The following is a 120,536-nucleotide window of genomic DNA, read 5'->3' on the forward strand; positions in this document are numbered from 1 at the left end:
CCTCAAGGGACACAAAAACTTACTACCAATCAAACTTTCCACTTAGTCCCCGAGCAAAACAATCTGTGTGAGAAACACATGCATTATTCATCTTAGCAGAGATAGAGCAGGGGGGAGAACGTCTCTGACTGAGCGAGGAGTGAGAGAGTTGCCTTAGGGGGGCAGATGTAGCAAGCTCTCACAATTTGTTCTGCTTAATAAACAATGTCGCCTGGAACCAATAGGTTTCAGTGCATCCTCATCTATCAATCAGCCATGCATAGGCATCATCATTCAGCTTCAAGAGAATTTAAAAAAATAGTCCTCTCCCTAGAATTGAGCCACAGCGTGCTGACTTTTGCCCCTTCATGAATTTTGCATGTGTCTAGACTGCTTTAGTTTAACATCTAAGTGGGCCTTTAATGTATTTTGAAAAGTCATAAACCGAGGAGTCTAAGCTTTGAAGAATTTCAACCTATAATTGGTGCACTAAAAATAAATCTATACTGATGCCTGTGCATGCACATAAACATCCTCTGCCCTCTAACCTGTCCTGTTAAACTCACAGGAGAACAGCAGGGCTGAGGAGATAACGGAGGGAGGCGGCGAGGAAGATTGTTACAAGAAGGAGATAAAGCAAGAGAGGAAGGAGTGGAAGGTGTATAGAGAGGATTAGATGGAATCAGGTGCACTGTTGGGGGATGCAGACCACGTAGGTTGGACCCCCCCCCCCCCCCCCCGACCCAGAAGCCTAAGCCTAAATTTTAAGTCATGGGCCACTTCAGAGGTTGTGTCTGAATTTCCTGTAGCAGTAGCAGAAGATGCATCGCTCCTGCTGTGACCTTCAGACAGATGTTAATCCAGGAGTGCTGTGTTGCATAAGTTGCCTGTGTTTTGTCTGCTGGGCAGTCAGGTGTGTCCATTAAACTGGCTGCCACGTTTGAAAGCTGGTGCCTTATTTACATTCAATGCTATCAGGAAGCCGGTTCAAAGGTAGGAATTTACAACGCTGCAGCGTGGATGAGGCCCTCAGTAATGAGGTCGCCAAAGTACAGAACAAGTTTGGTGCAGAAAACTCCGACAAGGCTTACTTTTTTTTTTTTTGTATCCCGCAGTATTATGCTGACTGACTCTAATTGGCATCTATATTTCAGCTTTTCAGACCACAGCTACAAGGGAATGCTCCAGAAAAAAAAAGCTCAGGATTATCTAATGTCATGATGGGCTCTAATCTTACACTGTGGCTCTGAGAGGGCGACTGTGGGAACCGTTCCCCTTCTCAAAGACAGGATGAGAGGTGGTGGCATGCAGGCACTTATGATAATCAGCCCAATATACTGTGAGATGAGTTCCAGACAGAAATCAAAGAAGAAAGCACCTTTGGGGAAGGTGGTCCTCGGTCACTGCAGCCCATCTTATCATGCGTGTGAAAGTCGTCGTCGCTGCGCTATACAGTCAGGACCTTCATTATCTCAACAGCATTCCTGAACGACAATGATAGTGCAGAGAATGCCTTTTTCCCATCCTCCATTATTACTGTCAGTATGCAGAACTCAAGGCCACCTGGCTGTCTGATAGAGACAGGCCGGGTTTGAAGAGAGGAGGAGGAGGAGGAGGACGAGGAGGAGGAGGAGTGCGTGAGCCATTCTGGCTTCCCTCACACAACTGTCAGCCTTGCATTAACACGTAACAGTTCTGACAGTCACTTGTTTATAGAATCAGCAAGCACTTTTTATCAGGGTGGTGCTGGTGGAAAAATGCTAACTATACAATGCTAAACCAATCACACGGGCTCTTCTTATACTCTTTGTGAATCATCTGAGTCGGTGATGCATAGTAAATTCAATATCAGTATGTATGGATGTCTGGTTTGTCTCTACAGAGCTACCCGTGCAATGTCTTTCAGTGTGAACAGATTGTTTTTGTCTGTTCTGGACGGCAGCTCAGAGGGTGTAATCAACAAGTGTGACTCTGACTCTAAAGATAAGAGACAAGAAACAACCAACATAAATGAAGGTTGTTTACATGAGCCAAGATGAACTTACAGGGAGATCCAGTGCCAGCAATAGAAACACAAGCCATCAGAGAACCACTGAAGGGATCTGCATCGATTTTACACATAAAATAAAAAAAAGAAAAAAAGTATAAAACTTTTTATCACTCCAGAGGGAGAAAATCTAATGAGCTGCCTCAGATGGGGCTGAAGGTCTCAAGTTTGAAAATGAAAAAAATGGAGGTTAGAAAGAAAAGCGAGCTTGCCCGACCTCTTTAGCCTGACCCTCAGCTCCGCTTGAGGCTAGCAGCAGCGCCAGAAAACATTAGCCGCTAATAGCATAACACACCCAGATCTCCAACCAAACTGAAGGAGGGCGAGTCAAACTGTGGGTAATGCAGGCAGCAGGTTTTGACAAGGAAGAAAAACCAAAAAAGACTGTGGGAGCACAACATCAAATCTATTAGCAGCGCTTTTAACCGGAATCCCCAAAAATGACCCAGCCAGCAAGAACGCGGCAAAGTGCAAAGGAAATTCTGAATGGGTGTGACAAAGCAACTTCAGAGAAGAGTAAAAGACACCAGTCAGCAGCTGCAGCGGTGACAACACAGAGTCAGTCTACACTAACTTGTATAATCAAGTGAGCTTCAGTACAGTTTCTTGAAATAAAGTGGTGGGAAAGTCTGAATGAACAAAAGAACAGAAACTGCCTCCAGAGAAAGAAAAGTGAAAGAATCAGCTAAAGCCAACGGAAACAAGAGAGCAGGTGACTATAACTCACGTGTTAATGGAACCAAACATGGTTTTATTGAGCTAAATGAAAGAATATGTCAGAAATAATACTAGAATGACATTTTATTGTTGCACTCTTATTGTGAAACTAATATGAGCAGCGATGCTTTTATTTGAAACTTGTTCATTTCATAAATATGGGCTTTTTTTTTTTTTTTTTACTTTGTTGAAGCATCCACAATTATAATGTTACATTTTTCATTTAACAGGAGAAGGAAACCCCATTCTTTGCCTGTAATGTATGTTTCCAACTTATGTAGAGGTTGGTACAATTAGATAATCCCCCACAGACGCATTCTGGTCTGAAAGGATCAGCAAAAGCAAACAAGACTTCAAAGAAGCAAAACAAAGATGGCTGAGGCAGATTGGTGCTTTCTTAAGTTGCTCTGACTTGCTGTCAGAGAGTCTCCGCCGTGGAGAGAAAGATAGAAGCAGGAAACGGCGCATTTTCTCTGAAGATACAACAAAAGAGAGAGATGAGGAAGTCAACAACTCAAGGGGATATAATGGAGTGAACTTGTTTTGTTTCAGTGTTTCCAAAGTGCTGTAATAAGTGCTGTGGTTTGACAAATTGCCTCAAGCAAAAGCCCAGGGGGTTGTTGCAGCAAATTAAATCTTCAATCTCCCGAATACAGAGAGTAGGTGCACATTACCAGTACTGACAATCCACTAGACTTATTCTAGGAACGCTTGCATCATTTGAGTCCAGCAGAAGGAGCCGTCTGACAGTCTGGTTTACTTTTTGCAGGACGAGAAGTTTGAAAGTGCAGGGTTTTATGGTTTGTGGAAATATCTCAGGAATGTTTGAAACAACAGCTAGCATGTGTGAATTATTTCTTTGAAGCATCTCTTTATCAAGGCAGCTCTCCCTTCTTTTCCTGCCAGTGTGCTGACACATTAGTTTATGCTGAGGGATACCTATATTGAGAGCTCTCTCCCTTGCACCAATCCCCCTGCGTCCCTACAAAGAGCTGAAAGTGTCGAATAAGCAAAAAGCCACCAGTGGACTCGAATGAACCTACTCTTGGGAAACACAACTTTCCACACAGAGATCTCTGAAAGTTGACTTTCAGCCTCAAAAGCTTAAGTGTAGCGTTGGAGTCTTTTCTTGGGCAGGTTCCAGTGAATGCTCTCTCTGATGAACTCCTGCTGGGCTTCGTCAAAGGGCACTTTCACCCTTCTGAGCACATTTGCATACAAAGTGAAGCCAGAGAAAACATGTTTCACACTAATTGTCTGCTCTTTTATTGTCAGGGTTAATGCAGACCCCAGGGGTTCTCCAGCATCCCCTTTCATTGAGCTCCATAATACTGTTGCGCTTTCTAAAGACTCACTTTAAATTTACTGCCCTCTATCTGCCACTGGCCTGCAGTAAGCTTCCCTGGGGCTCTGAGGAGGATTACGCTGTCTTCTCTGACACCCTCAGTGAGTTAGTAAGAAGGCCGCTCATTGTTCTATATGTGGATCCTCAAGAGGAAAAACACAATTACTGCAATTAATTCACATCCACTGTATAGAACACAGAAGACCTTGATTTGAGCATGCATTCAGTAGATGAGTAGTTAAGCTGCCTGGACTAGACATATGGGAGGAAGTTGGGATGCTGCTATAGTAGAAAGGAGGGGCCAAGGAGGTGTTCTGTGTGAGTAAGTGTGCACAATCATCTGCCTGCTTTTCTTATTCTGCCTATGGGTGAAAATGTGCTGTATTGTGGCTGGTGTCCTGCTGTGCTGGGGCCTCTCCTCAATGTGGGGCTCCAGCAGGAAGGACACAGCAGACCTCCAGCAGGATGGACGCACCAATCACAGCAGACAAATGCCATGGGCACAACTCAATGCCACCACAGGAGCTGATAAGCCCACCCAGAGGATTGTTCCTCTTCCCCCACACCACTGCACGCCATTAGTCCGGGGGCAATGAAGTGAAACATACAAACAAATCAAGATTCATCTTCATCAGGCTTTATGCTCTCAGCTCATCTTTAAGACTTACTTCTGATCAAAAAGGCTCCAAAAAGGTGTGCTGACGACAATTTATTAGGGCGGCAAGCCGGCACAGGGTTGCGTGGGTTCATCCAATAAAGGTGGGCTCCACCACAAAGCCATGCGAGGTGTTCTGAGCTCCACTAAATGATCATTACGGGCGGACTCAATGTCATGGCGCTCTGCTGTATGGGGGTCAATCTGTGGCACAGTGCTCTCACTGTGACAACTCAAGCTGAGATGTTTTAATTAGCGCGATCACCTCTGTGGGAAAGGAAGCCTCCATGTCTCAAGATGAAAGTTTTCCACATCCACTGGTTACCTGTTTGGTATGCAGTTGCCACTGCGCACAAGCAGCTGGCATGTCTCAATTGTATATTCATCCGCTTCTTCGACAAAACATTTCATTTTGTCTGTTAATGATGGCTTCTTCTTCTTTTTAGACATCACTCGCTCCCAACATGCATCGTCTCCTCGTGCGTCACTTGTGGATTGTAAAAACGCGCACGGGGACTTGAAGGCAAAAATCTCCAAGCATAGAGGACGATTTCAATTTGTTGTTGTTGCTCAGTCTGTAGTGATGGACAAAAGATCACTCTTCACAGACTGATCATCCAAAAAATGTCCTAAACCTGTCCGGAAATTCTTAAAGGAGCTTAAGCGAGAAGTCCTTTGAACAATGCTTCGCTTCCCCTATTGTAGCGCTATGGAGCCAGCTTTGAAACAGTGTCTAGATCCTTTGACATTGCCTGCTAATCCCTCAGATCAGTCAAATGGACACTTGAAACACCAGTATCTCTTACTATTAACAATGTGGCTTCTCTGATGTAAAGCACTCACTGCCACACCGTTTCCAGGAACATGAAAGATCAATAATTTCCACGAATAAATCTTGTTTGTCATTTATTTCCACTAAGGAAGTTGTGAAACACTGCAGTTGCGTCAATACTATAGAGCTTGCATATTGAGAAGCGAGGTACAAGGACAAGTGTTGCCATGGCAGAGAAGAGAGTAAAACATGTTACGATAGACAATGTTGAGGATGTGAGCAGCCTCAGATCCCTCGTCTCTGCCTTTGACACTGACGTCTGTTTGGCTTGAAGATCAAAACAAACTGCTGCCACTGAATCAATACCCTGGAACTCATAGTCTTGTATCGCGCTCCTGGCTGCTCCAGGATGACGGCGTGATGCAACTTGCTGACTCCAAACTATAAACCAAGGGCTGTTTCTTTGAACTGCATCCAGAATTCAGGTCAAATTTAAATGGAAGCACGGCTTCCGCCTTCCGCCTCGTGCCCCCTTCTTGACAGAGGGCCGCGGCGAGTCTAGATCCGAGATGTAGATCCAGATGTGGAAAAATTCCAGGAACTCGGAGTGAAGGTTATGCAAACAAGCAGGGAATCGATTGTGCTTTTAAAATGAACAGGTCTGAGCTAAAATGCAAACAAAGTTTTAGTCTTCAGGGAAAGTGCTGTGACCTGCAGTGCGCTGACATCAGAGGTTTGATTACACCTGCAGCGGCTAACGCCCTGCTTTCCATAATGGGTATATCAACACTTTGTATTCTACATGTGCTATTATCACCCGAGGTCACACTTATCTCCTCATCAACAGTGTTTTATTGGCTGAGGTTCAGTTTTATTTTTATCAACAACAACACACCAACAGCTGTTTGCTGCGAATTCTCTGTTTTAACATGTGCTTCAGAGAGCATCGTCAATTTATTAAAGACAGTAATATAGTGGAATTTAAAAACTGAAAAATTAATATAAAGTCACAGCAGTCAAACCTCACCTCAAAGTCTTTCAAGTTTGTTAAAAAAAAAAGTTAAATCTGCCAGCAGGATCATTTGAGTCAGTAAAAATAACTTTGTTGAATTGCATTTCACAGTCTCGCCATTTTATTTTCTCACTTTCTCTTTTCTTATTATCTGATCACCTTGTACTCATGATATCTTTTTCTGGAAACGTACCAAAATTTCAAATTTCACGGCTGATAATCACATCTTATCTTGTTTTTCTAATTTTCTTTTGGTGTTACCAAACGTCTTGTCAAGATAATGTAATATAGCAGCTAATTAGGGCGTAGTATAAGTTAATGGTTACATAATAGAGATTTAAAGGAGCAAAGTCTTTATATAAAATGCAGATAAAAGTGTTTGCTCTGGTGGTTATTTAAAAGATGAAAGCTTAGATAACTTACATTATTTAACGGTAGTTGCTAAGTATTTTTCTTTTAGAAGAACAGTAATATTTGTTACAGTAATGTGTTTTATTCTGGACTCAGTGCTTCCACAGAGTCTCCATAATTACATGAGATGCCCCTGAGCAAGGCACTAGGTGCTTTAATGCCCACAGCAAAAGGACAAATGAAGCCCAGCAGAGCTCGGCTGACCATCTCCCTCTGGATTTACGCTTGAAAATAACAGATCGGCGTATACCTGTACCACTCCAGTCCTTTGTCGTAGTTGCGGTCGAAGAAGTGCGGCTCCGCTCCCACCGCTCTGATGTCTGGATGCAGGCGCAGAAACTCCAGCAGCGCCCGGGTCCCTCCTTTCTTCACCCCGATGATGATCGCCTGGGGCAACTTTTTACTTTCCGATTCATTGAGGAAACCTGACATGGCATTATCATCCAACGTCTTCGCCTCGCCTCTAATTTCATCCCACTCCTCTCCTCTGCTGTCCAAATCGTTTTCGTTATTCAGCAAGTCCCTGGACGCCCCGAGAGAGGACTCCTGATTGTCAACTTCTGCAGCGCTTTCGAGTCTGTTCCCCGCGCCGTACGCCAGGTTTGGCACCGTTGAGCAGTAGCCAACACAACAATAAATCATGTACACCCAAAGGGACAGCATAATGCAGAACACAAAGAGTTTGTTTTTCACGTGGGATGATGGCACAACATGTAGACTGTGTAAAATCGGACTATATTCCATAGGACCGCCGTGGAAAAGTTATATTCCAGTTGACAGGCATTTTGGAGAGGCGCCTCACTCCTCTGCCATGACTCAAATCCTGGACAAACGGTGCGCAATTTCCCCCAAAAACAAATTGTAGCCAGAATAGAAACTGATATTGAACTTTACCGCCGGAGTCCACCTCCTGTTTAAACTTCAGTTCAGCTTGGCGATTAGGATTTTTATTTTTTATATAAACAAAGATCTGGGGAAAAAACAGAGAAATAAGCTGTAAAAAATCGCCAGGTGAGCGATACTCGCGTCAGGGACCGACTTCGTCTTCCATCACTTGCGCTCAGTGTGTGAGCGCTCAGACAGCAGCCCCACGTTATCTACACTGGAGAACGGCATCAAGCGTGCCACAATGTGAAAAAGCCACTTCCGCTAAAGTATTTCAAAGTAAACCTGTTGAGGATGTAGCAGTGTAAACCGCGTGAAAGAATAAAATGAAGCATTGTGCCACGCATCACCTACCTTTTTGATCGATAAACATGTTTATTTTCAAGTAGATTAATTCATTCCATTTATTTACCAACATGATGTCACTATTTACAGATGGCAAGCTACATCAAGTGTGAGGTAGAAGAAGAAGAAGAAGAAGAAGAAGAAGAAGAAGAAGAAGAAGAAGAAGAAGAAGAAGAAGAATATTAATCTCCATGAGGGATATTGAGTAAAATTACATTTCTTAATCTAATAATATTTAGATTTAATTATAATGTATTTGTGTGCAAATGTGCAACACAGTGTTTTAATTCAGCATAAGTTTATAAAAATGTTCAAATTTGTGCATCAATGTTAAAATCAGAGTAACAACAGCATTAATCTGTTGTAAGATTTCGTCTTTTTCTTTTGGTGATTGGTGTTAAAAATACTACTCTGTTCAAAATACTCGCTTTCAAATGCTTTTATTTTGAATAATTTTAAGGTTCCGGTCTTGTTCTGTCTTTCTGCGTCTGTTTTGACTCAGCTCTCGTGCTGGAGGGCGCATGACTACCTCTTCATCCTGAACAGATTGGAGCCTTTTCAATGCCAAACACTTGATGTCATTACAAACCAGGTGCCACAGGTAACACGTGGCTCGTTTTCATTTTCAATTATGATAATAATAAAAAAAACATAAGATCAGTGGCACAAGTGAGGATTATTACAGTGCAACTATGCAGGTGTTTGAAATGTAAGAACTTGGAATGAATCCTTCAGTCCGCCTCTCTCCAGTGACATGACTGAAAATATGTGTCACGGATCAGCTGTGTCTTTAACAGCTTCACACTTTTCCTGTTATTGCCGGAGGAACGGTCCAGTGAGTCTGAGTTAATTGGCCTCATGATCCTTCCTAATTGCCTTTGTAATCATTCCAAACAATGTGAACACACTGTTATACATAAACAAAGTGTTATCAGTGTGTCTTAGGCCTCCATAAAGGTTAATCATTGACTCTTTTGGGGTGTGCTGGTGCATGGAAGTTTCAGTCCTGATGAAGATGTGTGACCATAAATTCTCAAATGTCACCAAAACCTCGGCCTGTGTGTGTACGTGTGTGTGTGTGTGTGTGTGTGTGTGTGTGTGTGTGTGTGTGTGTGTGTGTGTGTGTGTGTGTGTGTGTGTGTGTGTGTGTGTGTGTGTGTGTGTTGGCACCTCCTCTTGATGGAGGGTCAAAGGCCTCCAGTCCCACTGCACCCCTGAGCTAGCAGAGGATTAGCAGGATTACCCCAGAGCTGCCATGTCAGTCAGAGTTTCACCAGAGACAACCCTGCCCCCTTCATCTAAGCCCCTTATCTCATCTCTCAGACACCGCTATATATGATATGTGTGTGTGTGTGTGTGTGTGTGTGTGTGTGTGTGTGTGTGTGTGTGTGTGTGTGTGTGTGTGTGTGTGTGTGTGTGTGTGTGTTTTCTAATCCTAACAGTTGCATTTCCACAGTGCATGAGCACAAGATAACCTGTTTGCGAAAATGTGCGCGTCAAGGGGTTTGGTTCGAGCTTCGCAGTCATGGTTTGTCCTCTCCGCTCTGTGTACCGACCATGTTTGTCTTTACACGGTGTATTTGTAACTCTCTGGGTGGAAGTTGAATGCTTGAGTTCAAGTGTTGTTCGAGTATTAACTTTGTATTTACACTGAAGTCACAAAAAACTCTTTCCTGCTTCGTGCAAACGCAAGAAGATACGGCGATTTATATTTGACAGATAGGCTTTACTCCACACACAGAGCTCACAGCTTGAGAAAACTATCAGTAAATATAACTCTGAGGAAATCACCACACATCTGTTTAGAAAGAATGACAATATATTTGTCTAACTTGGCCTTTTTTTGACAAGGTATTAGTCACAAGCAAAGTTTTCTGACAAATTCAGCCGGCTCTTGCCAAGTGTAAGCACTCTGGAGCACTCTCGTGGAGCTCAGCCAGATAAACAGAGTAATGGCATGAACGAGCAATGTCTCCTTAATAGATCAAATAATATTATCTCTGGAAATGCTGCCCCTGACATAAGAACTCTGAATGTAGGTCTGATTTAGACAAGACATGTGCAAAAGCATCCTGGCTTTTGTGAGAAGCTTCTTTTTTCAGACAGCAAGATGTTGAGGTAGGATGCAGGAGGCTAAACGTGATGCAGTCCAGTGTTAATAAACCATATCATGTAATATAGTTAACTCTATGTATTCTTAAAGATGTTGATATATTAAGCAATATTACAAATTATTTATAAATAAGTCATTAAATTACTTGTATCGCACAAACGAATTGATCGTTAGAAAGATGATTTTTTTTTTTTTTTTTTACATTTACAGATAATGATTTCAGTTAATTACGCTCTAACAAGCTCTGCAAAAAGGGACATGGGCGTCTTTTTTGACAGACTTCAAAGTGGAGCAAAGTCTTGAAAGGATGAGACTTAAAGCAAAGACACCTGAGGCAAGATACACACACACACACACACACACACACACACACACACACACACACACACACACACACACACACACCCTTTTTGCAGACTTCTGTAAAACTGTGTGTGCTGATTTGTTCCATCTGTGATGCTTCATGACACAAGAAAACAATACCTCACACGCACACACACATATACACAAACACAAACACAAGCACAAACACACGCGCGCACGTGCTCTGTGTCAACTCATAAGGACTTATGAGAAGTAAACCGGACACACTAAAGGGAGTGCTTGACTTCTTCTACACACTCTCCATATGATTACATTAACTGAACCGTGTTAGCATGCTCCTCTTCTGCAGCCTAAACAGACGACTGAAACGGCTCATACATGAAAGCCAGACAGTTAAATAAAGTCTGCATCGGGACACTGGACACTGATATTCATGCATGTACTGTCTATCACAAGTGTAAATAAATGCAACCAGATCTTCTCTTTGTGTATTTGGTTTGTCAGTCTGCCGTTCTGAAGCCATTTTCTATTACAGAGTTCACACCACAGAAGACTGTTACTGCTTCATTGCCAAGAGAGGAAAGCCTGAAGCTGTCTCTCCACCTAATAAGTGGCATCTCACACACCTGCCATCCTTTAATGCTGCTGCTAACAATGTGTGCTAACTTATCACCATGTCCTGTCATCATGTTTTCAAAATGAACTTTTCAGCATAGCCGCAGACGTGTGAATAAAGTGTTAATCAGGTGTATCCGCGAGCGTTGTACGTATATAGTCTTGTGTGCACGCCGTGTGTGTAGCTACAATCTAATGTGCACATAGAGTCAGAGACACAAAGAATCATCATGTTGCATCAACATCACTGTTGGAAAAATCTCCAGACGTCAGAGATCTGAGCCCATTAGAGGGTAAAGTGGACTGATGGATGATCTCATCCGCCCCACTATCCCAGAAAAAGCAAACAAATGCAAAACAACAGGAGGACCGACCGAGGTATTACACACGCAAAGCCCTCAGTCTAATGAAAGGGTTAGTAGGTGAGCCAAGAGACAGATCAAGACACTGCCCGTGCTCCTTAAGGCCTCCTTCAAGGTCTTCAACTCTGGCTAAAGCAATTTAAAATGCCTGTAAATTCTCTGGAGCCGTGCTGGAGACCATCTTATCTTCTGTTAAGGAATAGCCGTAGCCTGAGCGGATTTCCTGACTTGATCCTGTAGAAAAGGTCTTATCCCTCACTGCTGTCCTCCTGGACATGGAAGCAGCCCTGTGGCAGGTTGGAGGGCTCAAAGCAGGCTTAGATGTGCTGGTCCTGCCAAGTCTTGCACAAGCTTAGAAATCCCATAATGCTGTAAGCGCTTTTATCAGACGGTGAGCGTAAAACAGTGGCTGAAAAGATGCACTGACTGTCACAGTTTTGGGAGCGTGCTTTTGTGAAATTGGGGTGGCATCTGGAACGCTTCGAAAACATGAAGCAGGATCTGTTTCCTTTCCGTGAGCTGCTGGTGACGATCCAGATGTGGCACATCAGCTCACATCCAGTCAGACAAATGAAAGCTTTTCAAACACATGTAATTATAGTGGTTTAAAAAATGACCTCATGCCGACATTTGTTTTGCTGTGCTTTTACCCGATAAGGAAGTTTCTTCTATTGCACTATATACACACACTTCTCCAGTCCTCAACACACAGTTAACTCTAACAGACAGACACCAAGAAGCACTTACATAGAAAAAACATGCCACATTACCACAACAACGCTCACTCTGTTCCAGCTGGGGACCTTTGTTGCGTGTCATACCACATTTCCTGTCAATGAGGGTAAAAATGGCCTCTGAACAGGCAGCATATTCCTGTAATCATATGAGCTGTCTGGATTGTTGTCACAACATGCAGATGGTTCACAAGATTGTTATCAAGGCTGCGGTATCAGCTATGACATTACATCGCCACCTCATTAACAGGTCTATTTTAATCTAATTTATCGACTTGGAAAGAAAAAAAAAAAGCATGAAGCAAACTTCCCAGTGTTAATTTTCATACATAAGTCAAATAATTAAAGCATCTGTAAGACTGGTCTGTCTTGGAGGATGGGGGCAACAGTAACTCAGCCGCTTTTATTTTTAAATATTAGCGTTCAGCCATTACATGCTTTTGAGCGATTCTGTCTGTAGTCATCATTTGACCGACAGTATAATTAAAGACGTGATACTCAGTCAGGCGGCTTTTAAATGTCAGAAGATGGACGCAAATTATATCTTAAGAGCTGCCAGTTAGAGTTAGACTTCGACTTCAGGTGTTACTTCTTCGGAAAGACGGTTGTCGAAAATCATGGCCGCGGTTGCTCTTAAAGGCTATTAGTGGAAAACTATGAGTTTAGAATATGAAATGTCTTCGATATCTGGTGGAGACATTTATCCCTTATACTGTATGTATTTCTTTACATTCCTATTCACACTTCTTTCACCACTATTGCTTATCTTATATATGCAGACAGTAACTTCAAAAGACCACACGGCCTTGCCATTTGACCATTTCCAGAAACAGATCCCACCGGTCAAAGAACACATGTTGGCTGCTACTGCTCAAAAGGTTGCAGTGAGCACTCGCTGGCAACGGCGGCAACCAGATACCCTCAAGTCGAAGGCTTGGAGGCTGGGCGTCCCTTAGGGAGTATATCCTGGACGAAAATGTAGCCCATTATTCGAGCTGAGAACAGGTGCTTTCAACAAAGAAGGCTGCATCATTACGGCCCTGTGGGGATTGAGGGAAAATATCAAAGTCCAGGAATTTACGATGTGGCCTTTTGAAAGCAAAGCAGATCGGATGCCCAGGTTGTGAGTCAAAGTGGTGGAGCCATTTATAGGATAAAGATGGAAAAACAAGGAAAGCTTCTTTCATACTGAGCAGAATCAGGGGAGAGTTTTCTTAACCAGCACACAGCAGGTTAATTGGACAAGCACTTTAAAATTATGAGCCGGTCAAAAAGGTATTTTTAATCTGCCACGTATGATGGATTGCATTCATTATTGTAATTATCATGTATCACTGGATGACACATAAACACACAGTGCAATTATTTTATATTTAAACATCTAATTCAAGTGATATAAATAAATAACACTTTTAGTACTAATGGAGTACTTTCTAAATCTTGTCGTCCACTTTCATTCAGCTTAGAAGCACGAAACAAAGAGGGCTGAACCTGCTGTGAGCATGACAGGTTCATAAACCATTTACTTCAGGTTTGTGTCTTAATTTTTTTGAGTTTCATTCTCAGCCAGTATTTATTGTCAAGAGGAGAGACCGTGCATGTCAGCTGCGCTCTGAGGTCACAGGAAAGCAGGGCTGTGGCCAAGAAAAACCTCTCTGACGCTCAGTCTGGGTGGAGGTCCTCTAAAGACCTGTTACGCTCCACGTTTCCACCACTTCTCCTTCCCCGTGCTTTTGTTTCAACATTCCTGACGTGCTTCTTCTCTCACTTCCCTTTCATTTCTTTCATCTCTACAGATTACAAGCACGCACGAATCGCACTTCCCTTCTCAGGATCTCTTAAGAAAAGTTAGAAGAACTCAGACCGCCGCCTCTAAAGCCTCCTCACAAGAGTAAACTACCGTCTTGCCACCCATAGTGTTGATCAAGCTCTGCTCTCTCGCTCCATCTTCACCTTCATCGAAGACCTTGGCTTCTGTCAGACCAGAGCGGGGTCCCTTTGATCTGGCCTGAGATAACAAGGCTGTGTGGTCCCAGGGCCCCAGGCCCCCTCTGTCGCCACAGACAGAATATGACAAGGTCACTCAGGAGAGGGGAGGCAACACACCCATGATCTGCAGTCTACCTACGACCGGCTGCAAGACTGGGTGGACTACAGCGGGCCCCGAGCTGAGGCAGGACTCCTCAAGTGTTTGCATTGAAATATTTTTAAATGTCAAAGGTGCATTCAAGAACATTTTACATTTGTACATTTCAATTTTAAAACTGCAAAGAAATAAAGCCTTTTGAAACTGTTATGTACAATCTGCAGTATAATTTCATATAAAAGGGAACATGTATGAATGCAAATTGCTTCATATGTAAAAGGAAAGATGGTCTGATGATGTTTGTTCTAAATGCAAATAAATTGTTAGTAGAGTTTAACTAAAAGTCAAAGATGTTATGTTCAGGTAAATTATAGAAACAGGCAGATTTACTGGATCTCCCTGAAGATGAAAGACTTTCTGTCTGATTTAGCTTAATATTGAAGATGAATTCCATTTTGTGTTCTGTTGTTCAGTATATGATGATTTAAGGGCTACAATTTTACAAAAAATTCCAAGATTATTAATAAATGTTATGTCCATGTCTGAGAAGTAGACTCACAGCGGTATTTTTTGCTGTCTTGTATAGTGGGCTGGGCACGAACAATAAACAGCTTAACCAATAAACTAGATCTGGACTAAAGTGCGTGTCATGGACTGGTTACGGTTGTAACTCTTTGTGAACAGTAAATGATCCTTGGAGCCTCAGTGTTGCAAAAGTTTAAAGCTTTGTAAGAATGCAATCGCTGCTGCGACTGAAAGTAACTAATTCAAGACATTTCCAGGCAAAGCACTTAAATAAATCAGGAATAGCCCAAACACATGCTGTTTGTCTCTGAGCTGCCCTCGTTAGAGCTGAACAAAGTCATTTTTCAATCTTCCTCTTGTATTCTTCGATCCGTCACGCAGTTGTCATCCCCGTTGATGGTATTCTCTTTGGAAAGCCGGCTGAAACGAAGCAAAGCTGGTCTGTGGGCAAGTATTCAAACCCCTGAGGAAAAGACAAGACAAACATGATAAGAGGCTGTTGGTAAAATTACAGACTGCAGGCAGCCCTTAATGGAGTTCAGCTCAGGGTTGAGGGAAGTATAAGGTCAGTCAGCTCCTACGCTGACGTTGATGCTTCCTACATTCCTCAACACAAATGTCAACAGGAAAAGAGGCTGATTATTACAATAAGTCCAACCTTTTGAACACAAAACAAACACGCAAACTTTAACGGACACAAAAAGTCCACAAAAAATACAATTTTTAATGACAATACACCGATCCCACATTCACAAAGCATAAAGAAGCTGTAGGAAGCCAATACAAACAGCGTATTGACGATCATGAACTCTCTCTGCACGGCTAACCACGCTCATTAGCATTGGATAAACACACTGCTGCACTAGAAACCTGTTGAGTGCATGCATATTTCATAAGGGTTGTGACAGTCCATTGAAAAGTCCACCTCTTCCAGATTTACAGTACAGACTACGGCAGTGAGGGTGGGCAAATAAACCACATCGCCTAAACCAGCTTTGGTATACATACTTTCCTGAGGTCACAATCAAGATTTCGAGCGCTTTTGCCAAGTATACACTCCATAGCTCTTAACTCATGAATTCAGAGCTCTATGAACGTTTGATTTATGGACCCTTCAGCTTTCAGTTTGGCGGAGCCATTCTTGACCCAAGTCTCTAAAGCTTTAGGTTAGAACAAGTGCTGTGGGATCCAGCGCTCTAATTCAGCTTTCAAGCCCGCTGCAGGGATACGGTATTTGCGTGCTCCATGTCCATTTTACTTTTCCCATGCTCTATGAGCAATCAGCTGTAATATCCTGCCTGTAAATCTCTCTATCGCTCTGTGGCTGCCAGCGCAGGGAGGAGTTGGCTTGTCCCTCAGGTTGCTCGCCTCTCATCATAAATCCTGGACAATCTGAGCTCAATCTGTCTTTCAGATCCATGAAATGCCAAGGCTACCTCAAGGCCTTGGTTTCCACAAGTGCTGGTCTCATTTCAAATGTGCTGTGTGTGGGTGCGGGTGTGCATGTGCAAATGTTCCATCTACACCTGCAATAATATCAAGATGTGGAGTTAACAGCTATGATTTGTTGTACTATTGGATATCATTAAACCCCAAATACTCTGTTACAAGTAAAAGTCTTGCAATTAAAATGTTAAATTACATTAAACAAAAATGATTAGCTTCAAAATATACTTAAAGTCCTGCTCATTATTAGCATTCATTATGCAGAATGGGCCATTTCAGAATAATGCACAATAATAATATATTATTGTATTGTAATTATTGATGCATTGGTTTGTACAGAACTTTAATGTTACAGCTGGTAAAGGTGGTGGTTTGGAAGTAAATAGTATATTACAGTTTTAATTTCCTTTTCCTGAATGTACCTAAAGTACACAAAACTCCACTCATTGAAAGAAAATGCATCCAAAAGAGCACTAAACACACACGACACAATAAAATGAGCAATGAGGAACCAGATCATTCACTATGACTGATCGCTCTTTAAAACTGTGTCAGCTTGAGTCTTAAAATGATCCAAATGAAGCTCTGCCGATAAAAAGCTCCACATATCGATCCCCCGACAGAAAAGTCCATCTTTTCCCACACACATTCTGTTCTATCTCTCTTTCAGCAAAACCTACCATTTATTACGTGTGTGTGCCTGCATGTATATACTCGCTCTGCCTCGGAACACAAACACATTCACAATACAGTGCAGCTGGAGCTCACCACACCCCGGCAAACAGTTATTGAGTCGGTATTCAGGAGGAGGTGGCAGGGAGCAGCATGCCAGGAACTTAGTATTATCGTAAGACTTAACGCATCAATGAGTTTGCCACAGGCTAATACCTGTCACTCTTCTCAACTCCTTTCTGTTTATATGCTAAAGGCTGATAAAAATAATGAAGGCCTTTTTGTTAGATAGCGCCGCTATAACTGACACTCACATCATGTGGAGTTTAGTGAGAACTCAAGGTTGAAAGGTCAAGGTTAGCTCTCTATATGTATCTGCACATGGGTGACAGATTGAAGGAAACCCCCCCTCATAAAGAGTCTGGTGTTCAGCCACCATACGCCACCAGAACAGCTTCAGTGTGCCTTGGTATTTGGTCTACAAGTCTACAAGGATGAAACGACATCCTTCCCGAAGATATTCCCTCCTTACCTGTTTTGATGACAGTGGTGGAGAGACCTGAATGTCTCATCATAGGATAAAGGTGATCACTCAGAACAGCTTTGTATCGATTTGCACTGACCCTTCCCTCGAAGGGGGCCGAGCATGTCAAGCAAAATGCCCCCCACAGCATAACAGAGCCACCGGATCCCCTCACTGTAGGAGGCAAATTGTCAGGCTTGCACCGCTCTCATGGTGTACGGCAGACATGCAATCGGTCACTTGAGAACATGTTGAAGAATAATGACTCATCTGACTTTTTTCCACATCTCTGTGCGCCTATGGTTTTTGCACCACTGAACTCTCAAATTGCATTCATCTTTGTAATGAGGGGTTTATGCACTGCAACCCTGCTATAATATCCCTCTCTATGTAATTGCCGACGAGCTGTTCCTGCTGACACGGTCCGATCACATCCTGCATTGATTCTCTGCTGCCAAAGGAAGAGCCGCTCCTCTGTTTTTTCCGTCCATATCGCACTAATGCTCGAGCATCGCAGTCGTCGAATGCGCACCATCAAGCACAATTTCTGTTTACTGATGTCTTTCCCATAGATCTAACTGCAGATGTCACTTCAGTCACTGAGGCAGCTGTGACTGAGGCTCCTGTCATCTGCGCTCCGACAGTCAGCCATCTTTCCAAGTCCAAGTCAGATCTTTTCCTCTTGCAAACCTGAAACAAAACCAGCATCAACTGGGCTGGCTCAGCATTCTTCTCCATGCCACAGAGCGTTATTGGATGTTAACTGCTTAATTGTACCATGCAGTGCACCTGTGTGGAAGCTTCTGCATTCATTACATTTCGCCACTCATTTCTTCAGGTTTTCTCTTTAATTTGCCACCTGTCTGATTATATACAGTAGCAGACCTTGTAAATTATACATTTGTGAGGGAATAGCTTTCTGAAAACCATCAGATCAGTCAAATTAGTTGAAATACTTTATAGAACTACATTTTACTGTGATGTGATCTCTTGTTGGCATCTTTGAATTCCTGATCCAGGTTATTTTCACATCAATAAAAATAAAGTTGGCTGTAGATGTAAGAGTTTTAATAGAGCACCACAGTGGTTCAGCGGTTAGCTTTAGCTGCACAGGTTTTAACACTGAATTATATGCATGTGATTGTTTATTTGCATTGTGGTGAAGTGGAAACGCTTTCCTTCCTTCCATCCAAAGCATGCTAAACTGTTTTTTTTTTTTTATAAGGATTTGAGGAATATTTGTGACACAGTATTTTTGCATCCTGGTCTTCTTCGTTTTACTTCTGCAGCTTATAAACAGGATCCATGAGTTATTATATTTTGGAGCCGCCATCATGTTCTCTTCTGTCCAGAGAGAGACGCATTTACATGTTTTAATTACGTCTCCTGCTTGTTTATTTCTAAATGCTTGGTGTCCAACATGCCATCGGTGTTAAGTGCTCAGCTCGTGTCTCTCAACTCCTGGCCTGCTTGCCGGCAGACCTGTATTTAGTGTCTGAAAGGTGTTTGTGATAACCATCATTTTCTGTCATCTGATGCATGTTAAAACAGCCCCTGTAGTTTAGACCTGTAATATCGTTCCCCCTCAGATGTCGCAGCGTTTTCATTAGGCCTGGCGCTGGGCTTGCTGGGGCTCATTATGGTCGTAGATAACCCTTTAAAGACACACCACAGAGTTACCTGAAAGACTGGCCTTAATGCCTACAGTGAGCTTTGTCCCTCCACACCCAGTCTTCAAGAGACAAGAACTTTATCAACTACAAAGAGAAGCATACCTGTCTGCTTTTTGCAAGTTTTTTATACTCATATTATAATATCAGACATAGCTCCCTAATTACATGGAGTGTGGAATTAACATAAAAGTGAATTTTTCTTGATTAAAAGGCCGACTATGAGTTATAGCCAGAGGGCGTGCAACTCGCGGTGCTTGCCTCGATGAACATGTCACACTTTTCTTTAATGACAGACCAAAGGCTTGTAGAAACCCACCCCTCACACCCAGACTGATTGATCTGGGTAACATGATGCTGCACATTGGAAGATAAAACAAGCATGATGTGCACCAATCTTCCCCTCCGTTGACTGGGCAGCTTTAAACCCGAGCGCATAACATACCATTAGGTCCTTCCTGAAGCCCTGCCCTTGTTTGTTTTGAGCAAAGCTAACATTTGACACACCAACATTTTGTTTCCACCCTTCTAATGACTGCATGCAAAGGTCTTGTAAGTGTTGCTCTGCAAGGGTGGCTGTAATACCACTCCTCGGTGCAGGGAGCATGGGGCATCTGCCCGATCAAGACAGGCCACATATCAGTAGCAGCAATGGGTCATCAGCTGGAGAGGCTATGACCTGAGAGGAGGCTTCATTAAGTGAACTGGGAGCCAATTAGTCCCCAGCTGCCACGTAGAGGAGCATTAGAGTTAGAGGAGGAACACTCAGTCATCCCACTCCCTGACAGGAACAGCAGGAGACCAGATGAAGAATTGTCGCTCAAATCTTTTTCTCATGCGCTACAAACTGATTTTAAACCTGGGAACTCTTTAATGATATCTGCGGGTTGAAATTCACCTCACAATCCCCCTGAAGTTTAACTTTATGGTGCTGTTTCTCTACACAAGGGCATACTGGTCATTGTGGAGGGGGGATCGCTGTGAGAGTGTCTGAAACAGGCCAGCGGATGTGAAGAATCATCCACGCTGATTTAGAAGTGTCCAGAGACACTCTATGTTTTCACGTGGTTGAGGTTAGAGTCGGGCAGACCCCTGGAGATGTTTTCAGAAATGGTTGCCTGGTTTAGAGGGGGCAGGGTGGGTGTCTGGACTGGGACTGGCCAGTCCGTCTGAGTGGCGACTAATGAAAACAAATGATCTGACAAGGTCAAAAGGTTGAGATCAAGGCTGGAGGATCCTCCGCCCCTCTCAATTTCCAACTTGGGAGATTAATGAGGGCAGAGAACAGCCATTTCTCTGTATCATTTACTCCCCGAGGCCTCTGAAACCCACGGCAATGTTGCGCAGCCCACCTGTTGGCCTATTAAGGCCGAATGACATCGAGCCGGAGGGAATCAGTCCTGACTAAGAGCTGGAACAGCTCTGTCCTTCTCAGACAGGAGCGTCCTGTGTCGTCATGGCTCAACCCAAAGACTCCAACAGACTCCAACGTCTTCTGTCCTTTTTTACTTTTGACAATACAGACGCCAGATAGTCACAGTTTTACCTCTATTCAGAAAACGACCTCACCTGTGCTACTGAATGAATGTTCTAAATGGACATTTAATGTGATTTAAAATGACTTTTCGCTCAGGAATGTCTTCCACTGCAGCAGCCTCTGCCATGTGACCAATGCGTATTTTTAATTTCACATTTGCTGGAAATACTTAAATAAACTCAGCAGACAGGAAACACCAAGACAATTATTAATTTATGTCATGTGTGCTTGAACGCACTCCATGATAACAGCCTGTCTGGTCTCGATGCTGCAGCCCCGCTTCACACTGTTGCGCTGAAGAGGTTCATAAGACAAGACTGCTCCCTTCTGGACAGTTAACCCGAAGGCAGCGCAGAGAACAAAAATACATCACAACAAAGTCAGAACCGTCACTTAACTTTCACAAAGGAGAGGAAATAAAAAAAGAAAAACCCTTTCATATTTCATATTTTTACCAATACACGTGCACTAATCCAAAATTATTACATGAAATAAAATTTAATTGAACAACTCTTATCATCATTAAAATTAACAACCGCATTATGAACCCCACAATTTTACATTAAGAATAAAATACTTTACTTATTCTTCTACTTATTTTTTTAAATTAAGAATTAGTTCCGCTTTCTACCTTTTAGCTGCATTGGCACATTTAAGACACTAGATGGGGCTGTTAGCCAGGCTGACTGGCCAGGCGGGCACTCATTTCCAGCTTTGTGTACATGGTCGTTGTTCCACTGTTTCGGGGGGGCGTAACATGATAGAACAGCAGATTATACCACATTAGTGTAATCACTGAAAGAATGTAAAAAGATTCATATTTCTCTGTAACAAAATTGAATTTGAAACATAATTTGATTCAATAATTTCGCTTTTGATGTCCGCATATTTTGACCCTAAGAAAATACATGTACGCTATATATGTGTATATATTTTTCATATATCTATGGAAATGCAACCCTCTAGTACTACTCTGCACACTTGGTTGAGTTTCTTTGTGGCCACAGTTTCAGAATTTGAACAACATTGTAGTTAATTGCATCAATTGCTGCAATCTAGACTAATCAATTGGACTGAAACGGACATAAAGGCGTATTGGAATAAATGCCGAGGCTACTGATCACGCCTCGCAGCCCTCTGGGAACCGGCAAGATTGGATTCTTTCTTGAGCACCAGCCTTGATTTCCTACATTTCCCACACTGCATTGCTGCGCAGCCGCTACTTGTCACTGCTGTCGCGCTCTGCCTGTGAGTGGCCGCGGTGAATTGGTCCAGCATCCCTGCGCAGGCAGTGGGGCAAATGTAGATGTAGAAAAAAAATATATCATTTGAAAATATGTAATCGTGGGATGCGTGTTCGGCGTCGGCAGCTTGCGATGAGGGAAAGGAAAAATGGAAGACTGGATTTTGAGTTTCGCCACTGTGGAGCACGGACCGTTACATTGAGAGAAATAATGCGGAATATTTCCCCCTGTAGGTGTTAACGCAAAAAATACAAGATGAAGAAGCAATTCAATCGGATGCGACAGCTCGCCAACCAAACGGTGGGAAGGTAAGCAAACCGCTCTCCGTGCGCTATTCTCGCCGGGCCAAGTCAAAGGGAAGAGAATCCCCCTGTATGGCCCCAATAGGATGTGAATCATATCCATGCAAATATGACTTCTGTTATTACCCTGAATATGTGGGATAGACAATGGTCAGTGCAATCGTACTAATTCAGAAGAACAAAAGAATACTCCATGCTTAAAACGCCTTTGGTGCTCCTATGCGTAATGTCCATTGGAGGAGGCTACCGCAGAGGCAGCGTGTAGGCGCATTGCCCCAGTCCAACCTGCCCACGGAAACACATTAAATATAGACAATCGCAGTATCACAGCCCATCACACGGAGGCGGCCACCCCTCTTTAAGACCGGGTATCGCCTCTGGTGTAATGAAACACACGCAGCTGTGTTGAAGTTGCGGTCTGATTAAATTCACCTCTTGTCACAGAACCTGTCAGTCGGTGAACGTGATGCAGACGGATGCGGTGTGGGTTGCGACGTGAGGGAAAATGGGGGGGGGGGGGAGAGGCGCAATGTTTTCATTACGCAGTAATATCAGCTGTGAGGTGGGAAGCACCTCCTAGGCGTGGGTTATCAAGTCGGTGAATTCCTGAAGGTCGCATTCCGCATCTAGCTTTTATCTGACGTACTTTTTGTTTGGATAATTAGATTCCATTATTCCCCTTTTAGAGAAGATGCTTCATCCTGCTCTATAGTTCTAAAAAAAAAAGAAAACTATAGATGTTAACATGGAGGATTTCCCATCCGTCTCCTGTCAGTACTCTATGTCCTGTACTTGCCCTGCACCTGGATGATTCTGAAATCCCCTCCTACCTTCAGAAATAGATGCTTTGTGACCTTTTACAAGTCCTGTGGGTTTATCAGCCTACTCCCCTCCCTGTCACAGGGAGGCTGAGCAGCTTGTCAAGCAGCGCTGGGCCAGGAGGTGTTCTCTGCTCGCTACGGGGTGGTGGGGTGGGGTGGGGTGAGGGGGATCGGGGCCAGGAGGTGTGGGTCATTATTATTGCGCGGCTGTGTGTGGCAGACACACCTTGCGGGCTCTGTTTGTGCTATCATTGTCACCGTTCTTGCTGCTTTTTCCAGCTCCAGTCTTTTTATAATCATGTGTGAGAGTGACTCATTAGTGTGTGTGTGTGTGTGTGTGTGTGTGTGTGTGTGTGCGTGCGTGCGTGCGTGCGTGCGTGCGTGCGTGCGTGTGTGTGTGCGTGCGTGCGTGCGTGCGTGCGTGCGTGTGGGTGTGGGTGTGTGTGTGTGTGTGTGTGTGTGTGTGTGTGTGTGTGTGTGTGTGTGGGTGTGATTCTGGAAATGTGTGTGGGCCTTCATCTGAGCAGAGAAGATAGGGTTGGTCTTCCTTCTTGTGTATGTGTGCTTGTGCACTTACACAGCCTCAGTTGAAGGCACTCCCCACATGTAGCGCATGCCGGTGGTGTGGTGGGTATATTCTTCTCACACTCTGCTGCTGTCTGTCTTCAGAGCGGCAACAGCAACCTGCTGAGGTGCTCTGCCTGCAACTCAGAGCCATAATGAGCACCAGCATCCTCCCTGAATCTCCCTGCCAGCCACTAATGGTACCTACAGTTCACAACCCTCAAATAAGAGCATAAACTCACAGCCGTCCACCGTCGATCGCCTCGTTCCGAGGGCAGCTTGCGGTACATTTGATTTGAGCTTTGGATCAGATCAAGAAGGAACAGTAACATTGGCTGTATCATGCAGGGAGAGGTTTAAAGAGAGGGATGGTCAAAGCTGTGTGCCATCTCTCTCACCCTGGACCAGATGGGAAACGTCAATGTCAAAGAATGGAGCACACAGTCATGGTAGCATAGCTGCACTGGATGAAATTGTCCATCAAAAGTGCTTTTATGTTGCTAAAGAAAAAACAGCAATCTGGAGGAGTATGTGCTCTCTGAAGGTCAGCATGCTGTTCTTGTTTGACATGTGTTTGAAGTCACTTTCTCCACTATTGATTGAGATGAACGGGTGTTGTGTTGAGCCACGGTTCATGCATGTGGCCAGCTTTCTTTTGTTTGCATCTTTAGCACGAAGGGCAATGATGTCCCTTGACAGAACCACCCGCAGACGAGAAATGAGTGTGTTCGGATGCTTTGCAGGTCTCTTTCCTTGCACACACACACACACACACACATGCCACGGTGTGTAAGTGCAGGATCAGTGGGCGGGGTCAGACAAGTGTGTGTGTGCAGATTAATGAGGCATCTTAATGTAAACATTCACACACACCGAACATTCCCATCATGCCACAGTTCTGCAGCTGTAACACTTGAGCTCCTTCTCTGCGAGGAGGAGAGCGGTATCAGGATTTTAATGGTTGCTGAACACACTCTGTGGAGAGTAACTGTGCTATGTTGACTGAAAATGAGAGGTTTTGGGTTTAAACTCTTGCTGTCTTGTCATTTTCTTTCCACTGGTTTGCCGTGTGAGATGAATTCTCGTGCTCCTTGTAGCTGCTTGTCGCAGTGCAAGTGTTACCCTGCAAAGACAGGAAGAAATTTGCAGATCAGGAACATTTCACAGATCATAGTTTTGCTTATTCTTGTACTCACCGAGGCTTCAGATATACTATTCTGCTGACTCGAGCTTCACCCATCTTCAGAGTGGAACGGGGTTACTCTGTTGGTTTGACCTTCCTGAACCTCAGCAGTCTCACTGGAGCCGTTAAGACCGCTGACTAGTCCTCAGTCTCTTCAAACCAGCTCAACAAATCCACAAGAGGACGACCAGTCATGCTGGAAACTGTACGACTTTGATGACAAGAATCTCTGCGTGTATTAGCAGAAGTGTGTCTTCGTTCAGAGATAGCGGTTAAGCTGTTATAGCTGCAGATTTTTAATCTGCTCGCCTCTTTCTGGCATGTATTATCATGTCTGTAATGGTGAGTCTTTCTGATTCCATGAGTCTTTTTTTAAGTGTGTCTTATATGTGAGGGAGATTGAAGGTCTTTTTCAGCGGGGGGTTGGCGATCAGGTGTGCTGTGTCAGCATCCCTCTGGCTCTCCGAGGCTGCTGCTGCTGCCGCTGCTGCTGCTGCTGCTGCCGCCACTCGCCTGGGTGAGATCCATGTCATGTGATCGCCAGTTTGACCAATCACCTCTGTGGAGCAAGACTTCACACTGGAGGATGTGCAGCCATGCATACTCTATAGCTAAAAGAAACGTGTTGTGGTGCAGTGGGAGAGACAAAAGGGTGTCACGGCTCTGCAGAGCGTCAGAAATGATGCCTGAATTTGTTCTCATTTTGTTAACATATCCCATAATTTTGGTCACTCAGACTTAATTGAGGCCTCAGTCTTTTGCAAAGCCTCTCCATGATGTTAAGATACATTTACGAGTATGTGCCTTCATTGAAAACACATTTTATGCCCTCATACACACCAAACACGCCAGGAAAAGATTACTTTGGTTCAGCCAGCTCCCACCCTCTATTTCTCTTGACCTATTTCTCTATTCCCAAGTCACTGCCCTATCTAGGTCTAGGACAGTCTGGTAAAAGAGCCGTAATACACGTGTGTAAGATGCCACACAGATTTCACACATGAAAGACATGAAAGCAGCCTTTTTTTCACCGTTTTAAAGTCGAAAAGGACACCACTGTCTCTAGCTCTAACCTCCTGCTGCCTTCTCAAATCCCACCCACCTTCACACTCTGCACCACTCACCTGGGTGATGCTCACCAGTGCCGCTGGTGTATGGTAATAGCATTCTTCCTGCTCATGCCTTTAGGGTGGGCTTTTGCTCACCACTCCATGATGCAATTATCGGAAAATGGCAGCCATTTGTGGGCTGGCAGATGAGTTGTAGATGCTCACTCTCTCCCCACATTGTCCCGCTCGTACTCTGTTCCTCTTTCTCTTCAATCTGATGCAGGAGGCGAACTGCTATGAGCTTGCTGGCCTCTCACATTTTCGGCGACAAAAGACAACTGTCCATAGAAAGAATTTATAGTCGTCAGACATACAGAACGGATGAAGAACACAAGGCAAACTTAATGAAACGTGTCTGCGCGTGTTTGTGTGCACTTTGGTGAGAGCTTTGCATGTTAATGTGTGTGCACTTTTTAGTCCTTATAGTACTCCTTTTTAATGCTGACAAAAGGAGTGAAAATGCTGCGCGTGCTGCCTGAACAGGTTAATCTTGTAAACAAATTTCTGCACAGCATTAGCACATGTGCACCTCTTTGCAGGAATGTAACTCTAGAAGAGCATATGGTAGCTGACAGGTAACATGAGATGTAGGAGGCGACCCTGTTGCATGCTAATGCAGCATCTCCTCCTCTCCTCTCTGTCCTCCTCCTCCACCTCGTCGCCTTGGTTCGCTGGCTCTGCAGATGAGGACAACATGGTGGAGATCTCAGAGCAAGTGGCCTTCACAGGGCAGTTGAATCACCGCTCTTCAACACATTGTCAAATCTTGACTAAAAACTACGCTCAGCATGTTAACGAACAAGTCAAGGCCCTTTGATGGCAAGAGTTTCGTGTACTTTTGAGGCAGTAGTCATCGGAAATGAGTCATTAATTGTGTCCTAGATTGTGTCACTTTATTGAAAGTAAGAGATGTGATCATATAGAGCCATTCGGTGCTTGTATTAGACGTCCATGTTGATAACCCTCCCATAACCCCGTCAGTGCCTCTCAGAGACAGCATACTACAGAGTAGAGTTAGTGATAAAGAGCTTTTGTCAAGGGGCCATTTCAGCCATCAAAAGAGAGATGATGTAATATCGAACAGAAGCGTTGTTTCTTTCCTTTCTGTTCCTCCCACAAAAGGCTAACCTCTTAAAGAGCCCCTGTGCTGTGGTTCACTACAAACTCACCCGTAAGAAGCAACACGGGCAGCACTGGAGACGGCTGCTCGGTCAGACACTCACTTGCACTTTGATTTGCTTTTTGTCCATATGGACCTGCTGCATATCAAAGCGAGTTCGATCACAGTAACGGTGTATCACGGGTGTTGGGGGGGGGTTGACCCAGTCTGTTGCTCATGATCTCATCTCCAACAGGAAGTGACCTCAGGGCCTGACTGACTGAAATGCAGCTCATGAATCAGATGCAGTTCAAGCTGCGAGGCATTTAGGAACAAGACAGTACCATAAGAGGAATTAGTGCTCTGTCACATACTCACTGTAAGCATTCACTTTATCATTAGGTCAAATTTATGTTGATCAGATGGAACTTTTTTCCAATTAATTGTGGCTTATGGCCATATCTTTGTAAATCTAAACAATCTATCTAGTTAAAAGCAGTTACATGATGTTTGTGTTGTGTCTTCTTACACAACCCCATAATTAAGTGAGAGTAGTTATGGTAGAGTGGCATTGTTGTTAGAAATAACGAAGTTGTCCTAAGGAGACGGGCGACTCCCTATCAACATGCCCACTTCCTTCCATTCAGGAATGTCAATAGGTTCAAAACAGGAAGCACTAATCCGCAAATAACAATTTCCTGTTATACCTCTTTCTTATTTTTCATGTAGAATTCAGCTCTCAATATAGAAGAGGTTTCTCCGTCTCCCTTTTCTATATGGTACAAGATCTTTCATTTGCTCTGGTTGCCTAGAAACGCTCATTTGGTATTAGCTGTTTCATCACATTTGTCTGGTTTTGCCATCCCACATGTCAAATTTTCCAAAATAGTGGAAAAGATTTTTTTAGAGCTAACAAAAAAAACGCTTGTGACAACATCTCCATTTATAGCTTGGTGCAAGTATAGTATAGATCTTTGTTGCTTCATTGTCTACTTGATGCTCTCTACGGGACATTTGGCATCATTTAAAGTGCAGTGTGTGTGTTTTCTCAGTCAGCGCAAAAACACAGTTAAGTCACAGAACAGAGTACTTCTTGTGGAGATTATTCACCATAAATAAAGTTATTAGAGATAACTCACTGCTTGTGTTTCCACTGAAACATTGCTGAATGCTGCAGGGTCTCTCTCTCTCTCTCTCTCTCTCTCTCTCTCTCTCTCTCTCTCTCTCTCTCTCTCTCATTCACTCCCTTTCTGGACATGTGCATGTTTTGTGTGTGTGTGTGTGCGTGCGTGCATGTGTGTGTACACTCCTCTCACAGTTATTCTTGCATACTTAACAGAACTGTGACCTAGTTTGCTGGACAACTACAGTAAGTGGGTTTTTCTGTTTTAGTAACCTTGTATCCCATCAGCCCTCCGCCTTGTCATTTGGGAGGAAACCGAGTGGGCCTCTAGATGCGTTAGCACGGGAGAGGTCTGGAGGAAAAAAAGAGCATTAAATGGAGAAATATTCACGGAGCATCTCTAGCATGAACGCTGCTGTGTGTTTGTGTGTGAGTGTGTGTGACTGACTGTGGATCTCATGCCAGCGCTCCAGGCCATGTGGTGCCCTGCTGAGGCCCAGGGCCACCATTCTGCTCCACTACCCCCCCCTTTGCAGCACAGGACCTAGCATCTAGCACAGCTCTTCCAGGCCTCAGAGTAAGCACTTTTCTTAGCCATTCTAGCAGCAGAATGAGCAAGACCAGAGCATGACCAGAGTCTCACCTGTGGACTGAATGCGCTACAGTCGGCAGTTGGCCAGCTACCAAGGCAATATGTTCAAGATGACGGAAGTTATTTTATTCTCATTTTGATTATGTCAGCATGGATTATTCATGCTCTCATAAACCATGCACAGCGCTGGAGGGCTGAGCATGAGGGTTTCCAACATTAACATATCTCTAGTTAGAAATATTTATTATATAAGACATATTTTTGTGTGGAATGTGCAGCTGAAACGGTCAGCTGGGTATTTAGTACACATGTTAGTTCCAACTTTATGGAATTGCAATGTCTTGGAATGGCTAAAGTCCCTGGGAAAATATGCACAATAAAACTAAATTTCTCCTTGGCCAGCTGTAAATACAAGAGCCCAGACGTCCTCAGACCCTCCTTATCAGCACTCTGTTAATGTTGCCACCAGAGGTGGAGAGGGACTTATCCAAAGTCAGGCAGTTGATCTCTCTGTGTCAATATTGTCTCAACTAATTCATCTTCCTTTAATTCAGTGGTCAGCCATGTTTGCATTGCACATATTTGTGGTTCTTTTTTCACTGATGCATCAAGGAAACAAGCAAGGTTTTGTCAGCTTTTGAAATTATTTGTTTGTTATTTCAGCATTTTGACTTTCATTTATCCATATATTTTTAGATGTGTGTGCACGTGTGTGTGTGTGTGTGTGTGTGTGTGTGTGTGTGTGTGTGTGTGTGTGTGTGTGTGTGTGTGTGTGTGTGTGTGTGTGTGTGAGAGAGAGAATGTTTTTATTAAGTCATCAGCAGCTCCAGGTAAAGGAATGCCTGCGAAGTGGCAGATGGTTGGCATAAACCTGGCAATGTCTCTCTCCCCCTGCATGCGCGCACCGCCCACATGGCTGCCAACTCTCCCACGTGTTTACTTTCCTCCCTGGACTCATTCTGCACACTCTTTGCTGAGACGAATTTCCCTCCTTACCTCCAAAATCTCCTGCGAGTTGGCTTTACATCAGGTTCAAGGACCTCCGATACCCGCTGTACTCCAGCCTACGCAATGCTACTCTGCCTCTGTGTCCTCACAGGCCCATTATGCATGAGGCTGCTTTCCTAAGAGGAAATACCACTGTCTGAAAACAAACAAGCTCAAAGAACAAGACCGTCTGCCGTCTTTGAAGATAGGCTCCAATCTGTTTGAAGTCTAGGTCATAGTGGCCACATCAGTTGTGGTTAGTGAGAACGCCAGATGTCTGTGTTTAAATTTTCATTCCCTTAATTGTTTCAAACAGCAAATTCAGCTAACTGATTGTGTGCCTTATCCACCCTTTGTGCTTGCACTGCATCTATGTTCCCTCAGTCCAGTCAAAACTTCAGGAAAACCACTCTCACTCTCAGAGATATAGAGGTAGATAGATAGATGCCCCCCCCCTATTCTAGCATAGGCAGCTGTCATTTTGTTGAGAGGGTTTGATGGCTTATCAGTGGAGCTCCTGACTCAGGCAGCCAGGCCAGAGAGATTCTCACAGGTTATCAAAGGGTCTCTGCCAAACCACTAGCGAAGTAGCTTTTGCACATCCCTGTCACTGCTGGAGCTCTGTCCCATCTGTGCTGCTAGGCCCCCTATTAGAGTCCCTCAAGCTGCCAGATCATCCCAAGGGACACCTCGAACGGCCAATCTGAGGCCAGATAAACAGTGACGAACCCACAGCTGCATTGCAGACCTCCAGGCTAGCATGGAATACATGTGACGGTGTAGTCTACAAGGTCTTTTAGAGATTTTTCGGAGGCTGCCAGAGTGTCGCAGCAACACCGAGCCAAACTTTAGCGCACTGCTTGGGTTATTTTTGTCTCCCTTTGTCACGTAATCAGCAATCTGCGATCACACTTATCCTCACAGATCATGCCAGAAATCTCTCGCTCCTCTATCATTTTTCTCTCTCCGTCTTAGGCGATCATGCACACACACACATTTCCTGTATTTTTCCTCCTCGGTCAGTGAGCAGAGCAGTTTTCCAAGAGGCTGAGTGTGATTAGATCCATTGGTACATGGTTTGACCCAGTTCCCATGGCTCCATGCTCACATCTTGGCAGTGAGACCCGGGGATGCTCATAACTGGCACCATTAAAGCTCAGCTTTCTGTCATTGGCAACAATGTATGGAACATGTACACACAACTGCATGTCAACATTTAACACATGCATGCTAGTCTATTTTTCTTTCGGCCATTTTTAGACCAGCCACAAGACACCGTACATGAACAGAGCATTTTAGATATGATGTATTTTTGTCTGACTGATGAATAATAGAGCACAGACCCCAGTCTTTTCCATTCTCTTGGTCAACAGTGAGATAATTTCAGATACTGCTTTTAAATGAATGATACAAAAAAAACCTATTATTCGCCATTGGCATTGGCGTGGTTGGGGCACAATAGCAGGAAGACGCTGTGCAGACAGGAAGGGGAAGTGCCAAGAGAGTATGTGCACCACTGGGTGGTTTCTGGGGGGTCTGCAGGTCTGGTTTTGACTCAGTTTAGGAGGTCACACTGTCAGCCCAAGCAGTCCCTCCCTTGTCAGCCTGCAGCCCTTTATGATGAGGAAGTAGACGTTATCCTCCAGTCTGATAAGTGGTGCTGATAGGTTCTGGATTGTCGCTTTAGATGTGTGCATTGTTGTGTCCATGATTGTTTAAAGGAAAAACAACCTAAATATATACTGCTATGATATAATGTCTGTGCTCCTAGGAGACAATCTTCCTAGTTTAACTTTTCTTTACAGATTATAAAGGCATATTGAGCTCTGTTGGGAAATCTCCTTGATGAAAAAGGACCTAAGTCTAAACTTATAAGCTGTCTGAACTGAGCTGACACCGTGTATTTATGATATCCAGTGGTTTGCTCTTTTCTGAGCTTATGGCTCATTCAGTACTGCGGATGAGTAGTTTTATCTTCTTCGGCGACAGTGCAGCTCTGCCCTTTCCTTCAGTCTTTGGCTAAGTCCCCAGTCTGCTGGATTCACAGTGGGATGTGATGCTCCTCAGTGGGAACTGGCATATTTGAATCAGTGGCCTTCGGTCGCTGCCATCCTGCTTGTTGCAGTGTTAGAACGCTCCAGCGAGTTTAAAGCTTGAATAGTTTCCCTGATAATGAATACGTTGATCTCATGTATTTTCTAAGACTCAGAGAGACAGCCACGCAAACACATGCTCTCACATGATCACTCCAAAGGGACAGGTGCATGGATGTGGCCCTCCCATTTTGGAGCACTGCCACATTGATAATGTGCAAGAAGTCAGTGAATGAGTCTACATGCAATGCAAGACAGCTGGCAGTATTTCACAACTGTGAAACATTTTGGCAAAGACACACCGATGTGAAATACATTTTGACACTTGAGACTTGTAGAACGCCTCAAATCATTGGAACTAGCATGTCAACATGAGCTCCAGTGTAAAACCCATCGGTAGTATTTACCATCACAGGCTGGTTAGCTTGCTGAGTGACCTGATAGGGGATACATAAAAGAAATGTTCTGTCTTTTCCTGCATTCAGTGACATGTTACATTCAACAGAAACAGACACGTGCAGTGCTGCTCACGTGTAATCGTTTCTCTCCTGGATATGCTAACTGTTTTACGCTTTTATCTTCACAGGGCAGAAAAAACAGAGGTGTTAAGTGAGGACCTTCTACAGGTGAGCTGTGGTGTAAGTGTGTGTGTGTGTGTGTGTGTGTGTGTGTGTGTGTGTGTGTGTGTGTGTGTGTGTGTGTATGTGTGTGTGTGTGTGTGTGTGTGTGTGTGTGTGTGTGTGTGTGTGTGTGTGTGTGTGTGTGTGTGTGTGTAGGCAGGAAGGGTAATCACTGCACCTGTGAAATGGGTCCTTGATTACCTGATGGTTTCTTAGCAGTTTGTCCTGTCAGTGTTCGCACTGTGTTATATTAACAGGTGTAAACAATGTGAATATAATGGCTGTGTTTGGCCTCCATGGAGATCTGATGGAAGCAAGGTCTCATCACAGGTTATGTTTGTGTGCGGTTCAGTGAAAGTGTGGTTGTTTCATGTGAACAACAACAAAAAAAGAGAAGGTCAGAAAACTAAACAGGTTTTGTTGCAGAGATGTTTCTTCTTCTTTCTTTTTCCTTTGATCATCCTACAACTTCTCATGGACACGCTCAGTCTGAGTCTGCGACTGATGATTATTCCCATTATCCAAAATCTTTTGATGAATCAATTACGTTTGTCAACTGTCACATCGTGAAATGTCCATCACAACATGGCACAACCGAGAAGGACGGCTTTAAACAGCTTCTTTTGAGTGATAACTTGGGTGCTGCCAGTCTGCACTGCAAAGACAGCAGCAGTGTTCTCTCTGTGGTAATATGTGTGTAGGTGGATGTATTGAGAGCTGTCTGATGTGTGTGTGTGCTCCTCCAGGTGGAGAAGCGTCTGGACCTGGTCAAACAGGTGACGCACAGCACTCACAAGAAGCTGACTGCCTGCCTGCAGGGGCAGCAGGGGACTGATATGGAGAAGAGATCCGTCAAGTCACCGTCTGTGAGTACCTGCATCCGTCATTCTCTCAGATGCTGAAACGCTGTGATGAGGCAACATAACGTTATTCATAATCTTGTATGAATGTCACAGAAGCTGTATTATTTCTCTCTACTATCAGAAAAAACTCCCGCTCACGATCCTGGCACAGTGTATGGTAGAAGGGGCTGCAGTGCTGGGGGATGACTCTCTCCTGGGGTGAGTCACTGTACTTAACAGGCCTTGGCTCACATACTTCCCTAGCATGCATACACACACATAGAGAGAGCCATCTTTAATTATTGATTTGGCTATTGAATTCTCTCCGTCCCCATTACCCTTGTCTGCATTTTAATTGCTTTTGATTGCCTGTGACTTTGTGCTGTCACCAAACAGGAAGATGCTGAAGCTGTGTGGGGAGACAGAGGAGAAGTTGGCCCAGGAGCTGATCCAGTTTGAGTTCCAGATAGAGAGGGATGTGGTGGAGCCTCTCTATGTGCTTGCTGAGGTAAGCCGGAACTGCTGTAACTTAATGCACCAGTTAAGACATAACAGTCACGCTGTGAATTTCTGATATCATTAACATAAAATTACGAGCTGAATCTGGTCCTCATTTGCATAAAAGTGCTGCACTTTTACTCTCTCAGCTGACTTTAATCCTCCGCTTAATATTCCTTTGCAGGTGGACATTCCCAACATCCAGAAACAGAGGAAGCACTTAGCTAAACTTGTCTTGGACATGGACTCCGCAAGGACAAGGTGAAGCCACGTCCACGTTTAAGAGCTGCTCTTGTTCATTTATTTTTAAAATAAAAGCTCAGATTTGAAATGTCTGTGCAGGAAGCGCGACGTATCCGATGCAATGGCCATTTTGTTTTCCCTCATGCCAATAGATATCAGCAGTCATCCAAGTCGTCCAGTCACCCGAGCACGCTGCAGCCCGGTGCCAAGTCCGAGTCTCTGAGAGAGGAGATGGAGGAGGCAGCCAATCGGATGGAGATTTGTAGAGTGAGTGACCAATCAGAGCCACTTCTATATTATTCCCTCTCCATTCTCCATTTGATTTATATCCCTCGTGCATGTATCAGACACAAATGGACCACAATGGCAGGGTGATGTTACAGTTACATGTAGGTGAGATCATTTCTAATGGGATGGGGGCTCTCTACTTTCTGTTTCAGGATCAGCTGTCAGCAGATATGTACAGTTTTGTGGCCAAAGAAATAGACTATGCAAACTACTTCCAGACAGTAAGTATACTTATATATATTTATCTTCAAAGATGTAGTCCCAGTGGGAAAATACATTATGGATTTTATATTTCTTTTTATTTTCTGCAAATGAAGTTGTTTTTTCCCGTATTAGCACAGGTCACAGTAAGCATAGATGATTTAATGGCTTCATCATATGACACACACTTATACGCTCTCTTCTCCTGCTGTCTATAGCTGATAGAAACACAGGCAGAATATCACAGGAAGTCATTAGAGATTCTTCACAGTATCCTGCCCCAGATTAAAGCTCACCAAGGTGAGTCTGTGTGTGCGTGCGTGCGTGCGTGCGTGCGTGCGTGCGTGCGTGCGTGCGTGCGTGCGTGCGTGCGTGCGTGCGTGCGTGTGTGCAGTGATCCGCTCCAGTTCTGCATGTGAAGCAATATCAAGGTGAGATGTGACAGAGTTAATAGCCCTGATGTGTCACATAACAATCTCCTTAAGCTATTATTATCCACCTTCACATTTAAGCAATGGCTACTTCACAAGTGCTAAATCAAACAGAGGGCTCAAACATCACATTCCCCTCATAAATAATAATGTCAGTAAAGCTTCTCACAAATAGTGTCTCCAAACTTTATGTGCAGTCGTCGGTCTGACGCTGTCCAGGAGGAGGAGATGCGGCTGAGGTGCACAGGTTTGTTTGTGTCTGTGTGTCATTCGGGCTGTTTTGTGTTGCAGAGGCGTGGGTGGAGAAGCCGTCGTTTGGCAAGTCTCTGGAGGAACACCTGAATATTAGTGGGAGAGAGATTGCCTTCCCCATCGAAGCTTGTGTCACCATGCTGTTAGAGTGTGGCATGCAAGAGGAGGTAGAGGGCACACACACACACACACACACACACGCACACACACAGACACATCACTAAGGCATTTCAGCTGTAGGCTAATATGTATATATTTGTTTGTGCAATGAAAGGCACACCTGCTTCTTAAACTTCTCCTTATCCTGCTTATCCTTGCAAAAAATCACACACCATCAGACATGTAGGCGAACACACACACACACACACTGTAAGTGTTCACATACACACACGAATGGAAAGGTCATTCATATGTGCCAATATCAGTTAAAAAAAAACACATTTGTTCTGTTTTTTGAGTGTAATTGACAAAACCTGATGTTATCTTACCTTGTCCGACTGGAAAGACTCAGGAGCTTAAATTGGCTCTTATCTTCTTGACCTTTAGATTAAAATTAAATTGAATTTAGCAAAGAGAGAACAAAGACAAGTAGCAGCATCTTTGCAGCAGGAAGCAACGTTGTTTGTGTGATGTTAATGTCCAGTAATATGAACAGTGTGGTGGCTGAGATCATCTTTTTAATGTTTTTATTTGTTTATTGTATTTGTCAAATCTCATGGTAATATAACGATAATATAAACACAGCCTACATGTTTTGTAGTTAATGTACTGAAACGTGTAAAACCACCAGTATGTTTCTGTGTTATTCAACCGATGTCAAGTGCACAGTGATCGAGGCTGTGACTACTGTCCAGCATTTATGCCCAGGTCACGTTAGATCTGATAATTACACATGATTATGTATTTCCTGTGTGTGGGCTGCAGGGGCTCTTCAGAGTGGCTCCGTCAGCCTCCAAGTTGAAGAAGCTGAAAGCGTCCCTGGACTGCGGAGTTCTGGATGTGCAGGAGTACTCCTCCGACCCACACGCCATCGCAGGTGAACTACACCCACGCAAATGCCTTGTTCAAAGCCATTTCCATAACAACAACCCCTACACACTATCATTGTAAGTCAGGGAAAAAAACAATAAAATACATCGATGTTAAAGGCATTTTTTATAATGTGGAAAGGTCACATGTGCTGAACAAAAGTTTTTAGATGGATTTTGCACCTAGTTGGCAGAAAATGTGGTTGTCTGGGCGAGCACAGCAGCCACCGAGCAGCCGTCATCAGCTCTGCCCTCAGCGCTCTTCTCCTGAAGGCTTTTTGTTCTGATACTGCTGTCCGTTTCACACATTAGCATGAAATCTGTGTTGAGCAATCTGAATCTGGCAGCTGCACGAGCTGCAAGGGCCTGCTGGAGGGGAGTGGAGATATGGACCGTGGCCTCAGCAGTGCTGTGAAGAGAGAAAACAACCCTCCCCTGCTCCAGAAGAGCTCACCAGTGTTTACTCCCTGTTTTTCTCACCCAAAGGGGCTCTGAAATCATACCTCCGTGAGCTCCCTGAGCCACTGATGACCACTGAACTTTATGATGAATGGATTCAAGCCTCCAAGTGAGTTGCTGTTTTCTTATTAAAAGCATTTTCTTGCATTATGCCATTGGCCACAATGAAAAACAGAAAATAGTCCAAAGTATTTATTTAGGGGGTCTAAACTGCCAAAATGAAAAATGGTGACATTTAGTGCATAGCGGAGCAACTGCAAACTGTAATGATTTTTTTTTTTTATTTCCCCAGCATTCAAGATATGGACAAGAGACTACAAGCATTAATGGCAGCATGTGAAAAACTCCCCACAGACAACTTGAACAATTTCAGGTCAGTCACTTTCCCTGATTTTCTGTCCTGTGATTTGCACTACGTGGCTCAACAACTTAACTTAAGATTGTAATGCACTTTTATTTAAATCCCGCAGATATCTAATCAAATTCTTAGCCAAGCTGAGCGAGTACCAAGACGCGAACAAGATGACTCCCGGTAACATGGCGATTGTTCTCGGACCTAACTTGCTTTGGACACACACTGAACCGTATGTATCTAACTGTTATACACACATATGACTTATCACATGAGGATTATACTGTAGTTCAGTTATTTCTCTTCTGTCCAGGAACATGACGGAGATGATGACCACCATGTCCCTGCAGATTGTTGGCATCATTGAGCCCATTATCCAGCATGCTGACTGGTTCTTCCCTGGAGGTGGGGCTTACATACTGTGTATGTAATATTGTAGCCAGGCTGGGCGCCATATCGAATTTTATTGAGCATCTATCATTATTATAATGGAATTTGGGGATTATGACCCAAAAGTTTGCGCAAATAAACACATCAAAGCGGTTGTGAGGGTAAACTTCTATACGTTCACATGTATCAACACCAGAAGAAGTCTTCAGATCATTGTGATTTTCGTCTCTTTTCACTCAGCATCATGATATCTAAGCATGTTGACTTTGAAACTGCAGCATCATGTTACGCACGACTTCGGGCAGCGGTTTGTGCTGCATTTGCTGTTTACAGGATGTGTCACGTCATTTGCTGTAATAAATGAGTTCCTGTCTGCACAACTATAAAAAAAAACTATTTTTATAGATTTTGTTACGCAGTGAAGTAAAAGGATGCAACAAAGCTAATGTCTACAATAAATGAAACCATTGTAATAGTGTTTGGTATGTAGGAATATCAGCATTTTATCTATCTTAGCTCGATACTGTAACTCCCGTTCTCAAAGCTGGTAGTTACACCACTGTAACCACCGCTGTAACATCAGTATACTGTATGCTGATGCTGTTTCCGCTCCTCCCTCAGAGATTGAGTTCAACTTGACAGGCAGCTATGGCAGCCCGATCCACACCAACCACAACTCCAACTACAGCTCCATGCCCTCACCAGACATGGACCAATCTGAGCGCAAGCAGCAGCACGACCAGAGCCGACGCCCACTGAGCGTCGCCACTGACAACATGATGCTGGAGTTTTACAAGAAGGATGGGTATGATGCCAAGCGCATCCTTCTGCTGCCCACCTCTCACTCTCTCACTCTCTTTCTCTCTTTCCACCCACGCCTCCTCCCAGGCATCTGATATTTAATTCTTACATTTGAGGCCAGCAACACATGCACATTAAAAAATCCATTACCTTGGTGGAGTATTTACGCATCCTGTAATCTAAAGTTGTCCGCTCCAGTGAGTCAAATGCATCCATATGCCACAGAAAGGGTTGCACCGTATATCTCACCTGTCAATAACTCCTGCACACACAGCAACATCCCCTGTCATCTCTATAGATCAGGAGAAGAGGAGGCTGAGCACTGGTCTGATTTGAATACATGGGGCTGGATTGCCTTGAGTGGCATTGTCTCTGTCTGTGGCAGCGGCTCTCTGATGGAGGGCTGCTGGTGATGTCTTTTTTTTTCTTTTTGTCAGGAAATATTTCTCCAGGGCTTCTCATCCTCCCACACCCAGCTCCTCCCTCACAGTCTGGCTAGCACGTCACCTGGCCTGAGTCATTCATCCAGCCGGTGGAAAAACACTGGCAGAGAATTAAAAACCGATGCCTTCACCAAAATACCCTCATCTCATTACCAGTCTGGGCTCTTAGGGCATTTTCTCGATATTTACATACAGTACCTTCTTGAATTCACCTTTTAAAGGGGCTTGCATACAGTATAACATGATATCCATGTGTTTTGCATCCAAATTTGCAGAAAAATCTCTGTAATGAGGCTCTCATTTGGTGATAAAAGTCTCATATTTTGCTTGAAGTATGTGGGATATATGAATAAAATTGCTGCATGTATAATAAATGTCTAAATTTAGCGTCGGTGTTGCCTGTCACTCCACTTACACTAGATGTTAGTGAGAGATAAAATGGGACTGCATAATGACTTCATACTACATATACAGCTTGAAGGGATGTGTGCAAATGAACCAAATATCCAACCCATTTAACACGCAAGTTATTATACTTACATAAATTACATGTTTTCATATTTTATCAGCTGTCACGCAAAAATCCCTTGATCAGTAACTATCAATATGGGGTGACATTAGCATTAGCTTTTACTGTATCTATTTAAACTAATTAGTATCTTCGGAAAAAGCTGCATTTCTATGACCAAAGAGGTTTTGATTCAAAAAAACAAGCCTTTAATAATCCGTAGAAAAGTGCAGGTTAGTTATTTGACCAGACATGCTCTCACCTCACCCTCTTACCTTCCAACATCTTTTCTGCTCCTCTCCATCATTCACAGTATACTGAGTGACTGAGTGGTTTTAGTCTGTGATTGTGAACCATGCCTGCATTACTTCTGACCTCATATCCCTTTTGCCTCTCTTTCCCCTACTAACGCAGCATTAGGAAGATACAAAGGTACGCCTTTTTCCCCACTTCTTTCCTCACCACCCCCTCTCGCCTCTTTCCTGGTCATCATATATGACTCCGTGTGTGTGTGTGTGTGTGTGTTTGTCTCCAGTATGGGCGTCCGGGTAATGGATACCTCTTGGGTGTCTCGTAAGGGTTCAGCCACGCTAGCGCGTAAGGCCTCCTCCACCCCTCCGGGCATGCAAGGCCCCGGCTCTCCTGCAGACACGCTCATCCCCGAGCAACCCGGAGAGCTCGCCACCTCTCCGTCCGCGACACCGCCGCCTGGAGAAAGGGTTTGGTAAGTCGCAGTGGAGGCGCTGTCCCCCTCTTCCCCACGGATCCACTCCTATTCATTTTTACTGCCATCGCCATCATCATCACCGTCATTAACATCCTGAGCTCTGTGTGATCAAGATCCTTGGCTGTGTTAACCACCATTTTTTTTGTTTTTAGTGTCCTCTGTCAACACCCTCATGTCTCATTCTGTTGTTATGGTTTCTCGCTCTCCACACTTCTTCAGTTCTCCCTGTGGTTTGTCAGGTTGATGTCACTGGGTAGAATTTTCAAAAGGATAATGAATTTTTTTTGACTCTAAGGGTTTTAGTCCAATTACTGTGTGGAAGTTTTGTTTATGTACACTTTGTGCACTAAGCTCCAATCCACAAGTCTTTTGCGAGCATGCTAATAATTCCAATTTCCCATTGTTGTGGCTTGGCTTTCTCAGCTTTGGTCGTGACTTATTTCCTTTTCTGTTGACGCTCAGACTGATTTCCCCATTTTTTCATATGATTATCATAGTTAAACACCTGAATAATCACCTCATGGTCGCTGGCTCTGCCTGTGTGGCAGGCAAGAGATAATATGGCTTCTGGCTTGGCTGGCTTTCCCCTCCTCTCCTGTGGCTCTTTCAGCCGATGAAAGGGTTTTGTGTCTGTTTCACGCTGCCCTGGGCTGACTGCAGGACCTGCAATGCAAACAACTCATACATTGTCGGGTAATGGAGGATAGGGTTTCCATATGCAGCAGAGGGGAGATATTCAGTCATCAGCTCAGCTTGATAATATGGTAACTTTGACTCCAGAGACAGATCCTCACAGCTCCATGCAGTGTGCAGACACAAGCTGATCACAGAGGGAGTCCTACACACTGTATTCTTTTCCTTTGCTGTTTCTTTCTGCTTGTCTTTGTATTTGCACTAAGCTGAGTGTGTGCTTAGCTTGGTGACCACCACCCACCCTAAAATGCTTTTTTTTTTCCTTCTGTTTTTGGCTACGGACCAACTAACACCCTGATCATCCAAACAGCTTATCCTATATCGCTCCAATGCGTCTCCCTGTTCAATCACTAGAGCTGTTTCTTTTGTGCTGTCTATTTTCTTAATATCTACAGCTCAGACAACGTGTCGCCCAATCGGCCGGACACCTCTCATGCCCACCCACCCCCAGGGGAGGACCGGCCACCCCCCCCTTACCCCACCTCTTCGTGCCACACTGCCCCCCACCACTTCTATCCCAAGCCCCCACCATGCGCTCGCCCCGTGGCACCGGGTCCAGAGTCCCAGCCCCCTGGCTCACCCCCGCCCCCCCTGCGCTGGTCTGGCTTCACTCCCCCGGTCCCGCCCCCCTCCTCCTCTTCTTCCTCCTCCTCCTCCTCGCTTGACATCAATTCAAACCCCAAACCCAGCTGTCTGCACTTCCCCAAGCACAGCCCGCCAGGTGACATGTCGCATGCTCCCCCACCAGACACTAACGCTTCACCACTCTACATCAAAACCCCTTTGGTACTAACCCGCCACGACCAGTCCCTTGGCAACCCCCCTAGCCTCCCTTCGTCCGCGCCCCCGCCCCCGCCGTGGGCTGCCTGTCCGTGTGTCCGAGAGAGAGGACCCCCCAGGCTGACTAGGTAAATACAACACACCCACGGCCACTGTGGACGCACAGAGTGGCAGCTGTATCTCTCCTCTCCTCTAGCTCGCTGGCTCATGTTTTCTTTTTGCTTTTTTCTTTTTCCTCCCTCTTCAAATTACATACCTCAGATTCTGTAACATTCAGGTTGTCCGGGGATGCCTCTTATGGGGGTTGCCTAGCAACTAAGGATGTTACTGGCTTATATAGCGCTCGGTTTCATGCTGGTATTGAGTAGATGATAAATACATGGACAAAGCTGCATATGGCTATCAAATAGCATATGAATGTATTTATTCTACAGTTTGCAGCAGTTTTTTACTAACCAGCAGAAGGAAAACATGTTTTTGAGGAATTAAAGATTTCCAGGCTTAATAATGGAGTACATATGGAGTATTATATTCTGTTAAGCTGCAGTATAGAATATCTTCTTACAGTATAAGCATTTTCCAGCTTGACCCAAATTGCTGAGTTCATACCGAGTGACTGTGGCAGTTTCCTGACTCATAAGTCTTCTGTGTTACAACCACACAGCACAGCGTGAATCATTACAGCAAATCTTTGTCAGCGGTCAGAACAAGCTCGCTTAATAACCTTCCTTCTTGTGATTTGGTATTTCCATGACTTCCCATTCAGATGGCTTATTTCTGGGAACAGGCAGCTCAAAGGGACTCCAAGAGATTGCAGTTAATTTGATGTCACTTAATCTAAAATGTGGCTACGACACTTCTGTACATGGTCGCTCTTTGTGGATGTGAGTTCATGAGTTTAGCAACTGTACCGGTCTATATTATTGAGTGTACCCGTATTAATTATAGCTGTTCATGTAATTCTAGAGTGAGAAAGGTGTGCAGTAATTTAAAATACAATGATTGTGTTTTAAAATTAAAAAGCAGTGAAAGAAAAATGACTATGTTAAATTTTATTCCCATTTCTGGTGTCTTGTAACATGATTTTAACATCATGTTAATCTTAATAAATATATGTAGGGATTTGGGCACTATCACAGAAGATCAGCAAGTAAAATCAGTATTATTAATAAAAATCATAATCAATCACGTTTGTTGCCGGCTCATACAGTTTACCTAGAAATGTATAGCTACGTTAATTGCTAAAGATGTTTTCTGAGTTTCAAGTCTATTTTCTGTGCATTGTCACTGCTCTCTGCGCTGTAATAAAAAGATAAACAGAATATACTGAACCATTTAATGACTTTCTGCCCAAAGAAGCATTATTACTACTTCCTTCTATTTGTTGCCGGATAAATATATACATTGCATATTATTATATATTATTATATTATATTACCTTCACCTTTATTTATCAAACAGGGAAGGCCATTGAGAGCACGCACTCTTTTACAGTGACAGTGAATTACAACACAAAATGTGCACCATGTGTTTACTAACGCTGGAAAGAATTCTTCACTGGCATTTTGAACTTGATATATCATTGTCATTCATTTCTTTTTGGATCACTATAAGTTGCTGTTTCGACAGAAATGAGAGGAATTTGAAGTTTTTGTATTTTTATAACTCAGATTACAACATGACTCACCTTTGAAAATTATGTCCAACTTATTGGTGTTGTGAAAACACTCTTGGAAGCTTTTTCGACCTCCTTTTTCATTCTAATAAAGCTGAACTGTGCAATTCTTCTTATAACTCTGACATATTTGGGGCTTTTGAAAAAGATGCGACGCTGTTTGGTCTGTAGCCTCACTCGACATCATTTTCTGGGTTTCAGAAATGGTAGCAATGTTGGTAACAGTGAAATGAAACGTAGTGAAACACTCATAAGTCATGATGATGATGATGATGATGATGATGATGATGATGATGATGATGATGATGATGATGTCGTGGCACTGACGTGATGTACATGAGATATGCTGACATATCTCATATACAGGTTGTGTCTGATACCATTCAAACACTAATGTCTGCCTGTCTTTTTCAGTTCATTGAAGAGTAAAGAGCTCTCCCCTGTCATTGGACACAAAGCCATCCAGGTGGCAGGTCCAACAGTCCCCCCCAGCAGTAGTCCTCAGAGCAGCAGCCAGTCCCCCCACTCCACAGAGCACAGTCCACACACCCTGCGCAAAGGTCAGCACGGATCTTACGTCAGCTTGCGTCACTTTAAGAGGCGTATTTTTATTCTAACAGCAGACAGTAATTGACTGTGTTCTGTGTTTGCAGGTTCCAAGAAGTTGGCTCCTGTGCCTCCCAAGGTCCCTTACGGCCAGTCTGGCGGGATGTCCGATCAGTCCACAGGTCAGCCGTCACCGGTCAGCCTGTCTCCCACACCTCCTAGCACACCCTCCCCTTATGGACTGGCCTGCCCTCCAGGGCAAGTGCCCCCATCCTCTCCTGGGCAGACCCCACTGGGTGCGCCCCACTCCCTTTCGTCCCCGCCCTCCCTGACCGGAACGCTCACCAAGTCGCGGCCCGCCCCTAAGCCCAGGCAGAGACCCAGCCTGCCCCCTCCTCAGCCGCCCACAGCCCCCCCGGGGCTCACTGGCCCGGCCGTGGCCCCAGTTCCGCAGCCCCTGGAGCAGGGCCTCCTGGATGGACTGTCTCCTGGGGAGAGCATGTCTACAGGTAAACACCACCCCTTGGCAACAACACCCCCACCGCCGCCACCACAGGTGGGGCTGCAGCGGCCCTCTCTCAGACTCGCTGTGGCTCTGTCCAATGGAGACGGTGGACGAGTGTAGGACTCTGTAGGACACTGTAGACGCAAAAGATCCCACTCCCCTTTACTGACTGTTCCCAAACGAATGTCTGAATGAATAAAAGTTGCCTTTTAGACACAGATGCCTGAGAATGATGCGATGTAAATATTTAGCTTTTTTTTGTGCTACTGTAGTGAGCAAATCTCCTGACCTATGTACTCATTGCTTGTGTTATGTGATGATGTTTCTGGGTAATGTGTGGAAACATCAGAGAAGCATAGCTCGTCCTGCTTGTATGGAAGTTGCCATTAGATTCATCATGTGCTCTCTGTTTATCTGTGTTACCCAGACCCTCACTCGGCAGAGGTAGGTCAGAGGCTTACACAGTTCACACCAGTCCAGTCTCTCTTACTGCGTAGCAGGCGCGGAAACCTAGCCAGGCAAAGCCCACATTATATCCACAGTATGATGTTCTGATGATGAGGTGTTCTGTCATTATATACCAATCACTCTGTCACTTTGTTATATTTATCATTCTCTTGTTCCCCCTGCTACTATTGTGTACCTTGCAGCTGTGTGAGGCCAGGGATTCAGTGTGGGCTAAGTGTGAGGGGGACATTTAGGGTAAGCCAGACCGTCCCCGCCCCATGCGCTCCATCTCACTGCCTGGCCTCGTGCTGTGGCTGCCTCTGGGGTCTCCTGCAGCCTGCCTCAAACATACCGACCAGTAGCTCTCGATCAGAACATTTTCCCTATTTCCTCTTAGCGGGTTGGCATTATTGACTCTTTGCATGGTGTTGTGGTTCAACCGACACTGCATGGCTTAAGGACTTCCCAGAGTGCACCACACTGCGCTCACATTGCAGACGCCGTCGCTTACAAAGGTCCATCTTAAAGCCCCCCCTCCCCTTCCTTTTGTTCCCCATTTCCAGCCCTATGCCAATGGACATCCCCCTCTAACGCGCCTGCCACCGGTATCAGGGGGGCACAGGTAACCCCCGTCCCTCCTTTGGCAGGTTCATCGCTTTTTATAACCTCTGCTCCCTCTTACTACACTGCCACGCTCCATCTCATTCCTACACAGGAGTAGTCATCAGTCTCTTCTTGGACCTGCTGCTTCCAGTAAATGCAGCAGCACTTTAGAGTATTTCAAGCAAATAGTGTATCCGGTCCTCATGAGATCGCCATTGTTACTTCAAGCCCACTTGGTGTCTTGGTGCCATTTTTCCACAGAGTTCCACACACATCTTGTTGCCTCTGTGTTGGTTTATCTGGCCATTGTTGTAACCGTGTACAGTAATGTGTCATTGTGCAGTCATTTTGACCTGTTATTGTATTTTATCTGACAAAATATCTGTTGTTGTTGTCTCAAAAGACACAAAAAGCTGTGACATACCATGCTAGTCGCTAACTTTGTTCAGGTGTGACCAGCAGCACACTGAAAACATCCCTGTGTAGAATGTGAAGCACATGTAATCTACTGATTATTTCAATCAGGGAAGACATCATATGCCACTTACCATGAGTTCAGACTCAAAAAGATTAATATTATTTCTGCTCTCTTCCGTTTTTTACACCTCATTATCACCATCATATGCCTTCTTCTCCTCCTCCTCTTGCTCATCATCACCATTTCCACCATTCTGCTCATCACACTCACCTTTCCCACCATGCTCGCCATTAGATATCTTCAATTATGAAATCCCCTCCATCAATGTCAATCTGGACAGCCTCATCGATGAGTTCAGCGGTGCCCCTTGCAGGAGGTCCGTGGCAGTGACAGACTCTCCAGAGGGGGACGCTGTGCCTGAGGAGGAGCCCCAGAGCACCACTCTATGACCTATGACCCTAAGGCATCACAGCTTACCAGCACCCCTATGGCTGTACATACTCTTAACTGTCGCCACCAAGGCCCGATGGAAACACACATTGGCCTCACCAATGCCCACCTGAAACCAGAACTCGAACACATCTGCTGCAGGCTGCAAAGAAACTCATCTCTTACAATTGCTCGCTAGTACATAAATGTGACTTAAAAAAAAAAAAAACACCAAAATGCCATAGTGGAGGAACAGTTGCCTTTAGGAGGAAAGACTGGAATATAGATGAGTATTACATTAAACTATTTTTTAATTGTTTTCTCTTTTTTTTTTGCTCTGCTTTGTTCATCTTTGTTGTTTGATGCAGTGGTCTGTATTTCTGTGACTTTCTCAGTTTCTTTTTTGCCTTATTAGAACATGCAATCAAATTGCAATATGATAGTCGTAGAACTTTTTGGTTAGGGAAACTCAGAGCCTGACGTGGTTAGGAGCAAAGCCCATCCTCAGGGTGACTTCGAGAGGCAGAGTGAGAGAGTAGTCTTATATTGCTCACAGGGTATTCAAGCTTTGTGCACATTAGGAAAATGCTGAGCCCTAGAGACAGGTTTGGCACGCAGGATGGAACATTTAATGCAGTTTAATTCTTACTGTCACTCCCAGTCTTTACTTCCCCTCTGCTGTCACATATTACAGCTGTAGTTCTTTATCTGACGTTTACCTACATGCAGGTCAGCTCACTTTGACTCACTTTATACCAGCACAGTATGAGAAGAATGTTACTGTAAATTACATTTTTTGAACTTGCATCTCTTATTCCGTTTTGAAGAAAGCACCGCGACGTGTTTGCATGACAAGCCAGTACGAACAAACTGCTTCGGATCAAGGGCCTCAGAACGCCAGTGTTTTATTTCGTGTGAGTGTTTCTGTCGTTGTCGTCCTTGGAGAGTAAATTTAGACCACCTGTGTGCTGTTACAGTTTGCTGATAATGGATGGATGACTACACTGCCTTTAGGTTTGTATGATTCTCTCCCTTAACCTTGTTTCAAGTGCTTCAGGTTCAGTGACCTTTGACCCCTAGTGTAAATACAAAGACTGTACATAAATTGATGTATATAAATGAGAGGAAAAGTATATGTAAAATGCATATCTTGAATATATATAATGATAATATATGTGCTGATATTTATCATGTGTAGAAAATGTAATGATGAAAATTTTGATGTTATTTTTGTCCCCGCACACAATGAACAGGTTTACTGTAGATCCATGATGTTTCACTTTAACACCAGGTTACAACGATGCTGCAGTAGAAATGCAGAATGTTATTTCTGCTAGAAATCAGTCTTTCTAATTGTGTCTCCTGAGCTTTGACTTCAAAATTGCCAGAGCAGTAATGAGTTGCACACCAGTTCCCTACTTTTGTCCTTCTTAATCAGTTATTTAATCGATTCCTGTGTAAATAATTAGAGCTCCCTTGGACCATTTGATTAACTTACTCTGAGGATAAATGTATCCCTAAGCCTGTATTGATGGACTGATTATAGCAAAGAAAAAATGTGCTCATTCAATTAGAAAAGCAAATCTGACACACCTCTAAAGTTGAAAACGTTGTTGTCCTTTGTTGCTATTCTCGCCACAGACAATTAATCAGAGGAATTTTGAATCCATCAGACAACAGATGCTGCAGTGTCACTTTTTTTTTTTTTAACTCCATACAAAATGTCTTAGGACGATAATTTTGTCAATTAAAGTGCAATTACAGTGTTTACTGATCCACCTCAGTCCAAAAAGTGGTCAAAGTCACCCTCCCCAAACCTGCAGAAAAAAGCCATTGATTTTACTGCAAAGCATTTTTTTTATTTTTTATTTTTTTTAAGTTTGTGTTATGTGTGAGTTTACTTCTGACAAAGTTCAATTAACCTCTCTCCAAAAGTGATCTATGGTATGCCTCAGTGTGTGTTCTCAATGGACTATGTTTATGAAGATTTTGGTGATGTTGATAATTATATTGATAGTTGTGGTGATTATACTGTATGACAACAATTGCAAGTGCCCTCACACTGGTTGTTATTTTGGAACTATAGGCATAATTAATGTGTACTAGAGGTTTTATTTTCTGTGCTGGATCCATACATTTATACGAGGAGGCAGGGGTATCTCTCTCTGTGCAGACTGAATGTGACTCACTCAGATTTCAAACTGTAGGCTACCTGATTTTGTAATAACTTACAGGCAAATGAGCGCTTGTGTTTGGATGAAGGTTAATTAGGGCCTGTTGGCATGTAATATTATCAGTACAGGGCAGTATTACTGCAGTGCTTTTGTGCGTCATAACTGGAATTTACAGCCACCTAAAAGCATGCATTCATATTCATTATAGGTGTGATTATGCTGCTAAAACGAAAAAGAAAAAAAAAAACATCTGTACCCTCTCCCAAAAGTCATGATTTCATCACATATCTAATTTCAGCTCTGAAATTAACTTTACAGCCATTTTCAAGAGCCACCTTTTGCACCAAATGGTACACTGTTACATAGTTTTATCAAGCATTTTAGCTACTGTAGACCCACATTTCCTGACTCACCTCACCGCCAAGTATTTGGTCGAAAAGTAAAGCTCAATTTGTTTACATTTGAAATGAGAAAAAAGGAAAATCTGAAGAAGAAGTGTCATGCATGCGCTTAGATAGTCTTTTGATAATCCACGTTTTGTGTCAATCACTGTCTTTTTAGGGATTGTAAGAGGGGTGAAATGTAAAGATGGACTCTAGAGAATGTGGATCACAACAAATGGTCCTTTGTGGGGTTTTGAGCAATACGGTAGAGGAGTAGATGTTGCCTGTGGATGTACTGCCTCCTTCTGCTTTCACTACTAGTGTACAAAGAAAACCTGCCGCTTGTCAAGCCCACCATGCCCACCCCTTCCTCCTCTGCTTAGCATATCAAGTGGAACACAGTGTGTACTGTGAAGCCTACCTGCAATCCTTATCAGAATGTCAGAAATAAATATATATATTAAACTCTACATTTTTAATAATCTCCCCTGGTTCACGTGGGTTTGATTTCAGTGTTTGTTTCCTTTTCTTTGGTTTTTGTATGTTTTAAGAGTCGATGATCCTTGATTACAGAGCGATTGCTGAAGACTAAAGGAAAAATGTCCCAGAAGCCGTGGTTTAAAGAAACTAAGAACATTTATTCAAGTTAATAACATTTTATTATAACATATAATGATATATTTCAGTCATATTTTACATAAAAAACACATGGTAAGCATATAAAATACAACATTTTTGAACGATTTAACCAATGCATTATTCTACATCTCTTTTCTTTGCAGCCTCTTATGAATATTATCTACTTATCTTATTTCAGATGAGCTGTTAGTTTAGCCAACATTACCCCTCTAAACTTCTCACATGCTTTCAATAAATAAAATACTGTTCAGGGCTCAAAGAGGTAAGAAACAAAAATAGAAATAAAACAAAGTATTATTCTTCTTTGGCTCTTTCTTTTTGCCTTGAAATTAGCTACTTTTGTGCACTTGCAACTTTAAGGTTAACTCAATCTAAAGAAGTCTGAGTCATGAAACAAAATAAATCATTATCATCCTCCTCCCACACTCTGAGAAAGCAGGTTTCGCTGAAAAGCAGCAGAAGCTTCCTCGTGAGTGCAACCTGTGGGACTGGCCCAGCAGGACGGATGAAGGCTTGTCAAAGGAGTGTGTGAGTGTTTGTCAGGATGGTGGTGATACTGACTAGGCCCATTCTGAGAACTCGTTTTTCATTCGTTGTGACACTCCACCCCAGGTTGCGTAGTGCGGGTCTCTCCGCTCCATCTCAATCTGGATTCTTGAAGTCAGTGGTAATTTAATACTACAGTCCAGCAGTGTATCTCCTTACAGCAACCAGCCAGGCGCAGCTCATCCCTATACCTGTTGGTCTATCTCCTTCAGACCGCCATGGACGCATCAATTATTTCTTATTGAACCTTTTAAAGGTGGCTCTGTTTACACCATCTTTGCACACACTACAAAGTGAGCCAGTCACATGCTGTGTAGGATGATAATGAGGGGTCTGATACAACTAAGAGCTCCCTCCAGGCATCTACATATTAAACATGTTTGAACTTGATTTGCATGTATAAAATTTAAGTTAAAACTGGAAAATGTGTGAGAACCACTTTAAATGTCTCCTTTCTTGTAATGTAAGGAGGAGAGAAGGTATGTCAGCATGATGCATATTTCAACAGGCTCTTTATTGTCACAGTTCACTCCCTAACATAATCAAGTTCAGGTCTTGCTGCTAAAATGTAACCTGCCTAAAATCGTGCTGAAGTTGGGATGCACGTTGCAGCTCTGTAGTTTAGAGCTTTTGCCCATTGCTTGGAAACAGCGTCTCCAACAACAGGGCAGCGTAACAATGAAGCCAGCTGCTTTAACAACAATGGGATTAAGCAGGGTTAAATGTTTTTATTGCACTTTTTTTCTGACAAATGTTTCTCTAGTTGTTCAGATAATAATTTTTGGTTGAATTTACAAACGGTTGAAAACTTTCCTGCACGTTTGCTTCTCATAAAACAGGTAGAACATGTCACAGACAGGAATTCAGAACAAAGACTTTGCTGTCAAGGGTTTCTTAACCTTTACTTTACTCCTGACTGTTGCTTGGCAATGCACATAAAGGAAATGGGCATGCCTATAAACTTTCTGACTTTTCCCTAAAATCAGGGTAGGAAATAGCAGCACCTCATCGCATCTCATGTTGCAAACTAAAGTACAACTTAATAAAAACAGAAAATTGCAGGGCTACATTGTCAGTGGGTTGATTATTTTGATCGTGAAGACAAACTGCTTGACACACTTAACAAGTTGTTTCCTAGAAATCTTTGTCCATCATTCCCCATTGGCACTTCAGACTCCACGCATCCCCAACAGTGAGCTATGCCAACAAAATCCAGGGTAAGGTTGCAGCCACCAGCGCGAGTATAGTGAACGCTGAGAGCAAAACGACCAGGCATCGCGCCGTTGTGCAAATCCTGCGCCTTCGCCTGCGCTGGGGTTGAACCACAGTCATCACAACGCTGAGCGCATCTTCTTCAGCCATGGGTCGCCCTTCAGCGCTTATGATAAAGATTTGAGATGCGTTGCGGCTGGGGCTGATCAGCTTCTGTCGACGGACTCGTTCAGCGACCCCCCTGAAGCAGTGAGCGATCCAGTCAACCCCCCTGGGTGAAGTGTAACTGGAGGCGCGCCACGCGCTCTGGAGTTGTCCCGGCGGCAGAGGGAAAGGCACCTCTAGCGTCTGCGCTTCATGCGGGTCCTTGTCCGCCGCGAGCGACACCAGCGCTTCCTTCTGTTTCCTGATGAAGGTGAGATGTCGGCAGATGGGGCAAACAATCGTGTCTCTGATGTTTCCATCGCTGTTGATGCTGACCAGCGTTTTGACCAGACAGTCGTGGCAGAACACATGTCCGCAGCTCAGAGTCCTCTCTGTGCCCGACAGACACTCATAGCACACTGGACACTCTCGTGCGTCCTCCTGGCTTTCCTCCCTCTGAAATGCCATGGAATGGATTCACCACCTCAGTGGTAGAGTTGTTAAGTTATTTAGGCTTAAAGCAGACTCCTCTCCAAGTTGTTTTCCTCTCAGCTTGACTGTGGGTGGAGGCGAGAGCTGCAACTTGTAAAACAGGGCCTGCCACCTGTGGCTGCGGTGACATGACTGAGTCCCTCAGTGGAGCTTCAAGTGGCCAAGCCGGTTCACATTTCATGCTGTTCACATGCGCTATCACTCACTGACATTCTTTGCATATCAGCAAAACGACCACATCTGCCAAGCTGGTGATATTGATCAAAGCTGCAGATTGCAAAGCAGTGCAAGAAAAATTTTAAAATAGTGTCACTGACTTTCTCAAATAAATTAATTCTGCCTTTAAATTAATTCTGTTTTTATTTGTGAGAGTGTGGACCAATTAGTAGAGTATTTGATAAATAAATTAAGCTTTTTCTTTTTTTCCCTCTTTTTTTTTTAAATTAAAGGGTCATTCATCGAAAAATGAGTGAAATTTTATTTTTCAAAGACATATCCAGAGTTATACAGAAAACACACTTATGTGCTTTTATACATTGTTTTCAGTTATTTATTTATATTTTGGCATTGGTTTGTTTTTTGTCTGCAGGATTGCATGAAAACTACTAACCCAATTAAAGTTGGTAGGGGTGTAGCACGGGCCGAGGGACAACCCATCAAAACTCGTAGCGGATATGAATCACAGGGCAGACACACAAATATTTTTCACTTTGGTAATAACGTGAGAGGGAATTTGGACTTGGTGGAATAAATTTCATACATCTTAAAATCCAGTAGGTGGTAGTAAAGTGTCAATAGTGAATTAGGATGACTCCATAACACAATGCACATTGTGACAGATACCAGTAATAGAAGTGCTCTTCTATTACTGGTACACCTCCTGTATGTCAAAGTAACCAACAAATTTATATCTTTCAGGTAAACAAAGGCTTTGGAAGATGCTTCTTGAGTGTGCATGTACAGCTCAGCTGGATGGGTGCAGACCAATTGTTAAAATATGAATTTTGCTAATGCAAATGAATTATTCACTGGAAGTTTTGATAAAATGCACCCCAACAAAATGTAAAAATGTTAAAAATTGACTATCATACTGCAACCAAGTTTTCACAGAAATTCTCTTAAATTTTATTGTTTGATCAAGTCTGATGGAATTCATATGACCACTTTAGTAAAGTTTGTTGAACTCATTTTCTTTGCTTTTCATGTGTGCTCGCGACATTTTTTAGTCTTATCCAGAAATACATAGAAATTTATTAAACATACAGCTGGAAAAAGTTGCCTCGTTTTTCTAATATGAAAAATCATAAATAATCAATTCATCAAATCAATAATGTATACACCTATAAATATAAGGTGTGTGTACTGTGAGAAAAACTTAAATTCTGTTATATTCTATTGTCAGTGTCCAGGCTTGTATAGACTGTATATAAAAAAAAGGGCTTTAAGTAGATCTTGAATTCCAGTAGTATAATTTAAAAAAATAAAATAAAATAGCAGAAAAAATGAGCAGTTATTGGGCTGTGAGACAGAAAAGGCAGTAGTGGAGAACAATTGAGAATTGCGTTTGACTAATTAATGGACTTTTTAAAACTATGGAAACAATTAGTCATCTATTCACGAATATTATGGTATTTGGTGTTGATGTTGCTTGTCTCTCTGGAAATCATATGCCACCTCGTGGTCACTTCAGTGAAAACTGTGTGGCTACAAATCTACAGTCCAAAAAAGGAAAGAGAAAGAGGTGCGGCTGACTCTACTACATCCATTTCTATAGCAGCCCTGCCCAGTTCTGACGTAGCGTGATAGCGTCATCACGTACGCCCATGTCAGGATTTACGTCTGTTCCGGGAGACGCGTTGGCAATTTCCGAAACACAGCACTGTAGCTTCAGTATCATCCGAGGCCAGGGCGGGGGAGAGGTGCGTGTGTTGGATGCTACACCGGCTGGAAGACGACCTGCTGTGACAGAAGAGTGAAGACTACCGGTTTGACATGAGCAGGTACCGAATTTAACTGTGAAAATATTCCGTTTTGTTGTGTTTCGTGTTTGACCGGCTTGTGTGCTGAGCTGTCGTGTTCAACCGCGGCGTCTGTGTGATGACAGCTCGAGCTCGGTTTAAATAACGTTATCGAGAGGTTTGCGCTTCGATCTTTGGCCTCATATAACATTCATTTTCACTTTTGGTATGTTGTATTTTCTGTTTTCTTTGTAGTATAAAGCGTAACATTAGTGTGTGCGATTACCCTTCCCGTCGGTACTGTCTGTCAAACCACGCAGTATCAGATATCCACACACTGACAGCAGCGTTTATCAGCTACCTAGCTAAACGACAGCCTGCATCAGGTCGGAAAAAATAGCTCTCATAAATGTCAGTTTGTCTTTTTTTTTAGCTTCACTTTACGATTTTTGTAAAAATGCGCATATGGGCTGTAAATGTCAGTTATTTGTGACTGATATCAAATGTCATTTTTTATAGTAAAGCCTAATTTAGTTAGTTTTTGGTCATCACTTTGACAAACAGCATGATGATTTTAAACCTCTACCATTTTCCTGCCTTCATGCAGCTAATTCATAACACAACTGCCCAACATATGGGCTCAGGTCAGGGGGACGCTGCCACCACACCCTGTAGAGCTGCAGGTCTGATTATTAATCACATTAGAGCAAACCAATGAGGCTACAAAGAGGCATTTGGAAAAGCATTTGTAAAACAGCCCTCTCATGGGCCCTGCTATAAATATGACCACATCAGTGCCGGCTCTTGAACTCTTAGTAAGCGCCTCGTCATCTCCAACAAAAGAGGATGTAGAGACAAGAATGCGGGAAAGGAAACTCTCTTCTCCACCGTCCCCTGTTTGTAGCTTCCAGATGGCTCCACAGTAAGTGTGGTGTCCCATCACCACCTTTGGCCCTGCTTGTCCCGGTATTGTTACAACAGACAAATAGAGGGTCCGGGGGTCAAAGCTCTGACAAAGCTCCAAAGGATGCTGAAATGAGAAAACAGGAACTGTCATTTGTGCTTGCAGACTCTCAGCACTTGACCTGATCTCTGGTATTGGGGATATTCTTAAGGGTGTATCTCTGTAGCCCCGTTTGATTTAAGTATCCTGTCATTGGTCAATGGGTTGGTAAATAGCCATGTCTTTTTCGAGGGGGTGATTATCCTGATAAGGCCCGCTGATCTGAATCACAATGGAAACTGTTTCCTGTTGCTCATGCCTTTGGTGACCCTCAGGGATCAATAGAAAGAACCAGATCCCATTCAGACCATTAAGCATCATAGCAAATGCTATTGCTAAATTACCTGGAAATATGCTAAAAAATTGTATTTTTGGGCTGTTCCCTGGACAGACTTGAAGGCCCTCCCTGGTCAGATGATGCAACTAACATGTTATGTCAGTAGCAGCTTGGAAGCATTTCCCTTACTCCACCCTTACAGTATTTTGGTCTCCAGTTTCCTCAGTGATTTCCAAAATAGTGTACTGACACGTGACTGCCCTGTAGCGAGGAAATTGTTGATGACGCCATCTCAGAGGAATGTTCATAGAGAAGAGCAGATGAGTCTAGACCACCTTCGTCTTGGCAGGGAAAATGACACATCCTCCTCTTTGCCTGAACCCAAGCCAAGTTAGTCTGGTCAAATCGTAATGATAATAGCTCCAGTAACTTATACCACTGCTTTCTTGTTTATATAACCACCGGCTAAAACTGTTGAGCATTGCTTGCTTGACCTTCAGTCCAGCTCAGGTTGTTGTTTCCTGTGCTACCTCCACTGGCTGTCTGATATAATCTCTGCTGGCACTATGAAAGTCCCTGGAGCTACAGCTGTATTCCCCACCACACACACAGAACACACACACAGCAGCTCTTTCCAGATGTGTTTAATAGGTTCCTGAAACCTGCCTTGTTTGGTCCACATAGATCACAGAGTGAGACACAGTGTATTAGCTCACCAGAAAAGAGGAACAGCCGTCTAGTAAAGAGGAAAGACTTTTAACACTCCACCCACATTACCCACGCCTAACTGCCGTGGATAGCTGGTCATGATTTAGTTGCGATGGCATCACATATGTTGAGCTGTTAGGTTAGAAATGTAACGAGGAGGAGGCACACTTTTGCAGGCTACTTAGTCATAGAAAGGCTTGTTGGCCATGCTGGTACTCAGTTGATCAAAACCCAGCTTCTATAAGACTGGGCGCTTTAGCCAGTGACTCATGAATAACTAAGGATGACATGACCTCAGAGCAGGGTGGCACAGCCGGGCTGATCTGACTTTCTTTCTTTGTCACGTTCAAATAAAGAGAATCCTGTTCTGTTATCTTGTCCACTAAGGAATGAGGGGAAACTGTGAATCTGGATGTGCCCGGTCGTTCGGCTCTGAGATAAGAGAGGGAATGCGCTGTGCCTGATTCTACACGCCCGAGGAAACAGCGAAAGTGCTGTGCCATGTTGGAGTCAGCTGGTTGGCTGCAAAGTTCATAAATATGTCTCTTTAATCCTCAGGGTGCCCTGACATGGACAAAGAGATGATTCCCAAATTTTCGTCAAAGGATGAGGAAGTTGATTACTGGAAGTCCCAAGCCCTCAAATATAAGAAAAGGTAAGCATTTACCCCTCACATGACGAGTTAACAGTGACCTGTAGGTAATAACCTCTTTAGCCATATTTAACATCTTGCCCTGATCAGTCACAGCATACTCTATGTATAAAACTACAGGACAGCTGTGTCCTCAGCTTTTTGTACACGGAGACTATTACTGTTTGCCGACTAAGCTCTTTCTTGCACACTGGGTTATGTAACAATGTGTCATGTCTGTCTCGGAAAAATGATTAACCAAACATCAGACGGCAGCAATTCCCCATATGAAATAAACACTCACAGCTTCGAACAGCAGCTCACTCTTACATCACAGGCGGATACTGAAATCCTGCTTGCTTGGCGGTTCTGAAATAATTTTCTCATTATCTTCAACCAAATGTTTTAAAAAACTTTTAAAGTGTCAGCACAGAAACCCTGCGTTAAGCCATATAAGGCCAATGGCTAGACACGCTTTTTGAAATCAGTGCCCACAAACAGCTGTGGCTTGCTCAGGAGGAAATGACTCCGTCTTTGACTGCTTAAACAGAGACCACAGCCTGTGTTGGGACAGGCTTTATGTGGAGTTTGGGCCCTCTCAGAGGGAGTGTAAAACCGCACAGATGGGGTTAAACTCCTGGTGGTTTTCTAAGAAATTCCTGCAGTGGGTACATAAGGGGAAAAACTTCAACCCATGGAAGAAATAACACTAAGTATACAGTTCAGCGTGGCTTTTCTCACACATGTTTTTGTGCGTACGACTTCTCAGGATCACTCTTACTGTCACAGCCGTCAGTGTTTATTAGTTACCTATTGAAAGGTTATCTCCCCTGAAGTGATATTTTGAAACTTTTTCCGTTTTGTTTTGACCACTTGGACATCAAACAGTTTCTAATTATCACAATATAACACTGTCAAACATTTATTGTGAATTTTAAACCATGAAACGTGTGAGAGGGCAGAAGCCTGGCAGTTAAATGAGGAAGTTTTAGGGCCCAGTGTGCTGATGAAGCAGCCGCTGTAGTGTTGGTATGTGTGGAACGACCCCGGCACAACAACTGATTCATGGAATCCGGCGCTCTGCAGAGCCACTGTGAGGCTGTTATCCCAGCACGAGTCAGCTGATCTCAGAACAGTGTTAGCCACGGTGTCATCGTGTGTGTGTACACCCTTGACTGGCAAAAAAAAAACTTCATTTAGGTTATGAATGGGTCCCAGTTAGATTACATCCATTTTTTGTCCTATTCCACATGGAAATGTTTACTTAAACTGCATTATGAGTTATTATGTGTGTTTTCAGATACTCTGCATGGGGTCAGCCCTGACCAGCGTGCACACACATCCTGTTTCTTAGCCCATGTCCTCGTCCTGTTTCTGTCCCCTCTCACTTTCTCCACACCTCTGACCTTTAACCTCTCCCACAGCTGAGGGTGCACAACAGCAGCCTTGTTTTTCTGAGCTGCTCTTGAACACTTACTGTCACGGTTCAGCTGTCTCTTCGGAGCTGTATATTTAGAGCGCTTAACTCGACAGTGCTGAGCTGTTTCCTGTTTGGCAGAGGCAGGATTGAAGGTTGAAAATCTGCAGATATCTCACTGATTTTACATGCAGGTTTATTTCTGGCCATTGGAGATGAAGCTACTAGAACGTGCCTGATTCTGCTCGTCTTACAGGACAAAAGCCAGTCAGTGTTCCAGAGCTCTGCAGAATTGAATAGTGGACAGTGGACAGGGAGGCTGGTAATTGGCAATGATTGTTTATGTTTCTCCCCACTGTGTCTGTGTGTTTACCATCCAGTTGCCATGAAGCCCAGGAAGAACTGCAGGAGTTCCAGGAAGGGAGCCGGGAGCTGGAAGCAGAGCTGGAGGCACAGCTTGGCCAGGCCGAACACCGCCTTCGTGACCTCCAAAGTGAGAACGAGAGACTGAAGAACGAAATGGCCAACCTCAAGGTAACTGGGCCTTATTTTGGGATTCAGCTTGCTTTTATGGTCTGTGGATTACGACACCAATAAACTAATTTGCAGTTACTAAAGATGTGATCTGCTGCATCCAGAGTGCAAGGTTCAGTGTCTGATCTGTGTGTTAGGTGTTAACAGGGTAAATAGTTGTTAGGTAATCCTCCAGCGCTCCTTAAGTGGATGTCAGGGTGAAGAGGAAGAAAATAGAAGACTGCAAGGACAATCTTGTTCTTAATCGCTGCAGTCATGAATGGCCGGCAGGTGATTACGTCCACAGTTGAGCAGATTACTGTGTGCATCCAGTAAAGTATTGTGATTTTTTTTTTTCACATGGTCCAGCATGTGAGCACGCTCGCAGCCGCTAATGCTACAAACGAATTGTGTCAATGAACCAGAGAGATCAGGAATCACGCTTTCCTGTCTTTGTGCCTCAGGGGCCACGATAGAGGCATGCAGCCCCACCAATAACTGTACTGTAAAGTGCCACAGGGCAAATGAGCCGCGGGGCCTCCCCAGCGAACAAAGAGGCTCTTTGAAAGTGAAATAATGTGGAAGAGCTCCTTTATTAACTGTCTCATGATTCACCAGGTTTTAGTGGGGGTGCTGTTGTTAATGACTATTGTATGCTATATAAAATGGTACTTTCACGCTGCATGCCTCACAGAAAGAATACGAGAGTGAATTTTTTTCTGTCGTGGCACAACAGCTCTGTTTGACGTCCTTTTCTCTCCACACACACTCACCCCTAAACTGTGATTCACTCTATCAGGAGAAGCTGGAGCAGCAGTATGCCCAGAGTTATAAACAGATCTCTATGCTGGAGGATGACCTGGGCCAGACACGCAGCATCAAGGAGCAGCTTCACAAATACGTCCGAGAGCTGGAGCAGGCCAACGATGACCTGGAGAGAGCCAAAAGGTCAGAGTGACGCAGGGCATTTGGGTTAATATAAGTCTCAGTACACACATGAAATACAGTGCTCGTTGGTACTGTAGGTTATCAGGAGGAAGGGGAAGATAAGAAAATAAGATGCCGTGTCAGGATTATTTAGATGCTCTCCTTCCTCCTAAGTTATTGTTGCTATGTCTCCTTAGCTCGCCATTCTTGAGTAGGACGTGCAGTATTTTTTTAGATATTGGGCCTAGGTGAAAGCAGACTTCTCGTTTCTAGCTGTCACCTGGAGGTTATTTTCAGCTGTGGGTAGCAAGCTAAGGAAGCTAATGTTCACACCATGAGTTGTAAAGCAACAGATGTCCAAACACTGGGAAAATACTGACTACACAGTGAAAGCCTTAGAAACTAATGATAGGTAACTTTGTGCTTCTTGGTCTTGAAAGAAGATAATGCTCAGTTACTGCTGTCAGTAATTTAGCTAGTAAGTTCAGGAGGTGATGAATTCTAACTGTATTTAGATTGTGTAATGTTTGGACGTACCATAATTGTTTAAACTAAAATGTTTTGTGCCTCTCAACCTCTACGTGCAGGGCAACAATAGTGTCTCTTGAGGACTTTGAGGGCCGTTTAAACCAGGCCATTGAGAGAAACGCCTTCCTGGAAAGTGAGCTGGATGAGAAGGAGTCTCTTCTAGTATCTGTGCAGCGGCTGAAAGATGAAGCCCGAGGTAAAGACAAAGCACAGAAGAATTCAATCTGCCCTCTTGTTGGCAATATGAGGAGTATTTCATGAGTTTGACTGCGTCTTCTGCAGACCTGAGACAGGAGCTGGCAGTACGGGAGCGGACAACAGACAGGATGTCAGCCCCCAGCTCACCCACCTTAGACATCGACAAGATGGATTCTGCAGTGCAGGCCTCTTTGTCCCTCCCAGCCACACCTGTAGGAAAGAGCATAGAGCACCCCTTCATCAGTCCAAAAGGTCAGGTTTAATTAATATCACTCTTTATTGCACACGTGAAACGGGAAAAGTCACTGATATATATGCTAATATCGGCTTGTATGCTCATGCAGCATTGACCAACGGCTGTGGCAACTCGTCCCTCACTCCCTCTGCTAGAATCTCGGCTCTTAATATTGTCGGCGATCTCCTGAGGAAAGTTGGGGTAGGTATTATTCCCTTTAATTTAACACACACTTACACTTTTTTGCATGGAGGGTTGGATCTCTGTGTTCAAGTAAACTCGAACAGGGTTTCCAGATTGTGAAGAGGTTGCAGAACGCTGAGGATCAGTGTGTCCTCAGCCTCAGGACAGACAGAAAGATGTTTCTGATGGAGCTAAACACAGATTGTATTTTCTTTTTTTTTTGTGACTAGGCTCTAGAGTCCAAACTCGCCGCCTGCAGGAACTTTGCCAAAGATCAGGCAGCAAGAAAAAATTACTCCAAAGACAACGGCACTCTCATCAACAGCAACGCCACCAAGTTCTCTCACTCTCTACATACGACTTACTTTGACAAAACGTGAGTCTTCCAGCAAATTGTCGCACTGTTCCTTGTCTTTCTGTTATTTCGTTTGGTCTGTGTTTGCTAATATCATGCACGTCCGTGTGGAAACTGCAGGACTGTTAATGGATTGGACCCCAGCTCCATCACCTCCATGGCAGCATCCAGAGCCGTGTCTCCACCAGGCATGCTGCCGCTGAGCGTGTGAGGCGTCCCCATGCCGCGTAAAGCTCTACTGCTACCCACCCAACACAAAAACAGTGAGGACACTTGAAAGACCGTTACATTGTGTGCTATGTGTGTGTGCGTGCGTGTGAGAGCGAGAAGGAGAGTGTGTTTGAAAGGAAGTGTGATGCGTGTTTTGCCTGTTTGGGATTGTGCATTTTTGAACGTGATCTGTGGAGGAGGATGTTTGCAGCTCCAAATGCGTCTGTGAGTAGGTGCACAGCCACATGTGCATACGGTCCTGCCACATACTTGCATGTGCCTAAAGCTGTACAGTGCTGTGCTTGTATGAATGTCACTGCAAATGCGTTGCTCTCTAGATGTCAACTCTGAAGTGGCGCTGTTATATTCTCAGTTCCACTGTTCAGCTGAAGAGCTACTCCCCCTGACAAAAGGTCTCTAAACGGACCACAGCTTGTTTCTTTTCCTCCTGTATTTTCACTTAAATTGCACAGTTAAACTATTTTCAGTTTAGAATGTATTATATTTAAAAAGGGATGTGTTCATACGAGCTTATTTATCTCACAGTATGCTTTAAAATGCAATGTTAATCTTATTTGCAATTTTTCTTGCATGTGTGCATATGTAATGTGGGGTTGGAGAGGTGGAGTAGGACCCCGCGGTCACGACTGAAGTGAATGTTGATCGTTCAAAGCCATGTAGCCAAAGTGCAGTCGTTGTTATTGTCTACTTGCTGTAATTCGTTTGGAAGCAGTCTCCATGTTACAGCGTGGAAAGACCAGCTGGCTCTGTCCGCTGAGTCAAACCTGCACTTAAACTGAAACTGCTCCTCACAGGTTTTGCTGCAGTTGAGTTTATTTTTCATCCGTGGACATCCACTGACATTTCGAGGGAACGGTTTTGCCTTTTTTTCTTCTTTTTTTTAACCCTGTGACAGGCTCATTTACCTCATTCTGATGGTGGATTCGTCATAGGAGTAGAATTTGGCTTTATGGAAATCACATGCAAGGATGCTTGAAGCAAAACAAAACTCTAGGAACCTTTTTCCTTGTTTGCTGGTGTACATGAATTCATGGTCCGTTGTGGCCTTTGTGTCATGCAGCACATTTGCTGATGTTATCTGTTATTGTGTGAACTTCGTGTTAATTTGACTGGATTCTTGGATTTTTAGCAGGTTGGCAACGCATTCATTTTACGTCCCTGAATTTTGTCTGAATCCATTTTGCCCTCACATTTCTCCCTTCCACAGACCTTTTTATCACCATGCTAAGTTGATGCCTTTGGTATTCATTGTTATTTGATAATATGAGATGTCATTTTGAGCTTTCTTATGAGTCCGTTACTAAAGTGTGTCCTACAGTCCGTGTATATAGCTTGTAAGGATGGTAATTTCTACCTACCACATTTGTACATACTGACATTTGGCATTAAGGTCCTATTTATTTCAGATTATGTATGGCATGTTCGGACAATGACTGGTTAAAGCCGTTGTATTATGATAACAGATTGTTTGTCAAAATTGTTTAAGTAAATAAAGATTGAAATTCCAAATATGTTGTGCAGTTTGGGTCAAATTCTGTAAGTGAAGATGACACAATTTGATCGTTTTCCAAGGTCAGTCAGGAAACTTAAGGCTTGAAGATGATTTAAACTCCTTGTGCTTTTATATGACGTATATTGTATATTCAACATTAAACAACAGAGTAAATTCAAAGTAATTAAAAGTCCAGCGGCTGATCGGTTGCATCGTCCCAGCTCAGCTCTCAGTAAAGAGGTACTTCTCCATTCTCTCCTTTAAAACGTTCTTCTTGACCTAGAAAAACAGAAGGCAGCGAACGTCTCAGTCTCATTATATTTATCAGCCATAAATCATTTTTATAGCTCAGGTGTGATGGTGTTAGAGCAGTATTTTACCTTTCTGGAGGCTGTCAGAGGGTAGCTGTCTACAAAGAACACATTGTGTGGGATCTTGAAGTGAGATATCTAGAGAAAGAAAAACAAATATGAGTCCACAGTCTGTACAGCTGCGCTCTGATTTGGGCATGTTGAGCTTTATTGATCACCTCCTCTCACCTGGCCCTTGCAGAATGCTTTTATCTCCTCTGCACTGGAGGTCTGGCCCTCCTTCAACCTGATGCAGGCACACACCTGCTCGCCCAGCCTCTCATCTTTCAGTCCGACCACCTGGGAAACAAACAGAGAAGCAGAACAGTTCTCATGAAATGCATTTTTTGTTTTCACCGAAAGGAGCATCTGTAATTGTCCTCTTACAAAGAGACAAAAAGTATGGCTTCAAGGTGAATCTTTGCTGCCCCCCAGTGGATCTAAGCCTCACCTGCACCTCCTGCACTTTGGGATGGGTGCAGAGGAATTGCTCTATCTCAGCGGGGTAGATGTTCTCCCCTCCTCGGATGATCATGTCCTTTGAGCGTCCTGCGATGCTGCAGTATCCCAGACTGTTCAGAGTGGCTATGTCACTGCGAAGAGGACAATCCCACCTGAGCGTCAGTCCCTGAAACATGCCCCTTTAGACAAGCACTCAGCAAGCTCTGCACATACCCAGTCTTGTACCATCGGGCTTCAGAGATAGCCTCACTGGTTTTCTCAGGATCATCCCAGTATCCAAGCATCACACAGTTGCCTCTGATCATCATCTCTCCTTGGGTCCCCACAGGGACGATCTCGCCCGTGGCGGGGTCCACCACTTTAGCCTGCAGTAAAGAGGCAGACTCAGAGGCATTAGTCACTGCTGGTGTGGTGATGTGTAGATAAAGGTTTGTACAAAATCTACCTCAGTGTGACCCAAGATACATCCAACGGTATGTAGCTGCAGGTCGTCGTTGTCTTGCGGGAATCCCAAGAATGTAACCGGGCTGTTCTCGGTGGTTCCATACGCGACCTGTTCAGGCAAAATGTACATGCTGGACAAAGCTATACTCTTTTTATATGGCGTCATTTGAAAGGGTATAGGAGATGTAACCACTCACTGTCATGTCTTTTATGTTCATCTCTGTTTTCAGTTTTCTCAGGATCTCAGGAGGGCACATATCTCCTCCCATTACACCTGAGACACAGCAGCACAAGGACGATGACCCCTCAGATGCTTGTCAAACATCACAACGAATTCATCACACATTAACCGACTTTAACTCTTCAAATCTCTCACCAGCTTCAACTGACGACAAATCATACTGGTGTAAATCTTGTTGGCTAAGCATGTCTGCGAACATCGTGGGAGTGCCGTAGACGAAGTTGCACCTCGAGCGGAAAAACAACGTGAATGCTAATCAGTGAAAGTGCACAACGTTGTATATTTTGAAGTCGTTTTGGTGATGAGCAGGTGGCCATACTTCTCACTCTGAATGGCTTGTAGGTTGGCTCGACTGTTGTAGCCGGTGGAAGGGAAGATCAGCGTGATACCATGCAAAGCCATGTTCATCCCTCCGATCACAGAGCCAAAGCAGTGGTGCATGGGTACAGGCACGCACACTCGCACCTGAGGCTGATGGGAAAATGGATAATATGATTGCTTACGTTCTCACTGCTTGTGTTTCTTTGAATCGAGACAAATATGGACTTACTCGCCATCTGTAACCCAATCGGAGACCCACAAAGTAGGCGTTATTTACAATATTGTGGTGGGAAAGAGTGGCCCCCTTTGGGTTCCCCGTAGTCCCCTGGAACAAACAAAACAAGCAAGATGATCTGAATCATTGTTAGATCTGCGTGACTTCATAATGTCAGTCCAAGTGGCACGTGTGCCGGTGTAGGAGGTTACTGATGTGAACTGGATGTTGATGGGTTCGTCGAAGGACAGCTTGCTCTGGAGATCCATCAGCTCTTTGTGGTGCCGACTCTCCCCAGCCTGCATCACATCCTCTACGTGGAGCATCCCTGGCTGCCTGCTGTCTGTCACGATCACCATACGCAGGTCCGGCAACCTTTGAGAGGCAAGACAGGATCTTTACATTCATCCACAAAACCATTTATTAAAGATGGCGTCCTCTGTGAAGCGTTTTCAGTCTCACTCCCATGATGACTGCAGAGGACGACCATGCATTAAATCTGACATTTGGCATTGGCTCTGTCAGACCTGGAGCTTTTGATCATGCCGGCTGCGGTCGTGTTGATCTCTGGGCAGATCTCCCTCAGCATCTCGCAGAAATGTTGTGTTTTAAAGCGGGCAGGGCAGACGACAGCTTTACACTGGACCTGCATGTGACAAATCGCCTCTGTTGGATTTGTAGTCTTACAGAGTTGTGAGTAAGAATAATTTTTACTGTGGACACACAAAATGTTTTACTTTACTTTAGTGGTACAATAACTATGTGGCTATGTGAGTAGGCTAATGTCTGGTAACTGAACCTTCTTTAGAGTAAAGTCCACTTCCTTGGCCTGATAGGCTGCGTTTAGAGACACCTGCAGGGATAAGAACAGTTCATCAATCATCAATCAAGCGCATTTAAACCGTCTCTCACCACACAAAAAATATATTCTGTTCTTACATGGCTTTTACTGTATAGTACCATACTGAACATGGAAATGAATAGCTATGAGTAGATAGAAATAGCCTGGTAAACAGAGTGTAACACTATAAAAGCTTCTTGAAAGGGTCCAATGTCCTGCTCACTGACACTTCCCTAACACAAATCAGGACTGGCCGTCTGACCATGAGGCTCCTCTCTAGATGTAATCTGTTATCAACAGCTGCCAAACTGACCAGTATAATTCCAGCCTTGGCTGAAGCAAACTGGAAAAGGATCCACTCGTATGTGTTGGGTCCCCAAACTCCCAGTCGGTCGTCCCTCTTCAGGCCCAAAGCAAGCAGACCTGCCGCCACTTTATTGACCTGCACCAGTGAATGTCAAAAAAAATATTAGATAATTCTTCACCACCAGCAGAATAAATTCTGGCATTTTGCAGCATAGCGTTCTAGATTTTTAGATACAATTTAATTATTTTGATTGAGGGAAGCGTGGTGATGATTTCTCCAAAAGAGGATAAGCAATTAATGTCAATGACAAACCAGACTAATAGTTTAGTGAAAGAAAAGGTACAAACAAGTTAGATTTAGCAGTGATTTGACAACCTGATCTCACCAATGAGCTTCCTGAAACTGTCTATTTGTTGTTGAAATAAGAGACAAGCTGTTTTGGACTTGATTGATGCATGAAGGTTCCTGAAGGCAAAAAGATTTGAGACTCACATCCTGCTGAAACTGCGCAAAGGTTTTCCGGACGCCGTCCTCCAGGAAGACCACAGCTTCACGGTCGGGCCAGCGCTGGACTGTGGAGTCCAGGCACTGGCCTACTGTCAGGGGGAGCAAAGAGACGGAGGAGGTGCCGTGGACATAGCTGCTGGTCAGAGTGGGGATGCGAGGAGGACTGTCGACATTGAGTGACCTGGAACAGCACAGGGGTTAAATACGGAATAATTTCAGCATGATAACGCTAATTACTGCACATTTTGAGGAAAATGCTCAAAGTACATATCACAAAATACAAGAGGCTGTTTAAACTATGAACCTTGGATAAACACACAACATGCCAACAAAATCAGGCTCAGTCGAAGTCTTAATGGCCAAGAAAAATCAAAGCATGGGTTGCACAAAAACTAGCTTTGAGGAGCCATTGTTTCAGAGCGCTGATACGACCCTCAAACCAAACAGTGGAAAAACACTGAGCTCATATCACTGACAGACATAATAGTCATTGTTAGTGCTTGAATGCATTTGGGCCAAAAAGGACACTTTTTAATATTATGCTTAATATTTTTTATCAATAGAATATCAGGAATTGGTTTTGGATTATGTGAGCTCATTGGGTTTTTTTTTTTCTTTTTTATAGGAAAGGTATTACTCCCCAAACTTTCCACTATGTTTACTCATAAAAATATGTGTTCAGCTGAATTTATATTCAGTGTTGACCCTATAATCCACATACAATCCTTCCATCCATCCATCCATTTTCTATACGATAGGGCTGGAGCCTATCCCAGCTGTCAACAGGCGAGAGGCGGGGTACACCCTGGGTCGGTCGCCGGTCCATCGCAGGGCAACATATACAAACAAACAAACAACCATTCACACTCACGGGCAATTTTAGAGTCACCAGTAAACCTAATGAGCATGTTTTTGGTGTGTGGGAGGAAGCCAGAGTACCCGGAGAGAACCCACGCATGCACGGGAAGAACATGCAAACTTCGCACAGAAAGGCCCCGCTCGGGGATCGAACCGGCGACCTTCTTGCTGTGAGGCACGCGCACTACCTGCTGCTCCTTTCGTCAAAAGCATTCAAAGTCACCGCATTTGTGTTTTTCACTGGACGGGAAGAGCATGAAAATATAACTAACTAACTAAAGTAGTAAAAAGTAAAATATTTGCTTCTGAGGTGTAAAGTCACATAAAATGGAAATACTCAAGCAAAGTATAACTACCTTGAATTTCACCGCTGACTACACCTACTATGTGAGAAAAATACCACAAAACGTGACCTTTAAATCAAACATCATATGAAAAAAACAAACATTTTTTTTATTATTCTTTATTCATTTTAAGAAATTTATTATATTTCTTTTTATATATTAAATACATAATACATATTTTTGGTCTGTAGAAAACATCTCTAAGCCTTAGAATTGAAATTGAAATTGAATGTTCACACAAAGAGAAATCATTGCCTTTAGGATGCCCGTCCAGGTTAACCATTGGAGACAAGGTGGCCAATGTTTTTAATGATTGACTTGAATTCAGATATGTCAAAAATGTCCTTTTCAGCTCATTTAAAAGCCTGTGTTTTCTATATTTGCAGTGAAATGATTACAGACTTTAATGGAACGCAGACATCTTAGTAAATGAGTGACACCAGGTTCCCATAAAGAAAATAAACTTACCGAAACCACTGGAGCAAACTTGTGCTACATAATTTCCAAGTCTTGCGTTTGAGCAACGCCTTGGAGCTTAGCAGCGAGGAAGAAATCAGCGCTGACATTGGTAAGAAATCAGTCAATCTGTCTGAACACTGGTTTGAAGACACTGGGGCTTGACAAAACCTCAGCTGCTTCCTGACCACTAATCTTCACTTTGGTTGGATGGCATCACTGCAGATGTAATCTTTAACCTCCACCCATCCTCATTGGCTGAGAGGTAAAGATGCATTCGCCATTTGGTACAATGAATCGCACCCTAAACTTCCCCCTTCATCCTGTTTCCCTCACTGAATGTCCTTTTGTCCTCTTTCTCACTTTAATGAGAAAGGGCCTTTTGCAATTCATAGACTGATTCCTGGGATTAGTAAATCATCTAATTCCTGTGAAAGCAAAGGATGTATAATGTCTGCAGCTCAAAAAAGCAAGAGGCAAGGAGCTGCTAACAAGCATGAGCCAGTGAGAGGAAAAGAGCCGACACCACACTCGCTTTATAGAAAAATACAGCTCATTAAAGTCATTAAAACAGAGACGGCTAAGAAATGGACACAAAAACAACAACACAAGCTAAAATATATTTCATAACATATGTAAGCATTGCTTAATGTTGCATAATATCTGCAATGTAGGCACAAAAAAAAGGTTTGCCCCAGAATATTGCTCTTTTTTTTTGATACAGAAAGAGAAATTCTGTGTTGTTATATAAAAATACTGTGTAATCCTGCTCAACACACACACATATTTTACCACCTCTCCCCACAACAGTTAATATGCGTTTATAACGTCTATATTTTGATTATTTTGGTTACTTTCATTTGCAGTAATACCTGTCAACAGATAAATACTGAAAGTTTGAAGATTTCCAGTATCTACGCTACAAATGTTGCAATGACCAGCGCTTCGCATGACAGAGCCTGCAGTGCCACCTACAGGCCAAAGGATGCTCTTCCTGTAAATGAACAGGAGGGAGAACACCACTTATTACTTACAGATTTATTTTATTACAGAAACCAAATATAAAACATCGAGTATGGGGCCAGAGATAACTAATAACAATTTGAATAAAACAACTCATACAAACCACCAAACTTGTAAATTTGTAAACTGTCACACAGTAAAAAGGTGAATTTATGCAATATTAATACAATTACAGCGTAGAATGTCCATAAAATGTTCAGCACTACTGAGTTCATCTGAATCCTTTCCCATTAAAAATAGTATCACCTAAAAATTCAGAAAGATTTTATCTTTAAATTGCCGAATACAAATTCCATACCCTTCCTGAACATTACTTGTGTTCTTAGATCACACACTTGTTACATAGACCGTGTTTTCTGATGTTCTTCCCTTTGAGGCGGCACACTGGCAGTCAGTGGCCAGGATCACAACAGGCTTCTGATAGAGATCTGGCGCCTTCTGCAGGCTCTTCTTCTTCTCCTCATCTTGTTTTCTGTCCAGGAAGTAGAAGGACCCCGAGATGAAGAGGCTGCCAGAGACTACGCACACGCAGCACGCGTAGAAGACACACGAATACTGGCCTGTGTGGTCCACCATCATGCCTGACAAATACAAAGTGAGCGTAAAGGGATGGACGGATCTAAAGCTGACCATAGTCACATCATGAATTTCTCTTGAAATTAACAATAAACAGTACTTTGTTAATTCCCCATATATTATCTCATTAGTGTCTATTTAATATGCCTCAAAGTTAGACTTAAATCCATTTTTATTCTGTAGATGAATTGTTAGAAAATCTTATTCCACCTCCTCACATCAGCTTTGGTACTTCTCATGAATAATCTGTACTATTATATCACTCCTGATAGCATCATTAAACATTATTTCTGCTGGGAGGTCAGCTTAAACTTTGATTTAGTTGTGAAATACTTGTTTTCTCCCAAACAGAGCAGAGGTCAATTACCGGACCTTGCCTGAATGTGTGCCACTGTCACTATTTGATGATTTGGAAACTTTGGCACATGGAATTTCTTAATGGTCGGTACTTTGGTCCCCAGCTCTACATGTTGAAATGCACTTGTTTTTTTTTTTGGTGAATAATGTAGACTGCTTCACATTTTTACTTTCAGCCGATCGAAGGAACACGTGAACAGGCCGGATGGACTGGGTTTCTGGGAGAGCAGAGCTGACTCACTGAGCTACACACTGAAGTAAAGAAGCAGTCCTCCACCACTGATCCTCGCCTCAGTGTGGAGTTTGTGGAGGATGGCACACGATGAGCCGCGCGGCTCCTGTTCTATTAAAGAACGAATGGAAATTTCCAGATATAACAAATTAAAAGGCTTGGCAACCACTGCACTTAAGGACTCAAAACAAACACCCCCTGTGTGCAGTAGCTCTGCAATAAAAACTGCCTTATTTGAAATGTTCTGTTATTTTTCTGGCTGTTTCAATGCAATGGAAAAGAACTATTCTGACCTTAGTCGACTTTGATTTAAACATTTTTATTGCCTGTTGTCCCATCTGTCCATGCTTTGGTTTATGACCACGAACATGCAAAAGCAATTCTCCTCAGCACATCCTCTCCGCTGTACTTGTGTTTAGTGCTAATTATTATATGATAAACTAAGATGTCACCGTTACAAGCTCTGTAATCACTCAGCTACCAGGGTGTTACTTTTGTAGTCATCTTTTATAGTTCTTTGGCCTATATGGACCCCTCATCCCTTCGCCCCTGTGTCATTCAGGCTCATTCAATGCATAACTCAATGTATTGGACATATTGAAAATTCGGCCATATTATGGCACTAGATGAAATGTCAGAGATCATTTGGATCCTCTGGGGATCATAGCAGTGCAACTGATTGTTCTTGAGATATTTCAGTCCACTAAAGCAGTGAACAGGTTGACTTCGCCGTACCTAGAGGTGTCACTATCGTGGCATAGGCCACATGAATGAGTGTGTGTCTGTACCTGCTAGGGGCGGCCCGCTTAGCATTGCTCCACTTTGCAGCAAGCAGAGAAGTCCGAGAGCTGAGGGGAAGCGGCTCATCTCCACCGTGCCCATCAGCACAGTGTAGACCAGCGAGCCTCCCACGCTCGTAGACAGGCCGAAGATCACCACGTACACCAGGAGAGCTGTGAAGGAGGCCGACGCTCCACAGATGCAGTTACCCAGCCCATTCAAAAGCATAGCTCCAGCAAACACGTACACAAAACTCTTGCCTCTGAAGCGTGGCAGACCCAAGACAAGGGCAGCCGTAGGTCGCACTGCGGTGTTCACCAGGCCCAGGACGGACATCAGGAAGGCAGCATGGTCTATTCCCACATTGTGGTGAGTAGCATAAGGCACCAGGTAGACCAGAGGCACCAGACACCCCAGTGTCATCCAGGTCACACCCACAGCAAAGGTACGGTAGCGAGCGTTACTCACAAACAGGTCAAAGGCCATATGTCTGTGTAGGAATGCTAAAAAGGTCTTTATACGTTCTGTTATCCCTTTCGTGTCCTGCTGCAGAGAAAGGTTGTTTGGCTTATCCGAAACCTGCGAGTGTCTGGGTTTCTTTGGTCCTGATGCAATGGGCCTCATCACTGCCCCACATACACAGCAGTTTAGCTGCACCCCGCCCAGAATCAGGAAGCTGCCACGCCAGCCAAAATGACTGAGCAGGGCATTGGCAATCAGGGGTAAACTGCTCATGCCCACAGCCGTGCCGGTGGATGCCAGGGCGTTAGCAAAGACACGGCGTCGCACAAAGTAGTGGCCCATGGCAGTCATTGACGGCTGGAAAGAAAGGCAGAATCCCAATCCTGCGGAGGAGAGAACAGAGAGTCTGATGAGCCTTCATGGTGGTGGACGAGTGGAAGGGTGGGTTTGTGCACCTCCTCACCTGTGATGGCACTAGTGATGTAAATGTCAGTGATGGTTCTGGCCAGGGAGGAAACTGCCAGGCCCAGTCCACTTAAAAGCCCGCCCACCATCACTGTTGCCCGACAACCGAAACGCTCCACTAACATGCTGCATAAAGGACCTGGGGAGAAATGGGGGAGAAAGGTTTCAAATACAATGCAGAGAAGAGTGTGCCATCTTTTTCATTCACAGAGAACTACACAGTAAAACAACATCCCTATTAGCACAACAAATCAACTCTATTATTTTTGAACAGTGAGGCCTCACAAAAAAACGGACCAAAAACAGGGCCAAATTAATTTCCTCTTGTCTCTGATGGACCCTCAAAAGCACAAAAACACAGCTGATGGCTGCTTTCTTCTCTTGCCAAAATGTGGAAAATCAGCTGCAAAAATTAATTAGAAAACTCCATTTCCTGACTCACCAAACCAGACTAATGCCAAATGCATTACTTAAGCACAGACTTATCAAATAAAGTCGACATCTAAATCAGCTTAGTGGGCCTTTTCAGCTCTTTGATGTCCCACCTCCATTCGTCAGGCCTCATGACTCCTTTTCCACTCTGATACAGATGTATAACAGATCTCAGGCTGTTAACGACTTGTATTTAATACTTAGTGCACACTGCACCAATCAGCCATATCCATGAAAAACCATAAATCAAACATAATATACAAGAATTTGGGGAAATGGCAGGAATCACAAGCAGATTGTGTTTCAGTATGCTCATATATCGAGGATCCAGCCTCTGGTGCTTCACACAAGAAGCATTAATACACAAATCATATCATCTACAGGACGGAGACAAGCAAGGCCAAACTCTTCACTCATGCACATGTGAGAAAACCTAATTCTCCTACAGAGTGCATTCATGCTCCATAGAAGATGAACTCTTCTGTTTTTCCACACGTGCTTTATGCCAAAATCCAAGTGGAAACATCACCTTTGCACACACAATATCTCAAAATTTGATTGGCAGATTGTCATGAAAATGGTGCCAAGAGGATAAACCGTTTGGATAAAACAGCCCCTCTGGCATTTTCAGAGTCAAACTCCGCCTCTGTAGCCTCACTCCTGGATAGGCTGTATGAATAATGAAATCATTAGGTGTAGGTACACGTTTGAGTGTAAGCACTGCTGCTTCTAGGGGTCACAAGTGAAGCTCTAGCTAGTCTTCTTTAACACATTTGCACACTGAACTTGTTCTCAACATATTACCCAGAAGAAATATTTACACTCCGATAGAGGGACGTAATCAGACGGAAGACAAATAAACTCTACTGCACAAGAACAATGGGCTCCTGGCTGAAGTCTGACCCTGAACTAATCGCGACCGCAGCCTGACTCATTGTTGCCTTCCTCAATAAGAACTTACAAGATGAAGTACATTAAATATGTATTTCTACATCACCTTTTGTCTGATTCTTACAAACTTTGGAGAAATTAAAACGATTCATTCCAACTGGAAATATCACCCTCTGCTAATGTGCACAGGAGAGGAGAGATAAAGGTGACAGGTATCTCTTCATGTATGTTCAGTTAATGTGGGATGTACCGTGTCCCTACCTCCAGCATGCAGCACGGCGGCCATGATGGCCGGCACCCAGGAGGTCTCTGTGTTGCTGGTGTTGAACTCTGTTTGAAGGTCTGTGTAGAAGATACCGATGCATGAGGGGAAGGCCAGCGTTAGACACAGAACCAACATGGTGGCTACCAGCACCACCCATCCCCAGCCTCCGTCGGGTGCAGCCAGATGGTTCTTTTCAGTAGAGCCACCCACCTGCATGGCATCAGCGGGACAGGAGGTGAGCTCCTGCTCCTCTTCCCCTTGGTCTTCCTCCTCTGAGTTGCTGTGTTGTACTCCTGGCTCTGCGAGCCACTTATCCTCTTCTTTAACACACTGGGCACCATTTATGCTTTCCCTCCAGGGTGAAGCATTATCTGTGTGGCTGTGCCTGTTTCTCATGTCCTCAACCGCCTGAATCATTTTGCCCACTGCTGCTGTTTGTGCTGTTAGAGGCTGAGCTGTGGGCAGGATTTAAAAAATACTGAGGTCATGAGGGAGTGCAATGTCCTTTTTGTATTTGTGCCTAAACTAGTTCAAGATACAGTATTGAGTGTAAAACGTATCATATTTAGCCTTTAAAAAGGTCTAACTTGTTTGTAATTGTAGGACTTAAATCTCTCAGGTTGCTAAATTTCCTCAGTGTCCTCATTGGTAGCTACAAGGCCCTGAAAAGAGGGACAAATACACTGGTCCAACAGGATGGTATGAGAGCTGGTCCAGCATTTAAAGATGAAGGGTTCTTGTTTCAAGGCTCAGTACAATCATGTTTGTCTGGTTGTGATTTCCACAGGTCATCTAAAACTACGCAGCTGCACAAACACAATCCCATCCGACTAAAAATATTGGAACACATATCATATATCTCTTTTCAGTTGTGACGCTACTGCCTACTATCAGGTTTTAATTAAAGTGTAATAACAACTTATTCCCGTCAGGTCATTCTAGCATTTAGACCCATGTTAACTGTGTAAGTTCTCCCTCCCTTTAAAAGCATGCCTGAATGCAACACCATCTCATGTCAGAAAGCATTCCTTTATAAGAAAGCTTTTATGCATACTTAATATGTTTGCGTTTTTATTTCTTTATTTCTGGTTTTGATTTATTTATTGTTTGCTTCATCTTATCCATGTAAAATATTGAGAGACATTGTTCAGAAAAAAATCTATACAAATAAAGTTTATTATTAGTAGTAGTATCTTACCTTTTAACTCGACTTTCCTCGTCCTTTTCTTTCACTCTTCTCAGTTGGGTCAACAGCTGTTTTTGACATCTAATGGTACCTGAACCTCTCACCGTGTTGACCTTACTGCTTTCAGCCAGCTGCGTCAAGCTGGAGACTGACAGGGAAAGTCATACCGGAAGTGATTTTACAAGTAAAACTATAATAGCCGCAAACACTTGCTGAGACTGAATTCATACCATTTTTCGTGACACTTACCAATCAGCAATACGTACCCTCTACGACACACTGTCATGTGTCTGTATTAGTCTACAAAAATTAGCTCAGAAATTAACTTCTCAATCTTCAGAGATATTAAAAGTGATAGTTACTATTATTTAGAGGTATTAAAAGTTCATAGTACTAATCGTTCTCTAATCTGCATTAATAATATGAACTTTTAGCAAACAATGAGCCCCTGCACCATTTAATGCATTCCCGTAAGCATGCATGTTACGTTTGTGAATGTTTTGGCCCCCTGCATTTCTGTAGTATGACGGTTGGTTGTTTTATTATGAAGGTTTACACCGGAGGTAATAGTAAGGTCTTATTTGCGATTGATCCACATAAACTATATTTATGACCTGTTCTATAACATTTGCGGTCATAAAGCGGAACTTCAACGGTCGTCAATGCACACAAATAAGCATCATGACACATTCGGTTAAATTTTTTTTTTATTTATTTATTTTTTTTTTTTCAAATCTATCAATTAAAAAGAAAAAAAGGACATAATCGTCCATTAGGTTCATTGCTGTGCACCATAAGTCGAATGAGTTCGAGTTATTTCTATGTTTTGACTGTTAAATCTTTAAAAACGTTTGTCAGTGAATATCATGATTATAAGTACACTCTCAGTTAACCGTTAGCGCCACCTAGCGTCCTTAAAACACAAGCGCAATACCACACTTAAATTTCCGGTTAAACTTTCAAAATAAAACAACGAAGAGGGAAAAAGTGCTGCTAAAATTCTGTCATGCGCCAAGGATGAAGGCCCGTCGTTTACAGTTGAAAGATTCATGGACGAGTCATGCTCTGATGAAACGTGATCTGTGCCTAATTTTTTTCACGAACGATGCACACAATCGTTAAACTCACTGACCGGAAGTACACTTACTTTTAAACTAACGCTAGCTAGAGGTCATTTCCGCTCCCGGCCGGCAGTCAACAGTTCCAACGTGTGTTTGTGAAATTAACGGTATGACTTGCCGCTCTATTGTTCAGCTTTATCACAACAAGTAAAGGTGAGATTGAAGCGATGTCATTCGGTTGAAATGTAGCAGATTAATTTACAAAATTAGACTCATGTTAAATCTACTGTTGAATTGAATTGAATTGAATTGAATTGAATTGAATTGAATTGAATTGAATTGAATTGAATTGAATTGAATTGAATTGAAATTAATATTCTGTCTGCCGGAGGTGTAGTTCCGACTTTGCTAATGTTACCTATGTTTTGCTTACAGCACAGTAATTCTCCATCAGTCAGAATGAACCAAATGCTGAAAAATCACATGAGACAAGTGTTGAGGAAGACAGAAACATGATGATTTTGTTATCCATCCAAAGAGGTTCAGACACCGGGCCATAAATCTGAATAATTGTTCAGCCAAATCGGGAAAACACAGAGCAATGTCAACAAAAAGAAGCTAATTTAAGGGGCCAAGCCATTAAAACTGCTTGAGTAAAATATCTTGACTTTTTCTGCCCCCTCCAGCTAACACGCCCCGGATCATGGCTGGCAGGCGAGCTGCACTGAAGGCCGTTGACTGGCTGGCTTTTGCAGAGAGGGTGCCGCCCAACCAGAGGACCATGTTCAACAACCTGAAGACCCGAAGCGACGCCATTTCTGCAAAGTTTGTACTCCGGGTCACACACAATTGCCTTCAAAAATCCTACTCTTCCCCTTAAAGGCGTGGCAGTGATGCTGCACCACAATTTCACCTCTGAATTTAGTTTTGAGTGTGTATTTGTCTGCAAATTTGCTGGCTTTATATGTAATTCATGAGGCATGGTCGCTGCAGTGGGTCGCACAGATGCCTCAAAGCAAGAACCAAGGTTTGATGAGTTGGCAGCTTTAGGTATTTGTCTATATGAGTGCTAGGATAGGCTATAAACAAGTACAGACAACTGCTTTTATTGTGACAGACAACTGCTGACGGCAGGTGTTTGTAACCAGGTGATCTGTGTTCACAGGCTCAGCGCTCTGCCTGAGAAACCTGCCGTCATTGATTGGAGCTACTACAGGTCGGCTGTGGCTAACGCAGGCATGGTGGATGAGTTTGAAAAGAAGGTCAGAGAAGATCAGAAAGTGAACTGTCACCAGCAGGTCTGACGATGCAGTGCGGATTCAAGTGTTCGTAGTATAAACTTTCTGTCTTCTCTCAGTTCAGCACCCTGACGGTTCCTGAGCCCGTCGACGCTCAGACGGCTCTTATCAACGCTCAGGAGGCAGAAGCGGTGAGTGCGGCTGCCTTCATATTTTTCTTGCAGTAAAGGATGTGTGTTTTGTTTTCGATGGTTAATTTCCAATGTGCTGTAAGGTCACAATCAAAGTAGTTTCAACAGACTTTTGTAGTGTACGCAAACTGTATTTAAAAACTCATTCCAAATTTTTCTTTTGATTTTTGTTTTCTTGTCTTCCAGAACAAAACAGCTGCTGCCTACATTGAAGAATCCAAAGCTCGTGTCGCTGAGTTTGAAAAAGAGGTGGGAGCCATAATCACATCACATCCTTTTCCATGAGTGCGAGATATGCACTAACACTACTCTGAAGATGTGCTCCACTGTCTTAATGAACCCGATCCTACAGGAAACATTTATCGAAATCCTCTTTTGTTCTGATCCTCTGCTCTTCCTTTTCCAGCTCGACAATCTCAGGAACATGATTCCCTTCGACCAGATGACCATCGAAGACCTGAATGATGTATTCCCGGAGACAAAGCTGGACAAAGAGAAATATCCTTACTGGCCACACAAACCCATTGCTGATCTGTAAATGCACCACCCTGACTAATTTTGTATTGTGTATCCTCTACTGAGGAAAAGTATGTGTATATAAAAGTCTTGTTTCATCCATTCAGTTTATCAAATGACTGTATGAATGGAGGAAAAATATGATGTCTTTGTTTTGTTTCTCCTCAGTTAGATTTGAGTGACTGGTGAAAGTAAACCCTGAAAATACAGCAGGACTTTCTCGCTTTTTGTCATCAGTAAAACGAGTTCACAGGCCCCGTAAAAACAACCCCACAGACCCCTCACAGGCAAAACAACTGTTATTTTATTACTGGATTTCTTCCTAGGCGTCATGAACTGAACTTGATCTGCTGGACTGTGTTTTCTTTCTAAATTTGGGATGAAATATCGTCCAACACTCACTGAAAAGCCAACCCTTGTGGACACACTGATGGGTTTTTAAGTACACACTCGGCCAAATCACTCTCAGCAGAAAGAAGAGTTTGGTTTCCCTCCCTCTTGGGGTCACTGTTGTCTTTGGGACAGCGACTTGTAGTTGTCACTTTTCTGCATCAGTGGGGCAGAGGCACTCCCCTCGTTGTGTATTTCCTCATGTCTGCAGGTGTGCACGGCCTCACACACTTAATGACGTCTTATAGAGGATGTGTCTCTGTTAGATTCAACCGATTCAAGTCATCCATAAGTGAGTGGACAGCATGTCTGCAGAGCAAATGACCACAGCTCCAGCCCTCTTATTATGCAGTGTCAGTCTTGTTCAGGCTTTGTTATGACTACAGCATGAATCTACATTTCACCACAGCTGGAAATATGAGCGGTCTCTCTGGGATCGGAGGGAGACTAAACATAAAGCTTAATTTCTGTGCTCTCACTGCACTGTTATTATGGCTTTGGTTTGTGGGCTAATACTGTGCATAACTCGGCCCATTGGTGCAGGCATGATTGTCATAAGTAGAAGAGGGTCCTCTCGCCTCAACATTGTCATTGTCTCAGGATTCCCCACACAAAGGCAGGGTATGTCAAGCAGCTGCAAGGGACATTTTGTCCTGCAGGGGGCAGCATATGTCCTATTAAGAGGGACCTGTAAACGTTATGCTAAACTCCCTTTATTTTATGCCGGTGTTTTTCTGAGTTAGCGTTTTGTTGTGTTTTTCAGAGTGGAAAAATGTCCCAGATTCAGACACGACTGTTAAACCCAAAGGGTTTAATAGTCAAAAGCAAAGTAGCCTGAAAGGCCTGAAGGGGCATTTTAGAGGATGAAGATCATTGGTAATTCTTTGCTTTCACCTTAGCTTTCACTTCCTTGGAAAATTAATAAATTCCTTAAATACAAGGTCTGCAAAAGTAAAAACAAATGACTTCTGTTTCCTAAATGCTGAAGGAAAGCTGCTCAATGGAAGTCAGCAAGATGAGTGAAATTCAATCTGGAAAAAAGAGTTGCTTGTTTAGTTTTTGAATAAATTGGTATACCATTGATTTCGTATCACCCCTCCACAAAGCTAGGTGACTTGCTGGAAGAATATCCTGTCTCTCAGTGTCACTCTACACAAAACAGTGGCAAAACAGTGGATCTTACAGTTTCAAATAGGAGGTAAAACTCCTTCCTCACGTAATTTTCTCTGTATTTATGTTCGGACAAGCTTTATAACTGACAGCACAGTGCACAGCTCTCTCTGTCTCTTGAAGATTCCTCTCCTGACATTGATTAAACCCTTAAAAACTCACCTCTGTTCATCAAAATGGCATATTTAGAAGCTTTTCCATGACAGAAAAACTCGTCTTCAAGTGACATGCATGGATTTATGAATATGAAAATAGTCCCCGCTTCTATCTCCACCCACCCCTCTGGTGCATGTCTGCAGCGCATGCACACCTGCTCATCAAACACACAAACCTCTGCTTGTTTTCTGTTTGGCCAGCTACTCTAAACACATATAGGAGTGATTTGGGCATACATGTTCGGACGTGAAACTGATTGCAAAGAAGATGAGCGAATTGTGCAGGGTGGGCCATAAGTAGGTGTATCAGAACAATAATGTATTCCATGTTAATAGATAGCACAAGGCTTTGGCTCAAAGATATTATCAGCCAGCTATGGAAAGTCCCACCCCGCAAGTTGACAGGATTGGTTCCTCAATTATGTTGGTCATTGGTCCAGTTCCAAGGCAGAGAGGCTCAGGCATGGTGCTGACTACTTATTTAACTCCAGATGTGTGTGGTAGCATATAAAAAAAACTAAATATAGACACGTTAACAAGGTTAAAAGCTTCATTTTCATTGGAGTGGGTTGTGAAAGTTCAGTCTAGCTCATGCATCGGTCGATCTCTCCCTGCAACCAATTTAGATAATAATCCAGCCAGATCATTTAAACAAGATGTTATTTCCTTAGATAGAATGAAAGTGTCCCTTTTCTAAGTGAGTGGATGTGTTGGTCTACACAATCCACAGCAGATAATAAACATGAAAGGTAGGATACGGTTTCATTTTTGCATGATTTTAGTAATATACACACCTGTGATGCTTTTAACGACTGCAAACTGTTGCAGGTAAATAATATCAGCATGAAAATGCTTCATAATCAACCAGGTGTGCTCGTCATCTTTCCACAGCATTCTGTTAGTAATTTCTGTTTTTGCGAGGCTACCAGCTGGAAACTGGCAAAGGAGGGCTAACAGAGTTAACTTCTCTAATTAAAAGACCCAGCCGAAATGACTTTAGCCCCTCCAAAACTGAAACCTGAGTAGGCTGAGTAGTGGTCCTCATGAAGAGTACACTAATGTGTTTTGTCAGTCTGAATGACTACACACTTTTGACGCCTACATAGTTCAAGAGCATTGGTCAGTTCAATGTGGAGGATTTTGTCTAATAAACATTTAAGACACGCCAGAATCGTACCAGGAGGAGTGGAGGCTTCTAACATTTTAAGACTTCAGCAGCCTCACATTTTTCAGATAGCAGGGCGAAACAAAATGTCACCGTCAGCACGCCGTGAGGCTCGCTGCCATTCTCTCCCAATCGGACATGCTGTGCATACCACGGCGGAGCGGTGCTAATCCTCCCAAAAATCTACGCATGATGTCATACCAGCGAGCACACGTCTCATGGTTCTGCAGCCGGGTAAGTTTGACGTAGCTGTGGTGCGACAACGCATTCCCAAGACTTGAGAGTGAGATTAAAACCATTGATAGTGGTTTCCCTATCTTTGCTGATAGGGAAGCAAAGAATTGAAACAGGCTGCGAAGCAACGGAGGAGGAATAAATATTCTTTATGTTTAATTAATTTCCCATGTTTGAGGTCTCATTTATCACCAGAAAAGGGCCTGAGTGTTCATTCTCACAATTCTCACAACAAATTTGTAATTTGAAGTCAGTTTTTTACATCCTCGGTGTTAATTAATCAGGCTGACCTTTGACCTTTTGGAGTGCACACAGGTTTCAAGCAGCATAAGAGGGTCTTGAACTCTGATTAAGGGTCACTGACTGTCACCTGTGCCGAGCTACTATGTGAAACAGAAACATGCATGGGCACGCAAGTGTTTGTGTATGTGTGTGCGTGTGTGTGTGTGTGCGTGACCCCCTGCAGCTCTACTTTCCCTGGGCTCAGCCATTCTTTTCCCAGCTGACCCTTCAGCTGTTGGCAGCACTTGTCCACTTGATAACTGTTGCCATAACTCAGGACTCAGCAGACTGGTTTACAACCTGTAATGATTTTAATGAAATCCCGTCGCTCCTGTCTGACTTGTAACCCAGAATCTTATTTTAGAGGATCATACGCAGAGAAATTAAAGTGGCTTTTAATCCAATCAAGCGCAAAAATTCTGCTTTAATGCATGTTTGAGGCCGGGGTGTGCGCTGAGCTGTGCTATGTGTGAGTTGGTGTGTGACAGGCCCTAAATTCCTCCGATGCTCTCCTGAATTCGGCAGTGCTGTTGTTGGCTTGGATTTCCATTTAGCATGTTGAGAAAACATGCTCAAATGATTGAACAGCTTGAGGTGATTTTTTTTTTTTTGGCAAGGTTAACCACAAAACAAACATAATTCTGTGAATGTGATGATTTAATAACAGGAATTCAACCCTCCTTCGCACTGCATGTATTTTCATTTATTTCAAATTGCGTCTTCAGAATAAAGTTGCTATAGTTCAATTCTTATTATTTGATGCAGGTTGAAAAATTCAGTTCAGATAGTTGAAACAGATTTTCCATTGGTGTGACTTAAAGTCCATTTTGCACATAAAGGCGGATTAAAACTTGTGTTGTGTGCTTACAGTGGCCAAACTGTGTCTTCCTCATTGGGAGTAACAGTACGACATTTAGAATTTGTAAATATTTGAGTAGGATCATGAAGGCTCGTGGCTTTAAATTGTGTTAAAAACAGAAATCATCTGCAAATAAAACCTCTGTATGACACATCCACTCCCTCATTTGCTGAGCCCCCCTCCTTCAAGAATCGATCCATCATTCTCTGTCCCAAAACCAAACAGCTCACATCCGCTTCTGTGTGAAAATCTAAGTGTTCGCTTCCTACCTATCCATCACACAACCTATTATGCTCCTCATTTAGACATCCATCAAACGTCACATGTTCAATTACACAATCCATCACGCTCTGCACCCTTGTCCCGCTATTGGCTGATAATCGTTGTCACCCCACAATGCCCAAGATGTATGTTTCCTATAGAGGCTAGAGGGCACGCCCCCGTCTCCTCCAGATTCTAATGTCTGAATTTAGACAGGAACCTTTTTTTTTTTTCTCTTCTCATCCGAAGGCTAGGATACAGGTCAGAGGTCGGAGGGGGTTGGCCTGGTTACCGGGGAGGAGTTCACCAACAAGGCAAAGCCACTGGTGCTCATTGGACTGTGCAAACGGTAGATCTGCTGAGTCTGACAGGCCTGAGAGCAGAGGAGCCCGGGCAGATTGTATTATCACAATCACACAAGAAGCGAATGTCGATGAGTGACAGGTTGTGTAGAGCAAGCAACAACACGCTCATTCACCGCCGAGATGAAGGCAAGAGAGCTGTGGTGGCAGGACTAGCTTTTGTTATTGTGATCAGTGAAAATTTCTGTGACGGTCCTTTCACAATGCATCGTATTGCGTAGGGCTGGGTTATGTTGGAGACATGCAAGTTCGTAGAACGTGTTGTCTGACCACATCGCAAGGCAAAAGTGTTTATAGCTGTTCTGAGCTGGCCGCCATTAAGAGGGGTGAGACACACTAATGGTTTAAATATGGGGGTAACGTGTAGTGTACATTTCCAGTCTCTTGGGGAAGGCATTCATAGTGTTCGGTTGCTCATGTGAAAAGTGCTACATAGTTGTGTAACAAATGAAAAATGAACCCTGGCTCCTTTCTCACCTCTGCACACCTGGCTAGTTGCTGCGTGAAGAGGGTGTGCATGACGGATTGTCAGTATCAGAAAGTTACATGAAGACACAGCCCACCCAAATCCAGCAGTGAAAAGGTCTGGTGGGGGAAGGCGGTTTACGAAACCATTCGACCCTCCGACAAGCCGTTCTGACAAAGTATAGTGGCGCCTTTACTGTGGTGATAATAAGAGAAACTGGAAACAACAGGGGCACTCGCTAACAGAATTATAAGATCATGACATACAAAACCTGATTCCAAGGTCAAGGTCAAGCATCAATACCAAACTCCAAACATCAGTTCTATTGGGATCCTGACATCTCAGAACGAACTTCATCTCTTTGCAACAGACCGCCAATCACCATGGCCTGGTGACATCATGAGAAAGTTGTCCCCCCGTTGACAAGGCCTGCCGTTGCCATGGGGCTCCTGGAAATGGCACTGTGGATCCCAGCAAATGAAGGATGTTGGGGGAGGGGCCGTGAAGGCAAGTAAATAAAAGTACCATTTGCAGTGTGTTTGCTTGACGTCCTCGGAGCCAAATTCTGCTCCGTTATTGGGCTGCTGAGCATTGGGGGGCTCCCAGTAGCTCCTTTGCAGCGGGACCCCCCACTCTGGAGGACATTGGTGTGTTTGCTGAAGGAACAGGGCACCCCGACGCGGCCTCTGGGAGCCATGTGAGCTGACAGCAGTCGCACACATTCACTCATTAAGAAAAGAGGACGGTGTTGGACAAAAGGAAGAGGGAGACAGTCTTGTAGGAGCAGACTGCAGCAGCAAATCACCATTCACAAACAGAAATAATTAGTCATAATACATTCATCAGCCAAGAAAGAGGAATTTACATAATAAAGCTTAGCCGTGTTCTATCACATGCATGGGCTCTATAGGTGTCCATTGCTATTGCTAGCTATTGCTACTGTATGTGTTTGATGGGACATGATCTGAAAAGTCTGCAACTTTAAGAAGAGTGGAACATCAGCTTGACAGGCTCCCATCATCCAAAACTCCAAACCATCTCAGTCGGCGCCTGGTCTACTTCACGCACACTTCTCAGTCGGAGCACACAATTCCCAGCTCCCCTTTGATACCTGATATTTAGACATGCAGGCCCATGCTCTGACCCCACAATCACTTTTTGCTAGGGACACCCAACACCCAAGTCCTTAATCCTGTCACACTGCTTCGGAGGGAGACACGGGGCGAGGGAGGAGGCTGCAAGGAATTTCATGACTGGGAAACTCATGACCCACTGGGGATTAATACGCATTCTGTGAGGTTTCTTTTTGGCTTGTTGACCCTCGCTTCCTGACGTTACTCTGCCTGACTCAAACCATACATGGAATTCTGCATACTTCTGAATTTAATGTTCAATTGAAAATTAAATACGACTAATACTACTTGTTGAGCTACTCAAATACAAAAATGCCTGTGTTGGGCACAATATGGATTTTTAGCCTCACTAGTGAATGTAGCAGGTCTTTCAGTTGGTCCTCAACTATTGGAGTGATTGCTGTTTATTTTGGTACAGATATTCAAGGTCTCCGGGGGATGAATGAAGGCATCCCTTTAACTGTTCATCTAGCATTTGGTGCAAATAACTGCAAAACTGAGCGCTCCCTCCAGCTGTGCTTTGTGTTTAGGGCTAATAAGCTAATACACTAATATTAGCATGTTAACAGCCAAAAGATGGATGCCGTAAACAGTAGGCTACCTGTCCCTGTGAGCGTCAGCATGCCGATATTAGCATGCTAATGTTAGCATTCAGCCTAAGGGTAGGCTACCTGTCCTTGTGAACATGTTAACATGCTGATATTAGCATACTAATGTTAGCATTCAGCATAAAGCATCACTCTACAGCTTCACAGAGCTGCTAACTTGGTTGTAGACACTAAGTCTAAAGTAGGCTTCATGTCTTTCTCTGAACATAGTTTCTCTAATGTGATTTGAATAACAAACACAAGGATGAAACATACAGTTGTTTAGATTTGTCATAAAATATTTTAAACATGCGAGGGCTGCATTACAGAAGTGTGTCGGGGCAGAATTGTGTCAGATGGAGGTGTTAGGACTGCAGCTGCAGAATGAGTTGTGGCTGAGTGTGGGTGGCGGCTATCTGGCTGCTGGGGTGGTGTGTTTATGTGTGCTGGGGTTAGAGCCACGTGCACATTGCACATTGCGGGCAAACACACACACACACACACACACACACACACACACACACACACACACACACAGAAAACCACAGAGACTCTATTGATTCCAGCTAATCAAGGCAGCAGTGCTGGGGGATGCTGCACACGCGTGTGTGTGAAGTCAACACATTCTTCACATTCCTGCACTTAGAGGCATAGAGTATTAGCCACTACACTGAGCTCGCAGGCCTCTTCTCTCTGCCAGCGTCCTCCTGATCTTTAACTCCACTGCCCCGTCTTTCTGACAAGTGACTGTGCACTTTAGTTTTCAACAGTACTTTTGTTTTTTTCTTTCTCCTCTTTAATTCCACCCACGAGATGACCATGCAGTGACTTCTGGCTGAATCACACTTCCAGCACAAAGACTCCTCATACTCATGTCTGGTCTAAACTGGTCTTTCTCAACTGGTGTTACAACTAAATATGACCTCACCCATAAAGTTGCACCCGATTGCATGTGCATATGACAGTAATTGAATGAGCTACACCCAGTGACACTGGAGCCAAGTACTTTTTTTTTGCCTTTATCAAGTAAGTGCAGTATAAGTGACAACAGCCAGTACACAAATTTAATTACAGATAATTGTGACAGCAACACAGAGCCCTTTTTACTTATCAAAAACAATGCTGTAATTGATAAATTAATGTTATCAGTCCGATTGCCTTTTATAATATGGCTTATCATTTATATCATGATCTGTCTCACAGGGGTCTGCCAGCAGTGAAAACTCTTCACCTTTAAGTCTTCACTGATAAAAACCATAAGCCTGCAACTAACAGTTATTGTCACTGTCAATTAATCTGCAGATTACTGATTAATACACGATTGATCATTTGCTCTGTAAGCCTTTGTGCAGTGGATTAGAGTACAGAGGACACCATCAACACTTTGGACATCTATGCAGTCATTGATTATGCTGTTAGGGAATCACCTGAAGACTTGGTGCATCTGTTACCAGCAGCTGAGAGGAAGGAGAGAGGGAGGTCTGACACCCAGGACAGCTGGACCAGCAAAGAACCCAACAGCCAAGTAATGCCCACTGACCCTCCTCTTCCTCCTCCGGGGCTCCTGGTCTTAAAGCCAGAGCGAGAAGGTTCACAGTAAGGCATCGTTACCATAGAAACTCTGTTTGCATTTCCCAGTGAGCAATTCTGCTCCGCTGGCTTTCAGCTGGAATTCAGGCATTCAGTTCAATGCACAGTGCCGTCTGGAAAAGCAATTGTCTATGCGGGGCAACTTATTGAAAGGCATTCTAGGTGCATTTCCGTTTAAGTGAAAAGGCAGACAGAAAGGGCCTGGGCCATGAACGGGATGTCATCCCAACACGCCTGGCTCGCAGGCTGCATCATCTGGCGTGGCAGCACAGCCAAGAGCTCCAATAACCTGACTCGTTCCTTGTGTTTTTATTCGAGGTGATGAAAATGAAAAGCTACTATTTAATCAGGGAGCCTGAGCAGAACTGTACATGCCAATCAAAATCTGGAGTGTGGTTGGAGAGTGGCGCTTTCTGCTGCGTGCCCAGTCACTGGGCTGTATTCAGGTCTGTCTTCAGTCGTCTCTCTCATACCAGGCTGCTGCGCTGGAACAAAGAGGCCTTTCACATTGACCTTGACACACGGCCACCCCCATCACCACAGGAACCAGCGCAGAGGAATCCACTCCAGCTCTCTGATATCAATCTCTCTGTAGCCCTGGCAGACGGTCCCAGCTCAAGGCTGAGGTGAACCTTGGAGAGGAGGCTAATGCATATCATATGAGTGTGTTTTGATTCCAACAGAGGATAAAAAAAATAACCCGTTAGCACCACTGTGAATATTATATCCGATGTGAAATTACCCACAACGTCCATCTAAGTTCGGGTTTATAGAGTCAGTGTGTCAAAATAAATTAGCTTTAATAGAATTAGGGCCGAAACTAATGACTATATTTGATCGTTTGTTTGGATTACAACATAAAAAAAAATGTAAAAAAGTGCTGTTCAGTTTCCCACAGCTGAAGGAGATGTATTCAGATGTCTTTATGTCCAAAACCAAAAAATACTCAGTTCAGAGTAATATAAAAGGAGAAAAAAGCAAAGACTCAAATTAGAGAGGCTGCAAAGAGGTAAAGTTTGGCTTTTTGCTTAAAAAAAAGACATTTTCTGCTGAAAATGCAGGATAATTCCTCATGGAAATCTAGAAAGTATAAAATTAGACACCTGTCTCAAGTCATAATCCAAAAAGTTAGATTTGTCCTACTGCAAGCGTCACACCACAGATATCAACGCTGTTCCAGGGAATAAAAGCTTTTATTCTCAAGGGCAAAAAAACAAGATCTTGCTTCTTTTGATGTGCTTTTTTTTTTTTTTTTTTAAACAATTGTACAGCCTGAAAAAACACATAAATTCAGGCATTAAATTGCGAATCTTTTTTTTAAACAAAATAAAAATAAGAGGCTTTCACTTTATACATTTCTGTCATAAGAAATAACTTCAGAACTGTACATCAAGCTTTTTACAAAGCACGCAGAGCTTCAAAATATACAATGTTCATTCACATTTTATACACATAAAAAGAAACCAAATGGGGTTTTTTGCTACATTTAAAACCTGGGAGTTCCTGGTCTCCGAAAAAAGGCAGTCCGAACACGTTCCACGTTGAGTCACGTTCGGCCTCCAGAGCAGAGTCCATCCAGCGTGCTGCTTGGCAACATTCAGGAGCTCCGTTCTTTGTCTCCAAAGAGTCACGAGATGGCAGGAGAGGAGAGAGGCTGTGCCACCGGGCCAGTCCGTCAGTCTATCTCTGCTTAGCGTGCACACTTGGTTCACCTCCTCCCCACCCAGTGAGGGCCTGTCCTGTTTCCGAGCACGGGCAGGTAACACGCTCAGTCAGTATCCACATGACAGGGGTTGGTCCCCTGCTGCTGCGCCTCCTGATACAACCGCAGGAAGTCTTTGTAGCGTGGAGCGCAGCCCATCCAGGCCTCGCCAAACCTCACCGTCCCCGTGAAGAGGAACTCGCCCTCGCCAGACCTCACCCCACACTGAAGGGGCATCTTGATGTGGCCGATCCAGCTCCGTACCCTCACGCCCCCAGATGCAAAGACCTGGGTCTTCTGTCTGTAGAGGCGGCTGATCTCCACCGTGACAGACGAGTGCTCCTCCTCCTGCTCCACCTTCTTAATGCTGCCCCGTGCCACTGAAAACATCAAGCAGGAAGGCAAGATTTAGATGCTGGTAATGGCTGTATTTCATGCTACACAGAATGTTTTCATTGGACATTTCTGCACGCCATACAGCAGCGGGAAACCTATAATTCTTCCGAGCTGCGTTTTAACTTACCAAAGTCATTGGTGCAGACTGCTAGAAGCATCTCAGCGTCGGTGCACGGCTGGCAGGGCGCTAAATGGAAATAAAAAAGAGGGTGGATGAGTTTTGGAGGCAAATTTTGAAACAAAAATAGGAAGTCCATGATTTCTTTTGCACGCCCGGTCCTGCAGCATGATAAAAAACTCTCTGACGTTTCAGTTAAGTACCACTTGCACACAACTGCGTTTGGGCCAGCCATGTTACAGTATGTGCTCCTCACACGCACGCACGCACGCACGCACGCACGCACGCACGCACGCACGCACGCACGCACGCACGCACGCACACACACACACACACACACACACACACACACACACACACACACACACACACACACGCACACACGCACACACACACACACACACACACAGAAACTCCCAATTGGGGTCACAGTGATTTCCATCCCCACAGATTATTTATTTACAAAGACGGCAGGGCAGCATTCAGCTGTCATGAGCTCGGGGGTTTAACACCAACCAGAGCTGGGCATGCTGCTGACGGTCAAAAAAAAAAACCTGATGAGTGTTTAGTGCTCTTGGGGGCAGGAGGAACCCACTTGATACTCCATGACAAACAAGGACCAGATGAAAAGGATACAAAGGCTACATCTTTGACCTGAGCTCTGTTAGCCCTTCAGCAGGCCTGCTGGGACTGAAACAGCAAGTCTCAATACTCACATCAAGTACAGTTTTTAGCAGCCGTAAAAGTGAAAATCACTTCAGAGAACGGGGGCAGATTTGACAAAATTACACAAAAAGCTCCCACATTATCCCATTTTGTCTGGAACGATAAAAGGAAGCCATGAGAGGACGTGCTCTCACATCCAGAGGGCAAATAACTGGCTGTAAAAAAAAGTGAAACAGCCTCTACAAAGTACTTGAAGAGCCTACCCCAGGCTACATTTCACCTATGACTGGTGGCAAGCTGCAACTCAGCCTGCCCACAACCAGAGTGCTTTATAGCAGGAGAAAGAGCCCTAAATGAGAGCAGTCAAGTCGATGATTAGTTGACTCAGGTGGTCCTGCGGCTAGCCTGACCAGAACGCCTTTATTAGCCCTAGATCTGCTGTGGTTTCAGCGGCACAGAGGGGCAGGTGGACAGAGGAGGATGGGGGTGGGCAGCAGAGGGAGAGGTGTCGAGTCAGCAGTTGGCTGAGGGTGGGGAGGCAGTGGGTTTCCATCCATAAAATCAGAGGAAGAATGATTAAAAATGGTTATTCAGGTGGATTTGGTGCACTGGAAACCACCCTGGTTTACAAAGTCTGGTCATAAATCTGAAAAATAATCTAGTTGAGAAATGATGCATCCTGGGAACAAATATGCAGACCCTAAAATAAGCCCAAAAACAGAGATGTGCCATCTTTAGGAGCAGAGCTGGAGCTTATTTTGAGCTGACTTGTCCGAAGTTGAGGGTGAGGGGTGAGGCATGCCTTAGGTCAGCTTGTGTAGCAACACGAGGTGCTGCCTGCATCACCAGAGAGGTCAGAGGGCAAACAGCCACAAGCTCGGGCGGCTTAAGAACAGCTGGAGAGCCGGGACGCTTCAGAGGGGCCGACCTCCCCCCTGAGCGGAGTGCAAAGGCCCTTTGAAGTGAGCCTACGTGCTGCCATAGCATCAGCGTGGCCTAAACCCGGGGGTGTTTTCTCTTTCCTCCGCAGCAGAGCCGAGCGGGGCTCACATGTCAGACATGAAACAGAACCACAGGAATGGGCTGAGAGCCGAGTCAGCATCTCTCTCTGGCCCGTGCACATGCAGCGCCACTCTGATCAGAACCACTTCACAGGGCCGGAGAGGGATGAGGGATGGGATGAGTGGTGAAGAGAGGGGGAGGGTGGGCGGAGGGACACGATACAGTGTCCCTGCAACATCTGGACCCTGATGCATTCCTCTGTAATGGAGCACAACTTGCTAATACCACTCGCCACTGCCGAAAACCACTTCAAACAGCTGGGAAGAGAGAGGGAAGATATATGACATGGAGGGTAATGAAAAGGAAAATACTGGAATGATAAATAGACAAGAAAGAAGAGGTAGGAAATAGTGAGACAGAGGGGAAGAATAATTTAAGTGAGCTGAAAGGCAGGCCCAGGGAGTGTCAGCGAGACACGAAGGAGTGGGGGGAAAAATAAGCCTATATGCTCCGAGAAGGTCCTCCCAACATCTGGCTGGAGACACATTCCAGTTTGACGGTGAGCAACTCAATCCCAGCACAGCGGGTCAGAGAGAAGTGGAGAGGAAAGAAACGGAGGGGGAAAAAAAGAAGATGAGAAGAAGCGAAAGGAGCAATCAATCCACCAGCTCGGGCTTCAGATGACACGAGACCTCTGTCTTTGTGAATCATCCCAGTCCTATCTCAGGCCACATCACACACCCAGATTATACTCCAGAGCTGAGCGCAGCACACTAATGTGGTCAAAACAACTCCGAGCTCACTCCTCTACATTTAACCCGCTCCCTCTGTCCGCCGTGCCAGATAATGACGCAGGATGTGGATACGTGAACCCAGAGAGCCGTAAAAACAGATGTGGGCCCGATACTGCTCAGATTTTTGCTTTAGGTGGAAAAAAACACGGTTACTAGCACAGTTGTGCAGCTTGAAACTGTGCAGGTTTGGCAGGTACGCAGCGTGAAAATAGACGGCTGTTTTTCAACGGAGGCCCTCTGTTTGGCTGTGCCCCTCCACACACAAGCCACCCCACCCCACCCACCCCAGAGCCAAAAAAAAAAAAAAACAGGTTAGAGCCAAGTCAGATCAAGTGTGGAGAGTTGTGAAATGAGCTCAGATATGAAGATCTCATCCTAAAAAACACAAGTTCAATAAAGACCTGAAGGCCTCGCATTCTCAAGTTTTGATCATTGCTGCGAAATAAATTCTCCCAAAACCAAAACGCACAGATGCCGCGACCGGAGAAATGGACTTTGGCTTCAGGATTAGCAGCGTGCTGGAGCAAATGTTGAGTTTCCTACTGTTAGAGTCCAACTTAATAAAAGTTTCCACCAGTAGATGGCTGCATTTAGTGCGCAGCACACACCGCAGGGACAAAGCACAAAGGAACCCAGTCCTACAGGGAATCAATCAAAAGGCTGTAGACCTTCATAATGGAGACTTAGAAGAAACTCAAGACTAAACTGCACGTGCGCTGCTGTTCCTGTGCTGTAGAAGCAGCATAATGGAGATGCATCTTACCGCCCAGTGCCTTTGCCTCTGGTCCCAGCCTGTCGCTGACCAGCTCGTACTGGAACGCCGTGATCCGGCGGCTGATGTCCATGTGAGGGACGGCCTCGATGAAGAGCGCCCCCTCCCGGATACCAAAGCACTGCACCTTGCCCTGAGCCTGGTCCTGCTCGCGCAGCAGCAGCCGCAGCTTGCCGTTACGGTCCAGGTAGATGTTGGTGCCTCTGGAGTCTGCGGAGGGTTTGATGCAGACGGAGAGGCGGGCGGCGGCAGAGGAGACCGTGTTGGGTCGGAGGTTGACAATGATGGCCCCCGTGGGATAGAGCCACTCCAGAGAGCCCTGGGAGCAACGCAAGTACACCTGCTCCACATCCCTGGCGTGGCCTTCATGAGTCAGACCGCTGGAAGAGAAGAAGCACAGACATGAACATCTGAAGAGAGGCATCATGAAGAAAGTGTACAAGCGCAGAAACCAAAGAACATGAAAGCGTTCTTTGAGGAGATGTGTTTTTCAAACTCCTCCTGAACCCTTTTACTCTTTAATGCAGCATAAAGGGAATTATTCAGTAATCCAAAAATGATTTTCTGGTCATTTATACCCCTAGTTAACTGACCAAGGTTAAGACCTCTGGCAGACTTTGAGGACATGAGACCACATTCCTCCTGAAGCATTAAGGGCCGTCTGCGCGCAAGACTGGCTGCATGACCAGTCACGAGCCGGAGCAGCCAAAATGACCTCAGCTCCAACACACACTCCCTCCCCATACCACATTGTTCCTCCCTGAGCTTTGGCAAAACGCACCACTGGCACGCTGCCTTTGGGAAGAGTTTGGAAGCAGAAATGGATGAATGGAGGGACACAGGGGCTTCTGGGCAGACAACGGCAGCAACAGTAGCTGGGCCCGCTGCATGCAAGTGCAAATGCAGGTCACGCACCGAACCTCCCCTTGCTTTCAAGCCACCAAAGAGACTGGAAGAGACTTGTCCGGGCAGCACTTCGGACTCTGGCGCCAGCATGACCAAAGGAGTCCCTCCAGAACTTAATGCCTGGTCAGGGTTTGAAAACTCCAGGCTGTCAGTCATTCTGTGGCAAAGCCAGAGGCAGGAAGCCATCAGCAGTCTACCAGCGTGTGCATGCCAAGCTCGTGGTTTGACTCTGGGGGAGAAACGCCCAGTTTCCTGAAAATGAGATGCTGAAATTCAAATTTGCCATAGATCTAAAGTAACCCAGCTGCACATGCTGAGCATATGCAGCTGAAGCCCCCGCAACCAGGCTTTCCTCAGCACGCCTCTAATTAAGTCCCTTCTAACTTCATCACTTCTGCATGCAATTAAAGGAGATTAGTCAAGAGTCTCACTAATGAACAACAGATTATTGGTTAAGAGCTCAAAGTACAGAATAGGGCCTACCCCTCCTGACTGGAGGATGAAAAACAAAACCGCACTATTTGAGGCGCAGCTTCTCAAGTGCAAAACAGATTTCAGCAGATGTTTGATGGGAGGTGAAACTTTCCAGTGCATGAGGTTTTAGAAATATTTGAAACCATAAATACTGAAAAGCTCGAGGGAGATCTGTGCATGTAATCCTGCGACTATTTTCAGTCTGTGTGTTTTTTTATGTTAGACAAAAAAAAAAAAATAAAATCCAACATCAGCATCATAAATAACGTTTAATCATCAGATATCATGAGCAATTAATCAATACTAAACTCATGTTATTCCAAACAGCAGGCACACATCTATTAAAACACATCGGTGAGTTTCATCTGGAAGCGATCAGGTCATTTTGTCAATTAGTCATTCATAAATTCAGCAAAACCCAAATCAAAACTCACGTGTCCGTGAAACCATTTTCATATCATTTCCTCTCACCTTACAGAAAAAAATTAACACGCTTCATGAAGTTGATTTCATTTGTTCTACATTTCTGTTCTGATTTCTCACTCTCTCTCTCTCTCTCTCTCTCTCTCTCTCTCTCTCTCTGAACTCCGCTGCCTGCTCGCTAGAGTTTCGGTGACGCTCGTTTCAGTTCGCCTCGGTTCGCGTTCCTTCACACTTTCTTGAAATCTCTTATTTTTTTTAATAAACATTTTAACCCTGTGTTTCATAAAGAGGGTCGTGAAGCTCACCTGCCCTTCCAGCTGCACTGGTCGCTTGAGTATTGGCAGAAAGAAATCCGACAGAGAAGCAGGAGAGGCAGCAGGGAGGCCAGCATCGGGGTGAGCATGTTTATGTCGCGGCTCACTTCGCCTCCTCTCGGGTGAAACTATGATGAAGTCCGCCGCCGTGTTTCCAGCGACATATCGTTTCCATGTGCCCGCGGCTGGCTGCGCGCTGCTCCCCGGGGTTTCTTCTTCTATTCCCGGATGGCTCAGAGGACTAACGGCGCTGATGAACACCCGCTCGTGGCGCCCTGGTGCTGACAGCCCTCCGTAAAATGCGGACTGAGCTCAGTTTCGACTCCGCTCCTGCAGCCCTGATGGCTCTCCACGTCACACCCCATTCACGGCGGTCCATCACGTATGCTGCCTTCACGTGCTCAGCCGAGGGTACGAGCTTTTAGCTTCGCAGTACAAAACGACAGTTGTGCATTCAGATTGTAGAAAGTTGGTTTTATCATGCAGTGGTAGAAAAAAAGGGATGCTTGATTTTAATGAACTTACTCAAGAAACATAAATATGACGGACTTTACAACTGCTTAACATTAAACACAAAGGGTGCCAAACAGTTTTAATACCACAGTGTAGAAATGCAGTGAATGCATTAAAGGGTTACTTAAAAACGAAAAAGTATCACCTAAAAGTAAAATTATGTAGAACAGTCCATTTCAGGATTGTGAAGTTCCAATGACGCCTTAACCTGTATTAATACATCATAATTTACTTGTTGATTAGATTTTGTATTGTTAGTCTGAATATGACAAGTAACTTAAATTCTTTAAAAAAAATGCATCCAAGTCAGAAAAATAGAAATACTGTCGTAATGTACTTTCCACCACTACATACGACCAATTAAGCTTTAATAAAAATGAAGATTTGTTCTTGTTTGTTGGTTTTTAGTTTTGCTTGTGTGGTCGTGACAGTTATTTACACACCAACTGTGCCAACTCTATGTTATTTGTTTACTTAAAATACAAAAAAGGAAATTTTCTCTTTGCCATTCTAGAAGAATAATTATTTTGTGATCACATCATAGCAGGAAAGATATTCTGTGTTAAGTGTGTAATTATTTTGTGAAAAAGATATTAAAAATAGGCTAATATGCCTTCTCTGGCATTATTAAATGAGTTGAGGTACTTTTGAATAACTTAATCATGACAGAAAATTCACACCTTCCCATGAATTTGTAGGGATGTGTCGAGATGACAACAGGTTAGAGAGTTCCGACAGCCCGTGAAGTAAGCATACAAGTAAAGCCTTTTTAACAGCACCCCTACATGCTCACTTTTTTAATTTTTTTAAAATTTTTTTGTTATATTTAGCATTATTCCTAAATTAATAAGGGGCTTCCACGAGCCTTTTCACCCACTTTTCTAAAGTTAGTGAAGTCAAATGAGGGGAAATAAAAAGAAGTAGAAGAAGAATTTGTTAACATTGGCTTATGATTGGTACATGGATTTAGCTAGTATCATTATCACAGCATCATTATCATGGCGAGCTTTCTCTTAAATTAATCAGGATCTTATTAAAACTGCCCACAGAATAAAGCAACACAACTGTGTTATTGCTCAGTTTTTCTGCATTGTGCAACCAACAGTTTTCAGCAATTGCACAATAAGTTGAAATGCAAGAGCTGAAAAGTGATGAGTGTTTATGTTATGTGTTATAGACATGTAGCACATTAGCAATTAATGACCACCATAGATTTGTATTTGTCAAAAATGATGCCACAAAACGTGGATCTGTAGGAATTTTACTCACTGTTTTTGAGTATATTGGCTGTTTTCATGTTCAGATGATTTCTTGTCTGCACAGAGGAACCAGCTGGAATTAGAACATTATGGTTCAGTGCTCTGGTCACAGCCCCACAAACATTTGCAAATAGCAGCCACATCAAGGAATAAATGAATGAAAGTCCTAAGTACTGGTCGAGTAAACACAACTTCATGTTGTTTCATGTGAAATAATGGAGGCCTTATATCTAAAATTCAAAATAATGACACAGTGGCTCCACGATTTAAATTTATTCTACAATAGTTCATTCATGAGTGGGAATCTGGAAAACTGCATGTCAGAAAACCACACCATGCCTTCCAGACAGCGCTCAGGTCAAAGAGTCATGCAGAACATCCAAAGAAAATAATAATCATTATCAATTTACATAATCAAGTCTGACAACCGATCTATAACTTTATGACACATAAGTCCCAACCAAAGTTTGAAGGCAGCACTCTTGAGCTGTAAAGTTTACTACGCAGCTCTGTTTCCAAGCACAGCAGGAGCTGCAGGGACTTGCACGACAGCGGGGTCCGTTACCACTGGGTGCATCTGTAAACATAAACTACTCATCACTCAAATCGTGGATCCTGGGTTTTCTTATGGAACAAGATGTTTTGTGTGTGTGTGTGTGTGTGTGTGTGTGTGTGTGGATGGAGTTGCGCATGGGAAAGAAACCCGTCTGACAAGGAAAACCAGAGCAGTTTGTAACTGCTACCTTTCCTCTCTGGTGTCCTAGGATTTGGGATTGTTTGTGGCTGGTTGATGATCGACACGTCTTTATTTGGGGCCTGACATACAGGGTGCATGTCCGAGCCTGGGGCTCATGCCATCAAAGGGCCCCACAAACCTCAGACACGTGTGCATATAGGTTTTTTGATTTGACTTCAGATTGTCTCTCTCTTATAAAATTGCGCAAACTCGACATCATCTTCCAGACTTGTACATTGAGCAACATTTTGGCTGGTGAGTGTGCGCTCTGTTTTCCATATAGTCCTTTCTGTATTGCAGGCTGTTTGGGAGTTATACCTTCTGATGAGGTAACAGAACCGCGAGACGTGCCTGAACACGAGGTCTGAGGAAGCATCATAATGACACCTGTGCTGTTATGCCAAAGCTACACCTGTAAGAGTTTCTCAACGATGTCTGTTAACTTACAACACTTCTTGTCCCCATTCCTTGTTATGGTCTAAGATTAAAGGGCAACTCCACCACCGATTTTACACATTAAAGTCTTTTTACAGGTCTTGCTCACATCTTAACTGGAGTCAAATCCCTTCACACTTAAAGCCAATTCTGATTCGGACTGAGGAGAACGACTGCTAAGAGCAACGGCTTCACTGTCAACAGCTATTTCACTTTTTCCAGCTTTTAGAATTGAGCATACTGTGTTTATGTGTGCATAAATAATGGGACAATAACTGTACTGTAGTATTTAGTATGCATGCTATCTGATGTATGTCCTTCAGCTCAAAACTCAAGCATCAGCAGAAAAGCAATCAACAACAATTTTGCCGGAGGATTTGCTGCTTGTCTTGGTTTAAAAGTGCTGTAAAAGGAATTTTATGGGTTTTGAACTGTCGGCCAGACGTAACAAGACATTTAAAAATGCCACCTTGAATTGAGATGGGTATTTTGTTTGACATTTTAACGACATAATAATTAGCCAGCCCTTCTCAAAGTCTGTTCAGAATGATTAAACACCCATTTCCCAGAGAAATTAATGTCTTTTACGAAGGGTGCGTGTTATTCCAGTTGCTCGGTCACTTGCTGTTAGTGTTTGTTATTTTCCCTCTCGCTGCAGCTTCAAGGAAGCGGCTTCAGCTCTCACCCTCCACCTGTCAGAAGTTTCACTGGTGGTTGGAGCACGGGAAGACGGGGGTGGGGGGAGAGGGAGAAAAAACAAATCGATGACAGATAGCAGGAGACTGAAAAACAGACAGTTAATCATACAGTGCGCTCCGGTTGTTGGCTCCTGATTGAAACTTGGCAGAAGAAACATGACATTCAGAACAGAAGCAGTGAGGTGCAGCTGAAATTAAAGGATTAGGAGCATTTGGTAAATATGTGTTCTGTAGCCCGGGATAGTGAGGTAGAACACAAGTGCAGTTTAAGGCGGCAGGGAGGGAGGGGGAGGTTTGGGGGGAGGGGTGGGATTGCTTCTTCTTTTTTTTTTTTTTTTTCAGGCCTGTTGTCACCAAACTTTTGCTGCGTGTGACTCACTTTATGCCCTGGGCTGGCCTCCAGGTGAAAAAGCAGTCATAAAGTAGACTGGGCTGCCGACAGGATGTGATTTTTATGTGTGTTTGCTTGTACGTGTGTGTCCTCACTGTCCCTCCTCTCTGTTTTTTTCCTTAATTGTCTCACTGCGGCAAAGCAAGAAACCCGTCTTGTAAAGGACTAAACAAACCGGCGAACAAACCCATTGTTCTCCTCTGGGTTTAAAAGATAGAGTTCACTGATCCATTTGGCTCAGCTCTTCGCTGTCTGGAGTTAATTTTCAACCACCTCCAAACCCTCAATGCTAAACCTCCTGCTCCGAGAACCAGTTTGCCAAATGCCTGAAGTGCTGCTCACTTTTAGAGCTCGTCTCAACCTGTTTCATTAAGCCTCCTATCTTGGGCAGATAAAGTGTATACTGCGGCCACGCAAGCATGTCCGATATCTTGTGGTATGCACAGGCAGATTGGAAGGTGCTGATATCATGGAGAGGCCGTCTGCCTGTCATCATCCCTCTCTGGCTCCTGTCCAAACTGTCAGACATGCAGCTGAGCTCAAACATGCATGAGCATTCCTCTTCGTAAACAGGAACCCTGTCATTTTGAAGTGCCGGCCACTGTTTCTATCTCCTATGACACCTTGCAGGATTGTGTCAGACTGTGTACAGCCCAGCTGCGTCTCCACCATCAGCCCTGATCAGAGGTTGTAGTGCTGGTCTTAAAGTCAATACATCCAGTCGGAGTGGAAATATGTTGGAGGAAGTGACATATTTGAAGTATGCAGCAACTGGCACAAATTCCCTGAAGTTTTTGCAAGCCAGGGAAGACAAAGCCTGCTTTTTGTTTCAGCCCTGATGGCAATGTAAAGCTTGTGTGTATGTGCTTGTGGGAGAAAAAAAAGCCCATTGAAATCAGAGTAAAAAGACGTGGAGAAAGCCAGAAAACGTCATGGTTCTTGCGCTGTATCTTTTGCTGGCTATGTGAGGGAGATTAGATGTTGCCACAGCTACACGCTCGAGTCCGTGTTGAATTGGCCCTTGTTGCCTCCAAGCTGTTCTCAACACCACACTATCAGCTCCTTCACATCCTTCTTTCTCTCAGCGGCATGCAGAAACCTGAGGAACTACTTGCTGAGGGCTCTCAAGAAGAATTTGGGTCAGAGCTCATTTTGACACGGTTCGGTGTGAGCTAGCAGGTGGGCAGCTCTTATGAAAGCACCACAATAAAAGTGAACTCTATCTCTGCCTTTGAATTTCACAGAGATCAGATATGGATTAGGCCTGCAGGTCCAGGTGGTTCGGAGGATTAGCCAATCAGCTACCGAACATGGCGAACATCACATTGCAGGGGAAGACAGGGACCGGCGTTGGAGCTAAATTCTGACTCATTAAGGAAAGCGGAGCTGTATCGTCGCAGCATCCTTTCTCCAGGACGACTTCCGCTCGGCAGATTAGCCTCGCTGATCTGATTCTCAAGACTTCCTGTGGAGAAAGAGCTCTGGCCCATGTCCCTCCTGTTTCTTCATGGCACTGTGACATGAGAGCTTCCTTGATGCGTACACTCATTCTTTGATTCGCTCAATCAGTCCAGGATGCGGTACACAAAAAGCTTCAGCCATTAGGCACACTGATGCTGGGTGACAGCCATGATAGACTCAGAGACCGTGGGGGCGGGGGGGGGGACAAAGCTGGAGCGCTTTCCTTTGTTAATTCCTGAGTTCTCTGGCTCACACAGGGAGATCAGCTCCTTCTATCTGCCCACAGACTCTGGCATCATTCCTGTGCAATGCTTTGGCGCTAACTCTCTCGAGCTTTGCAGGAGAACATTTAAACATTTGACTATCAAAATAATATTGATTTCACGTCGGCTGTGCCAGTCTCTGTGGTGTGTCTTTTTCCTGGAATCAAAGCAAAACAGATCTTTGTGGAGTTTTAACATTGCAGGGGACGTTGTCTGTCTTCAATTCAGAGATGCAGTCATCTGCCAGTGCAGATGGGGCTTGGTCAGACTCCCTGGGCCTTTTCGATTGACGAGTGAGGTTATGTTTTTGGTTGTGGCTTCTTTATACTTTGAGGAGGAGATGTTTGAGATGTGTGCTTTTGAAGGTCTGCCTTCCACAACTGCAGCAGTGGAAGGTAACTAAGTACATTTACTCAAGTGCTGTACTTCAATACAGTTTTGATGCACTTGAGTAGTGTAACTTTCTTATCTGACAGCTTTAGTTACTTTGCAGATTAGCATTTTATATTCCGCACACACTGCAGGATTTAAAATGTTAAAGTTAATGAGACGATTTCAACCTGTTTTAGAAGAAGTCAACTGGTTTTGAGACTCTTCTCAAATAAGGTTGCATTTGTCTTGATTCTGGACCTGCGATCCTTTATTCTTCTTCGTCTTCTCTCGGGATTCTTACACTTTTCTAAAAAGTTACTGAAACAAGTTGATTTCTGTCTGAAACAACAGGAAAAAATTGGCAAATTTTCTCACTCATGGGGAAAAAATACTCGTAGAACTCAATATGTTTTTTTACAGTGAAAAACACAACATGATCATCATATTATCTAGTTAAAATGAGCTCCATCTTTGCCAGCATTAGCATTAAGATGCTGCTTGGGTGTAAGGAGCACTTTCACTTTTGATATTATGTTTCTGTGCTTTTACTTAAGTAGAGCTTAGGTGCAGGATTTTTACTTGCAGTGGAGTATTTACTTTCACTCAAGTAAAAGGTCTGAATTCTTCTTCCACCACCGCACAGCGCACCAACAAGCACAAATCACACTAACAATCTCATTTGTTTACACAGGTCAAGTGAACAAGAAAAGGAAATGCAGGAGAGGAGAACAGTTGGCCTATTGTGCTCATTCGCATGCAAAGTTTTATTTTAGCACATGGTTTGCCTGGAGAAACAACCAACAAACAATTAAGGACATAACAATCAGTCAGATCTTGGTATAAACTAAGCACGATGGCTCTTCATGGAAACTGTGACCCAGTGGTCTGGTTCTTGGAGGGTGCATACAGAGGGGTCCTCAGATCCTCTGGCACCCCCCTGAATGGATCTCATTCTGCCTGCGAGAGCTGGATTTCAGAAACCCAGACTTCTGTTTGTGGTTTGGTCAGCTCTGAAGATGCAACTCGCCTCATCTGCTGATTCAGCCCAGCATCAGGACAGTTTGTGAAATAGTCATTTTAACCCAAAACACTGTTTTCCTGAACCTTACAACCTTACTAAAAGTTTTGGTGCCTAAACTTAACAAAAGTGCAACCATCACCTGAAATGTTTCTCAAACTGCATATTTATTGCAAAAGCATTATTGCTGACTTTCACTGAATAGCCCTGCGATCGACTGGCGACCGGTCCAGGGTGTACCCCGCCTCTCGCCCGTTGACAGCTGGGATAGGCTCCAGTGCCCCCGCAACCCCGAAAGGGATAGTCGGGTATAGAAATGAATGAATGAATGATCACTGAATAAGAAAGACAGTGAATGTGGTGCTGACACAAAAAATAGAGTCTGAAAATGAGGACATTTCGCCTCCATGTACACAAATCCTTTAGACAAAATTTGATGACTATCTAACAAACTGTTGTGAGACTGTGTGGGTCTGATTCACTAGCTGGTGACAGCCGTGGCCACAGGTGGTGGGGGGTGGTGGGTTCATGGGAAAGGTAGGGGTCAGGAAGAACCATATAAGGGTCAACAAGGAAGACAAAGAGTCCATGTTCGGGGCTGTTCATAGGCAAAAACATACAGACTCTGATGTATTCACACTAGCTGTAATTGTACCATCAAACTAGCTGAGGTGTGACTCATATTAATTTAGGCCCAGCAGCTCCAAACGTCTAATACATTCAGCTCATGCTAAAGCTGTGTTGAAAGAGAGAGATCATAGTTTATTTTTGCTGTTGCACATACATGTTTTCATGATCTGCTTCACCTCAGGTGAAGGTGTAGTAAGACAAACTTCCTGGAACATACCAGGATGTCAGCACTGTTTCCTCCTGTCATATTGTCATATGAAGAATGGTCTGTTTGTCAGCTCTGAGCAGACTTAACGTGCAGAATATTAAATTAGGTTTCTTTGTTTAACCTCCTGAATAGGGGTTGCCAACGTTTCAGTGCGATCTCACCGCTGCAAAATGGAAACTTTAAAGAAAATGCCCCATATTAAAATAAAACCTTTCTTTAAAAAAAAAAAGTTTGCGACTTTACTTCAGCTGTGGCTGGGAGCACGCTGGTCGTCCCGGGGTATAAAATGACCACATTTCATCATCATGTTGTTCCTCTGTTTGCTGTGATCGTCTTTCAGATGAGGAACAGGGAAGAGGGAAAAGGTTTAGCAATCCTTAGTGCCAGTGTTATTGCTAAATACTGTAATCTGTCTTTTGTTTTGTGGCCTTATACAAAAAAAACAATGAGGGGCATGCCAGGACATGGTGTATGACATTAATAAAGAGCACTGAACAAACGCACAAATAACCTGTTAGGTCTGTATCTTCCTCTTTTCATCCTGAGGTCACATTAGTCAGCCTGCCAGCACAGCTTGTGGTGAAATGAAGAGCCATTTTGAGTAGAGCAGGTATGCAGAGAGCTGATGTTAATGGCCTCTCGGTATAACTTCTGACTTGCATAGAAAAACATCTTGTCACTATTTAGTTTACAGTAATTCACTCCTCTACACAAACAGGTAGCGTATGAGTGAATCTGAGTGAGTCCAATGAAAGGCCGTGTCATCATCCAGAGATTATTTTAGGGTTTAAACAGGTGGTGCTGAATGCAGACAAAGCCTTAATATTTAGTAACCTGGATGAAGTTGAAAGCAGCCGATGTGCTGAGTGAGTGGAACACAGAGGCCACCGCTGCCAGATCAGCTGTGGGATCAGCTGAGGGATCATGGGAGTTGAGCATGGAGGCTATGCTCTGTGATCTTATTATTGTGCTTTGTGCTCGTCGGCACTCTGCTCCACTCCTCGCCTGCCTGGCTTAGCCCGCCTAAGTAGCTCAGTGTCTGACACACACAAACACACACTTTTAGCACGACAGGGTTGAATCAGCAAGTCGTCTTACCGGTTTGTGTCTATGACACACGCACGCACGTCTAGAATACTGATCCTGCACCCTCCCATGTACTCAAGCCCGGCACACTCCACGCACACTCCCAGGGTCATATGACCAAGGACGCAGACGCGCTTCAGCGGGTCAAAAGTCATGTGGAGCCACATGAGGAAACATATCAGATATGCTCACAGCGGAGCACAGAAAGTTCAAAATGTGAGAACAAAAGTTATACTAATGGTACGTCACTGGTAATCATCAACAGCACACATTCTGGTTCAATATGTGGCCACAGATTGATAAAAATAACAGTACTCAAGTAACAAAATAATGTATTCAAGTTAGCACGTACCCTATAGAGAATACTCAAACTGTAAGGGGACTTTAATGGGACATTTTACAGGCATGCACTGCTGTCTGTGTGTCCCTTCGCTGAATATGCCCTCATGTAAAGGAGTTCATGTTATTGTGCTGCCTGACACCTGTTGAAACACAGGAGACGCCGTCATGACGAGACATGCACCTATGCAGGTGAATCACAACCAGCTGAAAGAGCCGCAGCAGGTGACACAACCACAAGCACACACACACACACACACACACACACACACACACACCCTCCCTCGAAAAGGAGGCACGAGGAGAGAGCAGAGTGTACTGATTGACTGTCCAGTACAGAGCTACTAAACTCACAATCATGGCTGGAATCAGACCGATCATCACGGACAGCTACATGAAATCGAACACCGCACACATTTATATAACGTATATGGTATGATGCATTGTGAATTTAACACGGCTTAGCATGTTTAAGTGCCATTTGTGTGTCTAAAATTAAATCCAGATGGTTTAGGAAACTGTGAAGAAGTCCACAGTCTTCACAGAAAGATTGAACATGCCTTCACATGTGTCTGACACTGCGTACAGGCCAGACTACAAGCAAAGCTAAGCAGCTTTGAGCCCCACTCATTTCACCCGTATGATCAAAATCCGAGGATATGTCTGCAAACAAAGCCGGCGATTCAGCGGTGGGCTCGCTCTGCACCTCCACCCTGTCCCACTCTCTCCTCGCCAAGCCTCAGATCCACCAGCAGCCTGGGGAGTTGTATGTCACACAATGGGCCCATTGTGCGCGGTGAGGTAACACCATAATTGTTACAATCTTCCCATTCAGGTGAAAAACCCACCCACTCCTGACTCCCGGTGACATTTTGAAAGGTTTGCGGCTTTCAGTGATGTTGCATTAACACAATGAAGGCAGCTCGCACACCTGAGGTTGTGGCTGGAGCCCAAATAAGCTCCTGTTTGTATCTTCATGCGCGTCTGCGTAAGCCGAGGTCCAGACCACAAGGCCCGTAGAGCCGGAGTGACGGATTTAATAACAACCTGATATTTCCACGAAGCGGCTCAGTGATCTGCGATGAAAGAACCGTCCACTGAAGAAGTTTAATAATCCTCTCTGCCAATCTGAAAACCCCAAATGAGAAATCATTTTTCCACTTGGATGACACTGCAGAAAAGTCCATTCTGACAACACATAAATGAATGTGCTGAAAAGAGCACATCTATATTCTCTGAGATTGGATTTCTCTCTTTCATTGTAAATATTCAGGTTTTTTTCCCCTCTCAACCGTCTCTTATCATGGGACATTATATTTCACGATAGGGATGTCAGCCCTCTCGTTCTCCCCACGCGCCTGACATCCTGTGGAGATAAATCACAAATATGGGCCTGTGTCTAGGAGGGGCCAGTGACGAGGAAACAGTATGGAGGCCCTGGTGGTTCCAGCTGGTCACCTTCCAACTCTTAGTTGAGTCTAATGCAGGTCTGCGAGGAGCTTCCCTGCCTTTCATCCGTTTAGGAAACATCTGGAATCATCTGCCGGTTGAATGAAAGTATGCTCGTATATGTGTGTGTGTGTGTGTGTGTGTGTGTGTGTGTGTGTGTGTGTGTGTGTCTTCCAGGAGGTTTGCCAGGAATGTTATCATTGTGTAAAGATTAACCTCGCTGTCCAGAAAATAAATTAAGGAAACTCACTGGTGAATTGCCAATAGATGTTTGGGCTTTGACATCATCTCCAGTGAAGAAATTCCTGCTGAACATCAACAATTAGTTTACGATCAGTCCCCTCCTTGTTACTCATGAAGGGGTGGTCCACCGCATAACTGTGCCATATCTGCTGCACTGACAGGAAAACAGAACACACCCTTTATGCGTAATCATTTCTATGGCTTTTAACGAGTCAAAGAAAAGACTTCAGAAAGAGGCTGAATAGCGAAAACCCGTTAAAGTGTGTACTCTTGCTGTTCAGCAGAATGGATATTGTATCCATGCGTGCAGGTGAGCAGACAAAGCCTGTGGTGGTGCGGCGTGTCTCTCCATGCCCGAGCTGAGACGTCAGGCCCAGATGTGTTGACAGAAGCGGGGTCAGGAGTCACACCTGCCAATAAAACACCTCCGTCTCTGTGCACGAGGCGTCGTCACCTCAGACGCTGAACACACAGTCGGAGCAGCTGACTGGAAATACCTGCACACAAAAATGTGCAAGACGGCAAAGAACAAGAAGTGAAAAACATCAGTGTTCGCTGTGTCACCGTGCGGTGAAAACCTCAGGAAATATGAAAAACGGCCCTGTTTTCAGCAGCAACACACGAACATGTCATCCTTCTTTTGGAGTTAAATCACCAAGTGGTTAAGCTCAAGAGGTAAGTGGCTTTCACGCCACAACAAACAACACATGAAAATAGCATGCAAGCGTCTCACCCCCCTTTCAACCCTCGTTTTCATGCACACAGTGAGTAAACACCCGAAAAGATAACAGGCGTCCCTCTCAGGCGTTACAATCCGAACGTTTTCACAGCTGAGTCTTTACGTGCCGTGTGATCGGTCGCAGACTAGGTGTGTGGGGAAGAGAGTTGCTGTGTTTGGACCGGGGAGAGGATGTTCAGGTCTGGCTGGGACGACACCAGGGGATGTGATTTTTGGGTGTATTGTGGAGGATGTTTTGCCTCCTGTGTGGTGACTCCTGACCTCCACCATCCTCTCCCAACCTGTCTCACCTCTGTCCTATTGTAGCTCTTATCAAACAGCTGAATGTTGTGCATACATTCAGCCCAGTAGCCTGTACAGGAGATAACACTGGCTCCGTCTCTGTTCTCATAATTGTATTGTGAGTCATTTGATCCCCCATGTACAGTATCTATCCCATAAGCTTCCTCTTCCTTAACTCTGTTGCTTTCCACCTCACCTCTATCCCCTTCTCCATCCAAATCACCACCTGTTTGTCCTGCTGCTCTCTTTGTCCTGTACACCTTTGCTGGCTAGCTCTCCAACGCACCTCGGCTCCTGTTTGCGGGTGTTTTCTCAGCACTGCGTGACTCCCTCGCCTGTTAAGACAACACGTTGTCGTCCTGAGGGTGCACCGCGGCCCCAGCTGATCACACTCCGCTGACTTGCGCTCGTACCGCTTCTCATCTTCTCTAACACACACTGACGTGGCCCTTTGAAGTCACGGCGAGCAGCGTGGACCCTGGGACTGGCCCAACAAAAGCAATCTGATCCTCGGCTGATGTGTCCAAGCATGCCTGCGGCCCCCCGACAATAGACTAGGACAGCAGGGGCCCCATTTGCAACTTCTGTGTGTACCTAGGAGCAGGCCTGCATGTTGTTCATGGGGAACTGGACATGTGAAAGATGTGATGAGAGAAGGTGCTGGGTTACGTGACTACAGATTGATAGAGGTTGTTTTTCAGCCCAGTAGCTTGATGTTCAGCTTGTTCCCAGTCTGACTCACTGGTAGTTGCAGGACAGTATCTCCAACGAGACGCGTGAGGCTGGCGGTGATCGGATTTGGATCCCAAATTAAGGATTAGGTACTGTGCACAAAAAGGATCAGCTAACAGGACCAATATGTCAGACAGATCCTTATGGATAACACATAAGTTAATGATTCTCCTTCACTTTAGTTTAAAAAAGCTGAATAAAGTTGTCATTTAAAATTGGCCTGTATGATGATTCAAGTTTTATTTAATATTTCCAATCAACAAATAGTGAGTGGCTTTAATCATCAGCTGACATGATTTTTGAATTTGCTAATACCACTTATAAAATGCACGTTGCAGATACAATGAAAACTATGTAATTCACCACAGTAAATTCTTTATACTTTGTCTCTTGTAGTTATTAATTGTAAGATGAGTTAGCCCAACTCCGCATTATATATTGAGATATTTGCGTCAGGGTGTTGACATTTTTTCCGACCCCCCTCCCATTCATTTTTGGACAGCCTCTTGCGCAGTCCAACACGTCTTACCATTACAACCAGTATGCAATTTGCATTAATGGAGAAGGACTACACAGCTTTCCAGCATTTAAATTTTCATTTTCCCCTTGTGGTGACTCACATTTCACACATTAGTGCTTGTTTTGGCTGCAAGTCATGATGCTTTTTATAGAACGATGTGTTTTTGCTTACAAGATTCAGTTGTGGAAACTACCACAGCAACCCACGTCTAACCTGTTGCCCAAAACCTCTGTATATAATCGATATGCAAAACCTCCCTCGAACAGTATTTGCATACAGAGAAGGTGGAACCTTGAGTTTCATGCCAGATCTGCTGTTCGCCATCTTGACATTCCAGTCTGCGTTATGCGTGTATGTGTTGTGTGTTTACATTTGCTGATTCGTGTGCATTAGGCAAGTTTGAACAGATCAAACCCTGCTGGATGTCTTGGTCTGGACACAAGGTCTTGTGTATTTCTCTATCCTCCTGGAGAGTATGAGGCAATAAAGGCCTGGCCGATACCCAGACCAGGTCCTATCTGTGTCTGGGACGATTTGGGCGCAAGGACATACAAAAGCTTGTCTATCCAACAAGTGGAGAAACAGGGATTGTCTTCTGATCTGGTCTTCAAAGCTCCTTATGCAACTTATTCGCCAAGAAAAGCTCCAAGCCAATTGCTTGGACTAGAACATTAGAAATCTGATATGAATCCATGTTCCAAACTGGTAAAATAACACCGAGTACGGAGAGCGGGTAAAAAGAAGTTGAAACAGAAAATAGAGGAATGAAAGAAACTGTTGAGAAAGAATTTCTCAACCACGGATATCACGGCCTCACTCTGCAATCATTACACAATAAGTATCTTTTGTGCATGAGTGGCACTGCTTTCTTTGACATCTCTAACATGTAATTTATAAATAAGCCATCTATATTCCTTTCACATTTAGGAAACCGGCGGTGATGTGCGGTGCCTGTGATTGGCAGGTTTAAAACACGAGGCTCCAGTGAAGGACTGCACTCTTACCATGAATTACGCCTCAGGATATGAAGCACAGACCTGCTTTTTGCATCCCCACCTCAAATTTGCCAGCGACTCTGCCAAATGACTATATAGAGGAACCGTGGCTACAGTTTCACATCGTCGTCTTTCACTTTCTGCTTTGGGACACACTGACAGGAACGGAAACTTCTTTCACACCCGTGCAAAACACTTCCTTGTTTATCTTCAGAAGTTTACACCAACGCGAGCGTGCAAATTATATACCTTCTCCAAAACTGAGCCCAAGAGTGACCTCAGCACAGAGCAACGCAGCATGTCCCATCCACTCCATCTGGTTCACTTTAGCTTCAGCATCAACAAGTGCCTCCACCTCCACAGCTTTCTCTCTGACACACACGCATACAGCACATATGAATCACGGAGGATGATGTGCTGCGAAGCTTTGCAGATCACTGGGAAAGCATCGCACCCGATGTATATTTCATGAGGCATTAGACGCTGTATTATTCATGCCGGTCTCCTCTGCTGTTTTGTTTGGGAAACAGAGAGCCGGACAATAGATTCATGGCATAGTGATGGAGGATTAGAATACCTTGAGTCCACAAAAGCCCACAAGCATTCATTGGAGAGGTCCATTCATAATTGTATTAAGTGATTTTCTCTGGAAGGGCTCTTGTTAATCTTTCTGAGGAATTTCTTTACATAGAGGGGTGTAGCTGGGAGATACTGTAGCATGATAAAGCTTTTTATGGCAGAGTACCATGAGGTGGGAAAAAAAAAATCCTCCGGAGGCCATGATGTGTTGGATAATCATCTTTCCACATCAAAAACAGGTCTGGAACTCATACTGACAAACTTTACCCAGGCGCTGTGCATGTTCAGAAGAAATAAAACATTCTCTGAACCACCTAACATTGACCTAACCCCATCCATAAACCTGTTTCTGTACGGTCTCCGTGTCCCGAACAACACTCTCTTTGTTCCCCCGAGTCAAGAGTGGAAAATGAAGGAGACCGTGGTCCTATGTTGTAAATCACTGGAAGCAGACGGGGGTCACAGGTTTTTGGTTGTAGTTTATAACAGCTACGCTTACTGAGTATCAGCCCCATGAGCGATGTCCTCTACGCCGGCAGCTGCTTTCTGCAGAGCTGAATGCAGGTAGCTTGGCAGCGAGCAGGCACTCACTCCTGTGACATGTCAGAGGTATTTATTTGAACACACAAAATAGTCCTCTGTGGAGGATTCAGAGCAAACTGTGCTGCCATATATCTCCTGATGCATTCCAGTGGAGGAGTGGTAGATGACAGCTTGTGCATGGGCCACATTTTTGGGAGGAATGTTTACATCTTGGAAAATAGTTTCTTTGTTGCCTTCAAATGCCCATTAAGCCAGTCTTTTTATTTAAAGGTCATCCAGCTATAATCAATATTTGCTCCAAAAACACCTGTTTAGAACATCCCATGGGTAAACGGGTTCATTGGTAACAGGTGATAGTATCATGATTGGGTATGAGGGGGCATCCTTCAGAGGTTCGTGATGAACCACATGCGTGTCTAACAGCTAAAAAGCCAGATATTTCCCTTAAGGGATGGTGGAGACCAAAAATAGAGCTAAAAGGAGAATGAAAATTGGACTTGGTGAACAGAAACAGGTCCTCAACCAACAGTAATGCTGCTCTTGCTTGTCAGTACTGGATGAGTACAGGTTAGGTGAGGTGAGGTGAGGTGATGTCAGAGTTGTGTTCACAGCTTGTTTCCACTACCCCCAGTTGTCCAAAAACAACAGTTATTGCAAGTTAGTTCATTTCATTAATTATGTTATTGCTGAGTTCACAATCCAGAATTTATCATGTTTTAACAGTTGTTTGTATAATAGTGCAAACTCCATGTCGTGTAACCAACTTTTGTGACACAGGGCAGGTGTTCGTGACCCATCGCACCTGAGGGGTCAACAGAATCAGGGGAGAAATGAGATTCGCAGTTGGGCAGAGTGGAAAAAGCAACACTGAGAAGAAGGTACAGAGAGAGGAATAATAAAAACGAGCCGAGGAGACAACGTGAGCAAATCCAATTTAGCCATATGTGATCCTATCTCCACAGCAACTCTTTGTGTTTGCAGCGAGCAGTTTGTGAGCTTTGGCACTGACCGACTCCTCTCCCCATGCTAGCCCCTTCCCAACTGCCATCCCTGAAAAGACAAGCAGACAGATAGAAAGGGGCGCGATGAGGGAAAGAGATAAAATGTGGGGAGAGGAGGAGAATGGAGAGAAAGTGAGGAGGAAAAATAAAGAGCGAGTGGGGGACAGGGAGGTGATGAAGTGAGCGGAGACTGGAGAGGGGAGTCGCAGTACATTCCTGAGCCAGCTGTGGGTTGGAGGGGGAATTCTCACTGAATGCCTGACAAATAAAACAAGACACAGGCTATTTCAGTATTCCAGGCAAAAACCCACTGGCACATCGCGCTGGAATGAGGGGGAAAGAGAGACTTTGGAAGGAAAAAGGACGCAGCCTAATGAGAGAACCAGCAGGCTGCATGGTCCGGTAAGGCAGGCCTGAAACCGCAGCAGTCCAGTGGTTAACCTTTCGCTGCCTCTCCCTCCACTGTCTCCTCCAAAATGGAGGCAGAAACTGGCAGCAGCAGAGGCGGTTCTCGGGTCCTGACAGCACGCACATTCCTCCTGCACAGACAGGTGGTGGGGCTGTTTAATAAATACAGGATTTGATGGAGGGAGTCGGCAAAGGAGGGGGGAGTCAAAGGCCATCGCAGACTGTAAACAGCAGAGTTGAGCAGCCATAATATGGCTACCGCTCCTCAGGGAATTCAAAACCTGGACTCTGCTCATAACTCCCTGTTAATGACTCACCCATTCAACTGAAATGCTGCTGACTATCTAAACACTATTGTTCCTGTGGACTGACTCACTCCAGATAGCTCACTTTATTAAGTGCTGCTCAACACAGCTCCGTTAAAGAGAAAGCAGTTCAAATAGTGAATCTCAATGAGCCTGGCGCAGTGGCTCAAAAGCTAAAATTTGGATTTGATATCCTCTAAACTCAGACCACACAAGCGAAACCAGTTGTTTCCAACCTTTTCTGATGTAACCCCACAGATCAGATATCAGACAAGCTGAACCCCTCACAGAGCGGCCACGTTCCAAATGTGTTCATTTCAAGTGATTTTAAAGTGGATGTGTTACTCAAATAAAAGTGGACTGTTTGCACTACTCCTAGCAACCTAGACATTTCAACAAATTATCTGTTAGGCTGCTTTTAGCTTACTAGTTCAACTGTCTATCCATTAGCTATTTTAACCATTTATACTTTTTCCAATCTTACTTTTAGATAACAGACTATTTCAACTGTTTACCCATCACTATTAGCAAACAATTTGAGTTTCTCTGCTCACTTGCTAACTAGGTTTCAAAGTTAAACCCAAAGATATAAAGCATTCCTTTATTTTGAATGAGCCTTTTATTGATTGAGTCTCTTAGAGGCCAGAATAGCAATAAAAATCCCCTCCTTCGTTTCATATAACAGTATTTTTCACACTTCGTGTCGTCGTTTCCATTTAGTGATGCATCAGCATCACTGAACACTTCACACTTTGTGATCTAAATGCAATTTAGCACCCACATTCATGAGCCAAGTGAACCCATGGCACACTCAAACTGCTGTCAGTATGTCAGGCGTACCTGGATGTCAGAGTTTCCTCAAGATGCTGCAAGCGATAAGTAACAGAAAAAGAGCACAGAAAGGGAAAAACATCAGAGAGGACCACACAGTAGAACAGAAGACGTTTCAGCAAGCCATAAACGACCAATGTGTTTACAGTGCTGTTGGACTGTTGTATTGTGTTTATGCATTTCTTGCAGTAATGACACTTGCTATTGTTCCAACCACATGCAGAGACTTGCCTTTCCACCACAGCTAACGCGGAGTGTGTGCATTGACAGGTAGGAGGGGTTGAGCTGGTAGCCAGTAACAAGGCATGAGAGACTGATTCACTTGGATGAATGCCACAACAACATGTGATGGGCTGACAGCACCTGTATGACAGCAAATGACTACATAGACTTGTCCAAACAAAATAACAGTGAAGTCAGAGTTGTTTTCATTACAACCAGTTACATACGTGATTTGCTTCATGTTTTGTGGTCTTGCCAAAGGCAGCATTAATAATTAAAAACGGTCTGTTACATCACATCCAGTTGTAGGCAGTGGTGGATCTGAACTGAAGAAGACACGCCTGTCTTTAAAGCGCTTTGAGTGCCATGCAGCAGAAGGCCGGGGCTTTCCGGTGAGCAGCACTCCAATGTTGCCACCCAGGGACAGAATTGCGGCCATGTGTGCCACATCACAGCCACCCTGCCGCCAAAGTCTTTGTGATCTTCCCAAAAGCGTGCGAGCTCGTCTGCGGCCCCCACACGCGCTTTCCTTTCTGCCCCCCCCCCCCCCCCCCCACAACCACATGGATGACAGAACAGGGATGATTATTTCATAGGGGGAATCCCACATCCTGCAAATCTATCTTCTTGAGTCTCAGTAAACTGTGATAACAATACTGGGGTAAAGCCGACATCAGTGACGATACTGCTGCTTTGACACTATCAGTCCCATGTGCAGAATAAAATAGAACAAGCTGATAAACAGTTAAGTCTAGAGCGACGTGCACACTTCCTTTACTCTAGACTGTATGTCAAAAGCCACTTCCTAGAGTTGAGTCACTCATTTAGGATGACAGCTGCTGGTAGACCGCTGCAACCGCATCCAGTGTCCTTTCTTCCTCAGTCTACTCATCCCAAATCTCCTCTTTCTCCCTCTCTCCTCAGCACTAGAATTAGGCTGCACACGCTGCACCCCACTGCTGCTGGGTCAAAGCATGAGTGACGCAAATCACTGCAACTTTCAAAGGCTTTTCTTCAAATGGTCGCTGTGTGGTGATCTCCGTCTGAGGCCGTTTGTGTGGATAGGGAACGTGCCTCATGGAAACAGCCCCGGAGCGGCAGAGGAGCTCAGGCTCTGCTCTGTATACCACATCACTGATGGAAATGATTAAGTATATTGGAGTGTAATTCCACCCCCCTCGGTCTGGCTCTTAAAATAGAGGAATAGAAAGAAGGGTGGCTGGCCTGGACGGATGTCTGAATTCCTCTGATTGGAGCAGAGCAGCAATTTGTTATTAAGCTGATGTCGACCCATGACCACAGCAGCAGGCCTGCCATGTGGGGGAGAGGGGCATGGCATCGCTCACTCAGAGGCCCCTCTCCCCTACTTTGCCTCTTGCATTGCCAGCTTTTCTTTTTTTCTTCTTTATTATTGATTTCAAAGGCATTCCTTACATCTGAATGTAAACACAAACATGCTGGGCACAATCACAACAGTGTGCCCAGATCACGAGCAGACTCCAACATCAGAAGAGGTATTGGCTTTGAGTCATGTTTGGGTTGGTTCAGCATCTCTAAACATCTATTTCATAGTGCTGGTTTATATGAAACATGTGTTTGAGTGCCCTGTGCACAACTGGGAGTGGATGGCAGCAGTTTAGCTAGTGTGATATTCATCATGTTAATAACCCACACACGTCTGGCACAGCGTAGCCTCTCTGGCCATTGTGTTCACTGGAGGCTGGTAGGAAATGAGGCATGAACAGCTGAAAGATTTCAAAGGAAGCAGTGGTTACGCTGAGCATGTACACTCCAACCACCTGAAAGTCACAGCTTCCAGCTCTGTAATTTGGGCCGCCGCTAAAAGACAAGGCGCTTGCTGTAATAACGGCAGAAATGATCTTAAAAAACGACTAAAAAAGTGGCGTTTTTTTGTTGAAAGTTGAGGCTGTCTTTGCGAACAAATAGACAGGCAGCTTTAGAAAACAAATCATTGATTTGTCTCGCTGAGGTTTACCAGACAAGACTAAACAGCCACCACAACCACATTTCAGATGTTAAAACTATTGTTACACAGACAAACAAATAAGGTTATTGAACGGAGAGGAGGTGTTGAAAAGAAAAATCTCATTTTACAGAGCTCAGCTGTTGAGCTTTGAGTTTGAGTTTTGATGCTGGCTCAAATAGAGCAGATGCACCTAACCACAAAAGCCGCTTGTTTTTGAAGTGGCTAGGATCTGTCCTCTGTCCACGGAGATGAAAATCTTTTTGGACGCTCCAAAAATATTTCTCGAATCCTTTCAGGAGTCCTTAATCTGACCTCTCCGTAACTTCTTGCTCATTAAGATCACAGGATGCAGCTGAGATTGAAATAAAGCACGTATTGAAAAATTACAGCCCCACAGATATATGGTGGTAACCTCCTGCATCACATGACAGGAGAATATGGAAGCTGTCAACACAAGACAAAAGGACTTTAACAGCCACCGCATCATCTGATTTGAGAGTCCTGTGATGGTCTCTGGGCCCTGCAGGTCTGAAGTGTCCGTCTGTTTGCATGTCACAAGTTCAAGGTCAGCCACGGTTGATAAACTGCCCTGGAGAGATCATCCCTGGCTGCACTGTCATCAGATCCACTCAGTGCTGCAGCCTTATCACATGCTTCAACCACATGCTAGTAACTGCCTATGACCCAGTTCACACTGCTAATTGGTAACATTGAAATTTGCCGGGAAAATTTAGTGCAAACTGCGTGCTGCTCCAGAGTCCACGTGGCCGAGTCCAGCAGATGTGATACAGTTCCCACGCACTGACGCTATCTGATGTGATTCAGCTGTTTCCCGCACTAATAAAAACCCATCACCATTATTTAAGCTCTGCATGGAGGAACATATCTCCTGCGTAGCCTCAGATCAGTTCCTCTCCAGCACAACTTTTCCACTTGGACTTCACTTGACATTATTTATGAATTCATTGAATGGGATAAATGTATTTGGACAGAGGTTTCATGTTAATTCTGGCTGTTGAGTTTTATTCTCATATAACGTGGATGTTGGAATGGCGGCTAACATTTCCATCATCTGGGAGAAGAGAAATGGAACACTAAAACCTGTTTAAGCCAAGACCTAAGAATAAGAACGTCAACACTGTCAACCTCAATTTCAGAGACGTGGGATGAACTCAATCTGACCACGTGCACTTCTGGTGGGATGGTTTGATGACATTGTAGCAATGAGCTGCAATCACAGTGTTTCTGACTTCTGTGTCACGCAGCCAAGTCCTTGGCCAAACAGATGCAACTGGGTCCAGAGCTGACCCACGGGCCCAGAATAGAACGCACGCTGTGTGACAGATGTTTTTGATCGCCTTTTTTTTATGGCGCACCACAGCGTACTCCAGGTTGTACCCCAGAAGAACACCTCTCCCCCATCCTCTGCTCCCACAACACCCCCCTGATCTTGGCTCAACACTGTGCAGTCCAACCTATCCCCATCTCTCAGCCCGAGGGCCTCCAGAGCACCCACCTCCCTGCTGCGTTCGCCCTCCCACTGGCAGACCCCAGGGAACAGCCATTAATCTGAGGGAGAACATTGGAGAACGTCTCCTTTTAATTATCAGGAAACTCCGAGCCGGGTTGGATAATGGATTCCAAATGGTGAGCTCGGGTAAAGAGCGGGTGCAGAGCTGGAGGAGGCGGCTGCAGGGAGAGAGAGGGAGAGAGCGAGAAATCGAGAGGAGGAGCAGAATGAGAGGAGGGGGAGCAAAGAGATATGACTCCTTCTCAGGTTCTGACCTTTGGCTGACCCGCGCTCGTGTGCTTTGCCATAGATTGAGACCAGATTGATTGTGTTAGCCAAGGAGATGACTGAGTGACAGAATAATCTCACTAACTGAATCACACACAGCTCTGAGGAGCGATCTTTCTGGGCTGTTGATACCTTATATGCTCCAGAGATCTTTAACTCACGCTGATATTACCGAAAGAGCGGCACTTCTCCACTCAGAATGGTAAAGTAGCTTTGGGCTGGAGCAGAGAGACCCAACTGTCCCTCAGGACCAGAAGCTCATCAGCATTAATCTTCAGAGAAAAGTTGAATGAGTTAATCTTTTATGTGCTGTCCTCCTCTCTATTCCCAGAACTCACTGGGAGCTCGGCAGAGACAGAGAGATCTTACGGGCCGAAGGCTTAACACTACAGCAAAAATAATAGAATCGCACAAAAACAAAACACAAGCTAATCATTATGGCTCCAAACACATCACACATACATTCACACACACACATACGGACTACAGGACCACCCCAGAGAGCTGACCTGACCATGCCCCCTACCGCTCCGTGCTGGCGTGTGTCCAGAACAAACTGGGCCTCTCTCCGTAGGGAACAGGGGAGGCCTGAGGCCGTGCTGCTTAGCAGGCGCCGAGGGGGCGGCAGGCTGCCAGTGGTCAGTCCCTGCCGGAGCTTCTGGGAACGGTGTCACACTCATGCTAACCCCCACCCCCCCGATCCTCACACCAGCCAGCTCCCGGGTTCAGGGCCCGGGTGCAGGGGTCGAGAAAAGAACGGCGCTCCTACGTTCTGGAGCAGCTGGACCGGCCGTCGTGGATGAGCTCATTCTGGCCACCGTCCAAACAAGAGGCGAGCCGGGCCCTACTGACGTCTGAGCTGTCTCCATGAAGTCACTGTCCGAGCACAGATCAACACAGAGCGGCAGCAGCACGGAGTCAATGCGCAAACAGAGTCTCGAAACTTTCTGAGGTTCAACCAAGGCCAGAGCGATGACAGGAAGAGGAGGGACATCTTGACTGGACTGAGACTCAAAACTGCCCACTACAAGTCCAAAGAGGGATCGTAGCAGTATGAGGGACGGACTGGCAACAGAGTAAAGGATTGAAACATGTTTGATTAAAAGAAACTGCAAGAAGGGGCCGGAAAAAACAGCCTGTCTTCAAGGCTAAAATTAGTCTTATCAGACCCATAAGTAGGCTACTGTGAGAAAATAACAAATCTTATCTGACAGAAAGACCTTCACAACTCCAAGTGATGCTAAGTAAGCAGCCCTCAGCCGCTCTTTCATCAAACACAGTACAAAGGAAGACATTTCCCAGAAGGCCGCAAGGAACTCTCGGCATGCCTCTCGATATCATTTTAACCCCAAAAGGCCAGCTGGCCAACAAGCTCCTCTGCTGCTCCATTATGCACTGATAAGATCTGTCCCTCACTGCTCACAGGCCGGACAGACATTGCCTATATGCACACAGTGAAAGCATGCATGCACGTACAAATACTGTAAATGGTGAATGTGGAATCTGGGAGGTGCTGGAGCTGATAAGGGGCTGTCAGACTCCTCCAGGACAACAGCAATAAGGAAAGGAAGCTAATTGGAGGCTGCCTGCTCTCCAACAAGGCTAAAAAAACACAAGCCAAGGAGATTGTTCAACGGGTCGACATCACAATTTCTTTGACACAGACTGCAACGATAAGGTGGTCAGAGCATAAACAATGTGCCCATTGTTAAAAGAAAATAAACAAAATGGCTATAAGACATTGTCAGGCTTGCTCAGTCCACGGCCTGGTACACAGGGGCTTTCTGTCCCATAGGGAAGGAAGAGGAAAAGCAAAGGAAGAAGAGGTCAGCAGCAGAATACGACCTTTCCATTCAATTAGCCAAATTATCTATACGCATCTGTGTGCGCTGTTGATATAAAAACACACTGCCCATTAACCTGTGGTCTGTAAAAGGACACAGGCTTAGCAATTAACCCACATTCCCAAACTTATCCAGCTGCCCCCATTTCCAAATGACTATAATTCCAAACAACGTGGTAATTTCCTAGGCAGAGAGCGCATGCCTGGTGTGCTGCTGATTATGGCTTTTTAGAAACTTATAAAGCTTGCGGTTTCCTGGACTGAGACCACATCAGCTGTCATATTCATAATTATAGCATTTCTGCTATTTCTATCAATCATATAATTATCGTATCTCTGCTATTTCTATCAGTCGTATAATTATCATATTCGGTCATTTCTGCTGAAAATTTGTTCTGCTGTTTTCTTTAAAGCTCAAAATCCATGATATCCATGACATTTGGTGAGCTGCTTTTTCATTCCACCTTTTTTTTCGGCACACAGCTCTGCTTTGATATGCTTGGCAGACTTGTGACCCTTTGACGGTGGAGGAAGACATGAAGTGTGTCCTGCTTTCTTTAACATTACACAAAGGTCTTGGGCAGCTGCCACTGAACACACACAGCTCCCTTTTCAAATGGCTTGAAATGAGAAAATAAAAACCACCGTCACTGTAAATGATGACAAGTCAACCTTAAAAACTGTTTCTAATATGTTTAAGCTTCATTTAAAGGGCTGTAAAGGGTCCTGTCCTCAAAGCTAGTTGTAACAGCTGCTCCACAGCGCTGCCACTCCATAAATTTAGGGCAATTACGGCCTGAGCTCCACTAATGAACCTGACTAACAACCTTGAGCAGGGCTGTTGCTCCTACACCAGGTGGTGAGGCCATAAACAGGAAGTCCCAGTAGGAGCAACACCTGGGAATAATAAACTCTCTGAGTAGACAATAAGGGCTGGGACACACCGAAAGAAAGTAAAACCTTTGCATATAGAACATAGCGAAGCGTAACAATCATGACTTGTTCGGTCTAACCATAATTAGGTGTATTTCAGAAGTCCCTCTTATATGTAATTGGGAACAAAAAGCCTGTAATAATGTGCGTTTTTTTTAAAATATGATGTCTCCAACTGCATAAATCTCAAATTTCTGGTAGCAATTTGCAGATTAATCACTTGCTGCACCAGCTCTTGTGCAACAACATCACCAAGCAGGAATGCTTCATGACATGATTAGTGGATTTGGACCCAATGTGTTGAAATACTGTGATTTGTCACGGATTTTATCACCATTGTAAAATAGATGTATATGTAACACGATGTTCATCCATATTGTCCAAATACAGCAGTGCTTCCTCAAAGAGGAGCATCCTCGCTTTAAGATTGTCTTTCCATGCTTTGCCCTGTACTCTGCTGGGCTGCAGCTTCCTTTACGCCGGAGAAGAATTCAATGGATACAGAAAATGAATGAATGAATGAACGAATGAATGAATGAATGAATGAATGAATGAATGAATGAATGAATGAATGAATACACAGAGGGTTATCCAGAGGGCAACTAGCATTACATTCGCCTCTGTGTCCACCACAGTTGAGTCTCTGATTGTGAAAGGGGAAGTGATTTTGATTATACATGCTTCTGTGATGTTGATACCAATCAGTGGATCATCAGGGGAAATTAGAAACACACCGCCTTCTCTAAGCAATAACTGTAACAAGTCCTTCAACAGAGCCTGACTTCATTCATGGAAAAACCGCACAGGCGCTCGCGTTGTCCTCTTCGACATGTTGCACAAAACTGGGATGAACCGTAATCAAAATCATGAGCTCTCAAACTTCTGTCATGCTGTAATGATCTGGGAGGGAGTAGCCACAGTTTACAACATGAGCAACAACGCTGTCAATGCGTGAAGACTGGATATGTAGACATGACACCATATTAATGCAGTGCAACTACTAGCAATGCTGTGGACAACCTGTCCACATTCTGTCTGGACTGATCTGACTCTCACAAGCAATACTGCCCTCTCTACTCCATAACTGTTAACTTGGGTAAACTGCTATGGGTACCACTTAATCTCATAATAACCAGAACAGTGGAAAGTGCAAAGAGGTCTTTCTTAATATCACACCAAACTGAGTCAATGAGGGAGCAGCCCCCTCCCCTCTCCTCTCCTCTAAAAGGCCACCATTGTATGTGAAGAATTGCCATGGCTACTGGCGACAAACTGTAAGCCTTTTAGAATTATTAGCATTCCTCTCTACCCCGAGCACTGTAGCAAAGCTGCTCGCTTTACCACCAATCCGCCTCGAGAGAAACACACCATTTCTTTCATTAGAAACTACAGGAATTTCCATCTGGCTGGGAATTAATTAAAGTCGAATTATGGGCTGCAGCGATATTGGAGCACCCAGACAAATTCAACAACACCCATGGAGGGTAAGAGTGAATGTGGCCTTGTTAATGAGCACGGCGAGAGGCTAGCAAAGCCACTTGTCAGAGACACTGACTCAGCCGTTATTAGGCAAGAGAGCGAGAAGTAACAATGCGATCATTGATAAATCCATTTTTCTTGGCCGCAATTGATCTTTGTAGTGGCTGAAGTTGTTTAGTGATTTCCGCACATGCCAAAGCAGCCCAGAGTTTATTTATGTATGCTTACAAGTGGAATGGTGACAGCGACTCCATACCGATGCTAATCAAATTAAGTGATCAAATTAATTAAGTAAAACCTCAAGTGAGTGATGATCCACAATTCTGGGGTGAAGTGCACAGGGGGGTGACCACCACCTCACCAGCTCACCTCAGTATGTGAGGATACAGGACTGAGTCCATCATGGACTGACTCTGACAGCTCCTTCAGCGACAGGCTGCTTCACCCGCAGTGTGTGTGAAGGAGAGATACTGCAGGACTTTACAGTCAGCACAGAAAATGACAAACTCATGCAACATCAGTGTGTTCTGAATTGTACAATATCAATATTTCCTATGTGCTATAATGGAATTTCAACCAGTCGTTTTTTTACTTATTATATTGTTTATTTATTATTCTTTTTTTTACCGATGTAACTTACTTCTTACCTACTACTCTTCGTTGCACTTTCTGTAATGTGA

At 44.2% G+C, this 120,536-nt stretch overlaps 8 protein-coding genes across 12 annotated transcripts in view; 3 read left to right on the top strand and 5 right to left on the bottom strand.

The window, feature by feature from the left end:
* The window catches only part of hs3st3b1a (heparan sulfate (glucosamine) 3-O-sulfotransferase 3B1a), a 12,752-nt gene extending 4,745 nt beyond the window's left edge, over positions 1–8,007 (bottom strand). The window contains exon 1 of the mRNA XM_070981848.1: positions 7,189–8,007. Within this exon, the coding sequence (XP_070837949.1) occupies positions 7,189–7,682 (494 nt within the window). The 5' untranslated portion in view covers positions 7,683–8,007. The remainder of the gene's footprint in view (positions 1–7,188) is intronic.
* Positions 8,008–22,000: 13,993 nt separating this feature from the next.
* On the top strand, positions 22,001–48,469 carry arhgap44a (Rho GTPase activating protein 44a). Of its 5 annotated transcripts, XM_070980755.1 has the most exons (23): positions 22,001–22,327; positions 32,479–32,518; positions 33,259–33,378; positions 33,497–33,573; positions 33,751–33,862; positions 34,037–34,113; positions 34,248–34,362; positions 34,536–34,604; positions 34,803–34,884; positions 35,307–35,434; positions 36,192–36,303; positions 36,782–36,863; positions 37,047–37,127; positions 37,225–37,338; positions 37,420–37,511; positions 38,118–38,301; positions 39,663–39,680; positions 39,784–39,972; positions 41,064–41,576; positions 43,538–43,683; positions 43,777–44,178; positions 44,825–44,876; positions 45,937–48,469. In XM_070980755.1, the coding sequence occupies exons 1-22, from the start codon at positions 22,275–22,277 to the stop codon at positions 44,830–44,832; spliced, it is 2,814 nt and encodes a 937-aa protein (XP_070836856.1). In that variant the 5' UTR covers positions 22,001–22,274; the 3' UTR covers positions 44,833–44,876; positions 45,937–48,469. The 5 variants fall into 5 exon arrangements, with proteins under 5 accessions (XP_070836856.1, XP_070836854.1, XP_070836857.1 ...); XM_070980753.1 differs by lacking the exon at positions 44,825–44,876; XM_070980756.1 differs by lacking the exon at positions 44,825–44,876 and having other exon boundaries at positions 43,777–43,851.
* A 2,290-nt stretch (positions 48,470–50,759) lies between these two features.
* Positions 50,760–51,637, bottom strand: LOC139344025 (RING finger protein 222). The gene has a single exon (XM_070981914.1). The coding sequence runs from the start codon at positions 51,635–51,637 to the stop codon at positions 51,011–51,013; it is 627 nt and encodes a 208-aa protein (XP_070838015.1). The 3' UTR covers positions 50,760–51,010.
* A 1,897-nt stretch (positions 51,638–53,534) lies between these two features.
* ndel1b (nudE neurodevelopment protein 1-like 1b) lies at positions 53,535–62,336 on the top strand. Its single transcript, XM_070981944.1, has 9 exons — positions 53,535–53,661; positions 56,166–56,262; positions 58,036–58,189; positions 58,968–59,116; positions 59,683–59,819; positions 59,906–60,073; positions 60,166–60,257; positions 60,470–60,615; positions 60,715–62,336. The coding sequence occupies exons 2-9, from the start codon at positions 56,177–56,179 to the stop codon at positions 60,803–60,805; spliced, it is 1,023 nt and encodes a 340-aa protein (XP_070838045.1). The 5' UTR covers positions 53,535–53,661; positions 56,166–56,176; the 3' UTR covers positions 60,806–62,336.
* A 203-nt stretch (positions 62,337–62,539) lies between these two features.
* LOC139343228 (medium-chain acyl-CoA ligase ACSF2, mitochondrial-like) lies at positions 62,540–67,772 on the bottom strand. Its single transcript, XM_070980729.1, has 16 exons — positions 67,675–67,772; positions 65,990–66,185; positions 65,504–65,632; positions 65,149–65,202; positions 64,877–64,995; positions 64,562–64,724; positions 64,365–64,460; positions 64,134–64,285; positions 63,950–64,041; positions 63,771–63,847; positions 63,575–63,682; positions 63,343–63,494; positions 63,119–63,260; positions 62,857–62,967; positions 62,698–62,766; positions 62,540–62,596 (listed from the first exon to the last, which is right to left on the bottom strand). The coding sequence occupies exons 1-16, from the start codon at positions 67,770–67,772 to the stop codon at positions 62,540–62,542; spliced, it is 1,815 nt and encodes a 604-aa protein (XP_070836830.1).
* A 919-nt stretch (positions 67,773–68,691) lies between these two features.
* slc16a5b (solute carrier family 16 member 5b) lies at positions 68,692–74,481 on the bottom strand. Its single transcript, XM_070981509.1, has 5 exons — positions 74,344–74,481; positions 73,142–73,600; positions 71,556–71,696; positions 70,639–71,475; positions 68,692–69,266 (listed from the first exon to the last, which is right to left on the bottom strand). Exons 2-5 carry the CDS (start codon positions 73,560–73,562, stop codon positions 69,013–69,015), a joined length of 1,653 nt encoding a protein of 550 aa, XP_070837610.1. The 5' UTR covers positions 73,563–73,600; positions 74,344–74,481; the 3' UTR covers positions 68,692–69,012.
* Positions 74,482–75,522: 1,041 nt separating this feature from the next.
* atp5pd (ATP synthase peripheral stalk subunit d) lies at positions 75,523–77,549 on the top strand. The gene is made up of 6 exons (XM_070981297.1): positions 75,523–75,559; positions 76,079–76,217; positions 76,558–76,654; positions 76,750–76,821; positions 77,008–77,070; positions 77,228–77,549. Exons 2-6 carry the CDS (start codon positions 76,096–76,098, stop codon positions 77,357–77,359), a joined length of 486 nt encoding a protein of 161 aa, XP_070837398.1. The 5' UTR covers positions 75,523–75,559; positions 76,079–76,095; the 3' UTR covers positions 77,360–77,549.
* A 9,618-nt stretch (positions 77,550–87,167) lies between these two features.
* Positions 87,168–93,883, bottom strand: metrnla (meteorin like, glial cell differentiation regulator a). The gene is made up of 4 exons (XM_070982088.1): positions 93,550–93,883; positions 91,433–91,821; positions 88,217–88,276; positions 87,168–88,073 (listed from the first exon to the last, which is right to left on the bottom strand). The coding sequence occupies exons 1-4, from the start codon at positions 93,645–93,647 to the stop codon at positions 87,760–87,762; spliced, it is 861 nt and encodes a 286-aa protein (XP_070838189.1). The 5' UTR covers positions 93,648–93,883; the 3' UTR covers positions 87,168–87,759.
* Positions 93,884–120,536: the final 26,653 nt, after the last annotated feature.

This window comes from Chaetodon trifascialis, chromosome 15 (genome assembly GCF_039877785.1).
Source record: "Chaetodon trifascialis isolate fChaTrf1 chromosome 15, fChaTrf1.hap1, whole genome shotgun sequence".
NCBI lineage: Eukaryota > Metazoa > Chordata > Actinopteri > Chaetodontiformes > Chaetodontidae > Chaetodon > Chaetodon trifascialis.

What these genes read in the sequence shown, in the direction of transcription:
- arhgap44a (XM_070980753.1), top strand. Translation starts at nt 22,275, where the DNA reads ATGAAGAAGCAATTCAATCGGATGCGACAGCTCGCCAACCAAACGGTG. An exon ending in TGACTGGTTCTTCCCTGGAG is followed by an intron (nt 37,512 to 38,117) that starts GTGGGGCTTACA and finishes CTCCTCCCTCAG; the next exon opens with AGATTGAGTTCAACTTGACA. An exon ending in TGGGGAGAGCATGTCTACAG is followed by an intron (nt 44,179 to 45,936) that starts GTAAACACCACC and finishes GCTCGCCATTAG; the next exon opens with ATATCTTCAATTATGAAATC.
- LOC139344025 (XM_070981914.1), bottom strand. Translation starts at nt 51,637, where the DNA reads ATGGCATTTCAGAGGGAGGAAAGCCAGGAGGACGCACGAGAGTGTCCA.
- ndel1b (XM_070981944.1), top strand. Translation starts at nt 56,177, where the DNA reads ATGGACAAAGAGATGATTCCCAAATTTTCGTCAAAGGATGAGGAAGTT. An exon ending in GCCCTCAAATATAAGAAAAG is followed by an intron (nt 56,263 to 58,035) that starts GTAAGCATTTAC and finishes TTTACCATCCAG; the next exon opens with TTGCCATGAAGCCCAGGAAG. An exon ending in ATCTCCTGAGGAAAGTTGGG is followed by an intron (nt 60,258 to 60,469) that starts GTAGGTATTATT and finishes TTTTGTGACTAG; the next exon opens with GCTCTAGAGTCCAAACTCGC.
- LOC139343228 (XM_070980729.1), bottom strand. Translation starts at nt 67,772, where the DNA reads ATGTCAGCGCTGATTTCTTCCTCGCTGCTAAGCTCCAAGGCGTTGCTC. An exon ending in AAGCATTCTGCAAGGGCCAG is followed by an intron (nt 62,767 to 62,856) that starts GTGAGAGGAGGT and finishes TTCTTTCTCTAG; the next exon opens with ATATCTCACTTCAAGATCCC. An exon ending in CTCTGACAGCCTCCAGAAAG is followed by an intron (nt 62,597 to 62,697) that starts GTAAAATACTGC and finishes CTGTTTTTCTAG; the next exon opens with GTCAAGAAGAACGTTTTAAA.
- slc16a5b (XM_070981509.1), bottom strand. Translation starts at nt 73,562, where the DNA reads ATGATTCAGGCGGTTGAGGACATGAGAAACAGGCACAGCCACACAGAT. An exon ending in CGCCGTGCTGCATGCTGGAG is followed by an intron (nt 71,697 to 73,141) that starts GTAGGGACACGG and finishes ATTTCTCCCCAG; the next exon opens with GTCCTTTATGCAGCATGTTA. An exon ending in CATCACTAGTGCCATCACAG is followed by an intron (nt 71,476 to 71,555) that starts GTGAGGAGGTGC and finishes TCTCCTCCGCAG; the next exon opens with GATTGGGATTCTGCCTTTCT.
- atp5pd (XM_070981297.1), top strand. Translation starts at nt 76,096, where the DNA reads ATGGCTGGCAGGCGAGCTGCACTGAAGGCCGTTGACTGGCTGGCTTTT. An exon ending in AGCGACGCCATTTCTGCAAA is followed by an intron (nt 76,218 to 76,557) that starts GTTTGTACTCCG and finishes CTGTGTTCACAG; the next exon opens with GCTCAGCGCTCTGCCTGAGA. An exon ending in TGGATGAGTTTGAAAAGAAG is followed by an intron (nt 76,655 to 76,749) that starts GTCAGAGAAGAT and finishes GTCTTCTCTCAG; the next exon opens with TTCAGCACCCTGACGGTTCC.
- metrnla (XM_070982088.1), bottom strand. Translation starts at nt 93,647, where the DNA reads ATGCTCACCCCGATGCTGGCCTCCCTGCTGCCTCTCCTGCTTCTCTGT. An exon ending in CAGTGCAGCTGGAAGGGCAG is followed by an intron (nt 91,822 to 93,549) that starts GTGAGCTTCACG and finishes CTTCTCTTCCAG; the next exon opens with CGGTCTGACTCATGAAGGCC. An exon ending in AGTCTGCACCAATGACTTTG is followed by an intron (nt 88,074 to 88,216) that starts GTAAGTTAAAAC and finishes TGATGTTTTCAG; the next exon opens with TGGCACGGGGCAGCATTAAG.